Genomic DNA, 144179 nt, shown 5'->3' on the forward strand with positions numbered 1-144179 from the left:
ATCAGCGGTCTAACTACCTTCACAAAAACGTCATAACATGTACCTAGGGCCCAGGTTTTCTTTCTCTATAAAAATGATTTTTCAGAAAAGCCTGCCATGTTAGTATTTTATAGGTTGCCACAAATGATCACATGCCAGACGATAAGGGAGAAAAGGCACACCTACAAAGTTTTATAGAGCATCTGCCTTTGTACCGTATAGCTAGGCTACTAATGAGAAGTAGGGATCCTTAATTCACCACCAAAAGTAGGAATAGCAAGCACAGACATTCCATGTGACCCGTGTTGTACATTGAGCTGTTAACAAACACTCACACACACACACACTTACACAGATACACACACACACACACATACACACACAGGCATATAGACACATACTCTGATACACACATACCCTATGTTTACTAACACCACGCCTGCACACTTCAGAGTCACGCACCTGCCAAACTTAAACTTGGCAGGGGAGGGCAGGGGAGGGGCAGGGCACCGAACACACACACACAGACACACAGAGCTCATCAAAGCGCCAGCATGCATGCAGCGGGTGGCAGAACTGTTTGTTCTGTTATTGTGTCCTAGCGTATAGCCCCCTGCCGACACACACACCCACCCACACACCCCCCTCACCACAACAACCTGCCCCTGCTGCCAACACATACTTTAGTTTTTCCCACAGTGCCCAGCAGCTTACTCTGAGGCATGGGCTACACTAAAATAGCATCCTTTCCTACCGTCCTTCCCTTGTCTCCTTTTTACTTTCATTTCTGTGAGTCATTTAATTTTATCTCTCTGTATTTAAAGCAGAATTTTCTTTTTTTAAATTAGAACAGTTCAAAAAACAAGTAGAGACCTAGACAACAATTTGGATTTGGAGCCACTTCCTATGTTTCTCATAATGAATTGTATCTGTTCCCTTTCTCTCTTCCTCCATCTGGAAGTGATCGGTCCACCATTACGGCACCTCAGAGCCCAGGCCAGTTTGTGGATCTTGACATCAGGCCATTGCCCAATTAGAATGGTCCAATCGCCGCCAAATATCGATAGAAACGCCCCACTACAAACAGAGGGGTGTTAGAGAGAAATACCATAGATACAGCTCTGTCCTTCAAAAGAGTCTAAAATGAAACCATATTCCCATAAAATACACCACTATTACCATAGACAGAGGAGAAAGGAAGGAGGAAAAGGAGAAGAGAAAGTAGGGGAGAGGAGAGAAGATGGGGATGGGAGGATCGGAGGAGAACAGGAGGTACAGTGAACGGAGGACAACTAGGATGAGGAGGAAGGAGAGGAAGAGCAGCCGAGGAGCATGGGTAATGTAGTCAGTCCCTTTGGGAGGTCAGGAGTACTAACTTCCTATGGGCGCTCCCACAATACACCAATATCCATTCCATCTCTATAACCATTCTATCCATCTCCATGGAAACCGGAGTGAGGAGGCAGGAGGAGAGGCAACGAGGGCGAGCAATGGGAGTTCAGTGTCAGTAAGTCTGAATTAGCCTGCCACCAAACTACATCACAGCAGATACCCATAGACTTCCAGCCATTGTGCTAACGCTAGTTAGCGATTGCGCTTCAACTTCCTTCAAACTGCACGCAGAGGCATTGCCAAAATCCCAAAGTGTCCCTTTAGCATGTGTCTGTCCAAACATTCCATCTTACAGTGAACAAGCATGAGGCAAATGCATCATTCTCGAACCTCTCTCTCTCTCACACACACACGCACAGCTGGCCAGGTCTGGGCTTTGCTTTAGAGGTTTCGCAGATCTAAAAGACGAGAAGAGAGGAAAAAGTGAGAACAAGTCTACCATCCAGATGCACACCTCTATGTACCCTGCTTAGCTTGGGGAAACAAGCCGTGTTCGATTCAGCGGAGCTGTCGCGTCAACACCTTTAGATGTTGATCAGCTTCCGTACTCCTTCTGCGTAAGACTACCTGAATGACGTCGACGAGTTGAAAGCAACTCACTTCTCGTACACAGGCTGCATGTGAAAGTAACTTCAGAGTGAGGTTGGGTTTATGTTGTCCAAAGGATACCGTGATTTCAACGTGAAGCTATGTATACCATCATTTGTCCATCGTCGATTGGATCTTTGGAAGTTTAGAAGTAGCTAGCATTAGCACTATAAATAGCATGCCAAATTCATGATATTAATAATAAATGTGTACCTTTGGAGAGAAAGAGAGAGAATGATTTGCATTTGTCACATGCTTGTTTACTGTAGGATGGAATGTTTGGACAGTTACATGCTAAAGGGATACTTTGGAATTTTGGCAATGCCTCTGCATGCAGTTTGAAGGAAGTTGAAGCGCAATTGCTAACTAGCGTTAGCACAATGGCTGGAAGTCTATGGGTATCTGCTAGCATGCGCCACTTAGCATTGGCTCGCAAAACCACCTTTAACTTCCTTCAGACTGGACACAGAGACACAACAATTATATCCAGGAGTTCATCTGACTCTGGGAAAGTGGTTAAAGGGCCTCATTGCCAAAATCCCGAAGTATCCCTTTAATGATTACAGTCTGTCTATCTCTGGAAACCAACCCTGCAAGACCAAACGGAAGTGAGCCCCCTCCTCTCTCCCTCGTTCTCTCTCTCCCTCTCCACTCCCCCCTCTCTCTTTCTGACTTCTATCTTATCTGTGTGTGTGTCTCTCTCTCTCTCTCTCTCTCTCTCTCTCTCTCTCTCTCTCTCTCTCTCTCTCTCCCTTTCTTTCTACATTCGATCGGAATCTGAGCTCTGATGGTAGAATAAACAGAGTGTACAGATGCCCTGTGCAGTGTAAGCAGAAACGAGTGGAGGAGTGGAGGAGAAGTAAGCAGCGCTACAGTGAACTGGTGGACTGGGGGACAGCTAAAAGATCTGCAGAGAATAACAGAGGATAGGTGCATAGAGGATAACTGCAGTCCTCAAGAGCTGCATGGCTGCTGGTTTCCTGCCTGAGAAGATTGGCCCAGAGAGATGAGTTTGGGGCCAACAGCTCAACTGTCCGGAAACTCCAGTGCTGTTCAGCACATGTAGCCCAGCCTACAGTACACCATTACACACACGGGAACATAACAGAACAGGCTTTCTCTCATTCTTCCTCTCTTTCTCTCAACCATTCGTTCATTCAATTTCTATATTTGACCAGGTGTGCCAGGTATGTTAAGTTCTCATTTACAACTATTTCAGTTGAATGCAATTCATAAGGAATATTAATCCATTTCAGACACACCCTTAGCTATAATCTGATGATGAATCACCATTGAAATGTAAATTGAATTTCTTTGGAATCCTCTCCTCCCCTTCCCTCTGATCTCCCCCCTCCCTCTCTCCCTCCTCACCCCTTCCCCTCTCCTCCCAAGGAATTTGTAAATTGTCTCCTCCCTCCTACTCCAGGGAACTGCTGACCTCACAATGAGCTCTAATTCCATTCGATCCTAAGTTTTTTCGACCCAAATGGCACCCTACTCCTTACACAGTGCACAATTTTTTTTTACCAGGGTAGATAGTAGGAAATAGGGTGCCATTTTTAGGATGCAGCCTTGGTTGCGTCCTGCTTCTCTTTCTGTTGTATTCTCAGACATGAATATCTTTCCATGGGAATGGGATAGGATGCACGCGCGCACAAACACGCACACCCAGCAGAGACTGGCTCTAGGGAAGCATTAGGATGACAGTCAGCAACACTTCCAACTTATTGCACAGCTGCTTTTCACACAGGCTGACAAATTGCTTTCCTTCTCTCCTTTCGGCTCCTTTTCTACCTGATCTTTGTGAGTAAGATTATTGCAACAAGCAAGCTCAGTGTGTGTGTGTGTGTGTGTGTGTGTGTGTGTGTGTGTGTGTGTGTGTGTGTGTGTGTGTGTGTGTGTGTGTGTGTGTGTGTGTGTGTGTGTGTGTGTGTGTGTGTGTGTGTGTGTGTGTGTGTGTGTGTGTGTGTGTACACAGAACAGTGTACTGTAGAACAGAAACAGAGAGACAGAGAGACACCCACGCGGGAACTCTGGCAGAAGTTTGCTCCACAGAACACTTGCTCTGGCTTTGTTTTGGCGTTGTCCACAGCTGGACTGTCGCCAGGGCAACGGGCCGAGCCACAAAGTGCAACAGAGGGGGGAAAATAACATGATTTAAAAGAAAGAGGAAAGTTGAAGTTACGTAGCTAGAGAGAAAAGGCTTGCAGCCAAGGCAGGAAGTTGTTCATAGTTTTTCTTCTGCGTTTTTCACCTGCATTTATCTCCCCCTCATGATTCCCCTCCTACACTCACTCCCGCTCTCTTTATCCTTTTCCTTTTCCCTCTCTCTCTATCCCAACACTCCCTCTCTCCATCTTTCTTCCTCTCCTTTCTCCCCTCTCTAACCTCAAACACTCAAATTCTCCCTCCCTCGCTTTCTTTCTATTCCCCATCTCACCCTGTATCCCCTATCTCACTCTTCCACATCCCATCTCCCACTTTCTCCCTCTCCTTACCCCCCGCCCCCTCTTTACTACACCCACAATCCTCCTTTCTCTCTTTAAGAATCATAGGTCCATTGAGTGCCAAATTACACTTCACAATGAGACAGCAACCCAAACAAGCTCCCAATAAATCATCAAGAGAGAAGAAGAAAAAAAAACATTCCGAAGCCTCCAAAAGCAACATGGCTGTGTTTGGCCAGGTCTTCACGGTAGTTAGTGAGCTGGTGCTGCTGTTTCCAACACTGACTCATTGGGACCACACAGAACAGAGACACAGGTAGGTTGATCTGATCACCATTCTATCTGACCATCCAAATAATCACAGAGAGGCAGAGGATTACTCTTTGAGGTTCCAGGTCCTGCCTGGTTGGGAATTTCTGGGATTTCTGGGAAAGACAGAGGAGGAGGAGGAGAGGACAGCGGAGAGGGGGTAGAAAACAGAGGTGGGTCTTCTCCCTGAAAGAAAACAGGGAGGGGAGAGGGAGAGAAGAAGAGAAGGATAGAGGGTCAGGGTGGGATAGTTCTTAGCTCCACTAAAGGGTCTGTCTGGGTCTCCTGACTTAAACTCACTCTGACTTTCTGCTCTAGAGAGAGAAGATAAAGAGAGAGAGGTCTGAGAATTCCACAGGAAGGACAAGCTCTTTGGTTCACACTATCACAATTGACGACTGACTGACAGCTTCCAGGGATAAAACACAGCACAAACACACTGAGGTCAAAGAGCGACAGAGCAGGGAACTACTAAGATAAGGAAAAGGAAACTGATAAAGGAAACCGCTCCTCTCCTCCTTCTCCCTCTGCTCTCTCCCTCCTTCCTCCTCTCACTACTCTATGCTCAGTGTAAGACAATGGACTGAGCAGTTTCTAGGCATATATGCAAAACATTGACAATAGTAGGGTTCACACGCATTTGGTAAAACATTCACTACAGAAAGAAACTAAGTCCCCCAAAAACCTGAGTGAATTGTATGTAGGACTGTTTTACTGTTGTGAGCAATAACAGCATGAAGGAAGAGATACCCTAACCATAGACAGGCTATAACACATGGTTTTATCTCCATGGAGATCTAGTGACATCATGCCATGTAGCTTTAAAGGCAATTCCACCATAACAGAATTACGAGCTGACTCCGTTTTTTCACTTTACAATGTATGCCAAACAAAAACCATTGATTTAAAAGTTTAACAAACCATACAAGTATATGCACAAGGACTACTTCTAAAAATGTCCACTAAAACATTTATAAAAACTATTTTAGTGGAAAAACTGTGCAGGTGCAAACTTTGATCACGGAATTACGTTCAAATCTTCCTTCGATTTTTATGCGACCACGTTTTCCAAAACCTCTATTAAGTATCTGCTCTGTCTTAAGATTCAAAGATATCTGCAGAAAGAATAGGGTGTCAGCTATGACATGGCACCCTTGAGTTTGAAAAAATATATTTGGGTTATTGAACTGCACCCGGTAACGTTATTACATCATTGGTCCCTGATCTGTACTCCACAGAAATGCATAATAATGGATACGAATGCACTTCTCCTCATGTTTCACAAGTTTGGACATCACAACGCAGCTCAACACAGTACAGTGAGGTGCAATAGAATACAGCACAGCAAAGCACAGCAGAGCAGAGTAGGAGAGAGTAGAGTGCAGTAGAGTACAGTAGAGTACTGTATAGTACAGTAGAATTCAGTACAGTAAAGAAGAGTATAGTTCAGTACTGTATAGTACAATATACTGTAATCTACTGCAATATATTATTATTTACTGTACTATCCAAACTTGTCAAACAAACGTCTATCAAAGGTTCAGATTTGGTCCGGTCTGTCTGTGGACGTTAACATTAAGTTCAGGGTGAACTGACCAAATTTCAACTACTTTTCAACGTGCGTGGACGTCCGGTGTTGGCCGGTGCTCGGCGGGTGAGGGGGCTGGTTACAGTAAATGGAAAGAGAGGGTAGGTGTCAGTAAGATCCGGGAAAGGTGACGTTAACTAGAGAGTGAGAACCAGACAGAGAGATAGGGAATAAGAGAGGTAGGTAGTTGTTCTGACATAAGACTGTTTTAACACTTGGTTTGACCACCAGATGAGAGAAAGACAACAGAAAAATGTTTGAGCTGAACATAACAGTATGCCAGCGGACGGTAACTGTGGTTTGTGACAATTATGATTTCCCATTGTAGCCAATTCAGTTGCAGTTATTCCGTTACTGATTTTTGGGTAATTCCGTTACCAATTTTGTTACAGAATTATGAGTTTTAATCACTTAATAATTCATAAACAAAATTGATATCAGTAAAATAACTATAACTAATTGATAGATCTACCATTACCTCATAAGGGAGAGAATTTAAGAAATATCTTAAAGATATGTGGGATTTTGGTAACTGAATTACAAGGCACAAGGCAATATTTCTTAAACTTACAGAAAGGTAAGCAATTTCTCCTAAACTAAATAGAAGTGTATGTTTAATACTTTTTAATACTTTTTCTGGTAATGTTTTCTAAGACCCCTTTTCTATCTGTTTACCCAGAAATCAAAGCCTTTACATATGCCTAGTTTTTAAGATGGAAAATGGTTGAAAAATGTATCTATGCCTTCATTTCCCAAATACATAGCATCTTAGCTTTCATTTGACACCCAGTTGTACATGCTCCTATGAACTTCACATGTTGGTGCTCATGGGTCCTTTTCAATGGGAATGCCCCTTAAGATTCTTCAATGTACACTACATGACCAAAAATATGTGGATACCTGCTCGTCAAACATCTCATTCCAAAATCATGGGCATTATTATGGAGTTGGTCCCCCTCCCTTTTCTGCTTTAATTAACAGCTTCCACTATTCTGGGAAGACGTTCCACTAGACGTTGGAACATTGCTTCAGGGACTTGCTTCCATTCAGCCACGAGCATTAGTGAGGTCGGGAACTGATGTTGGGCGATTAGGCCTGGCTCGCAGTCTGCCTTCCAATTCATCCCAAAGGTGTTCGATGGGGTTGATGTCAGGGCTCTGTGCAGGCCAGTCAAGGTCTTCCGCACAGATCTCGACAAAACATTTCTGTATGGACCTAGCTTTTTGTGCACATGCTGAAACAGGAAAGGGCCTTCTCCAAACTGTTGCCACAAAGTTGGAAGCACAGAATCGTGTCATTGTATATATATGCCATTTAGCAGACGCTTTTATCCAAAGCGACTTACAGTCATGTGTGCATACATTCTACGTATGGGTGGTCCCGGGAATCGAACCCACTACCCTGGCGTTACAAGCACCATGCTCTACCAACTGAGCTACAGAAGGACCACAACGCTGTATGCTGCAGCGTTAAGACTTACCTTCACCTAGCCCGAACCATGAAAAAGAGCACCAGAACATTATTCCTCCTCCACCAAACTTTAAAGTTGGCACTATGCATTCGGGCAGGTAGTGTTCTCCTGGCATCCGCCAAACCCAGATTTGTCTGTCGGACTGCCAAATAGTGAAGCGTGATTCATCACTCCAGAGAACGCATTTCCACTACTCCAGAGTCTAATGGAGGGAGCTTTACACCACTGCAGCTGACGCTTCGCATTGCACATGATGTTCTTAGGCTTGTGTGCAGCTGCTCGGCCATGGAAACCCATTTCATGGAGCTGCCAACGAACGGTTATTGGGCTGACGTTGCTTTCAGAGGCAGTTTGGAACTCAGTAGTGAGTTTCGCAACCGAGGTCAGACGATTTTTGCGTGTCATGTGTTCTGTGAGCTTGTGTGGCCTACAACTTAGCGACTGAGTCGCTGTTGTTCCTAGACGTTTCCACTTCACAATAACAACACTTACAGTTGACCGGGGCAGCTCTAGTAGGGCCGAAATTTGATGAACTGACTTGTTGGAAAGGTGGACTCCTATGACAGTGCCACGTTGAAAGTCACTGAGCTCTTCATTAAGGCCATTCTACTGCCAATGTTTGTATATGGGAGTTGCATGGCTGTGTGCTCGGTTTTATACACCCGTCAGCAACGGTGTGGCTGAAATAGCTGAATCCACTCATTTGAAGTGGTGCCCACATACACTACATACACAAAAGTATGTCGCAGACCCCGAGTCAATGTTGCAAATTTGGGTCTTCAGCACAACGTTTGTCTGCCATAACAACTGCCATAACAACTAAGTGAGTCATAAGTGTGCCGCCATTGACTTGCCATGGTACTTCTGAACTGTGGTAGTCCTGTTATTACAACCGGAAGCATCACATGAAAACTGTAGCCTGAGTTTCTCTCAGACTCCATCATTACTGAGGTTCCACTCTCCAACTGAGGGCTGCTGAACTCACAATGGCTTTCTCACAGGAAACAACGTTTTTTTTCCTTTATCGTGTCATGTTCATTGTTGTGTCATGTCATTACAACCGCATAACATTAAAACGGGTCGTTTCTGGAGAGAGCTGTTGAACTTCCAATATATTTCTCACAGGAAATATTTTGTCATGTTCTGGACAATGTGTTCTGTCTCTCTAGTCTCTAGGAGCTGCCTGTCACCTCACTTTGGTTTGGTTGTCCTCAAGCCAAGAGGGCAGAGACAAAAACATGTTTCTCAACTTCCGGGCAGAACAGCTGCAAAGCGTTACATCCCAAATGTCAACCTATTCCCCATAGTGCACTACTTTTGACCTGGGCCCATGGAGTGGCATTTGGGACGCTTTATCTCGTGTCATCTTCACCTCACCTCCAAACATACGCATACGCCTCTCTCTATTTGAATCAGCGTACTGTCTATCAGTGACTCTGTCCTTGTCACGTTTTCAAAGACATCATTATCCGGTGTGAAATCTAAATCTGTTATCATGCACTCTGTCGATGTTCGTAACTAGGCATGTTGTGTGTGTCGCGCTCCAGTGAGTTGGTGACAAAGTAGCCAGTTTTCACTGGGACATAACATTGTGGGATACTGGGATACTCTATCCACACCTTCACATTCATACCTTTTCTATCCATATCTTTACAAACCAAGTCAATGCTGTTTTGTAACATGAATGGAATTGGAGTAGATGGTTAAAAATACAAGTATCGTCAAGGAAGGAGGGAACCACATTAGTGTGATCAAGAACTGTGGAATCGGCGATTCGACTTCATAATAAAAGTCCCCTATTGAAACTGATGCAAACGGATGAAAATAGTGGAATCAGGCCACAATTGGACTAGATAATGTTAAACAAGTTTGGAATGTTATATAAATTCAACAAAAGACAATCATTTGTTCATTTGATGACAAAATATGATAGACTTCAGAATTGCATTGATGGCATTCTTCTATTTCAATGTACACCCTTACCTATGGCTCTTGGGTCCATGAAATGGAGTATTAGCCTACTCAGTGACACACACAGATTACAATTCTAAAGAGCTTACACAAACATTAGCATCGAAGCTCTTTAACTGTGGGAAATCGCCACACAATTCAGTGGGATAAGGGGGAGGCAAGGGGGAGTACGATGACATCAGCGGGCACCATCAGACCAACTCCTTCAATGGCTTGGTCTACTCCCTGATGTTTGCAGTTCTGTCTAAAAAAAAACACTATTTTGCTTCAAACATATATATATTTTTTACCGTTTTAGTGCGTGTACTTTACTGTATTTATACTTATTATTCATCAGGCCAAGCGATTGACCTGATGCATATTTTGGCACAAGTACACGCAGGCCTTGGGATGATCGTTATGCCAGTCAATCATTGTTTACATTAGTCTTTGAAAGAGTTGACTTTTCAACTGAAGTCTAGTACGGAATGGCATTTTATTTAATTTCATTTGAAGCAAACAGGGTAAGCAAATAAATATGTTTAAGGTGTTTTGTCTTTCACACTGATATTCAACACAACAAGCGGTATATTCATTTAAATTCCTTCAATAAGGACTATGACGCTAACACTTGTGTACACTCTACATAGCTGTGTTCTGTGGTTGTCACTGAGTAGGCTGATAAATCCTTTCATGGATATTGGAATATGAATGTTCAATACACTTAGGTTGACTGGTGAGCTCAATGTTGCTCATTTCACAGTGGTTTCAGAGTCCCGTAATAAGAACTATGAGGCTAATATTTGTGTAAACTCTTTAGAATTGTAATCTGTGGATGTCACTGAGAAAGCAGATACCCTATTTCATGGACCCAAATATCCATAGGTAAGGCTGTACAATGCAACACACAGACCCCCATTGTATTTCTGAAGTCTATACAGCCACACTGCGATTTACACTGATTTGTACTTTTTGTGTAAAATGTGCTGATTGTCCTTTGTTTAATTTATATAATAACACTCCAACCTTCTCTACCTTCTCAATTGTGACATGATTCCACAATTTGTATCCGTTTGCATCCGTTTCAATTGGGAACTTTTATTTTAAAGGCGAACCACCAATTCCACATTGTCGCTCACGCTAATATTGTTCAGAAAACACTAGTCCTAAGGCCTACTTTGCAAACAGCCATTGAAATCTGCAGAATGGTAGGTCATAAGCAGCCATAAGGAACGCACGCATTGACGTGATCCACCTTTTTACAATAAATTGACATTCCTCTATTCTCCCACCCCAAGTTACCTCGAACTGTCGATGTTGAATACCTCTCCCACACATTCAACTTCAAGTTGACCTCAGTGAGTTGCAAGTCTCACACGGACCACACCACACAAGTGATAGAAAATTATACAGTGTGCTTTTTCTTACTCTTTGGCGGTGGCTTACTGGCGAGCGCAGCGATGTGTCGCTGTAAACGGATCACTTTGCCCTCGAGCGTGCCCGACCGGTGACAGATAGACACGAGCTCGCCCTCGAGCTCTTCCAAGATGCTGACGGAGTGCCGGGATAAATCCGAGAGCTGTCGGAGCACCGAACATAGAGTGAACCCGCAAACGTCCACCAAGTCCCCGAAAATCGCAGTTTGCCTCTTCGCGTCGTTTTTACAGACATCCTTGGGAACTATTGTGCGCTTGCAGAAGGGCATTTTCACTCCAAACGCGCAAACCCAACCGAAAAAAAATCCTCCTTTAGCAGTAAGGAAGCGTGCTATCCGTGCGGAAAACTATGTTGTTGTTGTTGAAGAAGAACCGTAGAAGCCTACAGTGCGTTCATATTTTGCATTGCGATTGACTGTCCACCGCGCGGTGCTCTCCGCATCGGCGCAACAGTAGGCTGGCTGGCAATAGGCTTGTCTCTGGTCTTCCCAAAGCGAAACCTGCTGCGGGGAGGAGGAGGATTCAAACCTCAACCCCTCTGTTTTGTTCTGTTCTGAAGACATCGGTCAAGACTTCACCCCAACTTGCACTTTGCACAGATACTCTGGAACTTGTAGGTTAGCCTATTTGACTGGCACAGGTGGCTGGTGGCACCTTGATTTGGGAGGATGGGCTCATAGTAATGGCTGGAACGAAGTGCATGGAATAGTATCAAACACATCATGGTTACCATGTGTTTGATACCATTCCATTCACTATTATGAGCCATCCTCCCCTCACCAGCCTCCTGTGATTCTAGAAACATGTTTTATTCCATTTTAACTTGGGCCAATTATAAAGAGAGGCATCCTATCTATCTATCTTGCAGCATGTGAACCACGTGACCTGCATTGGACCACTTTTTTGTTGTTCTCAGGATGCCGTTTCACCATCTTGTCATTCTTATCACATTTCTGTCCACACACATGCATGAACACACACTTGTCCCTATTCAGGGAAAATACTGACCCAATGACCCTTGTAAATCCCCCTCTCTCTGACTCTCTGACTCTCTCTCTCCAACTCTCCTTTTCGCTCCCCCTCTCTCCCTCTGACTATTTCTCTCTCTGACTCTCTGACTGTCTCTCTCTGACTCTCTCTCTCTTTGACTCTCTCGCTCTCTCGGACTCTCTCTCTCTCTCTGTGTGTGACAGAATAATAAGCAGGATGGGGCAGAGGGGAGTTTTCACAACTGTAGTTGGACAAGCACAGAGAGAAGTTGGAAATAATACACCCATGTTTAGGGCACACACTGCAGCAACTGTCCACGGAGAGAACCTTTCTCTCTATGTCACCCCCCTCCTCCCCTCTCTTTCTCTCCCCTCTCTCGCTCTGACCCACACGCTTTCTCTCAACGCCAACTCTCAATTCTCTACTCCCTTTTCCTCTCCATGTCAACTGTGAACACACCCCTCCTATACTAAAGGAGCACATCTGGTCCCCCTCAACACCCCCCCAGTCCCAGCCTCCCACAGCCATAGCCACCCCACCCAACCATGGACTTGGCCCACGAGTGCAGTCTGTCTGTGTCTTGGTTAGAAGGGATTGAGGGAGAGAGAGAGGGAGAGAGAGAGAGAGAGAGAGAGAGAGAGAGAGAGAAAGGGGGTGGGGAGAGAGAGAGAGAGAGAGAGAGAGAGAGAGAGAGGAGAGAGGAACGGGGTTGGGGAGGGAGATAGAGATGACTCAGAAAAAAGGAGGGAGAAAGAGGAAGAGAGAGAGGTAAAGAGGTGGAGAGAGAGGTAGGTAGAGAGTGAGAGAGGTCGATAGAGGTGGAGAGGGAAAGAGATAGTTCTTGGAAAGAGAAGGTAGGCTAACTCATACAGCACCATGTCATGTACACTAATCTTATCGGGGGGATGTTTTTCGTGGCTGCTGATTTGAGTTACACACACAGTCCATTTGTCCGTCCATCACATGATGGAAGCAATTGATTGGAAACATCTGTCGCCAACTCCTCCCCTTCTTCCTTCCCTCCTTTCTTTCCTCCACTCCCTCTCTCTCTCTCCCTCCTTCCATGATTGTGTCCGTTGGCAGCATTCTATTAAGATGGCCCGGGTTGAACCAGCCTGTGGCCCGTCACGTGACCAGGTGAAGCCAGTGAGGGAGGAGCGCTCTGCCGAAATCGAACAACAATCTGCGCCGCTCCGGTTATGTTGTCAACAAGGCAGCATGATCCATTGTTCAGAAATATAAAATAGATGTTTGAATTTCCAAACTGGTTTTCATTCAGTAGGCAGATAAAGCGTTTCCCCCCCCAAAGCATCACTTTTGCACACAGAATCCTACTTATTACTCCACACGCTAACCTGCGTCACTTTGGTTTTGAGCAGACTTCACTGCCGGACAGAATGGGGTTGCCGGCTCATGCACGGGAGGCAGCACGCTTCCAAAACGAATGCAATCACTTTTCACCCTTTGCAAACTACGCCTATCCGGGCCAGCTTAATAGAACCCCCTAATTTTTTCGCGGCCCGCCCAACCCACCTCACTGATTGAACGGAAACGGCGCTGTACTGAACGACCAGTTGAAAAACGGGGAGGGGTTGAGTTGTGGGTTGGGGAATGCTTCCAGCATGGCCACTGCCCTTTAAATACACCACTCATTGCTTCAAGCCACACCTCGCCAAACCCACCAAACAGGAGAATGTTTTGGGGAAATGTGTCGTTCGAGCGAACTGAATGCACATCAGGGCTTGATGATTAGTTGACAGGTAGAATCAGGTGTGCTTGTCCGAGGCCACGTCAAAAATATGTACTGTTGGGAGTACTGAAGGACCAGAGTTAGGAAACACTGATCAAACATGAATTCAAACTCTTCCAGAATCCCTCCATCCGCTCCTCCTTTTCTTCCCCTTCCTCTCTCTCATTCAAAGTATAATTTTGCTTTTAGTGCAAGTTATTTCCTTGTTTTTTTCATGGCCCATTATTCCTAGCATTACGTTCTGCCAAATATACCGCTCTTAAGTAGACCTGGGTTCAAATACTATTTGAAATAATTTCAAATACTTTATCTGTGCTCGATTGAGCTTGCCTGGCTTAATGGACCGATAGAATAGTATCAAGCCTGTGAACCCCACCCACCTGGCATTCCAGGCAAGCATGAGGAAAAATGCTCAAAAGTATATGATAGATTTCAAATGGCATTTAAACCCAGGTCTGGTCTAAAGCCAACTGGGTCTCTGGTGTAGCCTAGTTCTGTTCTGTCCACGTCAAAGTGATTGTTTTCTTTCTGCTCAAAAGGGGGATGCAGCCAGGACCAGAACCACGCAGGAGCCGGGCCAAGCTCACATTACACAGTTCAACAGTGTGTGTGTGTGTGTGTGTGTGTGTGTGTGTGTGTGTGTGTGTGTGTGTGTGTGTGTGTGTGTGTGTGTGTGTGTGTGTGTGTGTGTGTGTGTGTGTGTGTGTGTGTGTGTGTGTGTGTGTGTGTGTGTGTGTGTGTGTGTGTGTGTGTGTGTGTGTGTGTGTGTGTGTGTGTGTACAGGTCTGCATCTCAAAAGAGAGAAGGAGATTTCCGTGTATCACGTATCCTTCATGAAACATGCTCATCCCAGGAAAACAAATGTCAATAAAGTTTGGAATGACTGAAAGCAGATCCGAACCTGTGATAAGAACATTCAAATGGTTCAACTGTCAGTAAAATGAAGTAGGTGACAGGTAAAAGAATGCTGGAGTTGAATGATAAGTCACTCACAGGAATACAGTTATGACTAGACAAAGTTAAGAAAATTTGATTTTATTCAAACAAATGCACACACATATTTCTCCAAACAACCTCATAAACGTCAATCTACAAGCCTGAAGATATTCATTCCCTCTCAAATCTAGCCACACACACACACAATTCTTGTCCCTAACATAAATCAGCCAAGGACATTGCTGTAGCGGTGTCTCAGAGAGCATACAGTCACAGTCATGTTGTGTCCTGTCCTCCCATCCATGTCCCCCTCCCCATCACCACCACACACCACACAAACATACACACTCTCTCACACACACACAATCTCTCTCTCACACACACACACCCACACTCTTTTTCTCCTGCAGGGTGTGTTGCTGTGGTGCGCGGTGGCGAGGTGAGTCTACAGGCTAAGTACTGTGGGAGAAACATGGCGCCACACTCTCTCTCACACACACACACACAGACCGTGACACAAACACTCACACAGACACACACAGTGACACACACACACTTGCCTCTCTAGGTGAGTGTACAGGGCAGGCCAAGTACAGTGGGAGGAACAGGCCGTATCTCAGCAGTGCCCATATGGTCTTCTGGAGGTGTCAGGAACAGGGGAGGGAGGGAGCGGTGGAGGGATGAAGAGAGGGAGGGATGAGGTGACCAGCCACCTGAACAGGAGATGGAGGGAGAGATAGAGGGAAGGAAAGAGAGCGAGAGAGGGAGGGATGAGGTGACCAAACAACCTGAACAGGTAAAGGAGGGGGAGGATGGGCTCATGCAGTCACACGCTTACACAGGGTGTATATTAATAGTGTCTCCCTCTTCATCTCCTTGCATTTATGCACTGATGTGTAAAAAGCTGGATGGGTGCAAGCAAATTCACAGGCTCTATCCACGGTCATGCTTTAACCCACTCAAATCACATTTTATTCGTCACATGCTTTGTAAACAACAGGTGTAGACTAACAGTGAAATGCTTACTTACGGGCCTTTAGCAACAATGCAGAGAGAAAGAAAATAGAGAAATAATAGAAAAGTATTCAAAGTAATAATAAATAAAGAAGGAGTAACGAATAACATGGCTATATACATGGGGTACCAGTACCGAGTCGATGTGCAGGGGTACGAGGTAATTGAGGTACATATGCACATGTAACTAGATAATGAACAGTATGTGATGAGTCAAAAAAAGTTTGTGCAAAAAGGGTAGCTATTGGGTTAACTATTTAACTAAATATTTAGCAAGTTTTAGCAGGTTTTGGGGGTACAAACTTTTCAGGGTCCTGTTGGTTCCAGACTTGGTGCATCGGTACAGCTTGCCGTGTGGTAGCAGACAGAACAGTCTATGACTTGGGTGGCTAGAGTCTTAGAATTATTTGGGGCCCTTCCTCTGAAACCGCTTGGTATAGAGGTCCTGGATGGCAGGGAGCTCGGCCCAAGTGATGTACTGGGCTGCACGCACTCTACACTCTGTAGCGCTTTGCGTCAGATGCCAAGCAGTTGCCATACCAAGCGGTGATGCAACCAGTCAGGATGATCTCAATGGTGCAGCTGTATAACTTTTTGAGGATCTGAGTTCCCATGCCAAATCTTTCAGCCTCCTGAGGAGGAAGAGGCAATGTTGTGCACTCTTCACAACTGTGTTGGTGTGTATGGACCATGATAGATCCTTAGTGATGTGGACACTGAGGAGCTTGAAGCTCTCGACCCGCTCCACAACAGCCCCGTTGATATGAATGGGAGCGTGCTCGTCCCTCAGTTTCGTGTAGTCGACGATCAGCTGTCTTGTGGGTCCAGGGGTGCAGGGTGTCCAGTGGGACTGGGATGATGGTGTTGATGTGAGCCATGACTTTCAAAGCATTTCAACACTACAGAGTTTTACGGGGCGATAGACATTTAGACATGTTACCTTGGCATTCCTGGGCACAGGGACAATGGTGGTCTGCTTGAAAAACGTAGGTATTGTAGACTGGGTCAGGGGGAGATTGAAAATGTCAGTGAAGACACTTGCCAGTTGGTTAGCGCATGCTCTGAGTACGTATCCTGGTAATCTGTCTGGACTTGCGGCCTTGCGAATGTAAACCTATTTATAGGTTTTAGTCACGGCTAAGGAGAGTATGATCACACAGTCGTCCGGAACAGTTGGTGCTCTCATGCATGGTTAAGTGTTGCTTACCTCGAAGTGAGCGTAGAAGGCATTTAGCTCATCTGGGAGGCTCGCATCACTGGGAAGCTCACGGCTGGGTTTCCCTTTGTAATCAATGATAGTTTGCAAGCCCTGCCACATCCAACAAGCATTAGAGTTGGTGTAGTAGAATTCGATCTTAGTCCTGTATTGAGGCTTTGCCTGTTTGATGGCTTGTCGGAGGTCATACAGGGATTTCTTATAAGCGTCCTGATCCTTGAAAGCTACAGTGCTAGCCTTTAGCTCAGTGCGGATGCTTTCTGTAATACATGGCTTCTGGTTGGGATATGTACATATTTTTGTTAGCTGCATGTGTGACATAACGCTACCAGTCCTATTTATGATATAATTTACGAAGATTATGCTTTTTTTTATGTTTTAATTTTATCAAAATGAAAAAGAAAATGTTTTATCAATTTGTATATTTGAGTTTATTTGTTGTCATATTTGTTTAGTCTTTTCTGGTGCATTAAACTGAAATTCCAACCAACGTTCTATGGCTTGTTTTAAAAATAGCAATATTTTGGAGATTATTTCATTTTAAAATAACCGAAAGTGAGAGGTTGTAATCTGAATAAAAGGGGAAAATGCCCTTCTTAAACATGGGGTGAAACATTCTTACTAAGTATAACTTTTGTATGACTGAAGTCTTTAGTGAGACATCTACTGCTTTAATATTTAATCATTTCTGCCCTCCGAATTCATATTCATTATATGAATAGGCCCGTTTAATTTTGTCTGGTTTATTTTTCCAAATCAAATTGAATCTAATTTGTCCCTTTACCATCATGCAAGGTTGCATCCTCCTAGGTCTTATTATTTCACAGGAATTTGCATTTTTTTTCACCAAATCCATGTAGAACTGGAATAATAACGAACGCCAATAAATACAATAGGGTTTCACCCAGCTTGCTGGCCATGGTTCAGCAGTGATGCTGAGGGTTGGGGATCCGTCATTTCAATGCAGAGTTCTAGGGGTTTCTCTCAGCCCTGCCTTCCCGCCTATGTGCGTGAGGACCATGAGTCGCCCACCTCATTCCTGCATACTTCACTCTCCACCGAGCCCTTCCCGCTCTCCAACTGTTAGTGTGTGTGCATCTCAAAGTGGGATCCTCTCTTTGTTTCCTCTCAATCTTTTGTATAGATTACCATGTATTGATACCCACTGGGCAAAAACTGGTAATTTCGACCCAAAACTCAATGCGATGTTGTTGAATCAGTGTGGAAAACTGATTGGATTTGCTAAAAGTCATCAACGTGAGGGCATTTGGTATTTTTCTCACCCAATCTTTAACCTAAATCCAATGACATGGTGAAATATTTTTGTTGATTTCACATTGAATTCACATTAGTTGACAACTCAACAAAATGTAAATCAAAAGTAGATGTTGAACTGATATCTGTGCCCAGTGGTGTGCAATCTCAGAGCGCGATCTCTAAAATTAACAAAGTCTCGAGGTTCTGCTCGCCTGAGTTAGAATAACTCATGATAAGCTGTGGACTTTTTATCTTTATTTTTCATAGCTGTATAATTGCCACCACAAACCGGCGCTGAGACCGCACTCAACGAACTGTATAATGCCAAAAGCAAACGAGAAAAAGCTATCCAGAGGTGGCACTCCTAGTGGCCAGTGATTTTAATGCAGGGAAACTGAAATCCACCTTAGCTCATTTCTATTAGCATGACACCTGTGCAACTAAAAACTCTTGATCACTTATACTCCACACACAGAAATGCACACAAAGCTCTCCCACACCCTCCATATGGCAAATCTGACCATAACTATATCTTCCTGATTCCTGCTTATAAGCAAAAACTCTTACAGGAAGTACCAGTAACGCGCCCAATACGGAAGTGGTCTGATGAAGCGGATGCTAAACCACAGGACTGTTTCACTAGCACAGACTGGAATATGTTCCAGGATTCATCCGATGGCATTGAGGACTTTACCACATCAGTTGCCGGCTGTATTAATAAGTTCACAACGATGTTGTCCCCACATTGACTGTACCTACTTACAGTGGGGCAAAAAAGTATTTAGTCAGCCACCAATTGTGCAAGTTCTCCCACTGAAAAATATGAGAGAGGCCTGTAATTTTCATCATAGGTACACTTCAACTATGACAGAAAAAAAATCCAGAAAATCACATTGTAAGATTTTTAATGAATTTATTTGCAAATTATGGTGGAAAATAAGTATTTGGTCAATAAAAAAAGTTTATCTCAATACTTTGTGATATACCCTTTGTTGGCAATGACAGAGGTCAAACGTTTTCTGTTAGTCTTCACAAGGTTTTCACACACTGTTGCTGGTATTTTGGCCCATTCCTCCATGCAGATCTCCAATAGAGCAGTGATGTTTTGGGGCTGTTGCTGGGCAACACAGACTTTCAACTCCCTCCAAAGATTTGCTATGGGGTTGAGATCTGGAGACTGGCTAGGCCACTCCAGGACCTTGAAATGCTTCTTACGAAGCCACTCATTCGTTGCCCGGGCGGTGTGTTTGGGATCATTGTAATGCTGAAAGACCCAGCCATGTTTCATCTTCAATGCCCTTGCTGATGGAAGGAGGTTTTCACTCAAAATCTCACGATACATGGCCCCATTCATTCTTTCCTTTACACGGATCAGTAGTCCTGGTCCCTTTGCAGAAAAACAGCCACAAAGCATGATGTTTACACCACCATGCTTCACAACAGGTATTGATGTTCTTTGGATGCAACTCAGCATTTCTTTGTCCTCCAAATACGACGAGTTGAGTTTTTACCAAAAATTTATATTTTGGTTTCATCTGACCATATGACATTCTCCCAATCTTCTTCTGGATCATTCAAATGCTCTCTAGTAAACTTCAGACGGGCCTGGACATGTACTGGCTTAAGCAGGGGGACACGTCTGGCACTGTAGGATTTGAGTCCCTGGCGGCGTAGTGTGTTACTGATGGTAGGTTTTGTTACTTTGGTCCCAGCTCTCTGCAGGTCATTCACTAGGTCCCCCCGTGTGGTTCTGGGATTTTTGCTCACCGATCTTGTGATCATTTTGACCCTACGGGGTGAGATCTTGCGTGGAGCCCCAGATCGAGGGAGACTTTCAGTGGTCTTATATGTCTTCCATTTCCTAATAATTGCTCCCACAGTTGATTTCTTCAAACCAAGCTGCTTACCTATTGCAGATTCTGTCTTCCCAGCCTGGTGCAGGTCTACAATTTTGTTTCTGGTGTCCTTTGACAGCTCTTTGGTCTTGGCCATAGTGGAGTTTGGAGTGTGACTGTTTGAGGTTGTGGACAGGTGTCTTTTATACTGATAACAAGTTCAAACAGGTGCCATTAATACAGGTAACGAGTGGAGGACAGAGGAGCCTCTTAAAGAAGAAGTTACAGGTCTGTGAGAGCCAGAAATCTTGCTTGTTTATAGGTGACCAAATACTTATTTTCCACCATATTTTGCTAATAAATGCATTAAAAATCCTACAATGTGATTTTCTGCATTTTGTTTTCTCATTTTGTCTGACATAGTTGAAGTGTACCTATGATGAAAATTACAGGCCTCTCTCATCTTTTTAAGTGGGAGAACTTGCACAATTGGTGGCTGACTAAATACTTTTTTGCCCCACTGTATATGGAAATGTCTGCTCTACCCAAAATTACAACCAGCTAATTGCAGCATTACCGCAAAAATGGAAGAGGCAAGTGGAAGAGAGAGAAAGTAAGGAATTTGCCTGTCGGCCCTGCATTAAAGACCAAAATTAGCTCAAGAAATAGCGGTAAATAAAAAAATATACCAGTTTCATTTAAGGACCAAAAAATGATTGCAAAATAGTTGGGAAGAGATTTTCGATGTACTGATTCCCTGACATATGGTTTATGAACTGATACACAAAATGACGCTGGATTCAAAACTTAGAGTTAATCAATTTAAATTATGATATAGAATTCTTGCAACCAATAGAATGTTATACAGTACCAGTCAAAAGTTTGAGCACACATACTCATTCAAGGGGTTTTCTTTATTTTTACTCTTTTCTACATTGTAGAATAATAGTGAAGACATCAAAACTATAAAATAACACACATGGAATCATATAGTAACCAAAAACGTGTTAAACAAATAAAAAATACATTTTATATTTGAGATTGTTGAAAGTAGCCACCCTTTGCCTTGGTAACACCTTTACATACTCTTGGCATTCTCTCAAGCAGCTTCACCTGGGATGCTTATCCAACAGTCTTGAAGGAGTTCCCACATATGCTGAGCACTTGTTGGCTGCTTTTCCTTCACTCTGCGGTCCAACTCAGCCTAAACCATCTCAATTGGGTTGAGGTCGGGTGATTGTGGAGGCCAGGTCATCTGATGCAGCACTCCTTCACTCTCCTGCATGATCAAATAGCCCTACACAGCTTGGAGGTGTGTTAAGTCATTGTCCTGTTGAAAAACAAAATGATAGTCCCACTAAGCGCAAACCAGATGGGATGTCAGCCATGCTGGTTAAGTGTGCCTTGAATTCTAAAAGAATCCCAGACAGCGTCACCAGCAAAGCACCCACACCATTACACCTCCTTCAAACATGCAGAGATCATCCATTGACCTACTCTGAGTCACAAAGACACAGCGGTTGGAATCAAAAATCTCAAATTTGGATTCGTAGTGTTCTTTGCAGAAATTCAACCATGAAGGCCTGATTCAAACAGTCTCCTCTGAACAGTTGATGTTGAGATGTGTCTGTTACTTGAACTCGGTGAAGCATTTATTTTGGTTGCAATTTCTGAGTCTGGTACCTCTAATGAACTTCTCCTCTGCAGCAGAGGAAACTCTGGGTCTTCCTTTCCTCATGAGAGCCAGTTTCGTCATAGCACTTGATGGTTTTTGCAACTGCACTTGAAGAAACTTTCAAAGTTTTTGAAATGTTCCGGATTGACTGACATTCATGCCTTAAAGTAATGATGGACTTTCGTTTCTCTTTGCCTATTTGAGCTGTTCTTGCCATGATATGGACTTGGTCTTTTACCAAATATTCTGTATACCACCCCTACCTTCTCACAACACAAATGATTGGCTCAAACGCATTAAGAAGGAAAGAAATTCCACAAATTAATTTTTAACAAGGCACACCTATTGATTGAAATGCATTCCAGGTGACTACCTCATGAAGCTGGTTGAGAGAATTCCAAAGGTATATCAATCTGTCATTAAGGCAAAGGGTGGCTACTTTGAAGAATTTATAATCCAAAATATATTTTGATTTGTTTAACAATTTTCTGGTTACCACATGATTCCATATTTGTTATGTCATAGCTTTGATGTCTTCACTATTATTCTATAATGTAGAAAATAGCGCAAATAAAGAAAACCCCTTGAATAAGTAGGTGTGTCCATACTTTTGACTGGTATTGTATATCCAAGATGGCGTAGCAGTGCAGACGTGTTTTGTTCGTCCTCTCGTGTACTTTTGTGTTTTTTCGTCTTTTTTTGTATATATTAAATTTTTATTTTCAATCTCTCCTCCATTTTAGTTCAATTATACCTTCCGGTAACCTGCCTCACCCAATGTGATACGGAACCGCTATTATTTTTAATTTTTAAACCTTATGTCAAGAACCACCTAGCCATCAGAAGCTAACCAGCTAATTAGCTACAAGCTATTTAGCCACTACTAGCGGCCTTTACCTTCTGCACAGGTACCAGCCCTTTTTTAGCTTGGATAATACTCGCCAGCCTACCAGTAACGGACTGTCTCTCCACTACAACGCCGGATTCCTGCCGTAATCCCTGGACCATTCTCCTGATCTTCACAGCTAGCTAGCACCCACCGAGTTACCCAGTACCGAAGCTATCCCTGAGGCCCATCTCCCGGCCTACTCAGTTATTCACCCGGACACCACCCAAACATGGCTAGAACACACTACTCCACCGGATCCTTGCCGTAAGCTCTGGACCTTGGTACCGGATCACCACTGCTACCGAGTGGCTTTAGTGGCTAACGCCCCTGCACCGAAGCTAGCACCAGTTAGCTGTGAGCCAGGCACATCTCCCGGATAGAAAACTAAATTACTACAACTACTGATGTGGACCTCTTTGGCCATCTGGCTTGGATCCTCTATTTGTTTTCTTTTGCACTGACAGCCCACGCTGCTGTTTACACCACCATTAAGGCGACAGGTCTGCCGACAAATACTGCCTTCAACCGGCCCCTGATGAGGACGTGATGGGAAGCAGACGCTTTTACTACTAGCCCCGGCTGACTAACTCCATAAATTAGCCGCGTCATTGTTAAACCGCCCAAAGTGTGAATAGCGTGGTACGGTAAGTCTCTCTCTATGTCAATATGCCCTGTTCCTTCTATTGCTGCCGCTGGACCCTATGATCACTTGGCTTCATAGCTGATGCCCACTGGGCTGTCCATTAATCACAGTACTCCATTCGGTTTATTTATTTATTTCATATCTGTCGGCCCTAGCCGCAAACTCAGGCTCTCACGCTCTCTGCCCAGTCATCGCCATTTTACTTGTTGTTTTAGCTGATTAGCTGTTGTTGTCTCACCTGTTGTTGTCTTAGTTAGCTCTCCAAATCAACACCTGTGATTACTTTATGCCTCGCTGTACCGTAATTGCTGGACTATTAAGCGTACCTGAATATAAACCGCACCCACTGAATTATTAAAAAATATGTATTTTGTACATAAATAAGCCGCACATGTCTATAAGCCGCAGGTGCCTACCGGTACATTGAAACAAATGAACTTTACACAGCCTTTAAACGAAACACGGCTTGTAACAAAAATAAATAGGCTTTAACGAAACACGGCTTGTAACAAAAATTAAAACAGTAGCCTACCAAGCCTCCTCCTGTGCACTGAACCCACTGATGTCATCTCCTTAGGTGTCGGAGTTGAATAGCCCCAGAATTGCTTCATCCGATGTTGGATCGTTTTCATTGTCGCTCTCGAAACCCATTGATGATAGTAGTGGGGGGTTGCAACCCCCAATGTTGCAACCCCTTATTACCAGCCTGTTCAACCTCTCTTTTGTATCGTCCAAGATCCCTAAAGATTGGAAAGCTGCCGCGGTCATCCCACTCTTCAAAGGGGGTGACACCCTAGACCCAAACTGTTACAGACCTATATCCATCCTGCTCTGCCTATCTAAAGTCTTCGAAAGCCAAGTTAATAAACAGATGACTGACCATTTTGAATCCCACCGTACCTTCTCTGCTGTGCAATCCGGCTTCCTAGCCAGTCACGGGTGCACCTCAACCATGCTCAAGGTACTAAACAATATCATAACTGCCATCGATAAAAGACAGTACTGTGCAGCCGTCCTCATCGACCTGGCCAAGTCTTTCGACTCTGTCAATCATCGTATTCTTATCGGCAGACTCAATAGCATTGGTTTTTCTAATGACTGCCTTGTCTGGTTCACCAACTCCTTTGCAGACAGAGTTCAGTGTGTCAAATCGGAGGGCATGTTGTCCGGACCTCTGGCAGTCCCTATGGGGGTACCACAGGGTTCAATTCTAGGGCCGACTCTTTTCTCTGTATATATCAATGATGTCGCTCTTGCTGCGGGCAAATCCCTGATCCACCTCTACGCAGACGACATCATTCTGTATACTTCTGGCCCTTCCTTGGATACTGTGCTAACTAACCTCCAAACGAGCTTCAATGCCATACAACACTCCTTCCGTGGCCTCCAACTACTCTTAACCGCTAGTAAAACCAAATGCATGCTTTTCAACCATTCGCTGCCCGCACCTGCCCGCCCGACTAGCATCACCACCCTGGACGGTTCCGACCTAGAATATGTGGACAACTATAAATACCTCGGTGTCTGGCTAGATTGTAAACTCTCCTTCCAGTCTCATATTAATCATCTCCAATCAAAAATCAAATCTAGAATCGGCTTTCTATTTCGCACACAAAGCCTCCTTCAATCATGCCACCAAACTTACCCTAGCAAAACTGACTATGCTACCGATCGTCGACTTTGGTCATCTACAAAATAGCTTCCAACACTCTACTCAGCAAACTGGATGCAGTCTATCACAGTGCCATCTGTTTTGTACCAAATCACCTTATACCACCCACCACTGCGACCTGTATGCTCTAGTCGGCTGGCCCTCGCTACATATTCGTCGCCAGACCCACTGGCTCCAGGTCATCTATAAGTCTATGCTAGGTAAAGCTCTGCCTTATCTCAGCTAACTGGTCACGATAACAACACCCACCCGTAGCACACGTTCCAGCAGGTATATCTCACTCATCATCCCCAAAGCCACATCTCATTTGGCCGCCTTTCCTTCCAGTTCTCTGCTGCCAGTGACTGGAATGATTTGCAAAAATCGCTGAAGTTGGAGACTTTTATTTCCCTCACCAACTTTAAACATCAACTATCGGAGCAGCTAAGCGATCGCTGCAGCTGGGCAAAGCCCATCTGTAAATAGCCCACCCAATCTATCTACCTTATCCCCATACTCTTTTTATTTTATTTACTTTTCTGCTCTTTTGCACACCAGTATCTCTACTTGCACATCATTATCTGCTCATTTATCACTCCAGTGTTAATCTGCTAAATTGTAGCTATTTGCTCCTATGGCCTATTTATTGCCTACCTCCTCATGCCTTTTGCACACACTGTATATAGACTTTCTTTTTTCTACTGTGTCATTGGCTTGTTTATTGTTTACTCCATGTGTAACTCTGTGTTGTTGTCTGTGTCACACTGCTTTGCTTTATCTTGGCCAGATCACAGTTGCAAATGAGAACTTGTTCTCAACTAGCCTACCTGGTTAAATAAAGGTGAAATTAAAAAAAAAATATATATATATATATATGGGGGATACAACCATCCCAGCTCTGCAGATGTTGCTGCAAATAGACAGAATCATTATTTCATTTGTTTTGGTACTGTCCATATGTAGCTTGTTTTTGGTCACAGGTTCAGGAATAGTTGATGAATGGCAACATTTACCTGGAGCTAACTCTGTAAATAGCACTGCTGGGTGATTTGAAAAGTCATAGTCAATAGATCCCTAATATAATAATACTCTTAGCAACAACAAGAAAAACATGTATTTTACAATCTTTAGAAACGATGAGAATAGAAAGGTTCAGAAAATATATGGAAGATGTGATGGGTTGAGTGGAGCTGAAGGATGGGACTAAAAATAACAAGATGTACAGTGCATCTGGAAACTATTCAAACCCCTTGACTTTTTCCACATTTTGTTACATTACAGCACTATTCTAAAATTGATTAAATTCCTCATCCATCTAAACACAATACCCCATAATGACAAAGCAAAAGCAGGTTTTTAAAAATGTTGGCTAATTTATTTAAAAAAAATATGTGGAATATGTCATTTACATAAGTATTCAGACACTTTACTCAGCACTTTGTTGAAGCACCTTTAGCAGTGATTACAGCATCGAATCTTCTTGGGTATGATGATGCTACAAGCTTGGCACAGCTGTATTTGGAGAGTTTCTCCTATTGTTCTTTGTTCTTTTCCTTTTTCTGAGGTTCTGAGTGATCTGGAGCAGGTTTTCATAAAGGATCTCTCTGTACTTTGCTAAGTTCATCTTTGTCTCGATCCTGACTAGTCTCCCAGTCCCTGCTGCTGAAAAATATCCCCCCAGTATGATGCTGCCACCACCATTCTTCACTGTAGGGATGGTGCCAGGTTTCCTCCAGATGTGACGCTTGGCATTCAGGCCAAATCTTGGTTTCATCAGACCAAAGAATCTTGTTCCTCATGGTCTGAGAGTCTTTAGGTGCCTTTTGGCAAACTTCAAGCGGGCTGTCATGTTCCTTTTACTGAGGATTGGCTTCTGTGTGGCCATTCTACCATAAAGGCCTGATTGGTGGAGTGCTGCAGAGATGGTTGTCCTTCTTGGAAGGTTCTCCCATCTCCACAGAGGAACTCTATAACTCTGTCAGAGTGACCATCGGGTTCTTGGTCACCTCTCTGACCAACGCCCTTCTCCCCCGATTGCTCAGTTTGGCCGGGCGGACAGCTCTAGGAAGAGTCTTGGTGGTTCAAAACTTCTTCCATTTAAGAATGATGGAGGCCACTGTGTTCTTGGGGACCATCAATGCTGCAGAATTTTTTTGGTACCGTTCCCCAGATTGTGCCTCAACACAATCCAGTCTCGGAGCTCTACGGACAATTCCTTCAACCTCATGGCTTGGATTTTGCTCTGAAATGCACCGTGAAATGTGTGACCTTACATAGATATGTGTGTGTCTTTCCAAATCATGTCCAATCAATTGAATTTACCACAGCTGGACTCCAATCAAGTTGTAGAAGCATCGAAAGGATGATCAATGGATCTGCAAAGCAAAGGGTCTGAATACTTATGTAAATAAGGTACTTCTGATTATTTATTTTTATTTAATACATTTTAGAATTTTTCAATTTTAGAATAAGACTTTAACGTAACAAAAATGTGAGAAAAGTCAAGGGGTCTGAATACTTCCCGAAGGCACTTTTGTAAAACAGTACAGTTGGAAAATATATGGCAAGTAAATATCAAAACTGAATGGTCTTCAGAGATAGATGGGAGGGGTTGAGGGTAGCTGTAGGATAAAATAATAAATAATACATCATTTAAAAAGATAACTATTGTAAAATATACTGTGTCCGTAAAATGTATATAGTACGCCTCTGCTGGAAGTAGAAGCCTAAGTGTTATTCTCCATTAGTTTACTCCAATTAGGGGAGGAGTGGTAGGGTTAGGGGAAAATGATAAAGGAAAATAGATTTAAAAAAAATATATATATATATATATATACACTGCTCAAAAAAATAAAGGGAACACTTAAACAACACAATATAACTCCAAGTCAATCACACTTCTGTGAAATCAAACTGTCCACTTAGGAAGCAACACAGATTGACAATAAATTTCACATGCTGTTGTGCAAATTGAATAGACAACAGGTGGAAATTATAGGCAATTAGCAAGACACCCCCAATAAAGGAGTGGTTCTGCAGGTGGTGACCACAGACCACTTCTCAGTTCCTATGCTTCCTGGCTGATGTTTTGGACACTTTTGAATGCTGGTGGTGCTTTCACTCTAGTGGTAGCATGAGACGGAGTCTACAACCCACACAAGTGGCTCAGGTAGTGCAGCTCATCCAGGATGGCACATCAATGCGAGCTCTGGCAAGAAGGTTTGCTGTGTCTGTCAGCGTAGTGTCCAGAGCATGGAGGCGCTACCAGGAGACAGGCCAGTACATCAGGAGACGTGGAGGAGGCCGTAGGAGGGCAACAACCCAGCAGCAGGACCGCTACCTCCGCCTTTGTGTAAGGAGGATCAGCAGGAGCACTGCCAGAGCCCTGCAAAATGACCTCCAGCAGGCCACAAATGTGCATGTGTCTGCTCGAATGGTCAGAAACAGACTCCATGAGGGTGGTATGAAGGCCCGACGTCCACAGGTGGGGGTTGTGCTTACTACAGCCCAACACCGTGCAGGACGTTTTTCATTTGCCAGAGAACACCAAGATTGGCAAATTTGCCACTGGCGCACTGTGCTCTTCAACAGATGAAAGCAGGTTCACACTGAGCACATGTGACAGACGTGACAGTCTGGAGACGCCGTGGAGAACATTCTGCTGCCTGCAACATCCTCCAGCATGACCGGTTTGGCAGTGGGTCAGTCATGGTGTGGGGTGGCATTTCTTTGAGGGGCCGCACAGTGCTCGCCAGAGGTAGCCTGACTGCCATTAGGTACGAGAGGAGATCCTCAGACCCCTTGTGAGACCATATGCTGGTGCGGTTGGCCCTGGGTTCCTCCTAATGCAAGACAATGCTAGACCTCATGTGGCTGGAGTGTGTCAGCAGTTCCTGCAAGAAGAAGGCATTGATGCTATGGACTGGCCCGCCCGTTCCCCAGACCTGAATCCAATTGAGCACATCTGGGACATCATGTATCGCTCCATTCACCAACGCCACGTTGCACCACCGACTGTCCAGGAGTTGGCGGATGCTTTAGTCCAGGTCTGGGAGGAGATCCCTCAGGAGACCATCCGCCACCTCATCAGGAGCATGCCCAGGCGTTGTAGGGAGGTCATACAGGCACGTGGAGGCCACACACACTACTGAGCCTCATTTTGACTTGTTTTAAGGATGTAATCATCAAAGTTGGATCAGCCTGTAGTGTGGTTTTCCACTTTAATTTTGAGTGTGACTCCAAATCCAGACCTCCATGGGTTGATAAATTTGATTTCCATTGATAATTGTTGTGTGATTTTGTTGTCAGCACATTCAACTATGTAAAGAAAAAAGTATTTAATAAGAATATTTCATTCATTCAGATCTAGGATGTGTTATTTTAGTGTTCCCTTTATTTTTTTGAGCAGTGTATATATACATATATATATATATATATATTTTTTTTTTTATATATATATATTTTTATATATATATTTTTAAAAATATTTATATATATATATTTACAAAAAAACATATATGGGGGATTGGAAGTGACGCAGAAAATTACATTGATGGAAACCAAAATCTATCTGCAATATTAAAGCTGATCTACCCCTAAAAATAAATACAAATTAAAAAAATAAAAGGGCCAAAGCCCACACCCTCTAATGCGATGCCTTGCCAGTTGGCCACATGGTGGCGCTATAACAAGCGATTAAAATATGCTCACTTTGAAAGCTCACGCCCCTCACCCCGTGTGACCTAGAGTCATGAAATTTGGTTCATAGTTATCTCTCCTCTCAAGGAACAAATGCACCCCAAGGACCTATAAGGTCCGCCATGACGGAATTTGTGAAAAATACTTAAAAAACACAGAATGACCGATTGTCATGGAACTTGATATTTAGCATCCATGGACCAAGGTCTCTCAACGCAATATTTTCCAGGCCAGTACCTCAAACAATATGGCTGCTATGGTCCAATAAGCATTCAAGTGGGCTTGAGCTTAGAAATAAATGCATGTACAGTAAATCAGACAGTTATTTCCATCATAACAAAACTTGATGTGCATGTTCAAAACATTGTCAAGACTCAACAAATGCAAGAACAGTCATATCTACCACATGGTGGCGTTATAATGGGCACATATTCATATATTTTGATCTGTTTGGCCCAGATCAATGGTTCTGTTTGGCTGCATGGGGCTGTGTTGGACAGGAAAAAACCTTAATGTGGGCAGCAGGTAGCCTAGTGGTTAAGAGTGTTGGGCCAGTAACTGAAAGATCGCTGGTTCGAATCTCTGAGCCGACTCGGTGAGAAATCTGTCGATGTCCCCTTGAGCAAGACATTAACCCTAATTGCTCCTGTATGTCGCTTTGGATAAGAGCGTCTGCTAAATGACTCAAATGTAAATGTAATATTGTTTCAGTTTGAAAACGTTCGTCTATACATGCTACATGTATACACAAATTTGGTGCAGCGGTTCTGGAGAAAAAGAAGAAGGTTAAAGTAGACAACATCATTAACCCTAAAAGGGCCAACAGGTATAATTCTTTTAGCCCACATTAGAAATGATGGCCAAAAAAAAAAACTTTCTGTCAAACAATAATTGGTTTAGCATATTTGAAAAATAGATTTAGCAAGTAGTAGGCATTTAAATGATAATACCTGAGAAGCTGGTGTTTGGAGGATATATTGGCATGGGTATTGTTTGGTCAGAGACAAAGTTGAGGGCTGGCAAACCATGCCAATATATCCTCCAAACACTAGCTTCGAGGGCATTATCACTTTTATACAAAGAGTTACCAACATATTCAAATAATTAAATACATATTTTCATTAAAAATGATCTTTTGATGAATTTATTCATACTATTTCATCCTTCCACAAGATATAGTCTCGACACAAATCTAGGGTTGCTACCCAAGCCAGCTGGTCGTTCATTCTATTGGTTCGGTTGCCAGAGCTGCGACCCAGTCATTAAGTATTTTTGTTCTGTATCTATGGACGCGACCCAGTCGTTCATTCTAAATATTCTATTGCCATACTGGCTGGCAATGTTCTTATCCCTTGCTAGCTAGCTAGCCAACTACAGCAAATTTACAGTCACATCAAACAGTGCAGCCAGAATAAGAACAAAGTATCATCATATGCATTTGTTTAAGCTGTTTCCTAGTGATAATCATTTGGATACATCCATAACAATGAGCTAACGATGAGCGTTTTCACCTGGTACAGAAAATGTGCTCTCTTGTCAGAACACTGTTGTTCAGAACAGCTAGCCAACAACACAGCTAAAACAATAACTTCAAATTGAAGCTGGAAAGACTGCAAACTAGCTGCACATCGTTTTGTTTGACCTGTTTTCTATTGATATGTCTTCGTATATATCCATAAAAATGTATGCTGATTCATGATTTCGACTGGCTGAGAAAAGCTGCCTGCCTGTCTGTCTCATTCCGACTCCCGACATGTTCATCACTATGTGACAGCTGGAGATTGAATTTGAATATTGAAACAATGTTGCAAATGTCGGAAAGACCGAGAGCAAGGTTATTACAAATATCCGCTGTTGAAAACTAAATGTTAGTCAAATAGAAATGTGAGATAATGTCTAGATGCTTTTTATAGTGGAGATGAAGTTTATAAATTGCTTGGCTGGGCTGATGAGACAGTGGATTGCGTGCGCTCAGTGGATTCCGCCTTTCCTTCCAGTTCTCTGCTGCCAATGACTGGAACGAATTGCAAAAATCACAGAAGCTGGAGACTCATATCTCCCTCACTAGCTTTAAGCACCAGCTGTCAGAGCAGCTCACAGATCACTGCACGTGTACATAGCCCATCTGTAAATATCCTATCCAATTACCTCATCCCCATGTCAAATGTATTTATTTATCTTGCTCCTTTGCACCCCAGTATCTCTACCTGCACATTCATCTTCTGCACATCAATAATTCCAGTGTTTAATTGGTATATTGTAATTACTTCACCACCATGGCCTATTTATTGCCTTAACTCCCTTATCTTACCTCATTTGCACACACTATATATAGACTTTTTCTACTGTATTATCGACTGTATGTTTGTTTATTCCATGTGTAAGTCTGTGTTGTTGTATGTGTCTAACTGCTTTGTTTTATTCTTGGCCAGGTCGCAGTTGTAAATGAGAACTTGTTCTCAACTAGCCGACCTCGTTTAATAAAGATGAAATAAAATACAAGTCAGATGGAACAGAGTAAATAGGCATTTTAATGTCATAGATTTAGCCGGCGGTAACTTGTGCAATAGACCCCCTGGCTGGAATGTGGTTTTAACCAATCAGCATTCAGGAATAGACCTACCCATTGTATAATTAAGCAATAAGGCACAAGGGGGTATTATATATGGCCAATATATCATGGCTACGAGATGTTCTTGTGCACGACGTGCCTGGAAACAGCCCTTAGCCGTGGTATATTGACCATATACCACAAACCCCCGAGTTGCCTTATTGCTATAAACTGGTTACCAATGTAATTAGAACAGTAAAAATAAATGTTTTGTAATACCCTTGGTATACGATCTGATATACCACAGCTGTCAGACAATCAGCATTCAGGGCTGGAACCACACAGTTTATAATTAGAATAAAATGTGGAGTGAACCTTCAAAATGATTCGGCAATCATAACTTATTTTTAAAAAATACCTTTCCGTCATACATTTTTTTTCGCAATAAAGAAAGTTAGGTAAAAGATAAATCCACCCCTGTCAAATGGATAAAAGGTTGTTGATCTTAAGAACATTTCTCCAATAGCTGCCGTTTCCATTACACATTACAATGTTTGTTTTGGCAGCATTTTTTTGTTGTTGAATAAACCTGGGTCATTGGAAACCTGCATATTGACTGCAAGATAAATATTTTTGTTGAGTTAATAGCTAGGTTTCCGCTGACCCAGATTTTCATGCGAATATTCTAAAACCTGCATAAAAACAATATGCACATGTTCCCACCAAAGAGGTTTCCATCAAATTGACTTATTGTGGATAAAAGTCTGTGCTTGATGAAATTGTGCACATGAAAATAACTGCTGTTAAATTTCCATGAACCGAATAAAAATACGAATTGGTTTCCATCACATTTTCAAATTTGCTGATGGTTCTTTTAGAAGAAATCATACCTTATATAGCGTATTTTGTTTTTTGTCGACATTTGGAAAATGTACCGAAAAATGTGATGTTTCCATCAGGCTTGTCGTGACATTTTTCATCTGACATTAAATACTTTACTTGCATAAAAAGTTTGAATGGAAACCTGGTTTGTACCTAGGTTTCCATCCAATTGGCGACAGATTTTCATGGGAATATTTTGAAATCTGCATAAAAACTATTCACGCATTTTGAGCCCAGAGATGTGTTTCCATCTAATTGACTTGTTACAGCCGAAAGGCTGTGTGTGATGTCTATGGTACATAAAATACATTTTGCGCTTAAATTCCCATAAAATACCCATTGCGATTAAATTCCCATGTACCAAATAAAAAATACAAGTTAAATGGGTTTACATCGCGTTAAACTCTACTGATGGTTTTCTCACAAAAAAAGTTTGCGTTATACAACGCGTGTGCACACTGGTGCACATTGGCACGTATGTATAGCCTACATGATGACATTATTATTATGGACAAAAGAGCAAGATTATTTTTATTTGTCAAATGTCAGCCAAACATAGATTATCATGTCACCAGAATAAGACCCTCTGTATTTATTTGAAAAGGGGGATCAAGCTCATTACCTTGCACCACCCTGTGAAGTTCATCATAATGTATTTCTTCTGTAGTTTAATAAACTGCATGGGGGGCATTTTAGGCGGTTTTTTTATTTAAACATTTAAAAAAATTGTGTCCGATCCTTTAGATGGTCAAACTATGGATCATTTAGCTATTTCTTCGGACTTTTAGGACCCTTAAATACTACTAAAAATTATAATTTGATCAAATATAGATGTTGGCCTTTCCTACTAAAGCCCATTGAAAAGCAATGAATAACACATATATAAATCACAAGAAAAAAGGTTTTGAAGTGTCTGTCCTAAATCTAGGAGATAAAAAAAACTATATATATATTTATATAAATATATATTTGTATTTAAACATATTTAACACCATTTTTGGGGATAGGCACAAAACTAACTTCAAATTTATATTCATTGAAAATAAACGGTACTGGTTACCTTCAGAAGATTCCAGTGACAATTGTGGGGGTCATAGAGCAAAACAGAGTCATACTAGTTTGTAGGTCAAACCATTCGGATGCTATGGAAGTTTACTTTCTTTTCTGGATGTCTTATGGTCTGACAATTACCTATGTAGCTCTGCAGCATTTCACCGCAGATGCGGAAGTGCGACACTGGCTGATGCAGTGGATTGCGATGCATCCAATGCTAAAAAAACAGATAAGAGTTAGTCATAAATTTACATACACCTAGGTTGGAGTCATTAAAACTCGTTTTTCAACCACTCCACACATTTCTTGTTAATAACAAACTATAGTTTTGGCAAGTTGGTTAGGACATCGACTTTGTGCATGATACAAGTACATTTTCCAACAATTGTTTACAGACAGATTATTTCACTTGTAACTCACTGTATCACAATTCCAGTGGGTCAGAAGTTTACATACACTGAGTTGACTGTGCCTTTCACCAGCTTGGAAAATTCCAGAAAATTATGTCATGGCTTTAGAAGCTTCTGATAGGCTAATTGACATAATGTGAGTCATTAGGACTTGTACCTGTGGATGAAGTTCAAGGCCTATCTTCAAACTCAGTGCCTCTTTGCATGACATCATGGGAAAATCAAAAGAAATTAGCCAAGACCTCAGATTTTTTTTTTGTAGACCTCTACAAGTCTGGTTCATCTTTGGTGGCAATTTCCAAACACCTGAAATTCCACATTCATCTGTACAAACAATAGTACGCAAGTATAAACACCATGGGACCACGCAGCCGTCATACCGCTTAGGAAGGAGATGCGTTCTGTCTCCTGGAGATTAAGGTCATTTTGGTGCGAAAAGTGCAAATCAATCCCAGAACGACAGCAAAGGACCTTGTGAAGATGCTGGAGGAAACAGGTACAAAAGTATCTATATCCACAGTAAAACGAGTTCTATATCGACATAACCTGAATGACCACTCAGCATGTGCACATGGGGACAAAGATTGTACTTTTTGAAGAAATGTCCTCTGGTCTGATGAAACAAGAATAGAACTGTTTGGCCATAATGACCATTATGTTAGTAGGAAAAAGGGAGATGCTTGCAAGCTGAAGAACCGTGAAGCACGGGAAGCACGGGGGTGGCACGGGGGCTGCAAGACCCCCACATGGGGGCTGCTTTGCTGCAGGAGGGACTGGTGCACTTCATAATAGATGGCGTCATGAGGGAGGAAAATTATGTGGATATATTGAAGCAACATCTCAAGACATTAGTCAGGAAGTTAAAGCTTGGTCGCAAGTAGGTCTTCCAAATGGACAATGACCCCAAGCATACTTCCAAAGTTGTGGCAAAATGGCTTAAGGACAACAAAGTCAGAGTATTGGAGTGACCATCACAAAGCCCTGACCTCAATCCTATAGAAAATTTGTGGGCAATCCTATAGAAAACTGAAAAAGCATATGCGAGCAACGAGGCCTTACAAACCTGATTCAATTACACCAGCTCTGTCAGGAGGAATGGGCCAAAATTCACCCAATTTATTGTGGGAAGCTGAGTTTAAACGGTAAACTTTGATTTCCCCCCCATCTATCTTCAGAGCTCGTTCTGTTAGGTGACCTAAACTGGGACATGCTTAACACCCCGGCCACCCTACAATCTAAGCTAGATGCCCTCAATCTCACACAAATGATCAATGAACCTACCAGGTACCACCCAAAATACGTAAACACGGGCACCCGCATAGATATCATTCTAACCAACCTGCCCTCCAAATACACCTCTACTGTCTTCAACCAGGATCTCAGCGATCACTGCCTCATTGCCTGCATCCGAAATGGGTCTGCGGTCAAACGCCACCCCTCATCACTGTCACAGGGCTGTGACGGAGACGTTCGGTACACACACACATTCATGGCGCCTCCCTGTTCCGTTATCAGCTACGTTAACAATGTGGGTCGACACACAAGTTAACTTCTCTATCTTAATACATACATTTCACACTTTATTCTTACCTCCAGTCTGTAACAGTTTATGGTATAAAGAATTTACAGACAAGCGTTCATGTTTAATTTAAGCAACGTTTATTGTACCTATTAATGTTATGGATGAGCGCGTTGTTTGGTTCTGTTCCTCTCTCTTCATCTCTGTTGCTTCCGGGTATGCTGGGATAAGGACCAAGCTACGGTAATTGGGCTGACTTTGTAGTGCCTGTCCCGAATGGCTCATTCATGTAAATGTGCATATTGAAAGACACCATGTCAGTAGTGATGTGATTTTGTAAATGTTATATTGGTATATTGTATCATGAGAAACGTGATGCAATGTATATAATTCATTGTTTCCCTGAGTGGAAAATTAAGGAAATTAATTAATTAATTAGTGCTGGGTATGATCTAATGGGAGGGGCTTACCCTACAAAAGGAGCCTCTCTTAGAGTTCAAGGGGGGGAAAATTCTGGATTGAGCTGTTGATGCAGCAGCATTGTTTTGAGCTGTCCCATAATGGATACTTTGGATGGCAGTATTGTTGTTTTTCTTCTGGATTCACTATGTAAATAAACACCTTGTCTCATCGCGCACCAGCGACTCCTGTGGCGTGCCGGGCGCAGTGCACGCTAACCAAGGCTGCCAGGTGCACGGTGTTTCCTCGGACACATTGGTGCGGCTGGCTTCCTGGTTGGATGCCCTGTGTTAAGAAGCTTGGTTGGGTTGTGTATCGGAGGACGCATGACTTTCAACTTTCGTCTCTCCCGAGCCCGTACGGGAGTTGTAGCGATGAGACAAGATACCACGAAATTGGGGAGAAAAAAAGGGGTAAAATTCAACAACAAAAACAGTTAAAAAAAACAAATAATTGGTTCTGCAATGTTGACATTTTTGGTGAGCTAATGAAAAAAACTCCCTTTTTATTTTACCATTCATTTCCCTGAGCCTCCTTTGAACATTGAAATGCGGTCTGATTGTGTGGGAGTTAGGAAATAAATGTACATACACAGCCTTGATTGGCTGATAGGATGGTCTAGAGCCCACCCCCTTACCAAGATGAACAGTCACTGGCCTATTATAATCAAATCAGATGGTGAAGTCATGATCTGGCTCAGAAACTCCTGAACAGGCTGAAATTCCAGTTCTTACACAAAAAGGGCATTATCATTTTCATTATTTCAGTGTTATTTCGATGCTGTAGTGTGGACATATAATTTAAAAAAACATTAACACACTGCCCATTTAAGAAAAGTGTAAGGGTGCCAAATTTGGTGCTTTTATCACGTTTACTATTGTCTACATTTTCAGTTAAGTATACAAGAGATCATTTTTTTATTCTTCCATATTAACACAGAAGTCATGGTATATGTTTTTTTGTCCAGTAAGTAGTTGCTTGACAAACTCCTAAAATTACAGAAGGATCAAAAGAATATTTGGACGTGGACATTTTTGACCAGTTGGGGTCAAAATGTATTTATTGACACTTAGGGTTAAAAGGGTCCATAATACATCAAAGCATATCGCTCAATCTGTTCGATTTTTAGCAACATGTGAAGTATTGGTCCCATGTTTTATGAGCTGAAATAAAAGTTCCTGAGAAATGATCCATGCACACAAAAAGTTTATTTCTATCCCCATTAGTGTGCATTTCTCCTTCGCCAAGGTAATCCGTCCACCTGACAGGTGTAGCATGATCATTACACAGATGGACCTTGTGCTGGGGACAAAAGTCCACTCTAAAATGTGCAGTTGTCACACAACACCACAGCCATTTCAAGATTTGTGGGAGCGTTAATTTGGCATGCTGCCTGCAGGAATATCCAAGAGCTCTTTCCAGAGAATTGAATGTTAATTGTGACTACCATAAGCCGCCTGCAATGTCCTTTTAGAGAATTTGGCAGTACGTCCATCCTGCCTCACAACCGCAGACCACGTGTAACCACACCAGCCCAGGACCTCCACATTTGGCTTCTTCAGCTGGGAGATAGTTGGAGACCAGGCACTAAGGCACAGCTGAAGTAACTACAGGTTTGTTCATCTGAAAAATATCTGAACCGGCAGAAACCATCTCACCAAAGTTCATCGTCCTCACCAGGGTCAACTGCTCACCTTCGATGGCCACTGGAGAAGTGCGCTCTTCACAGATGAATTCCGGTTCCAACTGTACCGGGCAGATGGCATTGTGTGGACATGTCAAGGTTGTGAACAGAGTGCCCCCATAAGCTACAGACAACAAACACAATCACATTTTATTGATGGTAATTTAAATGTACAGAGAAAGGTAACGAGACCCTCCGGGGCATTGTTGCAGCATTCATCCGCCACCATCACCTCATGTTTCAACATAGTGCGCAGCCTCATGTCGCAAGGATCTGTACTCATTCCTGAAAGCTGAAACTGTCCCTAGTTCTTCCATGACCTGCAAACTCAGACATGTCACCCATTGAGCATGTTTGGGATGCTCTGGATTGACGCGCACAACAGCGTTCTAGTTCCGGCCAAATATCCAGCAATTTGAGTGGGTCAACATTCCAGGCTACAATCAACAATTTGATCAACTATATGAAGGAGACGTGTTGTGCAGTATGAGGCAGACGGCAACACCAGATACCAACTGGTTTTCTGATCCACGACCCCTACTTCTTTAACGTATGTGAAATCCATAGGTTAGGCCCTAATATACCTCTTTCAATTGAGCAGTTTCTTTATATTAATTAACGCAGTATGATCTTTTAAATTGTGGCGTTTACATTTTTGTTGTGTAGCGTGCCCTAGGGCAATGTGTCCTGATGGTGGCACTGTGGGGCCGTAGCTTGAACCCTACCATTGCTGCTTGCAGCCCTCTTCTCCATGGTCTTCTGCAAGGTGAAAACTGGAAGACATCCCCCAAATGACCAGCAGCAATAACATACCACATCATCCAAACCACACCTTCCAGTGCATGACAATGTTCATAGAAGACTGAGTGCCAATATACACAATGACCTGAATACTAGTTTAAGTGAATAGTGTTAAATGACAATTATCACAACATGCTTAGCACATACTGTAATGTTCAGTGAGATTATCATATAAGCACTAGCCTGTGTAAATAACAGGCCTAATTGTAACAAAATACCCACCCACCTCTCACTAGTTGACAAAATACATTTCCCTTTCAAATAATTTACAACCCCAATAATTCACTAAACATCAACATGGAAAACAATAGTCAAGTCAGCAGTTAGATTTTGTTGTAAATAACATTGTTTTTATTTAAAAGCCAGGATGCCTAGACCTACATATAGGACTTAGCTGCTGCCGGCCTTGGCAGCGATTCTCTTGTCTCTCTCCTCAGCGATTGTGAGACGAATACCCTTTCCACGGGGCAGGGACACCCACGGCTTGTTGCCCTGGAGATGGGGGAGGGAGAGTAAACGTAAGATTATTACAAAAGAATGCCGGTAAAGAGGGAATCTACAAACATGGCACAGGAAGTGGTCAAAAGTAAGTGGACAAGATGCAATTTAAAGTGAACGCTGGTTCTTAGGAAAAAGGAACCTTTCATCTTAGTTGTAACAAATACTGATGTTAGTCTAAAAAGACCTAAACCATCCTCGCGAGTGGCACAGCGGTCTAAGGCAATGCATCGCATGCAGTGCTAGAGTTATTACTACAGACCCGGGTTAATTTCTCGGGCTGTGGGAGTCCCATAGCACAGCACACAATTGGCCCAGCGCCGTCCGGGTTAGACCGGTAAGGGCTTAAATTGGCTCATGGTGCTATAGCAACTCCTTGTGGCAAGTGGGTGCCGGTGGGCTGACCCCGGTCACGAGCTGAACCGTGTTTCCTCCAACACATTGGTGGGGCTGGCTTCCGGGTTAAGCTGGCGAGTGTTAAGAGCATGAGTAGGCGGGTCATGTTTTAGGGGACGCATGACTTGACCTTCACCTCTCCCGAGCTTGTTGGAGTTGCAGCGATGAGACAAGATCGAAAATTGGAGAGGAGATTAAAATGAAAAACAACCAAAACCTGCCTATAACGCTTGGGACTGATAAATTGATCAGGCTGTAGTATTTACTTGTGTTAAACGAATAGTTCACCCAAATGACATATTTTCTTACCCTGTCAGCAGTCTATGGAAAAGGTATGACTGCGATCCATGCTTTGGTTTAGTTGTCATGGCAGTTTCCAAATGCTAGCAGGACCGATATTAGCATTTTTCGCTTATCATGTCTAAATTATCTGGCAATATCTAAAAGCATGGGTCTCCAACAGGTCGATCGCGAGCTCATAGCCCACCTAAGAGTAGCTCACAGTATATTACAGACACAGGGAAGAGAACATGGCCACTTGAAAACTAGGAAACAACAACACTCAACATGTTTCATTTTTTAAAGGAGCTCTCATGCCAGGAAAGGTTGGAGACCATTGATCTAAAATGTATTGTGAAGCTCAAAGTCACTTAAAGATGATTTGAAAAGGTGGCAAAAATGCTAACATTAAATGGGATTTGTGCCACAAATGCTGAAACATTAGCATGTAGAAACTAAACCAAAGCATGGATTGCTGTCATAACTTGTCCATAGACTGCTTACATGGTAAGAACCAATTGTGTAATTTGGATGAACTGTCCCTTGAACGGGTCTGTCTATAGAACATACTTCCTATCAAATCTGAAGTAGTGTCGTTTTGGGATGGTTGGTAAAGCTACTGTTCATCATTGTCAAGTGTGCCAGCGATTGAGGATAGAACCAGCAGACTATAACACGCTGGTACCGAAGACATAGCATTGGCTTTGTTCTACCTCCGTACAATCACACATGAGTACTGAGCAACTACATGAGTGTCAAGAAATGGAGGGGATGAGCAGGTATGTGTTTGAGTGCGCATGTATGAGTCTTCTCTACTTACCTTGCCAATGATGAAGATGTTTCCAAGCCTGGTGGCGAAGATGTTTCCAGCGCTATCCTTGACGTGCACAACGTCAAACGAGCCGGGATGCCTCTCCCTGTTGGTGATGATACCAATACGCCCCAAATTGGCACCACCGGTCACCATGCACAGGTTACCTACAGGGAAAAGAGGGGAGACAAAAGGGGAGAGAGCGATGAGGGTAAAGACGGTACTTCAAAAGTATGCCAAATTTGATTGGGTAGTATTTTTGCTTTGCATCAGTCAAGTCTGCAAAATGTTTCAAAGATGGTGCTTAGTGGACCCAAGGGTCTGTATGAACAGACCACCATTTTTCACAATTTATTTTTCCTACAAAGTGTCAAAATGAGTCAACAATCCAGTTCTACATTCACCATTGAAGAAAATGTAACCCCTCTACCATGGGATAAGCAAGACTACACAAAATCTTAATTTAGTTACTCTGCCCGTGTAACAGTGTCTGAGATCAACGGTCCCTGCCAGCCGTGGGATGCAAGATAGACAGGGATAGTAGGAAACTAGTTGATGTGTGCAGCACTGAACAAGCTGCACTGTAACTTATCCTGCTTTTATAATAATTTTTCAATTTGACTAAATTCGAGACAAGCCAGACATTACTACCACTCTGCACACTTAATAGATTTGATATGTAACACTTCAAAAATCGATCAGGCAAACCTTAAAGACCCCTTTCCCCACATGTATACATTTCCCTTGCAATCACTTTAAAAGTATATATTTTTAACCGTGATGTTACCTGTGTCGAACTTGATGTGTTCTGTGATCTTGCCGGTGGCGAGGTCGATGCGGACTGTGTCGTTGACCTTGATGAGGGGGTCGGGGTAGCGGATGGTGCGTGCGTCGTGGGTCACCAGGTGGGGGACTCCTTTGGTGCCGATGAGGTTCTTCTTCACCTTGCACAGTTTGTACTAGAGGGAAGCAGAGGGGGAGAGTGAGTGATTATTATGGCAGGGCTTCCCAAACCTAGACTCGGAAGTGGAAATGCTTAATTAAAAGGGAAAGTCCACAAGAATGTTTCATTAGTCAACTGCTGATAGTACAAAAACATTTTACTGCTGACACGTAAAATGTAAGATATGACTTTAAAAAATGGATTACCCACTTGGTTTTGAAGTCTAAATCCTAATGTGATAAACAGGCATAACTACTCCAAATAAAACAAGGCCAGACAGGCATTTACACAAAAGGTTGAATTTGTAACCCTTTCACATTAGGATTCATCCAATTCTGTTGGTTGGAGCTCAGAACTTCTTAGAGGTATTGGTGAGGGTTTTTTCAGCTCGTTGATCAAAACCAAAGACTGTCTTCATTGCTCCCTCCATACAGAAGATCATATTGTACTTGTACTGCTTGGTTTAAAAAGATAGGCTTGAGCTGTGAATAACTAGACCATGTGTGACAACTTGGCATACCTGGGCCTCCTCAGCGGTGATGCGGTGAACAGTGAAACGTCCCTTCACGTCATAGATCAGACGGAAATGCTCTCCAGTTTTCTCAATGCTGATCACATCTACAGACAGACATCACGCATTCATATCAATGATCAAATCCAGAACAGGCCAACACCAAAATAGGACGCATCAGACCAAATTCAATAAAGTCAGTCATGATCAAATTCTCATAACTGGGAACAAAATGACACTGCGCATTTCAGATACCAGTAGTTAGAATGAGAGTCAAACCAACTGAATGAAAGTCAACCCAACAATATTTAGTCCGTTCATAATAGTAATAATTAGGTTGGTGCTTACATTCGTCGTATTTCACACAGGTACAAGTGTGTATTAATACAGGTGAATTGGAAATTTGTTTTTGCATATATCACTCCTGCGAGTGGGGTCATGGCCAGGGTGTGCCATTATCAACAGAGCAATTAAGGTCAAGTTCCCTTTTCACCGTGTCGGCTCGGGATTCGAACCAGCAACCTTTTGGTTACTGACCCATCTACCACCCAGGTCAGATACTAACAAAAAGCACAACACAACCCATTCCATTGTACACCAGCAAGCTAGGCAAAATATCAGACTACTAGAGGGGCACTATACAAATCCTCTAGGCTCAATTGTGTATCAGAGGAAAACATCTCACACCGTTTTTCCATCAAAGCATGTGATCTAGCCTTGTGGTGCACCAATGCGGGAGGGCATGGTCCATTGACTAATCCACTCCATTGTACATTAGATGGCTCGCCTAACATCCCAGTGTATGTTCTAACAGCAGTGTGTGAGCTAGCCTTAAAGGAGATGTGTTACATGGTCTGCATTTACATAATGTGAGGTTTCACCTAGCCCGGGAAATGAATCACAACACCATCATAGCTCTCTTGGCAGGAAAAGTCGTACAGAAGTGTGTGCGTGCAAGATGGTGTGTGCATGAAAGTCTAATGGGGTACATGTGAAGATGTGTGCCTGAGAAACCGTGTGAATATGAGAGTGAATGTCTACTGGTGTGTGCACAAGTTTGCTTGAGCACCTAGGAGGATATGGGTGAAGATCCAAAAAGAGATTAAATTCCTTTAAGTGGGTCCACAGATGTCCCTCCATCTGATGTGAGGTGTGTTGTGCACATATCTAACCAGAAGCCATGAAGACCAAATGAGAAAACAAGTGAAGAATAATTTGACAGCGTGATCAAGACACCACCAAAGCCCAGACTAGCTACAACTAAATGAAACTCACTCCAAACACTAAGCATGCCATCTACCAAATTAGGCTAAGTGCAAAACTCTTTAGATATTTAAAGAAGAAGTCTTTGGTCAGTTTAGTGCCTTGCATCCAATGTGATATGCTCATCACAACAACATCCCATCCTTAGACTGGTACGGACGCACAACGAGAAACATTTACATATGCAATTTCACAGCAACGAGGAGATACACGTCATATAACCTGCTCAAATACTACAAAATGCATCCCTACTTTAAGTTAGAGCTCAGAACTTCTTAGAGGTATTGGTGAGATTTTTTTCAGCTCATTGATCAAAACCAAATATTGTCTTCATTGCTCTTATTTCCAGCTCTAGTCACGGGCTAGGTGAAATGAGTGGAACAGTACCCTCCCCCTTCTTCCCTCCAGTCCTTCACTTCATTCTCATTACCCTTCACCCACACCTATCATCTTCCACCCCTCTCCCCTATGAAGTCAATAGTGAAGGTCACATCACTGCAAACTATACTCCTCTCCCTTCCGCAGAACATACTCACCCCTTCCCTTCCTCACTCATTAAACCCAACTCACCCATGAAGCCAGTGGGGTAGGTGATGTCGGTGCGGACCTTGCCATCGATCTTGATGAACCTCTGCATGCAAATCTTTTTGACCTCGTCTCCGGTCAGGGCGTACTTCAGACGGTTCCTGAGGAAGATGATGAGGGGCAGGCACTCCCTCAGCTTGTGGGGACCGGTGGAGGGACGAGGCGCCTACATAGATAAAATTGGGTGTGCTATTTTAACTACTATATGAGCAGTAAACAATGACAGTTATAGACCACGTTGGTTCAGCAGACAAGTATACACAGGAAGACATAACTATGCATTAAAACAGCAATGTGTCAAGTAATTTTCAACAAACATGTTATTGCCTATACTTTCTTTGTGTGTCTTATAAATGTCTGTTCAGTTGCAGGTGGTTATTCAGAAAGACTACAATCAACGTTATGCACCGAGTGGAGAGTTAAGTCACCCCACCATTTTAGCTTCTTGACATCTTGCATTTCCCAACATCTTTGCAGGAACTAGTCGTTTCTATGCGACGCGGCCATAGTTATGCCCATCAATTTAGCTAATAATCGGCATGCTAGTCTGCAACTAACAAGTAACATTGTACAACATTGGTTTAATAATTTAGGTATGAAGTTGCATGTACTTACGAACACTCCGGTGAGCTTGTCAAGCATCCAATGCTTGGGCGCTGCAACGCGCTTCAGGTGCTTCTTCGGTCCTCGTGCCTAGCAACCAGAAAAATAACTTGTCAACCCAACTAATGTAGTTAAACTTCCAGCCTAACAACAGACAACTCAGTTTCATTCGAAACACCATGCGACCTGTCTGGCAAGTAGAGTTCGGCGTACAATATAATCATTTCCTACACGGTCCTTGAATGACAATTCCGACCGTGGCCTACTCGATAAAAACACAACAGGGTTTATGTTGACCCAATTCTCTCTGCAAAAAGTTTGTGCTCAGGTAAACACTTTTGAAATACTTTTGAACGTAAAAGTATTGGTAACAGAAACATTTGGTTCAAATGGGCAGAATTGACACTCGCTAGCTAGCCGATGCTGAAATAATTAGTTTTTTCGAATATCGTTTCATAGACCAAAACTTAAGTCCTTATTTCAATACAGGGACGAGCCATCACCAAATGTTTGTCCTTTCAAATTATCACAGTTATATGTGGGATATTATATTCAGAAAAAGTGATGTTTGACGATGATTCTGGCGAGAATCGTTCGGAAACACAGCTCACCATGTTGGAGTCTGCGGGGAAAAGGACCTCCCACTTTCAGGCCTTAGAAAATAAGACCGAGTATTGTGCTGACGAGGGACAAACAGAGCGGAGTTTATATGGTCCGCTCTCTAGTGTCGCGGAGAGTAACTGCAATTGGATGTTCCTTGAACTTGTTAGAAATACGGAAGATGGTTATTTTAGCAGGCCAGGTACACATACGTCAGTAATTGTATTGAATGGTACAAATACTAATATGGCTCTCACTGATTCTTATATAATTGTAAATGTTTTATATATTTCGAATGAATGGCAGTGTAGCGATCCTCGCAATATGAGCCATGTTACAATTCTCACCAAGTGTATTAACACTATTGGCGTGATGTGTAGGATGTTTGCCTAACACGCCAGAGATCTGCTTCCCACTCCCTAGATTCATTACTATATTCTCAAATTGTAATATGCCTAAGCAACGCACATACAGGTTAACTTATTTTCATAAAATGAATATACTGATTCGCAAGTCTAGCCTACATGTCTTCATCCTAATAAATATATATATATATATATATATGTACTGTAGCCTATGTGTTTTTGTCTTCCCCGAGCCTCTCAAATGTAAATTGTCCATATCTCTCAGGAAATGCCAGCGGGCCCTTCAGTTTATGCGGCGCGAGATAATAAAGCTGTTCTGAGGCGCATGTGTTCCCAATTCCCATGACAAATGTCACTAGTGACGTTCTTCTTTCTGGCAGCTTGCTTTCATATGCTTTAAGTGTATGCTCTATTTATCTTCTCATAGTTACAGAAGTTAAGGACTAACACAAAGGCACCGCATTATGCTTGACCCCTGGCCCTCAATAAACATGCAACAGTGTGTCTGTTGTAGCCTATCAATGGTGTGTTTTTATATGTTTGACAAATCTTTCTAAAAATCATGCCTACGAATATTCTGTTCTGTTTCTGTATAGGCCAACAGCCCATTTTCCTTTCATTATAGGACTTGCGTGACCTGTTGATTTGAGAAGTCACCACTAGATGGCGACATGTTATAAAATGTTAACAGTTCTCAGCAATCAAGAGTTTATGAATGAATTTACGAAAATAATATGTACACATGTTGCATCTGTTCGGCGTAATGACAAATACGATTCAGGTTGGTATTCTTTATTTTCCACCCCAAATGCAGTGAAGTAACAAAAATACAAGCATTTAAATATGATCTAGTACATATTTTCATAAAGATACAAATGAGATGCAAACGGAGAAAGTGCTAAAACAAAAATCAACATCAGTTATGATTCCATCTGTCATTTCAAAAAGAAAAAGAAAAGAGAGATAAAAAGAAATAGGTCCCTCTCCCTTTCTAAAATAAGGCCTCAATTTATAAAAAAAAAGGTGTGATTTAAAGAGAGAAACTTAGGACCATACAATCAGTGCAGTAGTGATTCATTTTTTTTCTCCAACATTTTCTTTTTCCTTTACAAAATTAATAGCAAGAAGTGTTTCTCAAGCTAAAACAAAAAGAAAATGACCACAAAAATATCTGAAATGTCATAAGGAAAGTAAAACAAACATTTAATGAAAAGTAAATGTTCTTGCTAGTCTGGAAGCTCAAAGGGTTTCTGATTAGGAAATAAGTTGGTGTAGTTATCTTGCATTTCCGTGGAGTCAAAACTTAAAGGGAAACTTACAGGAATACTTTCCCATGCAAACAGTCACACACACACTCGTGCTCTCTTACGATCAAGTGATCCAGCAACTAAAACTACAAAACAATAAGGACCCTGTTTAGATATGTAGCCTACTCCTGCTTTGGTCTACTGTCGGCCTACTGACTGACTAACTCGAAAAGGTAAAAACACCAACGTCTCACATGGTGAAAGGAGCATGATGATGCCAAGTGACTCACACTTGGAACATGGGAACTTAGTCAATTGGAACGTTTCCTCTTTATTAAGAGGTAATCTTGTTTCTGTAGTCTTCTGAACAGGTACTGATCAAAAAAATATTAATTTACGCAATCATTAGTTTATAATTAATTAGCCTTCAGCTCTCACAAGTCAACCCCCCTCCAAAAAAATACAATATTTTTGATTTTTTAAAAGTCACCCTTCTTTAACCACCTCATTACCTGTAACCCTCAGGGCCCTGGTCAAAAGTAGTGTGCTATATAGGGAATTGGGTGCCATTTTGGACATACACATTGATGGTACAACAGCAGAGTAAGTAGTAATGGAGCGTCTTGGCTCTAGGACCACAGGGGACAGAGATGGAGGGGGGGGACTGATGAAGAGACTTATAATAGACAGAGAGAATGATGGGGCAGGAACTATGATTCATTTCACCTACAGAGTTACCAGGTACACGAAGACCACGGACGTTAAGACTCATTCATTTATTTAGATACAGACACTGACAGCACCATACAGGTCAGGTTACACCGGTCCACCGAGACTACACAGGCTTCTGATGCCTCCTGTCATGTCTGTCTTATGTCACAGGGACCTGAATAATATCACACACACACACACACACACACACACACACACACACCCTGGTGTTCCATCAAACCCGCTGAACTCTCCTGAATGTTGGGGTAACTGAATAAGTGACAAGTGCCTGTTTCACGGCTGCTACTTCCATTACCGGATCGTAATACCATCCATCCCTCCTTCTGCCAGTGTGTGTGTAGGGGGCCCTTGGGAAGTAGAGTGAAATTGACAGACAGGCCCGAGGCTCAGGTTCCCTCAGTAACATAGTATTTTCTGTGAGACACACAAAAACATTAGACCCTGTGTCTATCCTTTCTCCTTTAAATTTAGAACGGGATACAGAGGAAAAACAAGAGAACAGCATGCTCTTTTTGGGTCAGGTTGTGTCCATAACTTGTCCTTTAGAGAAAAACAGAGGGTGACCCCCCAAAAATGTCTAATTTCGTGTGTTTGGGTGAGCACCCAGCCGGGACATTAGAGTTTATGTCAATCCAACCTAGAGAGTAATGAAAAGGAAATAATGAGAAAGCACAAATCTCCTCCTTTCATCCCTCCATTTGGGTGGGTCAGCATCCGGCAGGTACATCCGCTATGAAGTCAAACTCGTTCTGTCCTAGCCAGAGTTCAGGTAGCTCGTTAGCCTGGTCCAACCCCAGCTCTACGACCAACGACATCAGAACCTCCTCGTCCACCGGGTCAGAGTCAATAATCCCCCCACAGCCCTGATTCCTACCTCCAACACCTCCAGGGGTACCCCCCACCAGCTGCCCCGCCGAGCCCAGCGTTGAGGCCCCAAACCCCCTCTGAGGTCCTGACGTGGGCCCAGAGGCTACGCCGCCACTTATACCTCCAGCCAGACTCTGGTAGTGGGAGTTGAGTTTCTGGAGCTGCATGCTGGCGAGGAGGTGAGGGCCGGTCTGGAGGGTCTGCAGGCAGAATGGCGGAGGTTTGGAGAGGGATGGAGAGGTGGAGGTGTGGAGGGTGGTGGAGGAGGAGGGTAAGGGGCCACCCCCGGGTGTCTTGACAGGCACTGCCGTCCCGGTGTAGTGGAGGAGGGTGAGGGAGGATGACGGCAGCTCGCGGTCCTTCATGACAACGTGGGTGGGGCTGGAGAACAGTAGTGAGGTCATCACCTGGGGATGCCTGGGAATGAGGAAAAGATGTTACGATGACGTCATCAAACAGGGACACTACACAAGGCGGAAGAGATAACAGAGAGTACTAAAAACATACAAGGTTCTGATAAGAGATATGACATCATAGCGGCTGGATCACAGAGTGATGATAAGATTCATTTTCTTTGCTTTAACAGCCTGAAGTCAATTGTTTTACTAGGCTACCCGCTAAATTGAGACTGGAGACTGTGTCCCGGCTAAAAATCATTGTCTAATTTAATTGGTGGGTCACACAAACAAACAAAACCATTTTTTTTGTTGCTTTTTACATTGCAAAGAGAAAGTCTGTATCCCAAATGGCACCCTATTCCCTTTATAGTGCACTACTTTTGACCAGAACCAACCAAGGTTTGGGAACTTGGGATACAGACTAAGTCAATTAAGTAAATTAACCATGAAAATACCATAGGCTCAGAGAGAGGGGACTGACTGACTGTCTGGGGTTCATAATAGTGTTAAAGGACAACAGACCCATTGAGGTCTGAGTCACATGATAACATACATACATATCGCCCTAAGAAAAGGAGTGTGTATGTGGGTGCGTGCATGTTTGCGTGAAAGAGGGACACACACGTCCAGTCATGAGGCTGTCATTTTAGGCAGTTAATCGCTTAATTGTATGTGCTGATCTACTGGAACCCCCTTCCTGAGACACACACTCATCCAACCCCCTTCCTGCCCCAGCCCATATTTAGGGAGAGGATAATTGCTACAGGCATGCATGCAGCTGCACTAGGCCTATAGAACACACACACACCCGTCATCTTCTGTGGCCTGCCATTGACAGCTGTTTGGTATTCACCACTTTGTGTGTGTTCTCTGGTCCTTTGTGTTCATTATTCATTGGATGATTACTGTCAGAGGCAGACTGACTGCACATGGTTCCTTAACACAACAGCTTTCTATTACACTGATGATGCTGACGAGAAGAAAGACAGACCGATGGGAGGAAGGAGAGACACTGGGCCATGTTCAAATATCAGTGGTGGAACAAGTACCCAATTGTCATACTTGAGTAAAAGTAAAAAGATACCTTAATAGAAAATGGCTGAAGTAAAAGTGAAAGTTTACCCAGTAAAATACTACTGGTGTAAAAGTCAAAGTATTTGGTTGTAAACCAGACGGCACAATGTAGTCTTTTTTTATTGGCGGATAGCCAGGGGAACACTTCAACAAAGCATTTGTGTTTAGTGAGTCTGCCAGATCAGAGGCAGTAGGGATGACCAGGGATGTTCTCTAGATAAGTGTGCGAATTTGACCATTTCTGTCAAAATGTAACAAGTACTTCTGGGTGACAGGGAAAATGTATGGAGTAAAAAGTACATTCTTTTCTTGAGGAATGTAGAGCAGTAAAAGTTGTACAAATTCTAAATAGTAAAGACACCCCAAAAAACTACTTAAGCAGTACTTTAAAGTATTTTTACTTAAGTACTTTAAACCACTGTCAAATATCCTTCCATTTATATCCGTGATTATGCCTTCCTCAAGGAAGGAGAATGCGTTTTGAAAGTATTCCAACAGAGCCTATTGAAGTGGTATGTGTCTCACTAAACTGCTTCATTGAAACCTATTGCCAAGAAGACAAACTGTTGATTGAATAGCTTACCTTAGTCAATTAGCAAGGCTAGTATATTTAGCCTATATAAACTAAGCACATTATGTCAGACAATCACTATAGAAGTCACTTGGAACAGGTTTTCAGTAATATGGTTAATCATACCGGTGGACTTGAGGGTCAGACCAGAAAAGGGAATAAAATGCGTCTCATCTCTCCCAACAACGGCGGTGTCAATTACCATGCGTGACGAACAAATTGAAACGTCTATCTGCGCACACACACCTTCACCATATGCTGAGGCTTAGCATGGCCACTTGTTTTAATTGAATCAACACATTTAACTATGGGGTGGAGGAAACAACGCAGAAAGGATATTTAATCGCCCTACAAAATGCCAGCCTACTTTGCATAACACATATAGGCTAACTCATGTTTGAGACAAATCTTTTTTGACCCTATTTGCAAATTTGGTCAAATTGACTAAATAGCTTATTCAAAAGCAGGCTTTTAGGAGATGAATGTTATTGAGTAGTGTCATAAATCGTTCAAATAGCGCGTAAAATGTATTTCATTTCAGGGTGTAGGCAAACTTCAGAATGCAGATCGGGAAACTGGAAAAACATTTTAAAAAACAAGTGTTTGGCGAATACAAGTACACACTCTGCCTTATTGCTCTGCGAAAGAAAACAAATAGTAAAGCAAACCATGGGCAATGTCAAATAAACATTAGCCTAACGCATAACTTACAAATAGCATTAACAGAAAATGTATACAAGCAACCAAGAACAAACCTTTTAGAAAAAACGTTCAGCACAGCAGAGAAGATCCGTGTGTGGAGAGGATTGGTGAGATGTCTAATGAACCCAAAATCAACTCGCAAAACCACACCAGCAAGTAAATGTTTTGTCATCAACTAAAACGTTTGTTAATAGTTGTCTATATTTAGCAAGTCATCCGTTAGGTCCTGTTAAACTGTAGCCATAAAGTAATCGGTTGTGGATCAGGACATTGTCCCCGTGCAGCGTCTCGCCTTCACTCTCAATTTCTCTCTAGACTGGACGAGTCGGGCAGAGTTCCCTCGATGGTGTTGTTACTGAATCTAAAGGATTATTCATTCGCTCACTCACTCACTCGCACACACACTCGACCCTCAAGAAGCGGCGGGCGAAGTGCGTTTGTGGCTGGACAGCATCAAAATCCCGGCCAAGAGTATGAAGAGAATCGGACAGACGCACAAGGGCTATCGCCCAACAAACAGTTCGGTTAATTCCAGTACCTTAGTGATCCAGTTTCCATAGTTTCCGTGTGCCCGTCATGAAAGCGCTCAACTGAGGCAGATGTTCTTTATTCTCAAGAGCGAGCGCCTTTCTCTACAATCACAGATCAAATAGTGTTCTATTCTATTCTCAACAGCCATCTCACTGATTATCATTCATGAGGGAACGCATAGCCCCAACACCCCTCAATGCACTTGAAACAATAACTGATGATTTGCACAACATAAAATGTGACACCAAAATGAAAAACAGTGTGGGCCAACACACTCGCACTAGCCTACGTAGACAGACACCGTGGATGCTGTCATCAATTAGGTAGGCCTATTTAATATTTTAAAGTCCTCTGTTACAACTATAGGTCAAATAACTCATGTCGTGAAATGACAGACCTAAACATTTCCCAAAATTCGAGGTTGTCCTATCAACCCAGACCCATTGATAACAGCCCTTTTTCAGATCCTCTGTTCATTCATGCATTGATTTTTAACAATTCGTCTCAATATTGTCAGAGAGAGAAAAGAAAACATGCCAATGCACCTTCTTTTAAAACACCACGCGCCTTAATTCCTTTTCAGTTAACCACATAAAGGCTTGCGAGCATCTGTCTTTATTGTGGTCAAGTCCCGTCAGTGCGCGGGGACAGTTCTCATGTAGATGAGGCTCGAGCATGATGTATGGAAATACGGGGAGTCCTCTTTCTCCCCAGTGAGAAAACGTTATGCAAATGAGACGAACGGTTTTCAATTTCCCTCTTGAATGTAAAACTTAAAAAAAACGGGTAAAAACAGACCGTCCCACATAAACGCAAATTAACGTCAGCTTGTAATGTTCAACAACTCTCCTTTGATACATTTTTTTTTGCAAGCCTAGTTATATAATAGACTGAACCCTAAAGCAAACACTTATCTTATGACAAAACATTTCATAATCTAAAAAGGTCAACTAATGTCGTATTCAAATCAAATGATGACATCCTATGGAGGGAAACATTATGTTTTGCATAAAATGTCGTTGGGAAGGCCTGATGCAGTCAGTCTAGTCGTCATACAGGACATGGCAGGCAGGTGTGCTATTCAACAGCATGAATAGAGTTGGGAGTTTGATTTCAGGCTGGGGAGGAGAGTAAACGTTCTTATCTATACACAAGGCTCTGAGTTTCTTTAGTGAAGCTGTCAAGCAGATAGGATGTGTATGGTTAATGTATGGAAGCCATGCCTTTTCTCAATTGGATTTGCGCAACTCCTGCGTCCTCTTTACTTTGCCCTCTCTTGCCTCCCTTTCCCTAAGTCAGCAAAACTTAAGCAGCTGGTTAGGATAATTAAGGTAGTAGGTTAGGAAAAGTGTTAGGGTTAGCTAAAATTATTTCCGACTTGACTTGAATATGTAAACTGACATCACTTTCACATTAGCGGCATCCCTTCTAGACATGCCCGCGCTTCATCTGTTGAATTACATTTACAGTGGTGGAGCCCAAAATAAGTGAAAAGTGATTAAAGACTAATTAAATTAGTTGTGTAGGACATTTCAAAGGCACAATAAGTGCCATATTGTTTTTAAACGTGTGTATGCTTTTCCCAACAACAAAAAAGAAGCTAAATCAAAAGGGGGTGTGGCAGATTTCAAAACTCTTACAAAAATGACAACTTGATGAAAGGTGGCTATCAAGGAGGGAAGGACACTCATCCTTCGCCTACTAACGAATTGTCATCACCACCTGACCACTTATCGGTTTCTGCATTTTTGGTTGGCAAAGGACTGATAATTTGGCCATATTGCCAATCCAAAAATAAAGTGATATGCCATGCAACAGCTCTATGCCAAATGTTCAAAATTGTCTTTAGGAAATCTGAGGAATTATCAATGTTTTAAATAGAGAAACAGTATGTCTTAAAATATTTTTGGGAATCCAGCTCCCTAGCCCCTGAAGTTGTCTTGTTCTGGTCTCCATGCAATGTCATATGGGGAGTTTGGGGGAGGAGGTGGAAGACAGAACTACCCTACTCTGTCTAAATTCATACTTTTTACTGAGTCTTTGCGCAATAGGCTGTCACAGAGCTGTTTACAAGATAGGAGTTTCAATCAGTTTCGTCTTTCCTCCGAACCCATAAACAGACTAATGAGTTTCACATGCACTCGGAGGAAAACCACAACTCTGACCACAGAATCCATAAAGTGTGTGTGTGTTTGTCGGTGAGTGTGCGTACTCTGTGTGTGTGTTCTGGTTGTGGTCATAATGTTTAAATGAAATCCATAAAGATCACACAGAACTTCTGTTCCACACATGGAACCCACTTTGATTCCCCACCTCTAGGCAGCATCCAAAATGGCACTATATTCCCATAGGGCTCCAGTCAAAAGTACAAGTAGTGCACTATAGCGAACAGTGTCATTTGGGACACAGACCTACATTTGGTGAGTTTCCTATACTGGATGTGATTGAAGCTCATGTTTTAATCAGTTTGTAAAAGAAAAAAAATGTTATTTACACCATATAGAAGGCAAAGGTGAACCATAAAAAAAAGTTGTACTTTTGTGAAACCAAAAGCTAAATTATAAAAAACTGTTCTACACTCCTAATGTACTTACAGTTGAAAGTAAAACATGCGGTTTGAACAGGACTGAAATCAAATTTTCCCGATGCTTTCGCGTAAAAGATTTCATTAGACAAGAGATCAGATCATTGACATGCCACTTAAAAACACGCAGTCTGTACAATATATACTGAACAAAAATAAACATGTGTTGGTCCCATGTTTCATGAGCTGATATAAAAGGTCCCAGAAATTATCCATACGCACAAAAAGGCTTTTCTCTCAGATTTTGTATACAAATTTGTTTACATCCCTGTTACTGAGCATTTCTACTTAGCCAAAATATTCCATCCACCTGACAGGTGTGGCATATCAAGAAGCTAATTAAACAGCATGAACATTACACAGGTTCACCTTGTGCTGGGGAAAATAAAAGGCCACTAAAATGTGCAGTTTTGTCACGCAACAATGCCACAGATGTCTCAAGTTGAGGGAGCATGCAATTGGCATGCTGGCTGCAGGAATGTCCACCAGAGCTGTTGTCAGAGAATTGAATGTTAATTTCTCTACCATAAGCCGCCTCCGTCAATTTAGAGAATTTGGCAGTACAGCCAACCTGCATCACAACCGCAGACCTTGTAACCATGCCAGCCCAGGACCTCCACATAAGACTTATTCAGCGTCTGAAACCAGCCAACCGGACAGCTGATGAAACTGAGGATTATTTCTGTCTGTAATAAAGCCAGTTTGTGGGGAAAAACTCATTCTGATTGGCAGGGCCTGGCTCCCCAGTGGGTGGACCAGGCTCCCAAGAAGGGTGGGCCAATGCCCTCCCATGGCTGCGCCCCTGCTCAGTCATGTGAAATCCATAGATTAGGGTCCAATTTATTTAAATTGACTGATTTCCTTATGCGAACTGTATCTCAGTAAAATCTTTGAAATAGTTGCGCTTATATTTTTGTTCAGTTAAGAAAAATGCCCATATAAAGCTCTCAAAGTACTGCACTCATGTAGTGTAGATCATCTGTAGCACTAAGATCATAAAACATCAAAGTTCTTGTCAGGATACTCTATATGGGGTGTACGATTATCTTAATGCTGAAGATTATCTTTGTTTTTGGGAAACTCACCCCAGGGAGGCATGAACATACAGCACCAGGGAAGCAGCTAAAGAGGTAACACGAGCCCCCAACATGTCTGCTTTACTTGTTTAGCACAAATCTTAACATAGCCCATCCTAAATGTTCCCCACGCCTAAATATGTACACATTTAAGTCTAATATTACAACCCACCCATAGCCCAGGTTCTAAACTGAAAATTTAGAAGCAAAATATAACAAGGTAGGAATTCTGGGCCATGCAATCTTATTCATTATGATCTAAAAGGCTAAAATCATCTTCAAATTCTGATCCGAGTACAGCATTCATACTCAGACCCTTTGGGAATACGGGCCCTGGAAGCCATTTTTAGAGCAGATATCCTCAGTCTGGTCCATGGCTAGTCAAACCAGAATCTCCTCCCCACAGTTTAAAAAAAAACTATACAAAGACAAAACGGAAACAGCAAACCGGCAACATCAGCACCCTACCCTCCTCCTCGTCCCCTACAATAAAACATCCCCCTGGAAACATTCAAGTCATGTTTTTCCACAATTCTCCTGCTCCACCCCCCCCCACTCCAACATCTCCCTCTCCTCCCCGTTGGCAAAGGATGGAGCTCCAACATACGGTCTTCATCAGCCTGGTGTGTGTGTTCATTACCCCAGGAGGCCCTGATTGGAAACATGAGACTCTGCTCTTAAACCACATTCTTCAAATTCCCTGTAAACAACAGAGGGGAGGGGATGGAGGGCGGGAAAAACAGGGTTAAATTAATCATAGATACTTAGAAATAAGCACAATGAAAACACTCACGACACAAAGTCAAAACACACAGAAGAAAATGCATTAATTTCTCTCACATTGTGTCCATACAGAGCATGTACCCGCACACACACACCTCAGCCTCGTCATCAGTGACAGCGTTAGCATGCCGCTAAGTGTGGACAGAAGTGCTGTCAGTGATAATTCAGATTTATCTGTAGATGAAAGGAGATGTAACCTCCTGTTAGCCTGGTTTAGATAAGAGGGAGGTGTGTATGTGTGTGCGGGAGGAGTAGCCTAGCGGTGACTAAGAGTTCACTTGTCTAAATGTAATGTAAACTCAGCAAAAAAAGAAACGTCCTCTCACTGTAAACTGTGTTTATTTTCAGCAAACTTAATGTGTACATAATTGTATGAACATAAGATTCAACAACAGACAAACTGAACAACTTCCAGACATGTGACTAACAAATGGAATAATGTGTTCCTGAACAAATGGGGGAGGGTGTCAAAATCAAAAGTAACATTCAGCATCTGGTGTGGCCACCAGTTGCATTAAGTACTGCAGTGCATCTCCTCATGGACTGCAGCAGATTAGCCAGTTCCTGCTGTGAGATGTTACCCCACTCTTCCACCAAGGCACTGGCAAGTTCCCAGACATTTCTGGGGGTGGCCCTAGCCCTCACCCTCCGATTCAACAGGTCCCGGACGTGCTCAATGGGATTGAGATCCGGGCTCTTCACTGGCCATGGCAGAACACTGACATTCCTTTCTTGTATGAAATTGCGCACAGAACAAGCAGTATGGCTGGTGTCATTGTCATGCTGGAGGTTCATGTCAGGATGAGCCTGCAAGAAGGGTACCCTGCAAAGCACAGCGTTGAGATTGAGCTTGTCATTGCAGGTAGTCCGATGATGCTGTCACACACCACCCCAGACCATGATGGACCCTCCACCTCCAAATCGATCCCGCTCCAGAGTACAGGCCTTGGTGTAGCACTCATTCCTTTGACGATAAATGCGAATCTGACCATCACCCCTTGTGAGACAGAACTGTGACTCGTCAGTGAAGAGCACTTTTTGCCAGTCCTGTCTGGTTTGTGCCCATAGGCAACGTTGTTGCCGGTGATGTCTGGTGAGGACCTGCCTAACAACAGGCCTACAAGCCTGCAGTCCAGCCTCAGCCTATTGCGGATAGTCCAGGCACTGACGGCGGGATTGTGCGTTCCTGGTGTAACTCGGGCAGTTGTTGATGCCATCCTGTACCTGTCCCGCAGGTGTGATGTTCAGATGTACCAATTCTGTGCAGGTGTCGTTATACGTGGTCTGCCACTGCGAGGACGATCAGCTGTCCGTCCTGTCTCCCTGTAGCGCAGTCTTCGGCGTCTCACAGTAAGGACATTGCAATTTATTGCCCTGGCCATATCTGCAGTCCTCGTGTCCTTGCAGCATGCCTAAGGCATGTTCACGCAGATGAGCAGGGACCCTGGGTATCTTTCTTTTGGTTTTTTAGAGTCAGTAGAAAGGCCTCTTTAGTGTCCTAACTTCTCATAACTGTGACCTTAATTGCATTAAAAGCATGGGAAACCATGTTTAAACCCTTCACAATGAAGATCTGTGAAGTTATTTGTTTTTTACAAATTATCTTTCAAAGACGGTCCTGAAAAAGGGATGTTTCTTTTTTTGCTGAGTTTGTTCGTTCAGCGATTCATTGTCTGTCGTAACGAGGAAGAAAGAGAACGCGGATGCAACATGCAACAATTTCAAAGATTTTACTCAGTTACAGTTCATATAACAAAATAAGTCAATTGAAATAAATTAATTAGGCCCTAATCTATGGATTTTACATGACTGGGAATACAGATATGCATTTGTTGGTCACAGATAAAAGGTAGGGGCGTAGATCAGAAAACCAGTCAGTATCTGGTGTGACCACCATTTCGTCATTCAGCGCGACATCTCCATCGCATAGAGTTGATCAGGCTGTTGATTGTGGTCTGTGGAATGTTGTCCCACTCCTCTTCAATGGATGTGTGAAGTTGCTGGATACTGGCGGGAACTGGAAGACATTGTCTTACACGTTGATCCAGAGCATCCCAAACATGCTCAATGGGTGACATGTCTGGTGAGTATGCAGGCCATGGAAGAACTGGGACATTTTCAGCTTCCAGGAATTGCGTACAGATCCTGTGACATGGGGCTGTGCATTAGTCATGCTGAAACATGAGGTGATGGCGGCAGATGAATGTTATTAAGTGCATTCAAATTGCCATTGACAAAATGCAATTGTTTCAATGTCCGTAGATTATGCCTGCCCATACCATAACCCCACCACCATGGGGCACTCTGTTCACGTCAGCAAACAGCTCACCCACACAACGCTATACACGCAGTCTGCCATCCGCCCAGTACAGCTGAAACCGGGATTCATCCGTGAAGATCACACTTCTCCAATGTGCCAGTGGCCATCAAAGGTGAGCATTGGCCACTGAAGTCAGTTACGACCCTCGTAAGGACTGCAAGCACGCAGATGAGTTTCCTCTGAGACAGTTTCTGTCAGTTTGTGCAGAATTTCTTTGGTTGTGCAAACCCACAGTTTATAATTAGCTGTCCGGGTAGCTGGTCTCCGACGATCCCGGATGTGGAGGTGGCGTGGTTATACAGTGCATTCGCAAAGTATTAAGACTTCTTCCACATGTTTTCCCCTCAATCTATACACAATACCCCATAATGACAAAGTGAAAACAGGAATACGTTATCTGCGTTAGTATTCAGAAACTTTGCTATGAGTATAAATTGAGCTCAAGTGCATCGTGCTTTCATTGATCATCCTTGAGATGTTTCTACAAAACTTTGAGTACACCTATGGTAAATTCAAACTAATTGGACACGATATGGAAAGGCACACACCGGTCTATATAAAAAGGTCCCACAGTTGACAGTGCATGTCAGAGCAAAAACCAAGCCATGAGGTCGAAGGAATTGTCCATAGAGCTCTGAGACAGGATTGTGTCGAGGCACAGATCTGGGGAAGGGTAAGAAAAACGTCTGCAGCATTGAACGTCCTCAAGAATACAGTGGCCTCCATCATTCTTAAATGGAAGTAGTATGGAACCACCAAGACTCTTCCTAGAGCTGGCCGCCAGGCCAAACTGAGCAATTGGGGGAGAAGGGCCTTGATTATGGAGGTGACCAAGAACCCAATGTCACAGACAGAGCTCCAGAGTTCCTCTGTGGAGATGGGAGAACCTTCCAGAAGGACAACCATCTCTGCAGCACTCCACCAATCAGGCCTTTATGGTAGAATGGCCAGACGGAAGCCAGTCCTCAGTAAGAGGCACATGACAGCCTGCTTGGAGTTTGCCAAAAGGCACCTAAAAGGACTGACCATGAGAAGCAAGATTCTGGTTTGATGAAACCAAAATTGAACTCTTTAGCCTGAATGCATCACGTCTGGAGGAAACCTGGCACCATCCCTACGGTGAAGCATGGTGGTGAAAGCAAAATGCTGGGGGATGTTTTCAGTGGCAGGGTCTGGGAGACTCGTCAGGATTGAGGGAAAGATGAACGGAGCAAAGTATGGAGAGATCCTTGATGAAAATCTGCTCGAGAGCGCTCAGGACCTCAGACTGGGGCGAAGATTCACCTTCCAACAGTACAACGACCCTAAGCACACAGCCAAGACAATACAGGAGTGGCTTAGGGACAAGTCTCTGAATGTCCTTGAGTGGCCCAGCCAGAGCTCGGACACCTCTGGAGAGACCTGAAAATAGCTGTGCAGCGACACTCCCCATTCAACCTCACAAAGCTTGAGAGGATCTGCAAAGGGGAGAAACTCCCCAAATACAAGTTTGTAGCATTATACCAAAGAAGACTCAAGGCTGTAATTGCTGCCAAAGGTGCTTCAACAAAGTACTGAGTAAAGGGTCTGAATACTTAGGTAAATGTGATTAGTTTATTTTTAATACATTTGCAAAAATGTATAAAAAAAATGTTTTGCCTTGGCATTATGGGGCATGTTGTATAGAATAAGTATTTTATCATTAAAAAAAAAATCAATTTTAGATTAAGGCTGTAACGTCACAAAATGTGGAAAAAGACCAGGGGTCAGAATACCTCCTGAATGTACTGTACGTGGTCTGCAGTTGAGGCCGGTTGGACGTACTGCCAAATTCTCTAAAACGACATTGGAGGCAGCTTACGGTAGAGAAATTAACATTCAATTCTGGCAACAGCTCTGGTGGACATTCCTGTAGTCAGCATGCCCAATTGCATGCGCCCTAAGAACTTCAGCCATCTGTGGCATTGTGTTGTGTGACAAAACTGCACAGTTTAGAGTGGCTGTTTATTGTTCCCAGCACATAGTGCACCTGTGTAATGATCATGGTGTTTAATCAACTTCTAAATATGTCACACCTGTTAGGTGGGTGGATTATCTTGACAATAAATGCTCAATAACAGGTATGTAAAAAAAATGTGTGAACAAAATTAGAGAAATACGCTTTTTGGTGTATGGGAAATATCTGGGATATTTAATTTTAGCTCATTAAAACATGGGACCAACACTTTACATGTTGCATTTATTTTTAAAAAGTCAGTGTATGTGGAGACTGAGCATCCAGTACCAGGGTTGAAAAAAAACTACATTCCAGATGCAACAAATTATTTGTGTTGTCTGTCTACACTGCATTCTCCCTCTGTGATGTGTGTGTGTGTGTGTGTGCGCAGGTGTACTGCAGCAGTTCCCCAGACGGACAGTTATTCAAAATGCAAAACGTATAAGTGATGTACTTCCTCAGCAAGAACAGATATGCAAATGAGGAAACAGAATAGGTAAATACACAAAGGTAACACTTCACTTGCATAAAATGGTGATAGAGAGCTTATTTCCAACCAATGAATAACCAGCCACACACTTTACAGCATTTGTCTTGTGTCTCCATCTGTAGCTTTCAATATCATGTTTCAGAGCGATGCATGTCTGAATATGGTTAGGTAAACACTGTGATTGCATAGCGATGGTGAATATGTGTTGAATAGAAGGGGCAGGTCAAACACGTCAGTGTCTATACAGACAATGCTGCTTTGATTTCCTATTATTAACAGGCTGTTTCACGTTTAACCAACAAAAGCTGTGAGAATGACAATCATACACTCATACAATGCCTTCAGAAAGTATTCATACCCCTCTTCTTAATCTACATTTTGTTGTGTTAGAGCCGGAATTCAAAATGGATTAAATAGATTCTCACCCATCTACACAATATCCCAAAGTGAAAACATGGTTTAGAAATGTTAGCACATTTATTGAAAACTAAATACAGAAATTGAATTTACATAAGTATTCACACCCCTGAGTCAATACACGTTAGTATCTTCGGCAGCGATCACAGCTGTGAGTCCCTAAGCGCTTTGCACACCTGGATTGTACTAAATTTGCACATTATTATTACAATTATTTAAAAACGGACAAGTTGGTTATTGATCATTGCTAGACAGCAATTTAAGTCTTGCCAAAGATTTAAGCCGATTTAAGTGAAAACTAGTCCAACAGTTAACTCCAGCATATATTTATATTTGGCCTTGTATTTTTTAGGTTATTGTCCTGCTGAAAGGTGAATTTGTCCCCCAGTGTCTCTTGGAAAGCAGACAATCAGGTTTTCCTCTAGGATTTTTCTTGTGTTTGCTCTATTCTGTTTCTTTTCATCCTTATACTCCCTAGTCCTTGCCGATGACAAGCATACCCATAACATGATGCAGCCACCACCATGCTTGAAAATATGAAAAGTGATACTCAGTGATGTGTTGTATTTGCCCCAAACATAGCGTTTTGTAATCTGGACATAAAGTCCATTTCTTTGCCACATTTTTCAGTTTTACTTAAGTGCCTTATTGCAAAACAGGATGTGTGTTTTAGAATATTTTTTATTCTGTACAGGATTCCTTTTATTTTTTTCTGTCATTTAGGTTAGTATTGGAGTAACTAATGTTGTTGATCTATCCTCAGTTGTCCTATCATAGCCATTAAACCCTGTTTCAAAGTCACCATTTGCCTCATGGTGAAATCCTTGTGGTTTCTTTCCTCTCCAGCAATTTAGTTCAGAAGGACGCCTGCGTCTTTGTACTTACTGGGTGAATTGAGTGTAATCCAAAGTGTAATTTGTAACTTCACCATGCTCCAAGGGATATTCAAATGTAAGCTTTATTTTAATTTTTACCGGTCTACCAATATGTGCCGTTCTTTGTGAGGCACTTGAAAAACTCCCTGGTTTTGTGGTGAATCTGTGCTTGAAATTCACTGCTCGGCTGAGGGACCATACTGATAATTGTGTGTATGGTGTAGTTATTCAAAAATCATGGTAATCGCTATTATTGCACAGAGTCCATGTAAGCAAATCTTTACTCATGGATGTATTTAGGCTTGGGATAACAAAGGGGTTGAATACTTACTGACAAAAGACAAAGCTTTTCATTTTTTATTAATAAGTAAATAAAAATCTAAAAACATAATTCCACTTTGACATTATAGGGTATTGTGTGAAGGTCAGTGACACAAAATATCAATTTAATCAATGTTAAATGCAGGATGTACCAATACGTGGAAAAATTCAGGGGTGTGAATACTTTCTGAAGACACCATATAGATTGTTTTTTGACAAACAACCGTTTTATAGAGGCACGGTTTGGTTTCCTATTTGTTTGCATTGCAGTGTGTGTGTGGTAAACCCATCATTATAGAAAGTCCTGTTGCTTATGCTTAAAAGCCAGCCTGAGCTAACAGACTAGGGGGTTTGCTTAGCAGTGTGTGTGTGCGCGCATACACACACACTTGCACTGCCCAAGCATCCATTCCAATCAGCGCCTGGCAAAAAGCAACCATGTTTTCTATCCCTCTCTATTTTTAAACAGAGCTCAGAGTCTCGTAAATGTCCCCCAGATGTTGTTTGGAAATTCCGGTAAAGTGACGAGCAGTGAGCAGAGGTATTTACTACTTGTGCGTTAATCAATCGCAGCTCGTATTCGACAACTCTCTGGGAGCAAAGTGTTTGTCATGTTATCTCACACACGTTTATCATCTCCTGCAACATTAATGAGAAAGCTGTCGGAGCTCTCACAACATTAAAATATACACTACCGTTCAAAAGTTTGGGGTCACTTAGAAATGTTCTTGTTTTTGTCCATTAAAATAACATCAAATTGATCACAAATATAGTGTAGACATTGTTAATATTGCAAATGACTATGGTATCTGGAAACAGCAGATTTTTTAAAATGGAATATCTACATAGGCATACAGAGGCCCATTATCAGCAACCATCACTCCTGTGTTCCAATGGCACATTGTGTTAGCTAATCAAAGTTTAACATTTTAAAAGGCTAATTGATCATTAGAAAACTATTTTGCAATTATGTTAGCACAGCTGAAAACTGCTGTGCTTATTAAAGAAGTAATAAAACTGGCCTTCTTTAGACTAGTTGAGTATCTGGAGCATCAGAATTTGTGGGTTCGATTACAGGCTCAAAATGGCCCGAAACAAAGAATTTCTTCTGAAACTCGTCAGTCTATTCTTGTTCTGAGAAATGAAGGCTATTCCATAAGAGAAAATACCAAGAAACTGAAGATCTCGTACAACGCTATGGACTACTCCCTTCACAGAACAGCGCAAGCTGGATCTAACCAGAATAGAAAGAGGACAAGTACATTTAGTGTCTAGTTTGAGAAACAGACGCCTCAAGTCCTCAACTTGCAGCTTCATTAAATAGTACCTTTTAGCCACGACTGTTTATGCATGTGTACAAACACCTGCATGACATCAGTCTCAGGCAAACCGGCATTAGTTGTAAAAACACTGCCCCTCAGTGTAATTCAAATGTACTTTTTATTAGTATTTTCTTACTTTTATCTTTGACCATCTTTCTATCTCCCACACAGCAACTCCACTCCCACTTGTCTCCAGTTCCACATACCAACCCTCAGCCCATTCCATATATCTCCAGCTATCCCACTTCGGGTTTCTACGCAACACATATCTTTCAACTATGCCGTGATGTTTAACGTACAATTTCAATCTATCTAATCCACAGATTGCGAGTTGAAGATAAATATTTTTACTAAGAGTATTAGTAATTGACTGACATCTCTCCAGATGTTCTAACAGTACTATTTCTTAGGTCAATTTTAGATCAATGCTATGCATTTTCAGCCATTCCTGAACCGGAGACCAGAAACAGGCTACCCGAGGGCAATACCAAAATAAATGGGTCTACTGATTCTGTATTCTCAATCTGCAGAGCGTCGATGACTTTGTCCCAAATATTCAACATTTTGTTGGAGGCAAGAATTCTATATAGTAATTTTAGCTGAAAAAGCACAAAGTCTTGAATCTTGCATAGTTTTATCTATCAACTCATACACCCTGTCCCATGGAATTGGTACATCAAAAATCTCTTCCCAACTATTTTGCGATCTGTATGGCACAGTTGTCAACATCCTGGTCCTCAAATGAAACTGGTATACTTCCCTATTTATGCTATTTTTATTCCTCTGCCAATTTTGATCTTTTGTATTGGGCAGACAGACCAGATCCCTACCTCCTCCCGCTGCCACCTGCCTCCTCCATTTTTGGGGTAATGCTGTAATATAATATAATAATAATAATATATGCCATTTAGCAGACGCTTTTATCCAAAGCGACTTACAGTCATGTGTGCATACATTCTACGTATGGGTGGTCCCGGGAATCGAACCCACTACCCTGGCGTTACAAGCGCCATGCTCTACCAACTGTGCTACAGAAGGACCATCAATTCGTTGTACTCTTGGATTGAGCAGACCTTCCCGTACAATTCTGATAACTCCATGAAGGACATAACTCTACCATTCCAATTTACAATATAATTTACAAAACAAAATACTCTTTTCAAACATCTTTCTCATATATACAGGTATTTTCTCAGCCATAATATTTGTTGTATCTTTTCAGGGGGATGAAATTGAACTTGTAGCCAGCTCTGCAATGCTTGTTTGAAAAACTGAGAAAAGTATAATTTTCAATTAATCGAAAATGAGACATGGCAATCTGCATAGGCAAATTTCCCAAAAAATGTTTAAACCTTTAACTAGGCAAGTCAGTTTAGAACAAATTCTTATTTTCAATGACGGCCTAGGAACAGTGGGTTAACTGCCTGTTCAGGGGCAGAACGACAGATTTGTACCATGTCAGCTCGGGGGTTTGAACTTGCAACATTCTACTTGAGAACCATTTAGGGTTCAAATAAAAGTTGAATGAGTGAGGTTAAGTGCTTTTATATTTAATAATCTCAACCCACCAAATTCATATTCATTATATAGATAGACAAAATAAAATGTGCCTGGTTTTAGCGTCCCAGATAAAGCTAAATATTTTTTTCTCATATGATTTGCAAAACAAATCATCTGGAGTATGCAGCGCCATAAGCAAGTGAGTAAACTGATAGGACTAAGGAGTTAAATCAGGGCAATTGTTCCATAAATAGACAGATATTTACCTCTCCATGGTTGCAGGATCTTGTCTATTTTTACAAGTTTTCAATTAAAATTCAATTTGGGGAGCTTATTTATCTCTTTTGTGATATGAACGCTGAGTATGTCTACTTCACCATCAGCCCATTTTACAGGTAAACTGCAGGGTAATGTAAAAGTTGTCTTTTTTTAAAGATCCAATACGCAATATTGTACACTTATCATAATTAGGTTTTAGTCCAGAGAGCACAGAAAAGTTTAGATCTTTAACGAGACATTGCAGGGATCTAGCTTGCGGACTTAATATAAAACTTGAGTCATCGGCATACCTTTGTTTTTAAGCCTTGGATTTCTAATCTTCTAAATGTTGTTATTGGATCTGATTTTAATAGCTAGCATTTCGATGGCCATTACGAATAGATATGGTGACCGTGGACACCCTTGTTTAACTCCTCTTGACAATTCAAAACTCTGAGAAGTAGCCGTTATTTACTATTTTACACCAGGGGTTGCTATACATTATTTTTTTACCCATTTCATAAGAGAATTACTGAAATTGAAAAAAATCCATGAATTTATAAATAAAATCCAGTCTTTATGAAATGCCTTTTCAAAATCCGCTATAAATACCATTCCAGCCTTCTTATACGTTTCATGATGTTCTATTATTTCTAGTAGTTGTAATACATAATCTCCAGTGTATTGTCCATGTAAAAAACCTGACTGATCAGGATGAACAATACCTGGTAAAACCCTTTTAATTCTGAGTGCTATGCATTTCACTAGTATTTTCGCATCACGAGATTGAAGCGGAAGGGGCTTCCAGTTTTTTTTATTTTAGATAGACTGGGTCTTTATATTTGCCATCTGGGTCTTGTTTTAATAATAGAGATATCAGACCTTCCAGCTGAGTACCTGACAGACTACCATTTCTATAGGAGTAGTTAAAATAATCAAAAAATACTTGATATACCTCCACTGGTATACCATCAATCTCTGAGATTTTTCAAGACTGAAAGTATTTAATAGCCTCAAAAAGGTCTTCCTCTAATTTGGCCATCGCACTAATCTTTCTGTACATTTGTTAATTTTCAATTTTTTATATTATTTGGAAAGAATTCCTTACCATAATCTTCATTCAGTGGGAGGATGAGACAGAAAAGAGAACATCTGCCTAAAATAATTATCCAGAGAATATTGTTTTTCATGGTCTGAGAGTCCTTTAGGTGCCCTTTGGCTAACTCCAAGTGGGCTGTCATGTGCCTTTTACTGAGGAGTGGCTTCCGTCTGGCCACTTGGTTCTTGGCCCTTCTCCCCCGATTGCTCAGTTTTGCTAGGTGACCAGCTCTAGGAAGAGTCTTGGTGGTTCCAAACTGCTTCCATTTAAGAATGATGGAGTCCACTGTGTTCTTGGGGACCCTTAATGCTGCAGAAAGTTATTGGTACTGTTCCCCAGATCTGTGCCTTGACACAATCATGTCTCAATCATGAGCTCTATCCTTTATATAGTGCACTCCTTTTGACCAGAGCTAAGGGCAATAGTCAAAAGTTGTGCACTACATAGGGAAAAGGGTGGATTGGTTTATCCGTGCCTTGGGAAATACACTACATGACCAAAAGTATGTAGACACCCGCTTGTCGAACATGTCATTACAAAATCATTTGTACCAATATTTTTATTTCACCTTTATTTAACTAGGCAAGTAAGGTAAGAACAACATCTTACTTACAATGACGGCCTAGGAACACTGGGTTAACTGCCTTGTTCAGTGGCAGAACGACAGATTTCTACCTTGTAAGCTTGTGGATTCGATCCAGCAACCTTTCAGTTACTGGTCCAACGCGCTAACATCAGTGGAAAGCCTACCTGCCGCCCCTCATGGGCATTTATGGAGTTGGTCCCCCCTTTGCTACTATAACAGCCTCCACTCTTCTGGGAAGGCGTTCCACTAGATGTTGGAACATTGCTGCGGGGACATGCTTTCATTCAGCCAAAGTACATTAGTGAGGTTAGGCAATGATAATGGGCGATTAGGCCTGGCGTGTAGTCGGCGTTCCAATTCATCCCAAAGGTATTCGATGGGGTTGAGGTCAGGGCTCTGTGCAGGCCAGTCAAGTTCTTTCACACCAATCTTGGCAAACCATTTCTGTATGGACCCCGCTTTATCAAACAGGAAAGGGCCTTTCTCAAACTGTTGCCGCAAAGTTGGAAAAATAGAATTGTCTAGAATGTCATTGTATTTCCCTTCACTTTTCACTAAGGGGCCTAACCATGAAAAACAGCACCAGAGCATTGTTCCTCGCCCACAAAACTTTACAGTTGACACTATGGATTGGGGCAGGTAGTGTTCTCCTGGCACCCACCAAATCCAGATTCATCCGTCGGACTACCAGATGGTGAAGCGTGATCCATCACTCCAGAGAATGCATTTCCACTGCTCCAGAGTCCAATGGAGGGAGCTTTACACCACCGCGGACGCTTGGCATTGCACATGATGATCTTAGGCTTGTGTGCAGCTGCTCGGCCAGAATTTTTTATGCACTATGCACTTCAGCGGTCCCATTCTGCTACCACTTGACGCCGTAGCCACTGTTGCTCATAGACGTTTCCACTTCACAATAACAGCGCTTACACAGCTGACCGGGGCAGCTCGAGCATGACAGAAAATTGACCAACTGACTTGTTGGAAAGGCGGCATCCTCCCTCTAACAGTGCCCCGTTGCAAGTCACGGAGCTCTTCGGTAAGGGCCATTCTACTGCCAATGTTTGCCGACATAGATTGAACAGACGTACAATCTTATACACCTGTCAGCAATGGGTGTGGCTGAAATAGCCGAATCCACTAATCTGAAGGCTCATAAACATGACTATGTGGTAAATAAACCGATAATCATCAGAGAGACGGCACGGCTCCTGCCGCTGCAGTGCGCCCAATAGAGACGGCAAAATAAATGGTTTTATTCCCTCCTGATTGTTGAAATCTTTCCAAAATGGCCACCAAGGACATTGGACAGACTTAAAAGTGTGATTTAAAGTTTGGTAATCATCTTCAGAAGGAAACTTCTGCAAGGCAGTCAGTCTCACACACACAAACAAGTCATTTTAATTCAGACTCCCCACGGGGCTCATAACTGCCCCTGGTCGCTCCACATAAAAGCTATTAAAACAAATCAACCTAAACGGCAAGACATGGTCTCTGTTGATGCTGTGTTAACTACAGCTGTGCAGTGGTGGTGATAGATGCTGGCATGCCACGGCTGGCATGCCATGCCAGGGCAGTGGACCGAAATTGTTAGGCCATAGTGTGCATTCGTGTGTCAAGACTCAAGCTCCCGGCTCATGGCGTGATAACCTAAGCCTGTGTGGTGCTGTGCGTCTGTTTCCAGGCCTGACAGACACAGTTCAAATGGTTTCCCTTGTTTGGGACCAATGGTTGTAATCATTGGTTTCCCTAGATTGGAAACTGCGGTAAACATTAGCTTCCAGTCTGCACTCTGGCACAGCTGTCTAGCAACCACATCCTGCTCTCAACTAGTACCACAGTTGTCTGTATGTGGTATGTTTCTCACACAACATGGTTGAAGGGGTGTGTGTTTTGTCGTCACATACACTTGGTAAAACCAAGAGCACCTGAACCCCCAGTCACAGAAAAAAATTAGGAAGAGCGGAGAGAAAAGAAAGGAACACAGGGAAGGAAGGACATCACCTTCATTTAAATGTATGGATTGAAATCCCATCAGAATAGGAGGAAAGGAAACAAGGGATCTCTGAACTGAAGGAGCAGATGTGACACTAGACCGACCGCACATTGTCTGCCTTTCATTTTACCGCTCCATCCCTCGGTCCATCCACTGATGGATCCGTGTTGTTTTCAACAGGTCAGTTGTCTGGTTCCATTTGGGTCCCTAGACACCATACGCTAGCTGCTACTCTCCAGCCTCCTACTCCCTAGCCAGGCCTGAAGACAGAGACACCCCCATACCTCCACTAATCACCCTGCTTCTACTCCCTAGCCCATAGTCTATCCCAACCAAACTACTGCTGGTCCCCCTGGAGTAGTGTAGTGTGGCTGTCAGCAGCATATACACCAAGAGACCACCACACACACCCCCTAACCAGAGTGAACGACAGGGTAGGGGGTGAGACAGGGGTCAACACTCCAGCACACATATACACAGACAAATCCGTGTGCAAATGTGTGTACATCGAAACTTGTTCATCCACATACAGATGTACCATCAAAATTGGACAATCTGAGTATTGAGTACGTTTCACTGTATGATGAATTTGTCTCTAACATTTCACCCCCCACTTTTCCAGTCGTAACAAAGAGAGTAGTGTTTGACATTCTGATTAACCGGAAACATTAAAACACACATCCGTGTTTTCACCACAGCCAGAACAGAACACACCAGGCCAGCAGGCTGACAAATGTTGGGCCTGTGCCCTCCCAAAGAAGAGGGGGTCAGGGAGTGTGTGTATATGTGGAGGTCGGGTGACGAGTTTTAGGTGAGGGGTAGATTTGTCTCCTTGGGGTGCTGACAACACCCCCTGCTGTGTTAAATGTGGGGGCCATATGGGGGCACACAAACATTTGTCACGAAACCCACATTTTTACTTCGATACCAGGTTGAGTATCATGACACTATATCATCACGATTTCATGGGGGAAAAAAAGCCAATGTCACAGATCGGTCATCATAAAGGAGGACCGATGCAATCTTCTAATTAATTAAAGTGCCTTTATTTGATCCAGACATCTTGAGTTCAATATAATTATATTTGAAATGTTTGATGTCAATTTTTCAAAAGAGCCAGGTATGCATTAATCAATCAATAATACAATCAATTTGATTTTTTACCAATCTAACTACACAATTGTAAATCTTTATTGATAAACTAGGTAAATCAAGACAGACTAAACCAATTCACTAGGAGTGTTTGCAGGCACTGAATTATTGAGCTTGTTTTGGCTGTTTTCATGGGGCTACAGATGAAAAATAATCTGTTTTCCTTCCATTTGGGACTCATTGTATTGTACTGATCAACACTTTCATAGAAGCAATTTCTTCTTTTGTTAAAGTGTGCACTGTCTCTAAGACCTAATGACATCATTCACACACCGTGAGAGAGACAGGAGAGAAGAAGTGAATTAATAACGTTTTCAGCAATACATTTGGTTTTTGGTGACAATCAGCTTTCAAATCAGCTTATTTTGAAACTTAATTACAAAGTATGAGGGTAGTGAACTGAAGCTAGCTTCAGCTGTAAGCTAGCAAGGAAATTTAGCCTACAACGCTGGAAGCTACCAGTATCTTCTTGCATTGTAAAGTGTCCTAGCCTGTAATGGACATTGTTTTGCAAACAGTAATTAATAGTTGCAAAGTTTATACATGCCGTATTGCATTATTCTAGGGTGTTTACTTCTGAGCAGCATGAGTGGGGAGCCAACATGATGCAGTCTAGACTCCCAGTGAGTGCAGTGGTTCCTCAGGACAGGCTAGAGCTAGCAATGAGTAAGTGGAGCAGGCACAGCGCAATAAGAGGACGGCTGCGCTATAAGAAAGAGTTGATCATCTCTATCAGTAGATATGAGACATTTGACAGAAGTACTGAAAGTAAGAAATTCTAGTACTGTACCGTTTTCATGTTCTAGTATAAAAAAAAGGGGAGGTTTTGGTATACTGTGCAACACTAACACACACACAGCGCTCTGGTCTTTTAATGTGTCTAAATAAACTGATTGTCTGGACATTTAAATAAAAAGAACCCTGTCCTTAAACTAAAGCAGTCCCATCGGGACTCAACAGTCAACAAAAGACACCATTTGGTGTATGTGTGAGAGAGTGGTCAAAGTTTGACCATTTGTTGCTTGCGAGTGGTTTCTCCAAGTGTCTGACCGTTATGTTTTTTGGTAGTGGTTGTGACGTAATTGCTAACGCTAGGGTGTGTGAGTTTAGACTGTGGTTACGCCGTCTGATACCTTTGATGGTGGAGATGACCTTGTCCAGCTGTTTGGTCTCATTGCGGTCCGGTCGACAGCTGGGACTGATCTCCAGAGAGTAATCAGGGCCGTATTCTGTGAAGAACTGAAGTAAACAACAACATAAACAAAAACAGTGAGAGTAGCGTGTTAACCACAATGTAGAACAGATTTAAACCAAATACAACAAGACTTGGGTTCAAATGTAAGAACTGGTACGGGAAACAAAGAGAGATGGTGCTAAATCAATGATTAGAACTGGTCTAGATACCAAACGTCCAACAGCAGAGAGAGGAGAGTTAATATGTCAAATCAAATCAAATTTTATTTGTCACATACACATGGTTAGCAGATGTTAATGCGAGTGTAGCGAAATGCTTGTGCTTCTAGTTCCGACAATGCAGTAATAACCAACAAGTATTCTAACTAACAATTCCAAAACTACTGTCTTATACACACAAGTGTAGGGGAGTAAAGAATATGTACATAAAGATATATGAATGAGTGATGGTACAGAGCGGCATAGGCAAGATACAGTAGATGGTATCGAGTACAGTATATACATATGAGATGATTATGTAAACAAAGTGGCATAGTTAAAGTGGCTAGTGATACACGTATTACATAAAGATGCAGTAGATGATAGAGTACAGTATATACATATGAGATGAATAACGTAGGGTATGTAAACTTGTTCTAGTATAAAAAAGGGGGAGGTTTTGGTAAGAACTAGAGGTCGACCGATTAATCGGAATGGGAAATCGATATTCTTGGGCGCCGATTTTTGTATATTTTTTTAACCTTTATTTACCTGGGTCAGTTAAGAACACAGGCCGTCATTGAAAATAAGAATGTGTTCTTAACTGACCCAGTTAAATTGCAGTAAGCCATGGTAAGTTGCTAGCTAGCATTAAACTTATCTTATAAAAAAACAATCAATCATAATCACTAGTTAACTACACATGGTTGATGATATTACTAGATATCATCTAGCGTGTCCTGCATTGCATATAATCTGACTGAGCATACAAGCATACAAGTATCTAAGTATCTGACTGAGCGGACAGCACTTTCGTGCGTTTTGCCAGCAGCTCTTTGTTGTGCGTCAAGCATTGCGCTGTTTATGACTTCAAGCCTACCAACTCCCGAGATGAGGCTGGTGTAACCGAAGTGAAATGTCTAGCTAGTTACCGCGCACTAATAGCGTTTCAAACTTCACTCGCTCTGAGCCTTCTAGTAGTTGTTCCCCTTGCTCTGCATGGGTAACGATGCTTCGATGGTGGATGTTGTTGTTGTGTTGCTGGTTCGAGCCCAGGGAGGAGCGAGGAGAGGGACTGAAGCTATACTGTTACACTGGCAATACTAAAGTGCCTATAAGAACATCCAATAGTCAAAGGTTAATGAAATACAAATGGTATAGAGGTAAACAGTCCTATAATTCGTATAATAACTACAACCTAAAAATTCTTACCTGGGAATATTGAAGACTCGTGTTAAAAGGAACCACCAACTTTCATATGTTCTCATGTTCTGAGCAAGGAACTGAAACGTTAGCTTTCTTACATAGCACATATTGCACTTTCACTTTCTTCTCCCACACTGTTTTTGCATTGTTTAAACCAAATGGAACAGGTTTCATTATTTACTTGAGGCTAAATTGATTTTATTGATGTATTATATTAAGTTAAAAATCAGTGTTCATTCAGTATGGTTGTAATTGTCATGATTACAAATTTAAAAAATAATGTACATTTTAAATCGGTATCGGCGGTGAAAAATCATATTCGGTCGACCTCTAGTAAGAACTGGTCCAGGAAATGAACAAACAAGAGATGCATTAGCCACAGTGCAGAACTGGTCTAGGAATCAAACATCCACAAACAAGCATTGAGATGTGAAGATCTGATCTAGGAACAGAAGCCAAACACTACAAACACCACTTCAAAACAACTGAAGGGAGTAAAATGTTACATGTTAAGTTAAGAACTGATTCAGGAAAGACAAAACGGAAGCAAACACAGAGCCAGAATTAACCACAACAGAGTCACTTTGAGGGAACTTTGCAAGTGAAAGACATGATGAAGCAGCAAGACATTATTTCATTTCAAACAGATGCTATCTTATTGAGACAAACAAAGACACAGTGTAAAGTCTCGATAAGACCCTGGCTAGCCACCTAGCCCCCCCAGTGAAGTATCATGTAAATCCGGCATAGCACTGGTGGAAAAATGAACAATACAGAATGGCTCTATAAAAGGAACATTAGGAACGCCAGGAGACATGGAGTGTACACACACCTTATAACACAAGCTCATGCACACACACTCCCACAGCTGTGTGTGTGTGCGTTCCTGCTCATTTGAAATACACTGGGTGCTTTGTCTTTGTCAAATAGCTGTTTCATAGTGGTTCAGGCAGAGTGTGTGTTGTATCAGTGTGTTTGTGTCTGTGTTTACATTTTTAGTAATTTAGCAGACCCTTGTGTGTGCGCGCGTCTGTTCCCAATTAGCCCCATTGAGTTTCTCCGGTACACCTCCCCCCATCCTGACGCAACTCAACATGCAAGGGATTACTAAAAACAGGAAACACAAAGATGACCAATTTTCCCATGAACCTAACGCTCCCATAGTAGTACAGTCCTGTCTCCTGCTGTGTGTGTCTCCTGCTGTCAGGATATTTGGGTTGGAATGGAACTACAGTACTGAGATGAGGGGGGACAGAGGAGAGATTAAGAGGGAAACTGGAGAGGAAGAACTGGGGGAGACTGGAGCGGGGGGGATGGGGTGAGGTCAAGGAAGACAGAAAAGGGGACTGACTGACAGACAGTTTGGAACGGATCATAACCCACAGATCGGGATAGGGGGAAAGGGATTGAATGAGGGTGACGAGACCAAAAAGATGGGCAGAAAGATGGGGTGAAGAGATACAAGTATATAAGGGGATAGGGTAATACGAATGGGCTGAGAGCCCAAACCCCATAGGCTCCATGTCAAAATACCCAACATGCTCAAATGTCATATCATAGCCCAGATAAATGTACCATACTGTAACTAAATCCCCCCCACCACACTCTCTCCCCTGTATGTCTCTCCCTCCCTCTCCCTTCCCATCTTTCTGTGTTTGGTGGTTTGGAGAGAGACTAGCCTCGGCCAGCATAGAAAAGGAATCCAACCCTTGTTTATTGTTCCTGTTCTCCTCTACATCTCAGAAATGACTACAACTCCAGATATAAAGAGTCAATGTTGTGGAAAAAGCTCTGGGAAAACAAATCGAGAGAGTTCCTAAATAAAATGTCAACCCATTCACATAGCGCACGTAGGCTTGTCTATCTTTCTCTGCAGCCCTACAACGGAGGTCTCTCCCTCGCTGTCTCGATATCCATCTTTCCTTCTCCCACCTCCCCCTCTCCGCAGTCCTGAAACTAATGTCAAGCTCTCTCTGTAGTCATTGTCTCTCTCTCTACCTATCCCCATTCTCTCACTGTCCTTCCTAAATCACCCTTCCCCCAATCCAACCACCCCTTTCTCAAGTGGCCTGGACTTCTACAAAAAGGTAATACAACAGAGACAATAGTCAGTCAGTGACCAGGTCAGGGCCCACTGATCCTCATTGTCCTTGGCGGCCCATCCTAAATGGGACCCCATTTCCTTTATAGTGCACTACATTTGTGATGTACCTCTTCTGTTCTATTTAGAACAGGCTGTTTCTCTCTCACACTCACATCCTCATCCCAGCTCAGTTTTCCGGTGATTGAGGCCAGTATTCCGGGAGCCTAGTACTTCCCCACGAGCAGACGGAAGGGACACGCGCCAGAGAGGACAGGAAGTACCAAGGCTGAAAACAGGAAGTACAGGGGCGGGACAGGCTAAGCCTATAGTACTTATCCTATGTTCAAATGTACATACTAGAATACTACTAATGCATGCTCAATACATGGTTTCATACTAAGTAGTATGTTGTTTGTGTGGATAATGGAACACAGCCTATTCACTACAGCAGGGCTTTCCAACCCCAGTTGTAACTAACCTGATTCATCTTATCAATCAGTTAATTGTTAGAATCAGGTGCGCTGGATTAGGTTTGGAGTGGAAACCTCCAAACCTAAGGCGCTAGCTCTCCAGGAACAGCAGGGTTGGAGAACGCTGTACTAGAAATACCAAAAACCCTGGGATTTTTTTGGTCCTAATAGCCCTTCTACTTCTTACCCATCTCATTTGTGGTCCTTCTGTAGCTCAGTTGGTAGAGCATGGCGCTTGTAACGCCAGGGTAGTGGGTTCGATCCCCGGGACCACCCATACGTAGAATGTATGCACACATGACTGTAAGTCGCTTTGGATAAAAGCGTCTGCTAAATGGCATATATTATTTATTATTATTCTACTGAACTCTGTTTTGGGTATCACGGAGGGGCCTTGGTCATACACAGTCTTGCTGCGGTGAGAGAGGGAAGGGTGGAGGAGGAGGATGGGAGGGACAGAGGGTGAGAGGGAGGGGTATAAGAGGGGAGTCTGAGTTCTGTGTTTGTTTTTGCATGGGGCTGTGCTGGGAATCACTCAGTGTAAATCTGAAAAAACAGACTAAAGAGAAAAAGAGGAAATAAAGATGTTGAATGGCTGGAGACAGACCGGTTCCACACACACACTGAGCTGGCCAAAAGCAAGGCAAGTTCAGGCCTATAGAACCCCTCGAGTGGGTTGGGTCCAAAATAAACTGTTTCCTCAATCTAAGATAAGAACTGAATGTGAACAAACCCACAGGCCAAGTCCCAAATGGCACCCTATGGGACCTGGTCAAAAGTAGCGCATTACATAGGGAATAGGGTGTCATTCAGGGAGAAACCCACAGCCTTCAAAAACAACCGACTCAGCTAATCTCGGCTAGATGACCTTTGACCCTAATTAGTATTTTTAGGTGTTAAAGACTCAGTCAGAGATTAGGACATCGGGGTGAACAGACAATACAGGTCACCTAGCCTTGTCCCTGTAGCCAGGTCCCAGACCGATTTGTGCTTTTGCCTACTCCATTGTCATTGTCATTGTCAAGCCAAAAATTGCATGACAATTCCATAAGGACTTGGCAAAAGAGCAGAAACAGACGGGCACCCGAAGCTACGGGCATCTATTAATAAAAGCCATTTAGCAGCCACTTTTTTCCAAAGCGACTTACAGCCATGCATGTATACGCTTTTTCAATTTCTTTTTTAACTCTCCCTCCATTGATGAAAAGAGAATAGACTAGGGAGATGACGGTAACATTTGATATCGGACTCACCATGTATTCACAGTTAAGTTTAAATCGGGTCCGCTATCTCTTCTACGCTCTTCAACAACCACCCTTCCCACACTTTCAGATATGGTGGTGACTCTGGAGGTTCTGCAATGTCACTGTTTGTATGTGTGTGTATGTCTCTCTCTGCCTGTGTGTGTGTGATGGTCTGAATGGAGGCCCTTGTGTGTCTGGCCAATAGCCCCTAGCCCTGGCACAAACTCCATTGTTCCAGGGGGGTTAGGGGTAGAGGTCGACCAATTAATCGGAATGGCCGATTAATTAGAGGCTGATTTCAAGTTTTCATAACAATCGGTAATAGGCATTTTTGGACACCGATTACATCGCACTCCACGAGGAGACTGCGTAGCAGGCTGACTACCTGTTATGAGAGTGCAGCAAGGAGCCATGGTAAGGTGCGAGCTAGCATTAAACATTTCTTATAAAAAAACAATCAATCTTAACATAATCACTAGTTAACTACACATGGTTGATGATATTACCAGTTTATCTAGCTTGTCCTGCGTTGCATATAATCGATGCGGTGCCTGTTAATTTATCATTGAATCATAGCCTACTTCGCCAAAAGGGTGATTTAACAAGCGCATTTGCGAAAAAAAGCACTGTCGTTGCACCAATGTGTACCTAACCATTAACAACGCCTTTCTTAAAATCAATACACAAGTATAGATTTTTTAACCTGCATATTTAGTTCATATTGCCTGCTAACATTCATTTCTTTTAACTAGGGAAATTGTCACTTCTCTTGTGTTCTGTGCAACAGAGTCAGGCTATTTGCAGCAGTTTGGGCAGCCTGGCTCGTTGCAAACTGTGTGAAGACCAACTTCGCCAAACGGGGGATGACTTAAAAGTGCATTTGCGAAAAAAGCACAATCGTTGCACGAATGTACCTAACCATAAACATCAATGCCTTTTTAAAAATCTATACACAGAAGTATATATTTTTAAACCTGCATATTTAGTTAAAAGAAATCCAGGTTAGCAGGCATTATTAGACTAGGGAAATTGTGTCACTTCTCTTGCGTTTATTGCACGCAAGAGTCAGAGTAACAGTTTGGGCCGCCTGGCTCGTTGCGAACTAATTGGCCAGAATTTAAGTAATTATGACAAAATATTGAAGGTTGTGCAATATAACAGGAATATTTAGACTTATGGATGCCACCAGTTAGATAAAATACGTAACGGTTTCGTATTTCACTGAAAGAATAAACGTTTTGTTTTCTAAATGATAGTTTCCGGATTTGACCTAAGGCTCATATTTCTGTGTGTTTTATTATATTATAATTAAGTCTATGATTTGACCTTTGATACAGCAGTCTGAGCAGCAGGCTCGTAAGCATTCATTCAAACGGCACTTTCGTGCGTTTGCCAGCAGCCCTTCGCTGTGCTTCAAGCATTGCGCTGTTTATGACTTCAAGGCTATTAACTCCCGAGATTAGGCTGGTGTAACCGATATGAATTGGCTAACTAGTTAGCGGGGTGTGCACTAATAGCGTTTCAATCAGTGACGTAACTCGCTCTGAGACCTTGAAGTAGTTGTTCCCCTTGCTCTGCAAGGGCCGCGGCTTTTGCGGAACAATGGGTAGCGATGCTTCGAGGATGGCTGTTGTCGATGTGTTCCTGGTTCAAGCCCAGGTAGGAGCAAGGAGAGGGACGGAAACTATACTGTTACATTGGCAATACTGAAGTGCCTATAAAAACATCCAATAGTCAAAGGTATATGAAATACAAATGGTATAGAAGGAAATAGTCCTATAATTCCTATAATAACTACAACCTAAAACTTCTTACCTGGGAATATTGAAGACTCATGTTAGCCATCATATGTTCTCATGTTTTGAACAAGGAACTTAAACGTTAGCTTTTTTACATGGCACATATTGCACTTTTACTTTCTTCTCCAAAACTTTGTTTTTGAATTATTTAAACATGTTTCATTATTTATTTGAGGCATTATATTAAGTTAAAATATTAGTGTTCATTCAATATTGTTATATTTGTCATTACTATAAATAAAATAAACATTTAATATAATATTTTTTTTAAATAATACAGATACAGATTACTCGTCTGAGTAATCTGTATCGGCTTTTTTTGGTCCTCCAATAAATCGGTATAGGTATCGGCTTTGAAAAATCATAATCGGTCGACCTCTAGTTAGGAGCTGTACTGGCAGCCCAGAAAAGCTGCAGCCTGTTGGGGAAGGAGAGGGGAGCTCTGGCCTCTCTCAGTCTCAGGTACAACAAAGTGCTTTTTGTTTTCCCTTCTCAGAAACTCACTTTGCTTGGTCATTGTGGATAAATATTCCTCTCCGGTGCACGCACACACACGACAATACTACTACAAGTCCCTCTCATTTTTCGCTCACTCTCCTGCTCACCCTCTCCATCCTTTTCTCTACCTCATCCTCTCCAGACCACAGCAGGCCAGAGTTAAATAGTGTTTTGTTTGGGTAGTAGTGGAGGCACACAATAACAGGAGGTAGCTGGCTGTGGAGAGTATGTGTTTGACGGAAAAGGGATACCACTCTTTGATGGCCAGAGCAAGAGGGTCAAAATAGGGGAGACTTTCGGGGGTATTTGATTTTGTGTGGCTGTGTGTGTTGTAGCAGCTGGTTAGACTTGTTTGCTGTAAGCCCCTTCTTAATGAGGTTAAAGGTCACATGATGTAACAGCCCGACCTGGTGGAGGAGAAACAAAAGGTGCCTTTATCATGGCCCACGCACGCGCGCACACACACACTATAGAAAGACCCTCTTTGTCTCAGGAGAGTAAGATAACTACCCCTCACTGTACATGGAACACAAATCTCTCTCTTTGTAGCTCTATCCCTCATTTGCTCCCTTTTTCTACTGATGTAATTATATGGGAATTCGCCAATCTTTCCGCCAAAAGAAACCAGCCCCCTCCCCCGGAATAAAACACACAAGGTCCTTCTAAGAAGACGAAAAAAAGATGAGGGCAGAGATTGATAGAGAAGCAGAGAAAGAGAGGGATGGAGATGGAGAGAAAGAGAAGCACAGAGACCCTCTCTGTCAGGTCTGGAGGGGACAGAGTGGCATTGTCCCCTCTCTCCTCTCCTACTCCCTCCATCCCTCCTGATTCACCTGGAAACAAGCCCTTTGAGGGCCGGCGGCCATCTTTTATTAGAGGGAATGACTCAGCGAAGACTGACCGAAGGGTGTGTGTGTCAGCGTATTTGAGTTTGTGCGTGCATGTCTGTGTGAGGAGCTTTGTGTGTTTGGGGTTATGTATGGTGTGTGTGTTTACTCTCACCTCATGGTCAGGTATCTCAGAGGCCAGTGTTTGTCTTAGTACGGCCCCAGTCAGGTAGGTCCAACAACGGGCCGTGTTGGCTAGGTTATACCCACCTAAAGAGAGAAGAGAGGAAAGAGAGAGAGAAAGAGGGAGGGAAGAAAAAGAGGGATTGTAGTGAGTAAAAAGGCTTCATTGTACTTGTGTAATTAACAGGTATCATCTGGTACAGGGCTGAGGGGTCTGGAGCTTGGGCTGTGGTTTCAGATGTGTGTGTGCCGTTGTCTTTGTGTAAGTGTGCGTGTGTGTGTCGGTGTGTACGAGCGGATATGAGACCCGCCTCCTCCCAGCAGTAGTGTGGGTAGGTGCTAGTCTAGTATGTGGTGTAGACACTGGGCTGTGGTTTCAGGCGTGTGTGTGGGGCTGTGCGTGCGCCAGGGTTTCCGTTAGGATTGCGATTCTTATTTATCGGATATTTGAGATCGGTCATACATATATGCCTTGGGTGCGTAATCCATTAAGGGCGTCCACCCACACAGCCAGCGCCATCAATAAACGAGGATATCGGCCAAATTAATTACATTTACGCGTCCTCAAAAACAGCCTATAATAAATGACAAAAACACAGTTTTTGAAGTGTAGTATATGGAAGACTTTATAGCCTATTGTTTTCTTGATTTTACTTTCCTTAAATAATAATTGTCCACCTCACGGTCAGCTGATGGAGATTTGAGCACTAAAATGCATCAGGGCAAGCCTACGCGCTTAGGCATCCACTGTATCATATTAACATTTTAAATATAAAAAAGAAGATTAGGACTAGCCTCAGAGAGAGAGGGAGAGTTCAAAATATGCCAGCGGCATGCTACGACATCGACATGCATTTATTTATCCTTGTCAGATAGGCTACTGCGTCTGTTATATAGATATAGGCGTACAGGAGCCATTCATTTTTCTTTCAGAATATTTTTTCCAATAAAATCTAAGCATTATATTGTTAGATTACATGAGTAATTCTGGTAGACTTAAAAAGAAATCCTCACCTCAGTGCGCTGGCCACACTGCCTTCATATAATAGGCCTGCAGTATAATAGGCTAATAGCCACACCTTTGCAAAAGTTTGAACTTTATTAAGTTAATATCAAAAGTCAAGCAATTGTTCATTGGGGAAATATGAGCAGGATATTATATTGCGGCAATCACAATATTACAGTTGGAACTTAATTTGGCCAAAGAAAATGTCTCAACAGAATAAAACAAAACACATGCTAACTGGTTTAAACCTTCAAAAGTTTTGAACAGGCTATATTGCAGCAATTACCAAGAAAGGCTAGTGCCTACCTTACCCAACAAACAGCAGCAATATGGTAATAATATTTATTTTACAACAGGCCTACTTCTAACCTAGGGAGCACAATTAAAAAGACAGATTTAACTTAATTCAGCCAAAGAAGAAGTCTAAACAAAATACGTTTGGCACATTTAAAAACCTGGATTAAATGAGTAAATAGGCCTACAATAACAACAATGGTATAAAATAATAATAACGGGGGGAAAAAGGCATCCTACCTGAATAGCGAGTTGCCCAGTAGCCTGCTGTTGGCAGCGCCAACATTCTCGTCATCTTTGTCCAATTCAATATTAAAACTTGTCCCGTTGTAGGGGACTACTCTCTAACTTTTGTTTTACTTTAATGAAAAAGGCTTCCATCCTCGCAATCAACAGTAGACCAAGGCCTCTCTCTCGATCTTTCCCTCTCCTCACTAGCAGGTGCATGGACGTTAGGCAGCGGGCACGGAGTGAGAGAAAGGTGCTTAAGCATGATTTTGGCATGTATGGTATGCAGCCCCAGACAATTTGGCCGGCTACCATTTTATTCATCAGCTTTAAAATGTATTTTTTCAGCCCAAAGCCGACAATTACCAGCTAACAGAAACCCTGGTGTGTGTGTTGTCAGACCCACCTCCTCCCAACAGCAGTGTGGGTAGGTGCCAGTCGAGTACGTGGCAAAGACACTGGGCCACCCCTACAGGGGTCATGTTGAAGGAGCACATGGGGTCCCCGGCCATGGTGTCAGCTCCCAGCTGCATCACTACTGCTTCCGGTTTAAACAACGCCTGCACTTCCTGCATCACACTGATCGGTACAACAATCATCAAAACAGAGGTTAAATATTAACACAACAATTATAATATAAGACGGTTACAGTTAAGACTATGTACTGAACACAATGTTTTCATTTGACTTCAAAAATGGTTGTTTCCATAGCATATAAGATATACAAAGACGATATCACGGTTCTGCAACAAGAAAAACAGTTGCAGAGTATCAACAAAACTTCTAACATGCAATTCTAGCTTATTAGGTCTGTAAATCGCCGTTACTGAGAAAGCAGAGGACATGCAGCATGTCTCTGATGTTGCTGATAGTGTTAACCATTAAAAGATGACATGTATCTTATGTCATAACCAGCGTAAATAAAAAAAATAACTAGCTTTAATAACCTGGTGAAGACGTGGAAATATCTGTCGTCTTTGATGCCGTCATCCAGAGGGACGTTGACAGCGTACCATCTTCCTTTGCCCATCCCTGTGTCACACAGGTCCCCTGTACCTAAAACAGGATGGTAGGGTTACTATGACAGAAAGAGAGTGGGAGTATAATGTATCAATGTTTCTCAAACTAGTTGGTTGATTTCTCAGATTGTTAGCGGATTTCACACCTATTTTAGTTGTACAGTTTTAAGTTTTAATGCAAGCGGTCCCCCAAGGAGGAAGGACCGCATGTAAAGGAAGCTTATGATGAAATGGAGGGTGATATGCACATCCTAAACTTGAGAATACCAGTGCTAAGCTAAACAATAATACTGAAATAAAGTAATGAGATGCCCGCACACAGAAGATTTCCAACTGTAGTAGAAAGGTCGTTAGTACTGTATTAGGTGTAGCCACTGACCTGGGAAGAATCCGGGGGAGAACTTGTGCAGAGACACAGTCATCACTTTGGAGGTAAAACTGAAGGCATCTTCCACACCTGAGAAAAATTACATTGTTCTCTAAAAACACAATGATTTTGTTCCTTGATAGAGCAAAACAATTAACCGTAGCAAAACATTTGTATCCACATACAGTACTCATATGGAGATAATATTTACACAATATCAATGCACATTTAGAGAATTCAGGTAAAGGATAAAGGGGTGTGTGTACCATCTCCATGATGAAGGTCCACATCCACATAAAGAACTCTCTCATATTTCTCTCTCAGCTTGAGAATCCCCAGCACAGCATCATTCACATAACAGAAGCCTGATGCCTCATCCCTGCGAGAGAGAGCGGGGAAAGAGAGAGAGAATGGAGGAGAGAGAGAGAGACGCAGAAAATACTTAAAAGCATTGCTGTCTTTTCAATGACTTATAGAGAGAGACCTTCTGTGTTGACGATCATATATGTCTAACATAATTCAGTGTGTCCTCCTGTTAGGAACGCTTTGGTAACACATTCATCAACATGTCACCCTGGTCCTTGTCCGGTCACCTCACACACAGTTTAACCTTACTTCTTGGCGTGGTGCCAGCCTCCTGCCCAGTTGATCGCCACTTCACCCCTCTTATCCAGCAGGCACTGGGCAGCAGTCAGGGTGGCACCACCGACCGCTGCAGCATAGTCATAGATACCCTCCACCACCGGGCAGTCATAACCTGGCGAAAGGAAGAGAGAGAAGCAAATGACAGAAAAGTAAATAAGCAAAAGAAGTGGAAACATATGCGAGGAGAGAGAAACACACTATGGAAAAAGGAACAGCATGGCAGAAATCAGCTCAAAGTAATTTAAGAATCCATAGACTAACCACTTCTGGGAAAACAAGTGTGTGGTTAAAATTGGCAAAACACACACACATATCTCTTTCCACAGGCCCGGAGGGTGAGACAAGGATGCAGCTTAAGCCCCACCCTCTTCAACATATACATCAACGAATTGGTGAGGGCACTAGAACAGTGCGCAGCACCCGGCCTCACCCTAGTAAAATCTGAAGTCAAATGTATACCGTTTACTGATGATCTGGTGCTTCTGCCACCAACCAAGGAGAGCTTACAGCAGCATATAGCCCCAGATTAGAGGTCGACCGATTAATTAGGGCCGATTTCAAGTTTTCATTAAAAAAATTTACACCATTATTTAAATCTTTATTTAACTAGGCAAGTCAGTTAAAGAACAGTCTTATTTTCAATGACGGCATAGGAACGGTGGGTTAACTGCCTCGTTCAGGGGCAAAACAACAGATTTTCACCTTGTCAGCTCGGGGGATCCAATCTTGCAACCTTACAGTTAACTTGTCCTTGTGCACACCACAAGTAGACTGCCTGTTACGCAAATGCAGTAGGCCAAGGTAAGTTGCTAGCTAGCATTAAACGTATCTTATAAAAACAATCATAATCACTAGTTAACTACACATGGTTGATGATATTACTAGATATTATCTAGCGTGTCCTGCGTTGCATATAATCTGACTGAGCATACAAGCATCTAAGTATCTGACTGAGCGGTGGTAGGCAGAAGCAGGTGCGTAAACATGAATTCAAACAGCACTTCCGTGTGTTTTGCCAGCAGCTCTTCATTGTGCGTCAAGCATTACGCTGTTTATGACTTCAAGCCTATCAACTCCCGAGATGAGGCTGGTGTAACCGAAGTGAAATGGCTAGTCAGTTAGCGAGCGCTAACAGCCTTTCAAACGTCACTCGCTCTGAGCCTGTGGTTGTTTCCCTTGCTCTGCATGGGTAACGCTGCTTTGAGGGTGGCTGTTGTCGATGTGTTCCTGGTTCGAGCCCAGGGAGGAGCGAGGAGAGGGACGGAAGCTATATACTTGATTTTAATGTATTATATTAAGTTAAAATAAGTGTTAATTCAGTATTGTTGTAATTTTCATTACAACAAATACATTTAAAAAAATATATAAATCAGCCGATTTAATCGATATCAGCTTTTTTGGTCCTCCAATAATATATATCGGTGCTGAAAAAAATTCATAAATCGGTCGACCTCTACCCCAGAAGTTCCAAAAAAGGTCCACTTCCCAGGACCACAAATACAAATTCCATTTAGACACCGCTGCCCTAGAGCAGTAATTCCCAAAATGGGGTACATGTACCCCCGTCGTGGGTATGCCAAATAACAATGCGAGTCACATTTAGTTTTTTTTACAATTTACCATTTTCAAACAGTCCATTTACAGTGGGCTCCAAAAGTACTGCCACCCCTGACTGGCAAAGCACAAACAATAATTTTAAAAATAAACAATATAATTAGAGAGAAACTCAATATCAACATGAGAAATACTGTACTTTATTAATGTTTCAATGGAACCAACCAAAATGATACAAATATTTATTACAAAACACATTTCACCAAAATCAAGCTTTCATAATTATTGGTACTCCTCATTTAGAGCAACCACCTCTTCCATGGATAACATCATGGAGTCTTTTCCTATAATTTTTTTATAAGGTTAAGGAACACATTTGGAGGAACTTTGGACCATTCCTCTATGCAGATCCTTCACATTCTTGGGTTTGCGCTTATCAACTGCCCTCTTCAACTCAGCCCACAGATTATCGATTGGATTGAGATCCGGCGAATGAGATGGCCATGGCAGAACATTGATTTTGTTGTCACTGAACCATTTCTGTGTGGATTATGAGGTATGGTTTGGGTCATTGTCTTGTTGGAAAGTCCACCTATGGCCAAATCCATGATAATCGAAAACTTCAACAAGCATTTCTCAACGGCCAGCCATGCCTTCCTCCTGGCTACTCCAACCTCGGCCAACAGCTCAGCCCAGCCCCCCAACGCAGCTACTCGCCCAAGCCTCCCCCGGCTTCTCCTTTACCCAAATCCAGATAGCAGATGCTCTGAAAGATCTGCAAAACCTGGACCCGTACAAATCAGCTGGGCTTGACAATCTGGACCCTCTATTCCTGAAACTATCTGCCGCCATTGTCGCAACCCCTATTACCAGCCTGTTCAACCTCTCATATCGTCTGAGATCCCCAAGGACTGGAAAGCTGCCGCGGTCATCCGCCTTTTCAAAGGGGGGGACACCCTGGACCCAAACTGTTAGACCTATATCATTTAACATTTACATTTAAGTCATTTAGCAGACGCTCTTATCCAGAGCGACTTACAAATTGGTGCATTCATCTTATGACATCCAGTGGAACAGCCACTTTACAATAGTGCATCTAAATCTTTTAGGGGGGGGGGTGAGAAGGATTACTTATCCTATCCTAGGTATTCCTTAAAGAGGCGGGGTTTCAGGTGTCTCCGGAAGGTGGTGATTGACTCCGCTGTCTTGGCATCGTGAGGGAGTTTGTTCCACCATTGGGGGCCAGAGCAGCGAACAGTTTTGACTGGGCTGAGCGGGAACTGTACTTCCTCAGTGGTAGGGAGGCGAGCAGGCCAGAGGTGGATGAACGCAGTGCCCTTGTTTGGGTGTAGGGCCTGATCAGAGCCTGGAGGTACTGAGGTGCCGTTCCCCTCACAGCTCCGTAGGCAAGCACCATGGTCTTGTAGCGGATGCGAGCTTCAACTGGAAGCCAGTGGAGAGAGCGGAGGAGCGGGGTGACGTGAGAGAACTTGGGAAGGTTGAACACCAGACGGGCTGCGGCGTTCTGGATGAGTTGTAGGGGTTTAATGGCACAGGCAGGGAGCCCAGCCAACAGCGAGTTGCAGTAATCCAGACGGGAGATGACAAGTGCCTGGATTAGGACCTGCGCCGCTTCCTGTGTGAGGCAGGGTCGTACTCTGCGGATGTTGTAGAGCATGAACCTACAGGAACGGGCCACCGCCTTGATGTTAGTTGAGAACGACAGGGTGTTGTCCAGGATCACGCCAAGGTTCTTAGCGCTCTGGGAGGAGGACACAATGGAGTTGTCAACCGTGATGGCGAGCTCATGGAACGGGCAGTCCTTCCCAGGGAGGAAGAGCAGCTCAGTCTTGCCGAGGTTCAGCTTGAGGTGGTGATCCGTCATCCACACTGATATGTCTGCCAGACATGCAGAGATGCGATTCGCCACCTGGTCATCAGAAGGGGGAAAGGAGAAGATTAATTGTGTGTCGTCTGCATAGCAATGATAGGAGAGACCATGTGAGGTTATGACAGAGCCAAGTGACTTGGTGTATAGCGAGAATAGGAGAGGGCCTAGAACAGAGCCCTGGGGGACACCAGTGGTGAGAGCGCGTGGTGAGGAGACAGATTCTCGCCACGCCACCTGGTAGGAGCCACCTGTCAGGTAAGACGCAATCCAAGCGTGGGCCGCGACGGAGATGCCCAACTCTGAGAGGGTGGAGAGGAGGATCTGATGGTTCACAGTATCGAAGGCAGCCGATAGGTCTAGAAGGATGAGAGCAGAGGAGAGAGAGTTAGCTTTAGCAGTGCGGAGCGCCTCCGTGATGCAGAGAAGAGCAGTCTCAGTTGAATGACTAGTCTATATCCATCCTGCTCTGCCTATCTAAGGTCTTCGAAAGCCAAGTCAACAAACAGATCACTGACCATCTCAAATCCCACCGTACCTTCTCCGCTGTGCAATCCGGTTTCCGAGACAGTCACGGGTGCACCTCAGCCACGCTCAAGGTACTAAACGATATCATAAGCGCCATCGATAAAAGACAGTAATGTGCAGCAGTCTTCATCGACCTGGCCAAGGCTTGACTCTTGTCAATCACCATATTCTTATCGGCAGACTCAGTAGCCTCGATTTTTCTAATGACTGCCTGCAACTACTTTGCAGACAGAGTTCAGTGTGTCAAATCGGAGGGCATGTTGTCCGGTCCTCTGGCAGACTATGGGGGTGCCACAGGGTTCAATTCTCAGGCCGACTCTTTACTCTGTATATATCAATAATGTTGCTCTTGCTGCGGGTGATTCCCTGATCCACCTCTACGCAGACGACACCATTCTGTATACTTCTGGCCCTTCATTTGGCAACAGTGTGCTATCTAACCTCCAAACGAGCTTCAATGCCATACAACACTCCTTCCGTGGCCTCCAACTGCTCTTAAACGCTAGTAAAACCAAATGCACGCTTTTCAACCGTTCGCTGCATGCACCCGCACGCCTGACTAGCATCACCACCCTGGATGGTTCCGACCTAGAATATGTGGACATATATAAGGACCTAGATGTCTGGCTAGACTGTAAACTCTCCTTCCAGACTCATATCAAACATCTCCAATCTAAAATAAAATCTAGAGTCGGCTTTCTATTCCGCAACAAAGCCTCCTTCACTCACGCCGCCAAACTTACCCTAGAAAAACTGACTATCCTACCGATCCTCGACTTCGGCGATGTCATCTACAAAATAGCTTCCAATACTCTACTCAGCAAACTGAATGCAGTTTATCAGTGCCATCCGGTTTGTTACTAAAGCACCTTATACCACCCACCACTGGGACCTGTATGCTCTAGTCGGTTGGCCCTCGCTACATATTCGTCGCCAGACCCACTGGCTCCAGGTCATCTACAAGTGCATGCTAGGTAAAGCTCCGCCTTATCTCAGTTCACTGGTCACGATGGCAACACCCACCCGTAGTACACGCTCCAGCAGGTGTATCTCACTGATCATCCCTAAAGCCAACACCTTATTTGGCCCCCTTTCCTTCCAGTTCTCTGCTGCCTGTGACTGGAACGAATTGCAAAAATCGTTGAAGTTGGAGACTTATCTCCCTCACCAACTTTAAACATTTGCTATCTGAGCAGCTAACCAATCGCTGCAGCTGTACATAGACCATCGGTAAATAGCCCACCCAATTTACCTACCTCATCCCCATACTGTCTTTATGTACTTTTCTGCTCTTTTGCACACCAGTATCTCTACCTGCACATGACCATCTGATCATTTATCCCTCCAGTGTTAATCGGCTAAATTGTAATTATTCGGCCTACCTCCCCATGCCTTTTGCACACAATGTATATAGACTCCCCCCCACTGTGTTATTGACTTGTTTATTGTTTACTCCATGTATAACTCTGTTGTTGTCGGTTCACACTGCTATGCTTTATCTTGGCCAGGTCGCAGTTGTAAATGAGAACTTGTTCTCAACTATCCTACCTGGTTAAACACATTTTAAAAAATGTAAAAGATTATTAGGACATTTTGGCTGACACTTGTTGGAATTCATTATGCCATTAATCTTAACCAGTGCCCCTGGACCTCTGGAATTAAAACAGCCCCAAAACGTCACTGATCCACCACCATATTTCAATATTTCACCGTGTGTATGAGGTACCTCTCCTTGTATGCATCTCTGTTTCGACGCCAAACATGACAATGCTGTATCTGATCAAAATGTTCAATTTTGGTCTTCTGACCAGAGCGCCTTCTTCCAGTCATAATTTAAATGACATTTGGCAAACACCAAGCACTTGCTTCTGTGTTTTGGCGTCAGAAGCAACTTTCTTCTGGCAACCCTTCCAAAGAGTCTGTGGTTGTGGAGGTGGCAGCCCTTCCAAAGATGCCACCAAGGCCTGCAATTCTTTGTGATTCTTGGGGATTTTGTTGCTTCTCACCATCCATCCTCCTCCCTATCCTGGGTGGCAAAATGCATTTGCGTCCTCTACCCTTGAGGTTTTCAACTGTTCCATATCTTTTTTTATTTTTTTCTCTTTCATAATTGGCCTGACAGTGCAAAACTTACCGATATCTGAATAAGAGAGCCTCATCGAAATTGCAACAAGCGGTCCTGTGAAAATTGAATTTAAATTAGAAGCCACTGACAGATTTCTGGATTGGGCTGAGCTCAGAGTATCCTGTCTTCGCGCTGTTAAGACACTGACGCCCTTTGCAACCACGTACCTATGTGAGAGTGGAATCCTGGCCCTCACTCGCATGAAAACTAAATACAGGCACAGATTGTGTGGGAAATTATTTAAGACAGACTCTCACCAATACAACCCAAAATTGCAAGTTATGTGCATCCTTTCAAGCACACCCTTCTCATTAACTTGTGGAGAGTTATTCGCAATATTCAATGAACAAATAAGTTTATGTAAGATGGCTAAATAAAGAGAAAAACTTGTTTATTATTATTTGTGCCCTGGTCCTATAAGAGCTCTATCACTTCCCATGAGTTGGGTTGTGACAAAAACCTCACACTCATTCTTATGAGTAATAAATGTATCGTATAGTGTGTGTGTGGCAGGCTTACAATGATGGCAAAAAACAACATTTGAGAGGGCACTGACCCTGGTGCTAGAGGGGGTATGCAGCTGGAGGTTGAATGTTTGAATGGGTACGGGACATTAAAAGTTTGGGAACCACTGCCCTAGAGCACACAAAAAAATATATACATACCTCGGCCTAAACATCAGCGCCACAGTTAACTTCCACAAAGCTGTGAACAAGCTGAGAGACAAGGTAAGAAGGGCCTTCTATGCCATCAAAAGGAACAAAATCTGACATACAAATTAGGATCTGGCTAAAAATACTTTAATCCATTATAGAACCCATTGCCTTTTATGGTTGTGAGGTCTGGGGTCCGCTCACCAATCAAGAATTCACAAAAAAAAAAATGGGAGAAACACCAAATTGAGAGTCTGCATGCAGAATTCTGCAAACAACATAAAACATCAAATAAAGCATGTAGAGCAGAATTAGGGCGATCACGGTAATTATCAAAATCCAGAAAAGAGCCGTTAAATTCTACAACCACCTAAAAGAAAGTGATTCCCAAACTTTCTATAACGAAGCCATCACCTACAGAGAGATGAACATGGAGAAGAGTCCCCTAAACAAGCTGGTCCTGGGGCTCTGTTCACAAACAGACCGCACAGAGCCCCAGGACCACAACAATTAGACCTAACCAAATCATGAGGTACAAAAAGATAATTACTTGACACATTGGAAAGAATCAACAACAAAAAAACAGATCAAACTAGAATGCTATTTGGCCCTAAACAGCAAGTACACAGTGGCAGAATACCTGACCACTGTGACTGACACAAACTTAAGGAAAGCTTTTACTATGTACAGACTCCGTGAGCTTAGCCTTGCTATTGAGAAAGGCCGCCGTAGGCAGACCTGGCTCTCAAGAGACAGGCTATGTGCATACTGCCCACAAAATGAGGTGGAAACTGAGCTGCACTCCCTAACCTCTTGCCAAATGTTTGACCATATTAGAGAGACATCTCCCTCAGATTACCACAGACCCACAAGGAATTTGAAAACAAACCCAATTATGATAAACTCCCATATCTACTGGGGGAAATTCCAGTGTGCCATCACAGCAGCAAGATTTGTGACCTGTTGCCACAAGAAAAGGGCAACCAGTGAAGAACAAACACCATTGCAAATAGAACCCATGTTTATTTTCACTTTTGTACTTAACTATTTGCACGTCGTTAAACACTGTATATAGACATAATATGGAGAGAAAGAGAGAGCGAGAGAGAGAACCAGACAGAGCTGTGGAGAAGAAACAAAGGGAGGAAGCAGAAGATAGAGACAATGAAAAGGAAAGGTGGTAAAGGGAGGGATCAATGGAAAGATGGAGATAAGGTGAGATTAAGACATTTTTAGAATAGAAACCTAGGGAGAATCTAAATTATATTTCCTTGATTCCTCATGTCCTCACCTCCCTCTCAAAACACATAAGATCTTCTGCGCCAATGGGCTTTGAGGAGACAAGGAGAGGACACAGGGAACCAATACAATAAAGGAAAAACAATTGAGATTCACCCTTGGTTGATATTTACTATTGAGATTTACCCAAAATCTTAATTCTGAAAGACACATATGGGGTGAAGTGTCTTCTGTCAGTAGGAATGCTAATCTGTCATTTGTATATATTTAAGCATCAATGGAGGTTTTCTAATGTAAATTGATTATGTAACCATATTGTGTTGCCAAAAACAGCCATGTAAACCTTTCGCCCAGTGGTGTGTCGTTTTCTTTTCCAGATTTAGAGCACCCTCTACTGCTAGCATGAGACCATTGCATGAATGTACTTTCCCACTTACCTCTCAGTCATTGATTTCAAAGTTTTACTGTTAACCTACAAAGCATTACATGGACATATTCCTACATCTCTCTCCAATTTGGTCCCGTCATTCATACCAACAGGTACACTACGGTCACAAGACGCAGGCCTCCTTACAGACCCCCACAGTGGAGGTGTCATAATACCCATAAAACCTAGGGGGTCAAACAGGGAAATGGTTCCAATTGTTTTTCTACCATTTATTTTTCCCCATAGGGGATTTTTTTTTAGAAACATCTCAAATAACAGCCTGGACCCAAAACCCAGAATCTCTTGTGGCACAGCGAACACTGCGATGCAGTGTGGCGCCACTCGGGAGTCGTTTCGGTTTTATACGGCAAAGTCTACACCTTGACTCTTACAGTGAAACATTTTGTCCAGCAAATTGTCTAGAAGGGATTGAATTTGTTGTTGCCTCATCGTTTCTTAGTAAGTTTCAATACTACTTTCCTTCCATCTATAGAATTTATTCATATTATTCCATTCCTTTGGCTTTGATGCCTCATGATTGAGTATTGTTCTGTTTGAGTAGACTGATTTTGCTGTGATCTGTTAAGGGTGTCAGTGGGCTGACTGAATGCTCAGAAACTCTCGGTTGAGGTCAGTGGTAAAGTAGTCTACAGTACTACTGCCAAGAGATGAGCTATAGGTTAATCTACTGTAGAAGTCCCCTCGAAGCCTACCATTGACTATGTACATACCTCTCCCCCTCAACCCCCCCCCTTCTCTCAATCCCCTCTCTTGAGCCTGCTGGTCATCTATTAATGTTTGAACATCTTGAAAAACTATATAGCCTTAATGGCCATGTACTCTTCCAATCTCCACTCAGCACAGCCGTGAAGAGGACTGGCCACCCCTCAGAACCTGTTTCCTCTAGGTTTCTGCCTTTCTAGCGGGTTTTTTCTAGCCTCCGTGCTTCTACTTCTGCATTGCTTGCTCTTTGGCATTTTAGGCTGGGTTTCTGTATAAGCACTTTGTGTCAATTGCTTATATAAAAAAAAGGGGCTTTATAAATACATTGGATTGATGTGTGTCAACGTAAGTAAAAGAGATCCTGCTCTTCCCTCTCCTCTTACCCAGGCCAAAGTCCCCGGACTGGGGGTCATCATTGTCTCCATCCTGGCTGATTTTGTGGAGATGCTCCAGGTAGGAGTCTGTGTGGAACTTGGCCATCTCCTCAATGGTCGCAACACGGGGCTTCACAACACTGAAAGAATGAATGGACCATAGATACTGAGGACCATAGATACTGAAGGACTGTTCTTGAGTTTGTATTTAGTTACTTTACAGGATTCTAATCCATATTGTTCGAGAACTGTAGATAGAGTTCAGAATGTGGTACTGGCATTGGAGCAGGATGGTAAGGTTAGCTATTTAACTAGTTGGTTTATTCTAACCGAAAATAATAGCAATAACTTCTCAAATGTCCATATAATGTAGGTAAAACAAGTACCAAATTCAGTTGGTTAAACAAAGGAAATGGCTTAGCTAACGTTAGCCAACATAGTTAGACAGCGCACTAGCTCTGGTCCATACGCATGCGTTCTGCACTTCGAGCTGCATGCTAATATAATGCGCGTTGGCCAGCGCTAGACTGGGGTAAAAGTTGTTTGTTTCCTATTTTGGAGAAATGATACCAGGTGCACTCCATACAGCATTCTACGGTCTAGTCAATCATTTAACAAACTTACCCAGTGCGAGAGTAGAGGGCAACAGAACAACGCCCTGCCAGAGCTAACGTTAGCTAGCTCAATCCCTTATTTTTGACAAACATGCAAAGTTAACTTACCTCATGTGTTGAAGTAAACCATACGCTTCTATGAGTGAATGCACCATACTTGCCTAGACACGGAGTAAAAAAAAATCGTTCAGTACTTGTAAATAATGACCAAAGTATTGCCTCTCTGGCGAGCATCCATAGCTAGCTAGCGTTCCCATTCAACTCACCCGGTTGGGGACTTTTGATAGCGAGTCGCATGTCTCGGTGTATTGAGGACTATAGACATACACAACTTTGCGTTTGGAAGGAGAGTCATTTGATTCTCCTTTACAACTCATTTATGTTAGTTAGTGTACTTCTGTGGATAAAACGCTTGAAATAAGTAAACATGTGTATGAGACAGCTAGTTTCTGCACAAATGCAGATGGTGTCCCACTATCAACATTCCCCGGACAAAACGGAAACCGTGCTACCTGGAACTTATGTAAAGAAAAAGCTTCATTAAACCAAAGATGATGGATATACTGACAAGATATTACATGTCTCTCCGCCCTGACAATGAGAGTCGTTCTCCACAAAGTGGCACGACGGGCTGTCGAGCTCCAACCTACCATTTCTTTGGATCTCATTACTGTAATCTATTTTGGAAGTAGGTTTGTTGACATCAACCGCATGTTTCAATGGAGAGAGACGTTAAACTAGCCTCATACTATGAATAGACAACTCTCTATGTCACATGTCCTACTTATTTCAGTACATTAATTCGTGTAACATATCAGTTTGCAAACAATATATATATATATGAGTTAATAAAGCTGCATACAAACATACAAAAATAAATCTAGAAATCTATATTATTCAATTATTGCACCCACACGACTCACGCGCGCCAACGAGCATCTGCGTTGCCAAAGGTCTAAAATGTAAGTCAGTTCTATTTCTGACGCAGATCGTGCTGCAAGTCCTGCCTCTCCCATCTCCTCATTGGTAAGACCCTCTGAAACTCTCGAGAGTGAAGAAGGTAAAGACTCGACCAAACATTCACAGTCTACAGCTGGTTATGTAAAGTAGTCTGGGAAAATTTGACCAAAGACGAGAGGGAAGAAAAGTTTTCCTCTCACCACTATGTGGGACACCTGAAGTATCCATTCTAAGAACACTCCAAGACAAACAAACCTACAACTAAGAAGGACATTGTGACCTCTGGTGGACAACCAGAGACTTACATCGAACTACTCCCCATAGACTGATAAAGGTTTCAACAGAGAGACGACAGAGAAAGACATCTATGCATGAATATATATTGCATTTCCAATCCGAATGAGCGGTTGTTACAGTGCTTATATTCATATACCCATGAGCGTAGCTTCCAAATGTATGTATGGTAAGTTGACTCTCTTTGTTTCTCCCTCTCTCCTTACCACCCCTCCCCTTCCATTGGGTAACCAAATGGTCATGCTTTTGTTAGTTCAATAGGGACCTGTTTTCATTGCATTATGTTAATAATCAATAACCTATACTGTGTGTGTGTGTGTGTTTATGCATTTCTGTGGTTATTTAGTTAGTAAATAAATAAGCCAATTTGTGTATTGCTGATTCATCACTTAGGTTAGGGTTCTTGCGGATCCAGGAATACTGTGATATTCAGAATGAGACTGATGAGGTAATACTTCATAATTGACTGTTATTAAATAATAATATGTAAGAGATATTGATAGATCTTTAGAGTTTAAGTCGGGAGATAGTAACTCTGTAAACAACTTTTCCTGTGGTGCCCCAAATTCCTAATGAGTTAATTGTTACGTTATTAATTAAAAGTAGTAGGCAATTATTTGATAAATAGCAGTCATCACATTAATGATAGTGACGTCACAACAGTGGTTTGGAAGGAATCAGTGACAGTGGCTAACTGCAAGCATTGCAAAGCAATCACTAGCCTACTATTCAATGGAGTGGCTGTATGGTCCCACATCTGGGATTAAGGGGCTCTTTCCAAGTTTAAAATGACAAACATTCAACATTGGCCATGCTGTCAATGAAGCATGATTTGTTAGGAGCCCATATGCCTCACCCTAATACTGTGGTCTATTTACCCCTCTTAATTTCGCCTACTGTTCTGACTTGGTGGTGCACATGTATCCTATAACCTGTTTTAGAGAAATGTAATCATTGAATATTGTAAGAGCTTTCCTTGTCTGCTTATATGCCCCCTTTATTTACAGTTCTGACTTGGTGTACAGGGAGAACACTGTAAGAATGGCCCATGTTCTGAATTCTGTCGCTGTACATTTCAAAAGTGCTAAACAAATAGTTACATTGACTACGTCCGTCCTAGCTCGCTCATTGTCTTAATTGAAATGACAGATTGCCTCTTTTCCACTTTTCGTCCCCTTATGCCATCGTTTGTACATCTCAATTGTCAGTAGAAACCACATTTGTTTTAAGCAAGTCAGCCATATCAGTTGTTTTTTTAAAGGCACTAAATGAGGCTGAATGAACTGTTTCGCTGCCAGACAAGGCTCCGCTGATAGCCAGGTGTAGCAGTGGTAAAATGTTGGGACTGCTGTTGAGACAGCTTTATGTAGACCCTAACAGTTTGTGGGCACCATTTGTCACCGTTATAGTGCAATTTATGTATTGTTTAGTGTTGTGTTGGTAGTGGCTTTGCTGGCATGCATGCCTCCTTTTTTTTTGCCCCTCCCAAGATTTACATGCTAAAATCTCCACTATAATGCAATGTTGCATATCTCACTGCTTTCTTCCATGCACTGTGCTCTCCTGATGCCAAATAATGAACACTTCCTCAATATTAATTCAATGGATTGTGGTGAGTAAACGCATGGAATATGGTGTTAATAATATTCCAAAAATTCTATTAGCAAGTACAAATTACAAGTGCATAACTATATCGTAATTTTCCATGAAGATAACTCTTGCAGATAATATGTACAAACGCAGGCACCAAACACTCTTACAAATCATGATTTTGTACTATTTGTGGTAACACATCACAGTTTCCAAGGTCAAATAGCTACAGGACAATATATCTACCTATTTAATTACACAAAAACACCCCCTCCGACCCCACTGCAGTAACAACACTTCACAATTTTACACACATACAATCCTTTCACATACATATTATCCTTTCTCCAACTAAATAGTCACAATGTTTGCGAGTTATATTACACAACACTAGGATGTTAGTCCATCCATAAAGATTAGAAATGAAACTAAATGAAACTGTCGGTGCAAACCTGTCAATGACTCTTTCCCAAGTGTGTTAGTATATACAGTTGAAGTCGGAAGTTTAAATACACCTAAGCCAAATACATTTAAACTCAGTTTTTCACAATTGCTGACATTTAATCCTAGTAAAGATTCCCTGACTTAGGTCAGTTAGGATCACCACTTTATTTTAAGAATGCGAAATGTCAGAATAATAGTAGAACAAATAATTTATTTAAGCTTTTATTTATTTCATCACATTCCCAGTGGGTCAGAAGTGTATGTAAACTTCTGACTTCAACTGTATATCTTTGGCAATTGTCATGATGCATTCTATCTTGGGTCATTGGGCTCTAAACCAGATATATAGACGTCTTAATGCACTGAAAGATCTCTCACAGCTGCTAACTCGGATGGTCAGTGCATCCTGTACGATTGCTTTCAGTAACGGGAACATATCATGGTCTAACAGTTTATCCACACAGGACATGTCAGAAGTGGCATAGCATCTTTATTTTTTTGAGAGGTAATGTTTAGCAAGAACTACTTCATCTGGCTTGAGGGGAATATGACATGTTTGCCTTTGTTGAACCAAAATTAACCGGAGAGATTACTGCTTCCAAGGTTTCCTTTTTCCAAGCTATACGGAGGGTGCTCTACAACAGCAGGACACCATCCAACCTGGAACTGTGAGTAGTGTTTGGTCTGATGCTATTTTGAAAGCCAAAAAGAGAAAAAAAATAAATAAATAAATAAAGTACATTACAATTATATATTTTACGGGGACTGAAAGCTGAGTTAAGGCTCCCAGGCTTGTAAGGACAGACCAGACACAATTTCAATTAGCACTAAGGTGTGACGTAAAAGGTGTTGAAGCCTTTGTGCCCAACAAGTGGCAGGAGTCTTTGAAGCATCCTCTGAAGCCCCTTCCTGCTGTTCAAAGACCATTCACTGGCATTTTCTACAATAAATCTGCCTCCAGAAATAAAAGCTTCTCCCAACTGGGTGAGACACCTACTTCTGTTGCCTGCTGCACTGCTACTTGGATTCCACCCGGCGATCTGTTCACCGTCTGCCCTGGCTTGTCTCCCCATCTGGTACAGGTACCCCCACCACACTCACCCCTCTCTCCTGAGCTACCGCTCGGCTCCAGCACACACCCACTGTTGGAGTGAGTGACTCTATAGCTAGCCCCAAGTCATTATATATATTTATTTTTTCTTGTGCATTTTTGCTATTTGCCTCATGAATCCTGCATACTTTGTTGACTACTAACTTTCTTTACCCAACTGTGGGACAGACTGTTTGTTCCCACATTCGAGAATCTGACTCTCTATTGGTTACACAGACTTTAGGCCTCCCATCCTATTCTAACCACCACTCACCGGCTTTGTATTCATGTTACCTGATGGAATTGCTGTACAATATGATCTTGTTGCCATCTGATGCACATGCAGATGTCATAAATCAGCACTGCAGAGCTCTCCCTGTACTATGCCGTGCCTTGATTGTATTACTGTTGATGATATCTGGAAATGTGCATGTACACCCTGTCCCATCTACTGTTGCTAACCCCAATTCTGACTAGTGCTCTGATATCTGCTTCACTGATTTCTGCTCTCGCAAAAGCCTGGGTTTCTGCACGTTGACACAAGAAGCTTATTACCTAAACTGGATCAATTGGAAGTGTGGGTTCACAGCTCCAATCCAGATGTGTTGGTCATTACTGAGACGTGGTTAAGGAAGAGTGTTTTGAATACTGATGTTAACCTTTCTGGTAATAACATTTTTTTGGCAAGACAGATCTTCCAAAGGTGGGGGAGTGAGCCTTTACCAAGGAAATGACTGAACAAATGAACAACGAAACAGCACAGCAAGTAAGTGAAAGAAATAGGTTTTGATTATGTTTTACTGGTAATTGGGACATATGTAAATGCCAACAATATGTTTTTGGTCAGTGTGGTGTGTGTGTGTTATCTTTATTTAACTAGGCACGTCAGTTAGGAACAAATTCTTATTTATAATGATGGCCCAGATGACGCTGGGCCAATTGTGCAGCGCCCTATGGGATTCCCAATCACTGTCGGATGTGATACAGCCTGGATTCGAAACAGGAACTGTAAAGATGCCTCTTGCACTGAGATGCAGTGCCTTAGACCGCTGTGTCCATGTTTGTGTGTTAACTATTTAACTATACTAGAATGCTTAAAAGGCAGCTAAAATTTTAAATATCGGCTTTCGGTATAGGTTTTTTTTGGCAAGGAAATGATCAGATATCGGTATCGGCCAAAAATGTAATATCGGTGCATCACTTATAATAGAGAGTAGCAGCGATGTAAAATAGTGATAACACTGCCTTGAGGAATAACATTGTCAACTCCCCATAGAAATCAGATCAAATGGATCCTATTTTAGCTAGAAAAATAAAGAAAACAGTTATATAATCTCCCCCCAATACCAAGTCTTTCCATCTTAATTAGTAGGCCTTCTCTCCACATAGAGTCATAAACCTTTTCAATGTAAAAAAAGACAGAAGCCATTTGTTTTTTCAACTTCATTGCTGTTACGTCTGTCGTTAGATGAATGAGACCAAAGCAGGGCTATGCAAAAGACAGCAACTATGCAAAAACAGGATCCCACAATCTAAGGTGGGAAAAAATGGCTGCCTAAGTATGATCCCCAATCAGAGACAACGATAAACAGCTGCCTCTGATTGGGAACCATACTAGGCCAACAAAGAAAGAGAAACATAGATTTGCCCACCCAAGTCACACCCTGACCTAACCAAATAGATAATAAACAACGCTCCCTAAGGTCATATATATAAGGTGCGGACTCCGGCAGCAAACCTGAACGTATAGGGGATGGTCCGTGTGAGCATCTCCTCTCGGTGGAGGTTCCAGTGCAGGATGCAGACCTCGCTCCGCTTGAGGCTCCCCCCACTTTGGTGGCGCCTCTGGTGCGGGGATAGTCTCCGGGGACTCCGGACCATAGATTGTCGTCGCGGACTCCGGACTGGGAACTGTCTCTGGAAGCTCCGGACTGGGGACCGTTGCTGGAGGCTCCGGACTGGGGACCCTCACCGGCGGCTCTGGACTGGTGACCCCTGTTGAAGGCTCTAGGCTGCAGACCGTCCCTGGAGGTTTTCGTGCCATGGATCATCACTGGAGGCTTCGTGCCATGGATCATCACTGGAGGCTTCGGGCCATGGATCACCACTGGAGGCTTCGGGCCATGTATCACCACTGGAGGCTTCGGGCCATGGATCACCACTGGAGGCTTCGTGCCATGGATCATCACTGGAGGCTTCGTGCCATGGATCATCACTGGAGGCTTCGTGCCATGGATCATCACTGGGGGCTTCGTGCCATGGATCATCACTGGTGGCTTCGGAGCTGGCACAGGATATACTGGGCCGTGGAGACGCACCAGAGGTCTGGAGCGCAGAGCTGGCATAACCCATCCTGGCTGGATGCTCGCCCGAGCCTGGCAACTGCGGGGCGCTGGCACAGGGCGCATGTGTGAGATACAGTGCGCAGAGCCGGCGCAGGATATCCTGGGTCGAAAAGACGCACCGGAGACCAGGAGCGCTGAGTCGGCACAATCCGTCCTGGCTGAATGCCCACTCTAGCACGGCAAATGCGGGGAGCTGGTACAGAGCGCACCAGGCTGTGGATGCGTACCGGAGACACAGTACATGTAACCGCAAAGCATGGTGCCTGAAGGGTCACACGCTCCTCAAAGCGACTGTCTTGCTCCAGACTCCAACCCTTCCAAATTCTTTTGTCCCTCTCCACTGCTCACCACTCCTCGCTCAAACGGTCCAAGAATTTCTCCTCGGTCTCGGACTCACCCCTCAGCACCGACGCCCACGTCATCTGCCCCCAGGGCTGCATCTCGGGTTTCTGTCGTGTCCTCTCCTCCTGACCAGGCTGCTTGGTCCGTTTGTGGTGGGATCTTCTGTTACGTCCGTCGTTAGATGAATGAGACCAAAGCGCAGCGTGGAAAGTGTTCATGATTTTTAATACCGTACACCCCAACAAAACAATAAAATACAAAACCGAACGTAAAGTTCTGCAAGGCTAGACAGCAACTATGCAAAAACAAGATCCCACAATCTAAGGTGGGAAAAAGGGCTGCCTAAGTATGATCCCCAATCAGTGACAACGATAAACAGTTGCCTCTGATTGGGAACCATACTGGACCAACAAAGAAATAGAAACACAGATTTGCCCACCCAAGTTGCACCCCGACTTAACCAAATAGAGAATAAACAAGGCTCTCTCTGACAATTGCTTACTTTTACAAATGCATCCAAAGTAGATCTAGCTTTACGGGATCCACTTTGACATTGACTCAATAAACCTCTATGTTCCAGGAAATATAACAATCATCTTTTCCATCAGTTAGAAGTCAGTGCTATTGGTCTATAACTATCAGCACATGAAGGGACCTTACCAAGCTTTACAAAAGGTCCTATTACTGCATGTTTCCAACCAGGAGGTATAACCCCCTCCACATAGTATTAAATAATCCCAGGGGAACATGCATGACCTCATCAGGTAGATGCTTAAACATTACATAGCATAACTGATCATGACCTGGGGCTGTATACCCACAGCCTATTTAGGCTGAACGCATCTCATGAATGGTAAACCCAGCATCCGAAGACGTCAACAGTATCCATTTTCTTATACACATTAACATGCACATTTAAAATATCATACCTGCATCGCTTATATGTATCTATTATGTACCCTAGAAAATGTCTTCCCCAACAAGTTAGCCTTTTCTTTATCAGTTACGGACATTTTTTGACCCACAACCAAAATTGCAATTCAAGTGGACATCTTCTTCAAAATAGACCATATATCCCCCAGCTCAGTATCCCTGCCTATTGTAGAGCAGAACTGTCTCGATGCATTTCTCTTTTAGTACGCCCTACGTACTAAAGCTCTCATCCTTTGGAAAGTAGATTCTAAGGAGTCATATTCCTACGCAACACTCTGTAAGCCCTATATCTTTCTCGAATACCTGGAGTTCACTCTTAAGTTCACTCTTCACTCTTGGAGCCACCATCATTTTCTCACCCACTTCACTCACTGGTACATATAAATTCACAGCACTCAAAATCAGAGGTCACAGAGGCAGCACATACTGTACAGCAACCAGCCTCTCCTACAGTCTTTACGTAATGAACGCAAAACTTTCCCCAGTCTGCTTTATGAAAGCACCATCTTCTGAATGACACCCTATCTGGAATAGTAACATCAAAGGTCATGGTACACGAAATTGGGAAATCTTCACTTACAACAGTAGAATCATTAATTCCATTCCATTCACACACAGCCAGTGTGAGGTCCAGGCAGGATGTAACCCCTCTAACAACATCAACTCTTGTACTACACCCATCATTAAGACATACTAATGCTCTTGTTTCCATCATATCTTCCACAATAGTATCATTAGCATTTGTATGTGTGCTACTGCTAAGTGCATTGCAGTCACCCCACCATCGCTCTATAGAGCCCAATTCTCCATATATTTCATCAAACATCGCAACAGATAGTTGACGACAAGGGTTGTAAAAATGTTGTAACTTAATATTACGACCTGCACTGTAGATTTCCAAGATCACACATTCATATTTGTCAACTGTGCTCCCTCTCCGGCCTCTTGGTAACCAGGCTGCTCGTTATGGCGCATATCTGTCACCATCATTACGCAGACCTGCGCTCACCTGGACTCCATCACTTCCCTGATTACCTTCCCTATATATATGTCACTCCCTTTGGTTCCTTCCCCAGGCGTTAATGTTTCTGTGTTACTTAGTTTGTAGTATGTTGTATTTATTTATTAAAACACTCACTCCCTGAACTTGCTTCCTGACTCTCAGCGCACATCGATTCAGAATAACGCCTCACCTAAAGGAAGGATCAGGGAGTGTTTTTTTTGTGTCAGGTGGAATGATGTGGGGTCCGGGAGCTGCTACAGATTTTCATGTCTCAGCCAGATTGTCCCGACGGGCTCCCCTGCCTCAGCAGGATCAACGGTCAGGCCTCTTGGTCACCAGGCCGCTTGTTATGGAGCACACTTGTCACCATCATTACACGCACCTGCGCGTCATCATACTCACCTGGACTCCACCTCCCTGATTACCTTCCCTGTATATGTCACTCTTTGGTTCCTTACCAGGTGTTAATGTTCCTGTGTCATATATGTGCATTGTCCGTGTTTCTTATTTTGCATTATGTTGTGTTTATTTATTAAAACACTCACTCCCTGAACTTGCTTCCCGACTCTCAGAGCACATCATTACAATATTCAGATGGGACAGGTATATTAAAATATGCAAGACCTTCCCTTATGAACGTAGCACACCCACCACCCTGTCCAGTTGACCGATCTGATTGAGCAATAACCAGGAATAATAAAATCAAGAAGTGGTCTAAGCCATGTTTCTTGAACACATATCACGTCAAGTTTGATCTCTAAATCAATTACATATTAAACTTCTGACCGTTAGCAATAAGGCTACAGGCATTCCACGGAAGGATAACAAAAACCAAAGGTCTTGTCATCATACTGAGACAATCCATAATTAGTATTATTTGGAGTCAACATATCAACAATCTTGGTGACAGTAACATCTGCCAAATTCTGCACTGCCTACAAACTCTGTTGCTGCTTCCACAATGATCTTCAAATTGGCAGTTAGTTTTTCCACAAACACAGTCAGGTTGATAACCATTCCAATGAAGGCTATGGAGTCAATAAGATGACCTATTAAGGTGTCCTTTGACATGACACATTTGTTAGAGCAAGATTTCTGAACAGGTATCTGTGTCTAAGCAACATTTTCTACAGTAGTTTCACTTATTCCAGGAGACTATTATCTCCATCATTCTGCCTGTTATGCTCCCCAGTTTCTGTGTTGTTTTGGGTTTGTATGTGTGTATTTCAGGAAATGGCGTCCTGGATACAAAGCAGCTGATTGGTCGGCCCCATCGATGATTGGCGCTCTGAACCCACCCTCTCGTCAGGGGAAACAGCTGTTTTCAATTACCAACTCCTTCTCCAGCTGGATAAAAGCCAGTGTTCCTTTGTCAGGAGAAGATTGAGCTCCTTGGATGTTCTGTGTTGGTTGTAGGCGAGTGACAGTTTTGCTGAAAGTCTTTTGTAGCCACTACTTCTGAGGTATGTGTATGGCAAAAGCACTGTGTTCTTGATCATTGAAATTATTAACTTTTATGTTAGTAATTATTCTGTTTTTGTTCCCAGGGAGGAAGGGGTTAGGCAAAAGGCCTGTGGACATGTATAACCTGTAGTATTTACTGTCTATGCACAGTAGGTAAGACCTGGGCAGACCACCCCCTGTATTTTGGTTAGCGTGCCAGGAGGTGCTAAAAGGATAGGTAAGTAGTGGGTAGGCAGGTGAGGGGCTCTAACTTCTACTTTCTTTGCTTCAGTCCAGCCCCTTTCCCCACATTACTGTGTTAAGGAAATAAGTTCCCTGTAAATGGTAATATTCTCTGCCTCGGTCATCCTTACCTGCACCTACAATCACATACCTCTTTCACTCCAGGGGGAGTTGAGTGTAGTGTGTTCTCTCCAAGAGGTGTACATAACACTACCTAATAATTCCACCAATCTGCCCTGCAGCCTCTGCATAAGACATTCAGAGTGAATAAAATAAAAAACATGTATTTGTTTTTACTCATTTCTAGTCTCTTTCTGTGACTGGCCTCCACTAAATTCTGCACTGTCCCACATTCACTATAATCATGTTTCCTTCCTCTCTTTGCACAGAGCTGCTACATGTCCCATGCTTTGGCATTTAAAAAACCTTAATGGAGATGGGACAAACTAACAGTGAAAGCCCATCGGTACTTTCTTAGTTAACCTTCTCAAACATTAATAATAGTAATATTTAAAATGACCAAATCTGGTAGCTTTGTATACATTTTCTTCTTGGGGGATTCTGGTAAGATGCCAGCAAAGTCCGATTCTGGGCAGATTCAATCAGTTCCAGCCCCCTGGAACAGGGCAGCTTCTGGGCCAATTCCTTGTTGAGAGCTGGGAATTAACCAGGCTAATGTGACCGCACCAATCTCTTAACGAATAGGGTGTAGATGAGACTCTGTGGTCCTATCGAACACATTACTTTTGTTTTACACTACCTTCACCCTGTTCATGTTCTCAACACTAGAAGTGCCACTGCTGTCAACAGTGCTAAAATCATGGCATTTACTTTTCCTTTCAGCACAGATCATCCAGGTCCACGACTTTCATCATCCCCATCCATGTCGATCAGTCTAGCACAGCTGTTGCTAAAACCACCAACCACAATTTAGAACGATGTTCCTTCCTCCTGACCTCTCCAGTTCTGTTGTTACTGGCAAGACGAAGAGGCATTCAGTGTTGTTTTCTATCAGAAAGGATACCGGTCAGGTTTATTCGATAAAAGCAATGTCAAAAAAATAAATAATCATTACGACATTTGTAATGAAGGGCAGATATAGGAGAAATGTTTAAGATCAACATTTTTATTAGTTGGACAGGATTTTTATTTTGTCAAACTTTCTTTGACAAATTGATGGAGACTGATTTTTGAATAAATTATGATTTCCAAATAAGGCAATTCATGCAGATTTGTGGACTCGAGTCACATGACTTGGACTTGAGTCTGACAAGTCACAAATGTGACGACTTGAGACTGGACTATTAGGCTATCCATGTAAATGTACTGTTTAGCAATCTGCTACGGCTGCATCTTTGCCACAACAGGCTACCTGTGGTATTTTTATATTTCAGGTAGGTCTAGTTTGGTGGGTTATAATTTTACCTCAGTTGCGGAACTGCACATGTCTAAACATAGCTGTAACATCACGCTACTTTCAATACTTATGGGATGAAGATGTAACAAATTCTGGTGAATTAATGACGATATTTGTCCGGAATAAATAGACTACAGACAGAACATGCAATCTTATCGACGGGGCTGTAGTGGAACAGGTTGAGTGAGAGCTTCAAGTTCCTTGGTGTCCACATCACCAACAAACTAACATGGTCCAAGCACACCAAGCCAGTCGTGAAAAGGGCACGACAAAACCCATTCCCCCTCAGGAGGCTGAAAAGATTTGGCATGGATCCTCAAAAGTTTATACTGCTGCACCATCGAGAGCATGCTGACGTGTCAGAGGAAGGCCCTAAAAAGTGTCAGACTCCAGCCCCCCTAATCATACTATTCTCTCTGCTATCGCACGGCAAGCGGTACCAGAGCGCCAAGTCCAGCTCCAAGAGGCTTCTAAACATCTTCTACCCGCAAGCCATAAGACTCCTGAACATCTAATCAAATGGCTACCCAGACTATTTGTATTTTTGGCACAACTGCTTGTCTTGTTTTGCACACTTTGTACAAAATAATAAAATGCAGTACTACAGGATATTTCTTAACGTAGCTCTTTATTAGCTAGCTATAACTGGCATGTTCACGTATCGCCAACCAGGATCAAACTGCTCCATGACCTAACCATTTGGGTGGTCTTAACCAATCATAGCACAGTATGATACGGCGGTAAAATGCATCCAATTACAATTCAGTATGTTTACACGTGAATATTACATCCCCCTTCTTTTAAAACAAAATAAATGTTTACATATTCTAAGGGTTTCTTTTGATACATGCTCTGTAGTTTGAACTCAAGGTAGGTAACCATTTATATTGTATACTACACCAACTGAATCAACAGACTCCGAAACAATAATCCAACATACTGTTACTTTTCAAACAAGGGATTCTCAGCAACTCAGCTTTCACTGTAGAAATAACATCTTCACATTTCAAACAAATACAATACCTAAGCATTTCAAGTGAACTTTCAATAACAAGTTTACAGTCTGGAACTCTTTTAGGGCAGCGAACCGCCTACACCCTTTGACGTTTCACAGGTCTAGGACAGCTCTGGTCTTGACCTCTCTTCCAGATCTTGTGCAATATGATGCTGTCAGTAAACAGTTCTTGTGGTGTTGCAGGTAAGTATGATTGATGTATGTTGTGCTGTGTGTGTGTTGAGTCCATCACTTTCAGGGGAACAGTTCATCTCATCAGTGTGTTATTTTGTGTTCAGTAGGTGACGACGATTGCGGCGGTACACCGCTCCTTCTGCGGTGCGGACGTAATATGTAACGTTCCGTGTCAGCTGGCTGGATGACGACTGCTGGTTTCCAGTGGCCATGCTCCTGGATTCTAACTGACTCTCCGTCGATCAGTGGTGGCAGTGGTCAAACTGACCTGTCGTAGTATCGCTTTTGTTGTTGTTGTCTCCGTGCACGTTTTTTTTAATGCATTTCCTTGTAGCTGACGACCTCAGGTTGCAGCTGCTGGTTGGTGCTGGGAAGAATTGAGCGAATTCTGCGGCTCATCAACAGCTGGGCTGGTGATTTGAAGTAGTCAACTGGAGTGTTGCGGTATTCAAGGAGACTGAGGTAGGAGTCTCTCGTCTGCTTTTGCTTTGTCCATGAGTGATTTAGCAATCTGCACAGATTTTTCAGCAAGGCCATTACTTTCAGGGTAATGCGGGCTTGTGGTGACATGTGTAAACTCCCATGCTTTTTGTGAAGGATTCAAACTCATTTGATTTGTAACAGGGCCCAAGTGAGGTAACATTGGCTCTTTGGTGTTTGAGGGGCGTCGCTCAAGACATATGGCGCATTTACCAACAATGTCCTCTATTTGTTTGCACATTCTGGGCCAAAACAAAATGTCCCGTTCTCTCTGTTTGAACTTTTCCATGCCCATGTGTCCAGCATGGATCTTTGTCAAAATCTCTTCTCTGAGACTGGAAGGAATAATGATTTTCTCTCCTTTGAAAATTATTCCGTTGAGCTGTGATAGTTCATCACGATGGTTCCAGAGTTCTGAGACGCTGTGAGGGCATTTGTTTACACATATGAATATTACACTGCTGACAGCTACAGGGACATAAACACCAAAAAAATGCTGCTTGGAGACAAGTGTCCACGATAGTGGGATTGCCAGGTCAGTTTAGTAGTGAGCTTATGCTAGATGTTAGCTAGCTACCGTAGCTTGCTAACCTAGCCAATGAGGTGTGTGTGTGAAAGAAATAGTCAGATAAATTATGCTAGTTACTACCCCTGGTAACTTAGCCAAATAATCATGTTTGAAAGAGTGTGAATGTCAGATAAATAGTAATAGAAATGGTAGATACTACTGTACCCCTGATAATTTGGTCAGCTAACCGTGTGTGTACAGTAGGTGACATGTTCATGATAGCGGTCTAATAACTATAGTTATTGTCACGTTCTGTCCATCGTTCGTATGTGTTTTCCTTGTTTTAGTGTTGGTCAGGACGTGAGCTGGGTGGGCATTCTATGTTGTGTGTCTGGTTTGTCTATTTCTATGTTTGGCCTGATATGGTTCTCAATCAGAGGCAGGTAGTCATTGTCTCTGATTGGGAACCATATTTAGGTAGCCTGTTTTGTGTTGGGTTTTGTGGGTGATTGTTCCTATCTCTGTGTTTGCACCAGATAGGACTGTTTTGGGTTTTCACGTTTCTTGTTTTTGTATTCAGTTGTTCATGTGTACATTTGCGTATTAAAAGAACCATGGACACTTACCACGCCACATATTTGTCCTCTGATCCTTCTCGCCTCTCCTCTTCGGAAGAGGAGGAGGAAATCCCTTACAGAATCACCCACCACAACAGGACCAAGCGGCGTGGTAACGGGCAACGGCAAAAGCAGCAGCAGGAGAAGGAACAGAGGCAGTAGCAGCAGCAGTGGGAGAGGCTGCACTACTTGGAGAGATGGACTTGGGAGGAGATTCTAGACGGGAAAGGACCCTGGGAACAGCCTGGAGAATATTGCCGCCCCAAAGCCGAGCTGGAGGCAGTAAAAGCAGAGAGGCGGCATTATGAGGAGCTAGCACGGCAGAGCGGATGGAAGCCCAAGAGTCAGCCCCAAAATGTCTTGGGGGGGGCACAGGGAGAGTGTGGCAGAGTCAGGAGTCAGACCTGAGCCAACTCTCCATGTGTCTCAAGGAGGAAACCAGAGCCAGTGTTGGTGAGCGAAGCAGAGACGGTGAAGGAGTTAATGGGGAGATTGGAGGAGAGAGATATGAGGGAGTTGCTGTGTTGGTGCATGAGACACGGAATTCGCCCGACGGAGCGTGTCAAGGATTTGATGACACCTGGGTCAGCTCTCCATACTCGTCCTGAGGTGCGTGCTCGTCGGCTGGTGAAGATGGTGCCAGCCTCACGCACCAGGCCTCCTGTGCACCTCCCTAGCCTTGCACGTCCTGTGCCATCTCAGCACTACAGTGCTCCAAGCAGTGCTAACCGTGGCGAGCGTGGTGCTGGTCAGGCACCGTGTTATGCAGTGGTTCGCACGGTGTCCCCAGTACGCATGCTTAGTCCGGTGCGCTACATCCCAGCTTCCCACATCTGCCGGGCTAGGGTGAAGATCCAGCCAGGGCCGTTAGTGCCAGCCCTGCTCTCAAGATCTCCAGTACGCCTTCACGGTCCAGTCCATCCAGTGCCACCTCCACACACCAGCCCTCCGGTGGCAGCTCCCCGCACCAGGCTTCCTGTGCGTGTCCTCGGCCCAGTACCACCAGTGCCAGCACCACGCATCAGGCCGACAGTGCGTCCCGCCTGTCCAGCGCTGCCGGAGCCTTCCTCCTCTCCAGCGCAGCCGAAGTCTCCCGCCTGTTCGGCACTGCCAGAGCTCCCGCCCCTCATTCCAGAGGCGCTAGAGCTCCTTAGTCCAGCGTTGCCGGAGCTTCCCATCGGCCCAGCGCCGCCAGTCTACCCAGCGCCGCCAGTCTACCCAGCGCCGCCAGTCTGCCCAGCGCCGCCAGTCTGCCCAGCGCCGCCAGTGCTGCCAGTCAGCCAGGAGCCACCAGTCAGCCAGGAGCCGCCAGTCAGCCAAGATCTGCCAGTCTGCCAGGATCAGTTAGATCCGCCAGTCAGCCAGGATCCACCAGTCAGCCAGGATCCGCCAGAACTGCCAGTCAGCCAGGATCCGCCAGTCGGCCAGGATCCGCCAGTCTGCCAGGATCCGCCAGTCTGCCAGGATCTGCCAGGATCCGCTAGAACTGCCAGTCGGCCAGGATCCGTCAGTCGGCCAGGATCCGCCAGTCAGCCAGGATCTGCCAGTCAGCCAGGATCTGCCGGAACCACCTGCCTGAGCTTCCCCTCAGTCCCGAGCTTCCCCTCAGTCCTGAACTACCTCAGTCCAGTGGGGCCCGTTGTTAGGTTTCCTAGGCCAAGGTTAGCGGCGAGGGTCGCCCGCCACTCAAGGGACGCTAAGGAGGTGGACTAAGACAATTATGGAGTGGGGTACACGTCCAGCGCCAGAGCCGCCACCGCGGACAGATGCCCACCCAGACCCTCCCCTTGTGCGTTCGGAGTCCACACCTTGGGGGGTTCTGTCACATTCTGTCCATCGTTCGTATTTTCCTTGTTTTAGTGTTGGTCAGGACGTGAGCTGGGTGGGCATTCTATGTTGTGTGTCTGGTTTGTCTATTTCTATGTTTGGCCTGATAGGGTTCTCAATCAGAGGCAGGTGTTCGTCATTGTCTCTGATTGGGAACCATATTTAGGTAGCCTGTTTTGTGTTGGGTTTTGTGGGTGATTGTTCCTGTCTCTGTGTTTGCACCAGATAGGACTGTTTTGGGTTTTCACATTTGTTGTTTTTGTATTGAGTTGTTCATGTGTACATTTACGTATTAAAAGAACCATGGACACTTACCACACCGCATATTGGTCCTCTGATCCTTCTCGCCTCTCCTCTTCGGAAGAAATCCCTTACAGTTATGCTAGGTAATTTATTTATTTTATCCATTATTTTACCAGATAAATTGACTGAGAACACATTCTCATTTGCAGCAATGACCTGGGGAATAGTTACAGGGGAGAGGAGGGGGATGAATGAGCCAATTGTAAACTGAGGATTATTAGGTGACCATGATGGTTTTAGGGTCAGATTGGGAATTTAGCCAGGACACCGGGGTTAACACCCCTACTCTTACGATAAGTGCCATGGGATCTTTAATGACCTCAAGAGTCAGGACACCCGTTTAACGTCCCATCCGAAAGACGGCACCCTTACATAGGGCAGTGTCCCCAATCACTGCCCTGGGGCATTGGGATATTTCTTTTAGACCCGGGGAAAGAGTGCCTCCTACTGGCCCTCCAACACCACTTCCAGCATCATCTGGTCTCCCATCCAGGGACTGACCAGGACCAATCCCGCTTAGCTTCAGAAGCAAGCCAGCAGTGGTATGCAGGATGGTGTGCTGCTGGCATAAATGGTTTGGCTTATGTTCATGTCTATGTAGAAGAAGATTTTTAGTGGAGAGAACTCAGGGACAGCAGCTTCAGGCCAGCAGCCTTGGAGCTTCTGCTACATTCTTTCTTTTCTGGATCCATTTATTGTGCCTATGGCAACAAGTGGCAATTTCACAGCCAGACCCTCTACTACACCATCCACAAGTGTTGTCCCCACTGGTGCATCAAGGCCCTCAACGTCATCTACAAGAGTGACCATCGCCTCCATCGGTGCAGCGAGACCCTCTACAACATCATCCACAAGTATGACCACCACCGGTGCAGCCATGGAAGATGATGAAATGGAGAAAGCACCTCTGGTTCAAGGACCACCTGAGATTATGAACCTCATGGAAGTGACCAGAGGACCTTGGAACAGAATTTGGCCGTGGAGAGAAAGAGAGAGGAAAGACGTCACACCAGGCGTCATCGGAGGTACCAGCCCCCAGATCCACTCAACTCATTTCAGCAGAGACTCCTCCAAGCCGTCGAGAGGGATGCAGCCCAACCTGATGCTCACCGGAAGGAGGATGAAGAGACCCTCTTTGCCATGAGCCTGGTGCCAACACTGAAGAGGCTGCCTCAGCAAAGAAAAGCAGCAGTCAAGGTTAAAATGTATCAGCTGCTTTTTGAAGCTAAGTTCAATGGTAAAAAAAATTCTCTACATCACAGGTAGTGTCGTAAGTGTTGCGACAGTGAAGTAAAGTAGGTCATTTTTACAGTATACTCATGTAGGCTAATTGGTATTTCAGATCAAAGTATTAATGAGGCAAATGTATAGCTGTTGTTCCTAGGTTAGAAAATATCCCAAAACAAGTTTGCTGTCTAAATATTTGCCTGTCATTCATCTTTTGATCTGAAATACAAATTCCATGAGTAAACAGTATTACCAACTTTACCGCACTGTTCCAAAATGTATGCCTCTAACTACACAAGCAGTATTTAGTTCATATAAATCTCATATTTTATGGTGTTCTATTATGTTAAGCTTGTATGTGTTGTTTTTCTCTTCCCTTTCAGAAATGGAGTCAATTTAGCAGACCAGCTCACAGGAAGGACAGGAAGAGGAGAGGAGTTGTCGGGGCCGACCAGCTCACAGGAAGGACAGGAAGAGGAGAGGAGTTGCCGGGGCCGACCAGCTCACAGGAAGGACAGGAAGAGGAGAGGAGTTGCCGGGGCCGACCAGCTGACAGGAAGAGGAGAGGAGTTGCCGGGGCCGACCAGCTCACAGGAAGGACAGGAAGAGGAGTTGTCTGGTTGTTGTTTTGACCTCTCTCATTGTACCTTTCTTTTCACACACGTCAGTTCTGTTTAAATTCACTCATAGTCATTTGTTTATAAAGTCTTAGGATAGCATTCATTATTTTAGATTTCTGAATTGAAACTCATCCACAGATGCTCTTGTTTGTTTCTTACGAGACTAAAGGTGAATATTTATTTAATTTAAAACCACTTGAAAACCAGGGTGTTGAAACTTTTTGTGAAGTTATGTTCCATCGACTGGTCCGTGACATCCAGGGGCCGTTTGTTTAGCTGTGTTATGGCAACATATTATTTTCATTTTTTCAGAGAGAGACACACACACAAACCTCTTCGTACCTCAGATCTCCAGTGCCCTGCCCTCTCTCTCTTTGTGGCCATGTCTGAAGTTCCTCTACTACGTCTAGGCTTTATGAGTAGTCCCTGTATCTGTCTGCAGTTGTGCCAAAAATACATGCTCTTGTTCTCTTAAAGATTACAGGCTACACATTCATTTTTTTACATGCACACACAATAGTTTTATTTTTTAAAACATTTTTACAACACACATACCTATCATGTTCTTTCCTGTACTTGAATACTTATGTTTTCATAGTCGGTTGTTTCAGTTGTTTATTAATATCGCATGTATACTTAATCTGCTTATTTCTTCCCTACACCTTTGCAGATCTAAGACAAGATGAAAGTAAAAACATTCCCTTCCCAAATTGTTTTTTTTTCCACTTGTATTTTGTCACGCCAGTGAACATGGTGGTAAACTGTACTATTTGTATGGACCGGACCCTAGCTTACCCTTTCATCATATTAACTGTGTCTTATCACTTTAATTAGTGCTCCTGCTCACCTGATGTACTATGCCAGGTGTGTATAATACTGATGTTAATGGGAGAGGGAAGTGGTTAAGGTCTAGTCTTTACTCCCAAATGTCACTTAAATATAGCTTCCAAACAAAGAGAGACAATGATGGGGAAGAAATGCAATTTTATAGGCAATGGTGGATGGTTCTTAAAATAACCTTTTTTATGGGGCACTTAAAAGATCTGTTTCACTCCACGTCATACTGCCATGGGACTTCACCTGCTGGCGATGAGAAGTAGGTGGTCAGCTTCTCCCTCACCTGGGGTGCCTGTCTGGGGGCGTCGTTGGCACCTGCCCTGGTGACCATTTGGCGTACACATCTCCATCTGGAGCGGCTCCTGGAATGACCTCCGCAGGTAGTTTTTGAAAACACACGTGGCCTTCAAGCAGGCATCGACATTTGAGGGGCTGAGACCAAGCATTCTCCACCGGGCTGACAGAATCCCAAAGGCGCATTCAACAACTAACCTTGCCCTGGACAGTAGTTTGTTAAAGATTCTTACAGGCTTTGCCAATAGCAGTTGGCGTCCAGCCTCATGAGGTTGGGTCTTAAAGGAAATGCCTTGTCGCCGATGAAGACATGGGGAACAGGTCCAGGGTCTTCAGCCTCAGGGAGTGATGCAGGTGGTGGAATCTCCAGGGTGCCATCCTGAAGTGCCTGGCTGAAGGCAGAGGGTCCCGCCATCACTTCCCTTGCTGTAAGCACCAACAACATGGAAATAGTAGATGGCATCTACTACAGCCAAGAGTACAACTGAATTATGTACCCTTGTAGTTGTAGAATTGTGAACCTGAGCACGGCGGAGCCTGGATTACTACATGTTTCCTGTCAATAGAGCCAAGACAGTTGGGGAAATGCCACCTCTCCAGGATCTCGGCAGCGATGGTCTTCCAGTCTTCCTCCTTGGGGACAGGTATGTATTCACCAACCAGACAGTCCCAAATGGCTTGTGCCACAGAGGGGACAATGCCTGCCACCGTGGACCGTCCAACTCGGAAGCTGAATCCTATGGTCCTGTAGGAGTCCCCTGTCGCCAAGAATCTAAAATATAATTCAAAATAATTATCAATATTGTGTATAACCTGAATTCCACCCACATAATCTACCTCATTACAGTTTACAGCTCTATTAATTATATTGTAATACTCATCAACCATCATTAACAATGCCTTGAAACGGTACAATTCAGTCTGACTATATCAATAAACTGTAGCCCAGGCCAACTCTACTCTTAGAAAGAATGGTACTATCTACTTTAAAAGGGTTTTCTGGCTGTCCCCATAGGAGATCACTTTTTTGGTTTCAAGTATAACATTTTACCCAAAGGGTTATACCTGGAACCAAAAATGGTTATCTTATGGGGAAAGCAGAAGGACAATTTTGGAACCTTTTTCCCTAAGAGTATGTGAGTCCAGTAAGAATGTAATAAATGACTAACTGTCTTGAACAACAAATGGGTCCTGGAGAAGACGATCCTAACTTCATCAGGCCAGAAGGCACCTCAACTTTCTTTTCATTTGGTAACATTGCATAATTAGAAAAGGATTATAAACCAACTTTGGGAAAAGTTATAGTCCTAACTTTAATAATACATTCTGTAAAAGTACATCTGATGTCAAATAGGGACTATTAACTAGAGAGCCCTTCAGCTAGCTAAGTTGTACATAAAAACAATGATTCAAATATCAATCAATTATGGTATCAAAGGCTTTAAAAAATTTACTAGAATGTAGCTTACGTTCAACTGGGCTGATGGACTCCCGGTAGTTGGTATCCATCCGGGCGATCCTGGCTCCAACCATCTGGATCAGGTGATCGAACTGGCTTCGGTCCAGACGAAAGAAACTTCGGAATTCCTGTCCAAACAGTCAAAGCTCTTGAATGAGACAGTGGAACTCCCCTGCCTGCTTTCAGGACTTTAACCATCTCTAGACCTGCGCTTTCAGCGGGGCTGGTCCCGGCCCAACAGCACGATCAAGACCACCTTCCTCAACGTTGGTCTTATTCAGTGTTGCCAACTAATTTTCAGGGTAAATTGCTAGAGGAAGGTTGATTAGTTGCTAAAAGTTCCTAAATGACATTGTCATGCCATTGGGTGATAACGTAAAACTGCGTCATTACGTAGAATACACAATAACGTTACTCAAATTGACTGGCCATCTCAGCAACAAACAAAAAAAAATATTTGACAGTTTTGACAGGTACAGACTCCCACTCTTTTCTGTACATTTTTGATTGAGGCATGTTGATTGATGTTATAAGTTCTGTTCAAGATCAAACATTCGTGACCAACTATATTCATTGGGTTTGGCTCGTCGAACCTGTACTACTGCTGCTGTCAGCCAGCCAACAATGATTTGCAATTTGCTGAAATTGCTGCTGGCTGTGCACGAGCTGAGCGCCTGCTGCTGACGCCACTCACAATGCACTTTTGCAGCCTGGCACGTGTGTTGTGACTGAGTGTGTGTGACAGAGAAAATCATTTTTGTGTCATTTTAGAGGGAAAATGTGTGCATTTTAGCGACTTTTAGGACAGCCAATAGCTACTTTCCTTACTGAGGAGTTGGCAACACTGCTTAGGAGCCTACAACAAGTCACAGTAACACATTAACATTTTTAACCATAACATTTTTGTTTGTATACAATCTACATTAACAATCTAAATGGACCAAAAAGAGACAATAGAAAAAAACTGTCAATGGCATTGTGAGAAAATTATGGTAACTAGTCTGGCCCTAATTCAGGTTAATTGTTTTGTTTTTTCAGACCCCCCCTCCACACACACACAGGTTGTGCTGGCTCACAGAAAGAGTGGGTCATCTTCATTTTGGTCAAGGCTCTCTATGGCAGGTTCAGCAACTGAGGGAGCTGACTTAAATGAGTAAGCAGCTGATGAACCAAAAAGCTGCAAAACATTATCAGGCAGCTGGTGCTCATAGCAAGCCTCACCAGACAGCTTCAGTCCATATCGAATGTACAGGATGGAGTTAAGGGTCTGCAAGGACATCCGATTTCTAAGTCAGCTTTTTACCACACTCATCTGGCTGAATGCTCTCTCGACTTCAGCATTGGAGTGTGGCAAGAACAACACAGACACAGCAGCCATGGCAAGTTCTTGAAACGGGTTGATATCAACTGCATCCCTGAACTTCCAAATCTCACTCCAGAAGCCCAGTGTGTTTTTTGTCTCCTTCCATTTACTAAGATGGATGGCACGCCATTGCTGGACAATCTCATTTATCTCTGCAGGGGAGTAGCCAAGGAGCTTGGCTATTTTTTCTATTTCTCCAGGGTACTTATTGTGCTTTAGAGTTTCCTCCACATTGAAAACTGTACTGCAATGCTTCGATGTTGTCCGGCAGTCTCACCCTCAACTCATTAGTGAGGGAGATGGTGAAGGCTACACACTGCTTTCGGACATTGTTTTCATCCTCAGGCGCAAGGTGGAGCACAGCTGCCTTTGACTCAAAAAGGTAACCAAGGTACGGCTTGGGACTGATGTATCCATGTATTGACCCTTTGAGTACATCAACATTTGCCAGTGAATTCAGCACCCTGCTGCTCACAGACTTGATCAGGCTAACCAAGCTGTCAAGTAGCTTCAAAGGATCTACTTGCTCTCCCTCAAAAGCCTTGATGGCCAACTGTACCTCACCCAGCACTGACTTAAAAAATTCAGATACAATATGTTTTGAGGATCACTGTACATGGAGTATAAAACCTCAGCCATGTAGCAGTGTTCACTGGACTTGGTGACTGCAAAATGCAGCCTAAGCTCCGCCCACTGGTCCAAAATGCGTGAAACCGCAGGTTCAATGGAGAGCCAACGTGTGACACACACCTTGGTTATCTGTAAAGGTTTCTCCCCACAGTTGATGGTCTCATATGTGGCCTTGTAGGCCTCCCTGCACTTTGGAGACACTGAAAACCAGTTATAAGTCTCTCGTACCAAGGACTTCACACTACGGGGGATGGTGTCATTGGAAGCATGACTGCAGAGAGTGAAACACACAGCGAATAAAAAACAGATATTTGAGGCCATACTCCTTCTTCAGCACTTTATGGACCCCATTGTTAATCCCCGTCATAACAGAGGCATTGTCAGTCCCTATCCCCAGGAGTTTCTCTTTTTTAAGACTACAATTCTCGAGGAAAGCCACAACAGCACGGGCTATAGATTTGGCATCTCCTCCCTCCAACTCAACAAACCCCAGAAATGTTGAAACAGTTGTCTGCTTGGTGTCACTAAAGTACCTTATCACAACCCCCAGGTGTCTGGCAGGGGGGAGATTTTCAGTGTAACACCAGATCTAATTTCGCTGCAATAGCGCTCACTTCCCGAGCTCAGGTCATTCCCATGCATTTGTAGTCTACCTGTGCTTTTTTAGCCCCTGCTTTAGTTACTGTCATGGAGTTCACTAAATATTTTCATAAAGAAACTGGTAAAACACACAAGGGCTAAATCAAGGTGACTTACAAAAATGAAGACCAAGAGAGGGAGTGCGGTGATGCAGTGTCTACAACTTTATTCTATATATGTCTAGCATACTTTTACAACCTTTGTTTTGAGGAAAATGTTAAGTTTTGATTTGATAGAGGGCATGTAGTCTGTCTAGAGGGCGTGTGGTCAAAGTTTTAACGAGCCTGTTATACCCTATTAGAAGGGGCCTGACAGAAAATTCTGCATCTTCAGTCATATTCAATTAGATTACAGGAAAAAACTATGGAATGAAGGAGTCAGGCCTGACTAACAAAGAAAACCGGTGGATGGATCAAGAGGACCAAGATGATCAACATGGACATTCCACAGGTGGAGATAAGGAAAACTAAGAGTGCACCATTTAACATACACTACCGTTAAAAAATGTGTGGTCACTAGGAAATGTCATTCTTTTTGAAAGAAAAGCACATTTTCTGTCCATTAAAATAACATCAAATTGATCAGAAATACAGTGTAGACATTGTTAATGTTGTAAATGACTATTGTAGCTGGAAATGGCAGATTTTTTAAATGGAATATCTACATAGGCGTACAGAGGCCCATTATCAGCAACCATCACTCCTGTGTTCCAATGGCACATTTTTTAGTTAATCCAATTCATTTTAAAAGACTAATTGATCATTAGAAAACCCTTTTGCAATTATGTTAGCACAGCTGAAAACTGTTATGCTCATTAAAGAAGTAATAAAACTTCTTTAGACTAGTTTAGATTTGGACAAAACAGAGATGCTTGTTCAAGGTTCCAAGAAACAAAGAGGTCTGTTGAATCTGACAATTAATTTTGATGGTTGTACAGTCGTCTCAAATAAAACTGTGAAGGACCTCGGCGTTACTCTGGAACCAAATCTCTCTTTTGACGAACATATCAAGACTGCTTCAAGGACAGCTTTTTTCCATCTACGTAACATTGCAAAAATTAGAAACTTTCTGTCCAAAAACGATGCAGAAAAATTCATCCATGCTTTTGTCACTTCTAGGTTAGACTACTGCAATGCTCTCCTTTCCGGCTACCCGGGCGCTAAATACAATTCAGTTTGTGCTAAACACGGCTGCTAGAATCTTGACAAGAACCAAAACAGGTGATCATATTACTCCAGTGCTAGCCTCTCTACACTGGCTTCCTGGGCTAGGGCTGATTTCAAGGTTTTACTGCTAACCTACAAAGCATTACATGGGCTTGCTCCTACCTATTATTCCGATTTGGCCCTACATACACCAAGTCCCGTGGTCTTGGCTTGCTAGACACTAAAGCATGCAGAGAAGTATTCAGGTATTCTGTTACTGTTTGTTTGAACTTTAGAATGTGCAAAATGACAGCACAGTCTGTTATGGTCTTTTGTAACTCAGAATTTAAGTCAGACGCGCTCTTAAGTTCCAAAACTTGTGCTGACTGTAATAAACTCCATCTGGACAGTCTATCTCCTTTCCCAGTTTCATCAACAGTTTCGAATACACGCTGTACCAGATGCAATGGGGGTTGTACCTAATAAAGTGACCACTGTATCTATAGACTTTCCAGAATGTGTTCTGGGAATACCCGGGGTATTAAACATTTGGCTGTAAGTGATGAACAGTTGAATCTATTATCTCAGGAGATGGTACCATTCAGCTTGTCTGAGGATGACAAAGAAGGACTTCAACAAAGACAAAATAGAAAATGATTGGAAGGGGTAGAAATTCAACATTGGCCATAGTGATAATCCAGGATGACTTCTGCCGCGCTCAAAACAACTGGAAACTTTGAAATCTCAGACTTCAGTTCAAGACAACTGGGATAAAAAGAGCTCTGACTGGGAAAATACGTTTTGAACGGTCATTCTGACTCGGAATTGCAAGTCGGGAACTCTTGCCTCTTTCTAGAGCTCTGACCTGAAGATCACTGACGTCATCATGATTCGACATAGTTTTTTTCCGGAGTTCCTATTTGTCTTGAAAGCGCCATAAATCCAGAGAATGCCAGACTTTGATGACCAGTAGTGCATTGTTCAGGGAAAAGTTATAAGGAAAATGGTGACCTAGAACTTTTAAGTGTGTGCCCTAGTGCCCTCAGGCCACTACTCTACTATCACATATCTATAACACAAAATCCATATGTATGTCTGTGTCTGTGCCTGTGTCTCTTCACAGTCCCCGCTATTCCATAAGGAGTATTTTTATCATTTTTTTCAATCTGATTTTACTTCTTGCTTAAAGTTACTTGATGTGGAATAGAGTTCCATGTAGTCACGGCTCTATGTAGCCATGAGCCCCACCCTGTCAATTGTAAACCCTTTCTCCATCCCATTCCCCCAGTAAAGCAAGCAAATAAACATAGGGGGGAGGCTGTGATTGTAATTTATGTAGTAAATTACTTTTCCTGTCAATCACTTTATTTGATAAACTTCCTTTATTGTGCATGCGTGTCCCTTTTTGGACTTTTGGGGCCCTAAGCAAGATTTAGTTGGTGCGCCCCTCCCGACTTTATTCTAAAAATATTGCCACCAATACTATCATGCAAAAAAAGAATAATCCAAGTAACAAAAAAATAAAATAATACACATCATATCAAAGTAAACTTGGAGTTTTTATAGACAAACCCTATGTTTGAATAAAATCAACTACATGTATGCTACCAATGTCACGCCCTGACCTTAGTATTCTATGTCTATGTCTATTTGCCTGTGTCTGCACTAGTTTTATATAGCTTCACGTTCTGTTTGTTGTTTTGTATAGTTTGTTAAGTGTTCTTCGTCTTCATTAAAATATCATGTATTCACATCACGCAGCGCCTTGGTCTCCTCCATACGACGAACGTGACAACCAAGCTTGTCTGATGCTTTAAGCACTGTGACTAAAAATGAAGAAACTCAAATTACTAAAGAGGGAGCAATATAGCCTAACCGTTGCAGCACAGCTATTTTCAGGTCTCTCCAGAGATGTCAGATCGGGTTGAAGTCCGGGCTCTGGCTGGGCCACTCAAGGACATTAAGAGACTTGTTCCGAAGCTACTCTTGCGTTGTCTTTGCTATGTGCTTAGGGTCGTTGTTGGAAAGTGAACTTCACCCAAGTCTGAGGTCCTGAGCACTCTGGAGCAGATTTTCATCAATGATCTCACTGTACTTTGCTCCGTTCATCTTTCCATCGATCCTGACTAGTCTTCCAGTCCCTGCTGCTGAAATACATCCCCACAGCATGATGTTGCCACCACCACTTTTTATTCTCCTGACCATTTCATACGGACTGAAAAAGGGTGCCAGTGCTTTTGAGAATACTTTTCTTTGAATGTCTTTCAAACTGAATCGTGACTGCTCCTATTCTCAGTTTTCTATGACTTCTAGGCCTATGCAATTTTCTTAAAAACAAAATACATAATGAAACCGTCTTTGAAAGCAGCCAATTACAATACTAATGTCACCTCCTGCTGCTGCACACAGAGATCGGTTTGGGCTTTTGAGAATGAATGGTATGCTTCAAAATAAAAGCATGAGCTGACGCACACCCAAAAGTGTTTCTAGAGGTGCTGACTAACGGAAGGTTACCCGTATAAAAAAAATAGAATAAAATCAAATAATAAAATAAAATAATAAATACTCCAGCAAAACACCACATCCACACTGGAGAGATGTTTGGAATCAGGTGCAATTGCCTAAGATTGGGGAGAAAAGGGGGTACAATTGGTAGTTACAGTCTTGTCCAATCGCTGCAACTCCTCCACCGACTCGGGAGAGACGAAGGTTGAGAGCCGTGCGTCCTCCGAAACACGACCCCTGCTTCTTGACACAATGCCCGCTTAACCCAGAAGCCAGCTGCACCATTGTGTCAGAGGGAACAACGTACACCTGGCCCGCCACAGGAGTCGCTAGAGCGCGATGGGACAAGGACATCCCGGCTGGCCAAACCCTCCCCTAACCCGGACGACGCTGGGCCAATTGTGTGCCGCCTAATGGGTCTCCCGGTCGCGGTCGGCTGCGACACAGCCTGGAATCTAATCAGGATATGTAGTAACACAGCTAGCAGTGCGATGCAGTGCCTTAGACTACTGTGCCACTCGGGAGGCCTTATACCAACTTTTAAACAGTCCCTAAATTAAACAAGCATGTACCTCTTCATCGATGATGTTCCGCTGCCAGGCATTGCTACCTTCTTCCAGATCTTTCAACACCTGGATAGGTATTTTATGTATCAGCTAACCACATCATATGTTATAGCAATCTGTCAGTCGATGACACAGTCGATGATGTGGCACGCAACCATTGGTTGATGCACGCAACGTCTTAGCAGGGAAACACAACCAATGTCTTTGTCCTCTGGGGAGGAAGTCAACAGGTGTTAAATTAATTCCACGCTCTGCTAAATGAGAGCTCTGAATATCTCAAATTCACCATGCAGACTGATGAGTAAAAAATATGCTTTCTGGACTTATGAATCATTAAAGACAATGACACATTGCACACTAACTTGTACACAGAGCCCACAAACTCCAACACCACGTCTATATCCTGGAATTTTGGTTTTGTTTCTTACAACCTCATGCTAATCACATTAGCCTACGTTAGTGAAACCGTTGATTTCGAAAGGCTGTAACGTAACAAAATGTGGAAAAGGTCAAGGAGTCTGAATACTTTTCAAATGTACTGTATATTCTGCAATCAAACCAAAAATGGTGCACCTTTTCCAAGAACCCGCTTTAGTGGTGTACAAACGCAGTCATATCATTGTGGACAGCCTAGTGAGATCAGACCTGCCCCCTGAGCCCACGCAAACACTCTTGGCACCAAGATGTGTGTATGTGACGCCCGCTGTTTGGTGAGACGAAGGTCCGGTGGAGAGTGTGGGGAAAGACATTGTCTGTCATGCTGAGTTTCGATACAGAGTCTTTGCCAGATAAGGTCAAGATAGGAAGTGTCAGTTATCCCGTGAGAGCTTTTGTTGCAAAAATACTATGGCGTTTTAGGTGTCAAGTTTATGGGCATGTTGCAGCAGTGTGTAGGAGGGATATGCCTAGATGTGAGACGTGTGCAGAAGTGCATGACATGAAGGAATGTGTTATCGGTGGAGAAAGTTATGTGTGTTAGTTGTGTAGGTGCCCTTGTGGCTGGAGATCAGAGTTGTCCGGTGAGAGAAAGACAGATTGAGGTTGCCAGGGTTCGAGTAGTACAGAAAGTGTTGTATGCCGAAGCAGTGAAGAGAGGGGTAGAGGAAGATTGGTACAGGTTGAGAGACCCTGAGAGGATTCCTGTGAGTAGGCAGAGACCAAGACAGAGTGATGGGAAGAATACGTGCTTCAGTGAGGTGGACTTTTTAGCGTTTATAGACATGGCTGTCAATTGAATTGCAGAAATGGATCGAAGGTCACAGAAAATAGAGGATGTGGTGGCAGCGGCAGAGAAGTACTTGGGATTGAGAGGATTTTTCTGCAGAACAGCTGCAGAGGGTGTTAAGTGGTAGTGTTATGTCCTCTCAGACCATTGGCCTGGAGTAGGATTAGATAGGGTTAAATAGTGGAATGGGGAGTTATTTTCTTTTTTAGAGTGGGCTAATAGTTGGAAGGGCAATTTTCCTTTCCCCCAATTTTGTATTACTGTATCAAATAATTTAATGTGGGTAGGCCATGAATGGCCTCACACACCAGTACAGTAGGTTGCGGTGTATGCACATAAATTGGATGTGATCAGCCAACCAAATCTCAAAGAAGAAGAAGACGAAGACGGGGGCACAACTAAAAGGAAGCCATACACTATTGAGACAGCAAAGTAAAAGGGAGTTATACTCCAGTCTAGTAGGTGGCGGTAATGCCACACCCAAGGACTTTTATTTGTATTTTTTATTATGAACAAAACAAATACAAACACAGAAATATACAATATACAAGAGTACATCAACCTAACAGATATGTGTATTACATATCGAGATACAATTTCAATTTGTCAAAAAGTTTGATGGTGAGTATTGCTATTTTGTTTTTACATTTACTGATAATTTCAAAATAATATTTAAACTATCATAAATAATGTGAAGAGGGGTTTGTTTTTCTTAATTTTTGGGGTAAAGAATCTTCCATGAAAAATGAACAATGGGAGTTAAATCAGGTTCCATATCAGTTGGATCAAAATGAAACATAATATCAGAGTCTCTCAGATCAACATCAATAGCGGTTTCTTTTCAAATAAAATCTAACTCACTCCAAAATGTTCTGACATAAGAACAGTCCCAAAATAAATGGTGAAGAGTTTCTGGATCACAACCAGAAACTTTTCTTTTAGGAGAATATAGCAATACTCTAAGTGCAACTGTTGAAGATTTTGTAGGCTCAATACAGCTAAAAGGAATTTACATTTTAAACTATAAATGCAAGGCCAGCATCCCGGAGTCACCTCCTCACTGTTGACGTTGAGACTGGTGTTTTACAGGTACTATTTAATGAAGCTGCCAGTTGAGGACTTGTGAGGCGTATTTCTTTAGGACACCTTATGACAACCAGTGGAACAGCCACTCTCCGGAAGGTGGTGATTGACTCCGCGGTCCTGGCGTCGTGAGGAGTTTGTTCCACCATTGGGGGGCCAGAGCAGCGAACAGTTTTGACTGGGCTGAGCGGGAACTGTACTTCCTCAGTGGTAGGGAGGCGAGCAGGCCAGAGGTGGATGAACGCAGTGTCCTTGTTTGGGTGTAACTGAGGTGCCGTTCCCCTCACAGCTCCGTGGCGAGCACCATGGTCTTGTAGCGGATGCGAGCTTCAGTGGAGAGAGCGGAGGAGCGGGGTGACGTGAGAGAACTTGGGAAGGTGTTAATGAGTTGTATTTAATGGCACAGGCAGGGAGCCCAGCCAACAGCGAGTTATCACCTGGATTAGGACCTGCTCAATACGTCAGGGTGTTGTCAGGATCACGCCTGGTTCTTAGCGCTCTGGGAAGGACACAATGGATCAAAATTGAAACTATACTACAGGATATGTCCGCCAGACATTCCATCAGGGCCTGGTCTCAGGAAGGGGAAAGGGAGCTCCGTCTTGCTGAGATCAACATTAATAGTGTGAAGAGCTTTTGGTGTATAGCGGAGAATAAGGGGCCTAGAACAGAGCCCTGGGGACAAATGGCGCGTTCAACGCCACCTGGTAGGAGGGACGCAATCAGCGTGGGCCGCGCCGGGATGCCCAACTCGGAGAGGGTGGAGAGGAGATGGTTCACAGTAACGCCTTTTTTTTCAGAAGGGTGCTCTCGCTCTCTTGAAGAAGCTGTTCTGGGTCAAGCGGGCAGGTTGTTGGGCGGCCGTCACAAGACGCGAGATTTCATCTGGAGAACAGACATCGACCTTCTTTTCAAAATGGTTGACGAAGTCATCTGCAGAGAGGAGGAGGGAGGGGGGAGGATTCAGGAGGGAGGAGAAGGTGGAATTTAGAGTGGTAGAAAGTGGCTTTAGCAGCAGAGACAGAGAGTTTTGGCTGTGAGCTACTCGAGGCAGGATAGGGGACATAGGGAGTCAAAGGATGCAGTAAGGGAGGAGAGGAGGGTGGAAAAGCTTTTGGAGGGGAGTTGCTTTATCAGAGGTCAAGAGGGAGTGGAAAGAAGGAGGCAGAGGGGTGAGTCAAAGGTAGACGTGGGGAGGTTAAAGTCGCCCATAGACTGCCAAAAGACCACTTGGGAGAGATGAGGATCCCGGTGCCACCACCCCGCTGACCAGAAGCTCTCAAAAAAGTGTGGGAACACGTGGGCGGACGAGAGAGCAGTAGGAGTTGTTATCTGTGGTGATCCATGTTTCCGCAGTGCCAAGAAGTCAAGGGACTGGAGGGAGGCATAGGCTACTCTGCTCGCAACTGTTGAAGATTGTTGGCTCAATACAGCTAAAAGGAATTTACACAGCGTTAAAAGGTATGCAAGGACCTTGCACCATTGGAGCCTCACCTCTTCACTGCTGACTGCTTAGGACCAGTTTTACAGACACATGTTACAGCTAATGTGACTAGCGGACTACACAGTACTGCTAATAGTGACTAATCAAGTGTTCCGTTGAGTGTAATAATTTCTACAGTGCTGCTGTTCGGGGCTAGCGGCTGAGGCTAACCTAGGAAATCGGTCTAGTATCTTTGAAACAAAGACGGCTATGTAGCTAGCTGTAGCTACGATCAAACAAATCAAACCGAAATGAAAAATGTGATACTTTGTGGTGACTTGGCTAGCTGTTAGCTGTTAGCTGTTGGCTAGCTAGAGAGTCTCTACGTTAAGGACGACAAATAGCTGGCTAAACCTCAGTGAATTAAGATAATCACTCCAAGGCTACACACACTGGAAACAAAGACAGCTATGTAGCTAGCTAACACTGAACTAATCAAGTCGTACAGTTGAGTGAATAGCACTAGTGATGCTAATCTGTGTGCGTTAGCTAGCGTTGCTAGCTCCTGGGCGAATAGCAGTGAAGGCTACGTTAGAATTATCTCTGATACAAGGACTAGCTAACAGTAAACTAATCAAGTCGTACAGTTGAGTGAATAGCACTACAGTGATGCTAATCTGTGTGCGTTAGCTACTTGCTAGCTCCTGGGCGAATAGCAGTGAAGGCTACGTTAGGGCGACGAAATACGATAATTATGCAATTATCTCTGATACAAGGACGGCTATGTAGCTAGCTAAGAAGAATTGCTAAGATTAGACAAATCAACCGTTGTACTGTAATGAAATGTAATGAAAAAGTTATACAACCTGCAGAGCGAAGTGCGAATGCTAGACACTCTAATATGTCCTCTTGCTCAGTTGGGCCTCACACTCTTTCTATTCTGGTTAGGGCCAGTTTGCGCTGTTCTGTGAAGGGAGTAGTACACAGCGTTGTACGAGATCTTCAGTTTCTTGGCAATTTCTTGCATGGAATAGCCTTCATTTATCAGAACAAGAATAGACTGACGAGTTTCAGAAGAAAGTTATTTGTTTCGGGCCATTTTGAGCCTGTAATCGAACCCACAAATGCTGATGCTCTGGTCTAAAGAAGGCCAGTTTTATTGATTTTTTAAATCAGCACAACAGTTTTCAGCTGTGCTAACATAATTGCACAAGGGTTTTCTAATGATCAATTAGCCTTTTAAAATGATAAACTTGGATTAGCTAACACAACATGCCATTGGAACACAGGAGTGACGGTTGCTGGTAATGGGCCTATGTATGCATATGTAGAAAATCATATATATTTTTTAATCAGCCGTTTCCTGCTACAATAGTAATTTACAACATTAACAATGTCTACACTGTATTTTTGATCAATTTGATGTTATTTTAATGGACAAAAAATGACCTTTTCTTTAAAAAACAAGGACATTTCTATGTGACCCCAGACTTTTGAACGGAAGTGTATGTCTGCCGGTCAATACCTTTTTTAAGTCTTGTTGCAAAGATTGATGCAAGTAGCTTTCCATAATTCTTCATTAATGTGATTGGTCTCCAATTTTCTAACATCATAGGATCTTTGTTTGGTTTGGGTATTACAGAAATTAGGCCTTGAGTCATAGAAACAGGCAGGACCCCTAAGTCAATTGCCTCCTTAAAAACATCCTCCTGAAAATATTTATAGAATTCACTAATAAGGCCATCATTCCCTGTAGATGTGTTCTCTTTTACCTTGCCGATAATGTTTTTTATTTAATTAATATAAATAAATTAATCTATGAATTTAGCATAGTCTTTGACAAGAGTCTAGAAAGGCAGATATGTCACTAGTAAGACAGGCATTACTGGTGTAAAGATTACCACAGAATTCTGAAACATATTTTGAAACATCATTGGGGTTTTCATTTTCTTTGCAATCTATATTAAGCTTATGAACAGAGGTATATTCAGATGTTTTTCTCTCTAAATTGTAAAAGTATGATGTGTTTTTTTCACCCTCCTCCAACCATCTCCTTCTTGATCTTACAAATGCCCCTTTTGCCCTCTTCATACAGTCAGTCCATTTCTAGTTGTAAAGAGAATAACTGACCCTTTCCTTCTTCATCAAGGTTTTCCATAGAGATTAGGGAAAGTATTTCCTTAAGTTTATTTTCCCTCAATCTCAATCAATCAAGTTCAGCCATTTCTTTACCTCTCTTCATGACTGTTTGTCTTATTTCATACCTTATTAATTCCCAATATTTTCCATAAGACTTAACTGGAGGAAGGTCCAAATATTTTTCTTGTATAATATCTTTGGCATCCATCTTGAAATTATCATCTTCCAACAGTCTACTATTGAGTTTCCAATAACTGATTTGGTTTATTAACTTCAGATCCATTAATATTTAAAGATAAGAATATAACTTTATGATCAGTAAGAATTGATGGTTCAATGGATACCGTTACTACAGAATTATCTAATGAATTAGAAATCAACCACTACACTGTTACTCCAAGTGTAGTCCTTTTTATCAGGATATTTAGATCTCCAAATATCAACTAAACCAAGACATAGATTATTAAACTCAGTATTAACAATGCTGGATCTGTTAGGAGGGGATATCTATCAATCATCACATTAGATACATAATTAAAATCTCCACCCTAAGATCATTTTGATATCCTGAAATACAGCTATCACTCTATTAATCTCTTCTTCAAATTCTTGAAATAATATCATGTTGTTTTGTTTGTTGTTGGATGCACAAATATTCCCTAATAAAGACATTTCACTGTTGAAATTCACTGTTAAAATTAACCAACGTCCAGAGTGGTGAGTCTTACTACTGATGACCTTCCCTTTTAAATGGACATCTTGAAAATGCTTGACATGCAGAGTGGTTGTTGCCATATGATAACCAGCTATCGTTACCCCGTTGATTTTTCCAAAAAGATAGAACGGAAGAACAAGCATGAGTCTCTTGTAGAATGTAAAAGCCTGCATTAAACCGTTTGCAATACAGCAAAATAGCCTTACGTTTGAGTAAATTACGAATATCCCTGACATGAACTGAACAAAGAGATAGACATAAACTTCTACCAAAAACCTTGTTATGCTAATATAAGTGTTTACTAAGGATATGTAAGTCAAAAGGATGTCCATCCCAAAAATAACACCAACAAAAAAAACTAAGAAATACTGGTCATAAAGTTAACAAATTATTCTTACTCCCACAAGGGGGAGACATTGTGTAGACCTTACAATAAGCGGTTATTCCCCCATAGTGTTAAATTGACCAGTTTTCATGTCAGCCTTTTCTCATTCAAGTGTTTGAGTAAAAATCTTTACAATAAAAGGCTGCTTTTCACCTGGCAATTGCACAGAGTTCAGGCCTACCAGTTTTGTCCGAGTTAGACTCTGGCTCTCGCTCAAATGTTCAGATTTGGCCGCATTTCTTTCCCATTTTATGACCACTCCTTGCACCGACAATGACTTGTCTCAAGCTTTCAAGACCAGCAAGTCCTAAATTCGGTAACGCCCAACTTCTACGTAACGAAGGAGGGAGTTGAGTCTTTTCCAAGATGGCGACGACCATAGACAGCTGCAATGCCGTTCAGGCGACAAAGAAAAAACATCTCGGAATCCCCGAAGCAATATTTGTGGTGTGTAAAATGTGAATTATATACATTGTGGCCATTATACTATATGAAATAACACTCTCGAATGTGAAATTGACGCTGTCCAGCCTCTAGGCTAGCCTGTCACGAATGTTCGCTAGCTATGTTCATTCACATCCTTTTAGGGAAATGACGCCTAGAAAGCCTATTAGGCCTAGCTAACTATCTATCGGATGTATATTGTCATCCAAATGCAATAAAACGGCCTTTCTTCAGCAATCTTGTGTGCTCACAATAAGTTTACTGTGCTGTGTGAATGACTCGCTTGAAAGCTAACGCGTAACCTAGCTAGTTAACTTTATGTCAACCTTTGTAGGAGGATGTCGAGTCGTTTATGAAGCAACCAGGGAACGACACTGCAGACGCCGTCTTGAGAAAACTGGATGAGCAATACCAGAAATATAAATATATGGAGCTCAACCTGGCCCAAAAGAAACAAAGGTAACTAATATACAGCATAAGTTATTAACGGTAACCAGTAAAATGTCAAAACAGCAAAATGCTTGATTTGGTTTACTTGGCATGTTATTGTGGGATTGCACGTGTTGGACTATTCCACTGGTTCCATTGTATCAAGTTTAGCTACTATTATTCCCAGAAGAGAGGAATATGCCAAGCTACAAACTAGTGTGCTATTGTGTTGTCTTCTGAGGTGATATCATTAGCTTTATTTAGCTGATAGGATGACCCATCAAAAACTCAGGATAAATAGGTGATAGTGTTATAGTTATGCTTCTATGGTGTTTCTCTCTGCTGTACCCAGGTTGAAAAGCCAGATCCCACAGATCAAGCAGACTTTAGAAATCCTACGACACATGCAGAAGAAGAAGGTAAACGGCATACAGTGCAGCCAGTGCACTCCTCTTATACCCTTTTCATAGACAGACAAAGATCCCACAAGTTTACCATGCCTGCTTCCCTTTTACCTACTTTTTGGTATATCTGAGTGGGGTAGGGGGTAAAAAAACATGGCCACCTAAAGACCTAGTCATGATTCCTGCATTTTCACAGACACTGTAACCAAAATAGGGGAGGCAGGTAGCCTGGTGGTTAGAGCGTTGGACGAGTAACCGAAAGGTTGCCAGATCGAATCCCCGAGCTGACAAGGTAAAAATCTGTCGTTCTGCCCCTGAACAAGGCAGTTAACCCACTGTTCCTAGGCCGTCATTGAAATAAGGATCTGTTCTTAACTGACTTGCCTCGTTAGATTAAGGTTTAAAAAATATTACCGGTATCAGGTCTGTAAATGGTTCTCAGTTTTTGCAGGTAAATACATTTCCGTTGTTTGATACCTCCCTAATTTGTAATGCAAACACCCCCCATGGTTTAACACCCTTTACCCCTCTTAATTTGCCAGTTACCCACTAATATGTGGTGAATAAGAGTGGTAAATAAGTTGCTGTTTGAAAGGGGGCCATATAAACATTGCCTTATATTCTTATAGGTAATATACCACATCTTCTATCTGGAATGGGTATTACAGTGATTACATCCTTGCAGGACAATTTGATCACTATAAGCTGTTGATCACTAACTGCATTCAAGATCAGTGGAGTGCAACGTATGTGGTGTTGAGTTGCTTTGTTTGCTTTCCAAATCCCTCATCCTATAGGAAACCACAGACCCTATGGAGACACACTTCCTATTGGCTGACAACGTTTACTGCAAGGCTTCAGTCCCGCCCACCGACAAAGTTTGCCTGTGGTTAGGGGTGAGTACTAATACATGTCGTGTTCCTAAGTAACATTGTTTGGAATTATCTGATCACTTGCTCCCTATTTATGGAGCCCACTCCTTATCCATGAGGTTAGCCCAATATTAGACCTCTGATTATTACTTAATGAGTCTAGGTCTAAGGCCATTCCATAGAGACATCGTGTGAGTTAAGTCATGGTAAAATGACAGTACCTGCTTGCAACATCCATAAAATTGTAGTGTTTCAATTGCCGATTGCATCGCTGAGCAGTGAACAAGAAACTTATTAAATCCACCTTTAAGATGCTACCCCCTCCCCAAATCAAAATCTAATATGGATGTCAATGCTTTCTTCTGGCTTTGCGCCAATACATTTCCTCTATTTCCCGTCTGCTGTAGCATGGTACCCATGATGCAAGGCTGATTAGCTAGACAAACTGGTGTGAAACAAGAACTGGTGTATGTGCAAAGTGATGAAAACATGGACTCCATGTTTGGTTTTGGTTGATGAATTGAGGCTGTTCTGAGGGCTAAAGGGGGGGGGGGGTAGTAAACTCCATATCTGTGTATCTACAGGCTACATTGAGGTTTTTCTTGAATTATTTTTGGCTATCTGGCATTAGTGCGTAAGCCAAAAGATTTGGTGACTGGTGATTGGTTGTAGAAGTGGCATTACCGGCTATGTTATGTGTTATGTGTGATGGTTGTGAGGCGCTAATAGGATTGGGTGACGTCTGAAATGACACATCGTCCCATCAACCTGTCCAAACATCGTTGATATAAGATTGTATCGTCTCTATTTTTTGTTTTATCCGGGGCAGGGGGTGGAGTGCGTTGACTAGCAGACATCTGTGGCATTGTGTTGTGACAACTGCAGAGTTGCCTTTTATTGTCCCCAGCACAAGGTGGGCCTGTGTAATGATCATGTTGTTTAATCAGCTTCTTGATATGCCACACCTGTCAGGTTGATGAATTATCTTGGTAAAGGAGAAATGCTCACTAACGGGGGATTTAAACAAATGTATGCACAATTTCAGCTCATGAAACATGGAACTGACACTACATGTTGTGTTTATATTTTTGTTCAGTATAATTTGGAAATGATGCACAAAAAATCTTTCCCATTTTATTCGTTATTGCATTTTCTCCCCAGTCCCTAAACATCTTGCTCTTCAAAAGAAGCTGAGATAACAGAACTTTACTAATGTCAACTAGATTGAAACATTCTTTCTGGTGAGCAAGGGTTTATTTGGTCTTCTAGGGCTTCATATAATTGACATAAGAGAATTTAAGCTGCATGTATCTGCTTATAGACAAGTTGAGTAACAAGTAGCCTAACAAAATGTCGGAAATTATAAGCAGAAACATATTTAAATAAGGCAAAAAAATATCCATCATCCACTGTCCAATTTTTTTGGCTAGGGCTTCCTGAGTGGCGCAGTGGTTTAAGTTACTGCAGTGCTTGAGGTGTCACTACAGACCTGAGTAAAAATCCAAGGCTGTGTCGCAGCCGGCCGCGACCGGGAGACCCATGAGGCGGCGCACAATTGGCCCAGCGTTGTCTGGGTTAAGGGAGGGTTTGGCCGGCCGTGACATCTTTGTCCCATCGCGCGATTCCTCGTGGCAAGCCGGGCGCATGCACGTTGACTTCGGTCGGCAGTTGTTATGTGTTTCCTCCGACACATTGGTTTCAAGGTTAAGCGAACAGGGTCGTGTTTAGAACGGCGCATGGCTCTCGACCTTCGCCTCTCCCAAGTCCCATCGCTGCAACTGCCGTACAGACAAGACTGTAAGTACCAATTGGATATCACAAAATTGGTGCGAAAAAGTCAGACAGCTTATTTTCTATATTAGCGGGGTCAGGTGTGGGCCTCCAGATTTTCACTTATAGTCGGGCAGTTTCAGATGGGTTATTAGTAGGGATGCATGATATATTGGAATTGGCCAATATTAGCTAAAAATGCCAACATCTGTATCAGCCAATGTCTAGTTTAACGGTGATGGGCAAAACCGATGTCAAAGCTGACGTGCATACCTATATAACGTGATGTAATGGCGCCACGTAAAATTTTGCGCAATACGTGCACCATAGCTTTCCTAAACTGGCCCACAATGTCTGCTGTGTGGATCGAGCAGTCAACAAGTCGAGCAGTCATTTGAAAGAGTAACAACATTTCAGCGAGACAACTCGGGCGAAATCAATTAGTCTAGATAATGGATTTAATTGCCCTTGACAATCAACAGTTCTCTGTTGTTGGTGATGTCTGCCTTTGCCGACTGTGCCTGGTCAAGCACCTGTTAACACTACCAAGTGCGCTATTTTTCCATTGTTGCCCTACCGGAGTTACACAGTAATAGCGTCACTGCCATTAGCTTCACGACATGCATACTATGGAACGCCGTTTGGGTCTTTGCGTGTCAAAGATACAGTAGTACTGTCAAAGCTGTACAAAAAAAGTATGCAAACAAGCAATGTGTTTACAATACCGTGTTGGTAATAAAGCATAATTTGTTCGACCGCAACTTCTGGGGTAGCTAGCTTTAGATTGGTACCTAGCCTAGCACCAGTACAACCAGCCTGAAAACAATGACCTGTAGAAACTGCAGTCGTTTTAATTGTTCTTAGCAATGATTTAGGAATCCTTGTGAGTAAGTATTAGCTAGGTTGCCACTTGTTCGCCTATTGAAATTGAACTTCAGTTCGTGAAAATAAATAGCTAGCCAGCTACTTAACCCTGTTTCCCAAAGCTAGCGTCATAAGCAGCCAGCTAGCGTCATCTGGCTAGTGAGGCTCGACCGGACCGGGTTATATGTTGTGAAGCTAGCCACAATACGATTATGTACAATAGTGGAATTTGCGGGTTTCCTTCAAAATAAAAGTTTGCCATTGACTGATGCAAATGAATACAAATAGTAGAATCATGCCATACTTTTATTTTGAAGGCTAACCGCAAGTCCACTGTTGTGGCGAATCCTTATTGTGGCTAGCTTCACATAGATGGTCTGACCACCATTAATGAAATAAGAACTGTCTTATAAATTAGGGTTATTTTAGATGATGACACCTAGCTGAATTGTTAGCTAGCTAACTATATAGCTACTGAAACAGATTGTCGTTTTGGGGGAAGAACATTGAGCTAGCTAGCTTTTGTTTATGACCAGCACTGTAGGTGCGCGAGACAACTTTACCAACATCATAGCAATATGTATCGATGAGTCGTTGTGACATATGAAATACGAGTGATGGTCTAATCGATGTGTAATAACTACGTAAAAAATGTATGAACCGTTAAATTATTGTGACGGTGCAGTCATATTCAGGTTCTGATTGGTCAACAAGCTTATCTGACACTTCAAAATGTGTTATTTGACACGTCAAATAGTGTTAAATAGTATATTTTTTGACACACGAAGACACAAACGCCATTCCATTGAACTCCTGGTTGAGAATGAAACAACACAGCAAGTAAGTGAAAGAAATAGGGTTTGATTATGCTTTACTGGTAATGGCGACATATGTAAATGCCAACAAAATAACTTTTTGGTCAGTGTGGTGTGTGTTTAACCTTTTATTTAACTAGGGAAGTCAGTAAGGAACAAATTATTTACAATGACGGCCAAATCCGGACGACGCTGGGCCAATTGTGCACTTCCCTATGGGACTCCCAATCATGGCCGGATGTGATACAGCCTGGATTCGAACCAGGGACTGTAGTGACGTCTCTTGCACTGAGATGCAGTGCCTTAGACCGATGCGTCCATGTGTGTGTGATCACTATTTAACTGCACTAGAATGCTTAAAAGGCTGCTAAAATGTTTAATATCGGTTATCTGTATCGTTTTTTGGGGCAAGGAAAATATCAGTATCGGACAAAAATGTAATATCGGTGCATCACTAGTTATTAACAGTTGCGGGTGGACAAACAGCTGACCACTACTGTATAAACATTAATACACAATCATGGAAAACAAACACATTCTTCTGTAAAAAGATCCTCAATCAGCCTTTTGAATTGCCCAAGAGCATGAATGGGCAACTACAGTCAAACTTTTCCCCCCGCCCCAGCTAACACCCCTGACTCCAATAATCAACATCTTCAGTTTAGCATGCAATTACACTGCATATATTTATATGCAGTACCAGTCATACGTTTGGACACCTACTCATTCAATGGTTTTTCTTTATTTTTACTATTTTCTACATTGTACATACATCAAAACTATGAAATAACACGTATGGAATCATGTAGTAACAAAAAAGTGTGAAACAAATCAAAATATATTTTATTTGACCTTTTTCAAAGTAGCCACCCTTTGCCTTGATGACAACTTTGCGCACGCTTGTCATTCTCTCAACCACCTTCACCTGGAATCATTTTCCAACCGTCTTGAAGGAGTTCACACATGCTGAGCTCTTGTTGGCTGCTTTTCCATCACTCCAACTCATCCCAAACCATCTCAATTGGGTTGAGGCTGGGTGATTGGAGGCCAGGTCATCTGATGCAGCACTCCATCACTCTCCTTTTTTGTAAAATAGCCCGTACACAGCCTGGAGGTGTGTTGGGTCATTGTCCTGTTGAAAAACATTATAATCCCACTAAGCGCAAACCAGATGGGACGGCCTATCGCTGCATAATGTTGTGGTAGCCATGCTTGTTAAGTGTGCTTTGATTTCTAAATAAATCGGTGTCACCAGCAAAGCACCATCACACGACCTCCTCCATGCTTCACGGTGGGAACCACACATGCGGAGATCATCCGTTCACCTACTCTGCGTCTCACAAAGACACGATGGTTGGAACCAAGAATCTCAAATTTCGAGTCATCAGATCAAAGGACAGATTTCCACCAGTCTAATGTCCATTGTTCGTGTTTCTTGGCCCAAGCAAGTCTCTTCTTCTTATTGGTGTCCTTTAGTAGTTGTTTCTTTGCAGCAATTTGACCATGAAGGCCTGATTCACGCAGTCTCCTCTGAACTGTTGAAGTTGAGATTAGAGGTCGACCGATGAATATTTTTTTTTACACCTTTATTTAACGAGGCAAGTCAGTTAAGAACACATTCTTATTTTCTATGACGGCATAGGAACGGTGGGTTAACTGCCTCGTTTAGGGGCAGAACGACAGATTTTCACCTTGCAACCTTTTAGGTAACTAGTCCAACGCAATAACGACCTGCCTCTCTCGTTGCACGCCACATGGAGACTGCCTGTTACGCAAATGCAGTAAGCCAAGGTAAGTTGCTAGCTAGCATGAAACTTTTCTTATAAAAAATAATCAATCATAATCACTAGTTAAGTAGACATGGTTGATGATATTACTAGATATTATCTAGCGTGTCCTGTGTTGCATATAATTTGACTGAGCATACAAGTATCTAAGTATCTGACTGAGCGGTGGTAGGCAGAAGCAGGCGCGTAAACATTCATTCAAACAGCACTTTCGTGCGTTTTGCCAGCAGCTCTTCCTTGTGCGTCAAGCATTGCGCTGTTTATGACTTCAAACCTATCAACTCACACAGAGATGAGGCTGCTGTGACCTTAAATGGCTGGCTTGTCATCTCCCGCTGGATTACGTTTCAAACTTCACTGTCTGAGCCTGGGGTGGTTGTTCCTTTGCTCTGCATGGGTAATTCTCATCCAGATGTGGTGGCTGTCTGTCGTTGTGTTCCTGGTTCTCCCAGGGAGGAGCGAGGAGAGGGACCGCTCTATCTGTTACACTGGCAATCCACTGAAGTGCCTATAAGAACATCCAATATTCAAATGTTAATTAAATACAAAGGGTATAGAGGGAAATAGTCCTATAATAACTACAACCTAAAACTTCTTACCTGGGAATATTGAAGACTCGTGTTAAAAGGAACCACCAGCTTTCATATGTTCTCATTTTCTGAGCAAGGAACTGAAACGTTAGCTTTCTTACATAGCACATATTGCACTTTCACTTTCTTCTCCAACACTTTGTTTTTGCATTATTTAAACCAAATTGAACATGTTTCATTATCTACTTGAGGCTAAGTTGATTTTATTGATGTATTATATTAAGTTGTTAATGCAGTATTGTTGTTATTGTCATTATTACAAATACATGTTGTTTTTATATATTTTTTTAAATCGCTCTGGTAAGGCTCTTTTGCCTAAATAATCAAATGTAAATGTAAAAATCAACTCGAGATGAGGCTGGTGTGACCGATGTGTCTGTTAAATCTGTAAATGGCTGGCTGTTAGCGAACTCTGTTAAGCATTTAAACTTCACTCAATCTGAGCCTGGTAACTCTGTTCCTTTGCTCTGCAGGGTAACTTTGATGTATTCCTTTCCTGTGGCTGGTCCTAAGGAGGAGCCAGTTTCATCATAGCTATACTGTTACACTGGTTTTACTGAAGTGCCTATAAGAACATCTATTCAAATGTTAATTTAAATTTTCTGGGTTGACTGAAATAGTCCTTTAATAACTACAAGCATAAAACTTTAGCTTACCTGGGAATATTGAAGACTAGCTGTTTGCAAAAGGAACCAAACTAATAGCTTTCATATGTTCTCATTTTCTGAAGATCAAACTGAAACGTTAGCTTTCTTACATCAACATTGTTGCACTTTCACTTTCTTGACCATGCAGACTTTGTTTTTGCATTATTTAAACCAAATTGAACATGTTTCATTATCTACTTGAGGCTAAGTTGATTTTATTGATGTATTATATTAGTTGTTAATGCAGTATTGTTGTTATTGTCATTATTACAAATACATGTTGTTGTTTTTTTTTAATCGACATTAATCGGTATCACATTTTTGTTCCTCCAATAATCAAAATACGGTTATAGAAGGCAAAGTAAAAACCATAACTGTTCCGTCATAAATGAGATGTGTCTGTATACTTGAACTCTGTGAAGCATTTATTTTGCCCTAGTAGGAACTCAATGTTACATCCTTTGTAGAGCATCATGCTCAATGCCTTATTCCTTTCCTGTGGAGGTCCTAATGAGATTAGTTTCATCAAAGTGCTTGATGGTTTCAGTGTTCTCACTGGTTGAGCTGAAACTGTTCAAAGCAATTGTTTTCTGTCTTTTCTGACCTTCATGTCTTTCCTAACTAGCATTGCAGGTGATGAACAGATTTAGCTTAACTTTGTCTTGCTTGAGAATATACAAACCAGCCATTTGCAGATGTAAGAAATGCAAACTAATATTGCACTTATAGAACGCTTGGGGATTTATATGAAGATCAAAGTGGAAACAACATTTGTCATCAACATTGTTGCATGTGCTGCATTGACCATGCAGACTGAATGAAAGTGTCTCGTGGCCAAGCAGCAACAACATGCGCTCCTTGAGTGAATGGGGGTGTGACTAGGTCTGTGTGGAAAGTGGCATGGAGAGAGGGTATATTCAAGTAGCCAAGTAAACTATAAAAATGGACATTTACACACACGTATCACATTTAACAAACCAAACATTAAAATACTTCTTTGTTTAGAAGGACAAAGTAAAATGTACATTTACATTTAAGTCATTTAATACGCTCTTGTCCAGATATCGACTTACAAATTGGTGCATACCCAGACATCCAGTGGAACAGCCACTTTACAATAGTGCATCTAAATCTTTTAGGGGGGGGTGAGAAGGATCATGCTCAATCCTAGGTATTTTGAAGAGGAGAAAGGATTTCAGGTGTCTCCAAAGGTGGTGATTGACTACTGGATAGTCAGGGAGTGTTCTCACCTGGTTGAGCTGAGGTGTTCAGCTATGTGTTTCAACTGTCTTTTCGTTTGACCTATGGTAGGCTTTCCCACATGGCAGGTGATGAGAGAGATTACTCCCTTTGTCTTGCTTGTAGATGATCAGAGCCTGGAGGTACTGGGTTTTTCCCCACAGACCTGTATGTGGGTGTCTGAAGCACCATGGTCTTGTAGCGGATGAGCTATATTTGAAGCCATTGGAATGGAGGAGCGGGGTGACGTGAGTGTCTGAATGTGAACACCAGGGGCTGCGGGTCTGGAGAGTTGTAAGGGTTTAATGGCACAGGCAGGGAGCCCAGCCATAGACCAGCAGTGGGGTTCCTTGAAGAGGAGATGACAAGTGCCTGATTAGACCTAAGCCAGTGCTTTTGTGAGGCAGGGTTGCTTTCATTTTCTCCGGATGTTGTAGAGCATGAACCTACAGGAAACACCTGTTTTGATGTTAGTTTAGAACTACAAGGTGTTGTCAAAGATAAATGCTGCAATGATGAAAATATCTCAAAAACCAAGAGGGGAATTGCTAAAAACTAAACCAAAGAAGAAAAACAACACAAGCCAAAGTGATTTATAGGATATTTATTTTGTCTGGATATTTTCTACCTCCAGTCTGCAATGTTTTTTAATTGTTGTCTTTATGTAGGCTATTTTTCCGTAGTTGACAATGGTTTATTTTCATTTAGATTTGGATATAATTTTGCTTAACGACATGACAATGATTTTGCTATATGAAGACATTTTAAATTTAAATGGATACTGTTCCACTAAAATGTGCATATGAAAATCATACCTGGCACACAGATTGGTAAGTTAACTTGGCATTCCACATGACTCCTCGTGTAACCTATTACCGGCAACTTCAGGGGAGTAATGTCAGAATCTGTGAAAGCCAGCAGGCGTGGAAGGAGAATGATTGGGTCAAGTTAAGGTTTTTTATTCTGTTTATCTAGATCTCTGGCTCCCTCTTGAGTTATTGTGTGTTATTTCATCAAACAGTAAGCTTAAAGCATAAGACAAGCTGAATGCATATAGTAGATTTAATTAAAACACATGGGTTGTGTGTATATATCAGAAAATACATGTTTAAAAATGTCGACCATGGCCTTCCGAGCAGCGCAGCGGGATCTTGAGTCCAATAGGGTGGTGCACAATTGGCCCAGTGTCGTCCGGATTAGGGGAGGGTTTGGCAGGGTGTGCTTTACTTGGCTCATCGCGCTTTATTGACTCCTTGTGGCAGGCCGGGCGCCTGCAGGCTGACTGCGGTAGTCAGTTGACGACACATTGGTGCCGCTGGCTTCTGGGTTAAGCTGGTGGGTGTTAAGAAGTGCACTTTGGCGTGTCATGTTTCAGAGGACGCATGGCTCGACCCTTGCCTCCCGAGCCCGTTGGGGAGTTGCAGCGATGAGACAACGCAAAGAGGCGGTAAAATACAAATAATAGAAACTTTCTGTGGGAATTAATGGGAATATATGTAAATTAATATTAATACCATTTAAATGTAATGTTTTTTGCATTGGATATATTTACCTTATCATATGGATACAGAAACAAAAACCTTTTACCTTAACATAAGTAGACATGGCAAATTAAATCCTTCCTATAGAATTTTTTAAAACGATTTAGTTACAAATTTTACTTTAATTAAATGAGTTGACTTTTCACATGGGATGATTTCACTGAACAACAAAAGAAAGGGAACATGGAATGATCCCCAGTGATCTATTGCATCTCCCAAAAATGTTTTCAACATACATCTGTAAAATAATAGTCTAGAAACTAATGCTTCGGTTGTCTTCCTCCCTGGACCATCTCAATGTCCACGTCTTGAACATCAGACTCTGAGGCCTCATCTCCACTGTCACTTTCCAACCCTGTTGAAAAAGCCTAAAATTTGCCCAGATGCCACCAATTTTTCAATCCTTGTATTGATCAGCCTGTTGCGTGCTTTGGTGTGTGTTTTCCCAAACAAGGATCAGTTGCGCTCTGAGGAGGCTGATGGGATTTGGAGGATGATGGAGGCAACAGGGGAAAGAGTCTCAGATCCACAAAGTCCCTTCCACCAGGTGGCAGATGAGATATGTTGGCACGGCTGCCCTATTGCATCTCCATCCCAAAGCCTTGCTTGGATGTGTACTTCACCAGACAACCAAGAACCTTGCCCTTATCCAGGCCAAGGTGGTGAGACACGGTAGTGAGGACACCATAGGCCTTGTTGAACTCTGCAGCAGACAGGATGCTCTTGCCAGCATACTTGGGGTCCAACATGTACGCTGCAGTGTGTATGGGCTTCAGGCAGAGGTCTTCATGCTTTTTGATGTGTTTCAGAACTGCAGTTTCCTCTGCTTGGAGCAACAGTGAAGTGGGCAGGGCAGTACAGATTTATTCTCTTACATCTGCAAGCAGAGTCTGAACATCAGACAGGATGGCATTGTCTCCCTCAATCAATGCAATTGCTACTGATATAGGTTTCAGGCTGCTTTACCACTCTCTCCCAAAATACATCACCCAGGAGGATCCTCTTGATTGGGCTGTCCATATCGGCAGACTGTGATATGGCCATTTCTTGGAGAGACTCCTTTCCCTTCAAGAGACTGTCAAACATGATGACAACACCACCCCAAAGGGTGTTGCTGGGCAGCTTCAATGTGGTGCTATTATTCTTCTCACTTTGCTTGGTGAGGTAGATTGCTGCTATAACTTGATGACCATTCACATACCTAACCATTTCCTTGGCTCTCTTGTAGAGTGTATCCATTGTTTTCAGTGCCATGATGTCCTTGAGGAGCAGATTCAATGCATGAGCAGCACAGCCAATGGGTGTGATGTGAGGGTAGAACTCCTCCACTTTAGACCAAGCAGCCTTCATGTTTGCAGCATTGTCTGTCACCAGTGCAAATACCTTCTTGATGACTGCCTTCAGCTCATCTGCAATGTAGAGACAGGTGTGTCTGTTGTCCCTTGTGTCTTTGTTCTTGTAGAATACTGGTTGAGCGGTGGAGAGGATGTAGTTAAATATTCCTTGCCCACGGACGTTCGACCACACATCAGAGATGATTGCAATACAGTCTGCTTTCTCTATGATTTGCTTGACCTTCACTTGAACTATGTTGAACTCTGCATCCAGCAAATTAGTAGATAAAGCATGTTTGGTTGGAGGGGTGTATGCTAGGGGAAGAACATTCAGAAATCTCTTCCAATACACATTGCCTGTGAGCATCAGAGGTGAACCAGTTGCATACACAGCTCTAACAAGACATGCATCAGCATTTCTCTGACTACGTTCCTCCATTGAGTCCAAAAACTTCTGATTCCAGGAGGACCATAATTTGTTGCTATTGAAAAGGTGTCGGATTCATAATTTTCACCTCGAATATAAATAGTATTTTGTCAGAGGTTGCTTGTTGTGAGTGCTGAGGGGACTTTATGCCCTTGGCCAGATGATTCTGTGTCTTTGTTGCATTCTTCACATATGATTTGGCACAGTATTTGCAAATGTATACAGCTTTTCTTTCTACATTAGTTGCAGTGAAATGTCTCCACACATCAGATAGTGCCGTGGCATTTTCCTGTAAAGATTAGAAAACAATTTGTAAAAAAAGAACCATACAATTCCATGTACTGATAAATAATTAAGCAGTTAGATTAAACAACTCCTTTTGTAAGAAATGTTTTTAAATGAAACATGTATGGAAATAAGTGAATTAACTCTCAGTTAGCAGGCTCAAGCAAGCGGAAACCCACATGGTAGCAAAAACTAACTAGCAGAAATTGTTAACAAGTTAGAAATTATTTTAAACACACATTGTGGAGGCTACTATTTACTAGTTAACAAAAAATCATGTATGTCATATAAAATATATTCACCCCACCCAGTATTGTAATCAAAACTTACCAGAAAGCATGTTGGCTCAGACCTTGTAGTACGGTGTTGCAATTCCATTGAATTGGGGATAGTTTAACCAAAATATGCCACAAGACCTAGAATTTCCTTATGTGTATCCCACAAAAGAAGGTTCACTGTTATAAGCACTTTTTTAAATGAATTTAAGCAAAATCCCCAAATTCCAGGGCTTAACTAACCATGGAAAATGTATTTCAATTGACAGATTTAGTTACTCAGTAAAATCTTTGAAACTGTTGCATTTACATGTTTTGTTCACTATAGTTTAATCTGCTGTGTGTGCTGGGGACACACACACACACACCATTCCGGCCCCACGGGACTGGAATTGCCCATCCCTGCCCTAGAGGCATTAATTCATCCAATTTTAGAAATCCCTGGAGATTTTTCTACCAAGTAAAGTGCAAAAAAAACTAAAAGTGTATTTACCCAACTCCTGAGTCAGCAGAGATATCCCTGGGACCTGGTATATCGTACGTCTCTAAGTTAACAAGAAGTAAGATACGGCTGAAGTTTATGCAGGAGGCCCAGTCTCTGCAGTTTACTTTAATATCATTCACTCTTAACCTCCCACTCTGTTTTCATCTCCGCCTCTCCTCCTCCAGGCCAGTGTGACGTTGGAGGACGGCATAGAATAAAAGCAAGCACTATTGAAGTTTACTGTTTATATGTTGCTCACTCACTTTTCCTCACTTCCCTCCATCCCCTCTCCTCTACCAGGCCAATGTGATGTTGGAGTACGACATCGACGAAGCCCAGTCTCTGCTGGAGAAGAATCTGGCGACCGCATCACGCAACCTGGACTCCCTGGAAGAAGATCTGGACTTCCTGCGAGACCAGTTTACCACCACCGAAGTCAGTATCCTTCTGCTTAAATATAGGCCCAGAGACTAGCATTTAACAGGCCTGGGGTCTGGAGA

General features: G+C 42.8%; 6 protein-coding genes and 3 non-coding genes across 16 annotated transcripts in view; 2 read left to right on the plus strand and 7 right to left on the minus strand.

Moving 5' to 3' along the window:
• nhsl2 (NHS-like 2) overlaps positions 1-11710 on the minus strand; it is a 148026-nt gene extending 136316 nt beyond the window's left edge. The window contains exon 1 of the mRNA XM_052460011.1: positions 11153-11710. Coding sequence (XP_052315971.1) covers positions 11153-11429 — 277 coding nt within the window. The 5' untranslated portion in view covers positions 11430-11710. The remainder of the gene's footprint in view (positions 1-11152) is intronic.
• Positions 11711-39396: 27686 nt separating this feature from the next.
• On the minus strand, positions 39397-45653 carry LOC118392218 (40S ribosomal protein S4). The gene is made up of 7 exons (XM_035783961.2): positions 45574-45653; positions 44975-45052; positions 44345-44525; positions 42521-42618; positions 41845-42016; positions 41067-41224; positions 39397-39565 (listed from the first exon to the last, which is right to left on the minus strand). The coding sequence occupies exons 1-7, from the start codon at positions 45574-45576 to the stop codon at positions 39464-39466; spliced, it is 792 nt and encodes a 263-aa protein (XP_035639854.1). The 5' UTR covers positions 45577-45653; the 3' UTR covers positions 39397-39463.
• Positions 40881-41015, minus strand: LOC118392787 (small nucleolar RNA SNORA57). The gene has a single exon (XR_004827432.1). It is a non-coding gene; the product is annotated as a small nucleolar RNA SNORA57 (small nucleolar RNA).
• On the minus strand, positions 42346-42421 carry LOC118392789 (small nucleolar RNA SNORD61). The gene has a single exon (XR_004827434.1). It is a non-coding gene; the product is annotated as a small nucleolar RNA SNORD61 (small nucleolar RNA).
• Positions 44036-44111, minus strand: LOC118392788 (small nucleolar RNA SNORD61). Its single transcript, XR_004827433.1, has one exon. It is a non-coding gene; the product is annotated as a small nucleolar RNA SNORD61 (small nucleolar RNA).
• A 2960-nt stretch (positions 45654-48613) lies between the features above and the next one.
• Positions 48614-49138, minus strand: LOC127906869 (cbp/p300-interacting transactivator 1-like). Its single transcript, XM_052460681.1, has 2 exons — positions 49073-49138; positions 48614-48973 (listed from the first exon to the last, which is right to left on the minus strand). Exons 1-2 carry the CDS (start codon positions 49136-49138, stop codon positions 48614-48616), a joined length of 426 nt encoding a protein of 141 aa, XP_052316641.1.
• On the minus strand, positions 49037-95293 carry hdac8 (histone deacetylase 8). Of its 5 annotated transcripts, XM_035783963.2 has the most exons (12): positions 94456-94765; positions 94298-94350; positions 93585-93715; positions 84035-84176; positions 83686-83798; positions 83432-83509; positions 82981-83089; positions 82440-82612; positions 80498-80592; positions 71937-72042; positions 56350-56409; positions 49043-49190 (listed from the first exon to the last, which is right to left on the minus strand). In XM_035783963.2, exons 1-11 carry the CDS (start codon positions 94564-94566, stop codon positions 56387-56389), a joined length of 1134 nt encoding a protein of 377 aa, XP_035639856.1. In that variant the 5' UTR covers positions 94567-94765; the 3' UTR covers positions 49043-49190; positions 56350-56386. The 5 variants fall into 5 exon arrangements, with proteins under 5 accessions (XP_035639857.1, XP_035639856.1, XP_052315983.1 ...); XM_035783964.2 differs by lacking the exon at positions 56350-56409 and having other exon boundaries at positions 49037-49190; positions 94456-94768; XM_052460023.1 differs by lacking the exons at positions 49043-49190; positions 94456-94765 and adding an exon at positions 95113-95293 and having other exon boundaries at positions 56258-56409.
• An 8020-nt stretch (positions 95294-103313) lies between these two features.
• Positions 103314-113774, plus strand: LOC118392223 (uncharacterized). 4 transcript variants are annotated; one of them, XR_004827327.2, is made up of 4 exons: positions 103314-104653; positions 104738-104871; positions 105720-107944; positions 112828-113774. XR_004827327.2 is itself a non-coding variant. In XM_052460019.1 (4 exons), the coding sequence occupies exon 4, from the start codon at positions 109571-109573 to the stop codon at positions 110798-110800; it is 1230 nt and encodes a 409-aa protein (XP_052315979.1). In that variant the 5' UTR covers positions 106142-107163; positions 107372-107491; positions 107587-107944; positions 109146-109570; the 3' UTR covers positions 110801-110898. The 4 variants fall into 4 exon arrangements, 3 of the variants coding, with proteins under 3 accessions (XP_052315979.1, XP_052315980.1, XP_052315978.1); XM_052460019.1 differs by lacking the exons at positions 103314-104653; positions 104738-104871; positions 112828-113774 and adding an exon at positions 109146-110898 and having other exon boundaries at positions 106142-107163; positions 107372-107491; positions 107587-107944; XM_052460020.1 differs by lacking the exons at positions 103314-104653; positions 104738-104871; positions 112828-113774 and adding an exon at positions 109146-110898 and having other exon boundaries at positions 106142-107163; positions 107372-107491; positions 107590-107944.
• Positions 113775-129750: 15976 nt separating this feature from the next.
• vbp1 (von Hippel-Lindau binding protein 1) overlaps positions 129751-144179 on the plus strand; it is a 15945-nt gene continuing 1516 nt past the window's right edge. The window contains exons 1-5 of the mRNA XM_035783966.2: positions 129751-129919; positions 130251-130375; positions 130698-130764; positions 131547-131645; positions 143980-144118. Coding sequence (XP_035639859.1) covers positions 129839-129919; positions 130251-130375; positions 130698-130764; positions 131547-131645; positions 143980-144118 — 511 coding nt within the window. The 5' untranslated portion in view covers positions 129751-129838. The remainder of the gene's footprint in view (positions 129920-130250; positions 130376-130697; positions 130765-131546; positions 131646-143979; positions 144119-144179) is intronic.

Source organism: Oncorhynchus keta, chromosome 13 (genome assembly GCF_023373465.1).
Source record: "Oncorhynchus keta strain PuntledgeMale-10-30-2019 chromosome 13, Oket_V2, whole genome shotgun sequence".
In the NCBI taxonomy this organism is placed as follows: domain Eukaryota; kingdom Metazoa; phylum Chordata; class Actinopteri; order Salmoniformes; family Salmonidae; genus Oncorhynchus; species Oncorhynchus keta.

Bases quoted from the DNA above. Each gene is read 5' to 3' on its own strand.
- LOC118392218 (XM_035783961.2), bottom strand. The intron at 44,526-44,974 runs GTAAGTACATGC...TTATCTATGTAG, and splicing joins ACAAGCTCACCGGAGTGTTC to GCGCCTCGTCCCTCCACCGG. The intron at 39,566-41,066 runs GTAAGTAGAGAA...CCCCATCTCCAG, and splicing joins ACATCTTCATCATTGGCAAG to GGCAACAAGCCGTGGGTGTC.
- LOC127906869 (XM_052460681.1), bottom strand. From the start codon at position 49,138: ATGAAGGACCGCGAGCTGCCGTCATCCTCCCTCACCCTCCTCCACTAC. The intron at 48,974-49,072 runs GTCAAGACACCC...TTCTGCCTGCAG, and splicing joins ACACCGGGACGGCAGTGCCT to ACCCTCCAGACCGGCCCTCA.
- hdac8 (XM_035783963.2), bottom strand. From the start codon at position 94,566: ATGAGTTGTAAAGGAGAATCAAATGACTCTCCTTCCAAACGCAAAGTT. The intron at 84,177-93,584 runs GTAAGAGGAGAG...TCCTTTCGCCAG, and splicing joins GTCCGGGGACTTTGGCCTGG to GTTATGACTGCCCGGTGGTG. The intron at 83,799-84,034 runs GTAAGGTTAAAC...TCTCTCTCGCAG, and splicing joins GGCTGGCACCACGCCAAGAA to GGATGAGGCATCAGGCTTCT.
- LOC118392223 (XM_052460019.1), top strand. From the start codon at position 109,571: ATGGGGAGATTGGAGGAGAGAGATATGAGGGAGTTGCTGTGTTGGTGC.